Source organism: Carassius carassius, chromosome 8 (assembly GCF_963082965.1).
Source record: "Carassius carassius chromosome 8, fCarCar2.1, whole genome shotgun sequence".
Lineage (NCBI taxonomy): Eukaryota > Metazoa > Chordata > Actinopteri > Cypriniformes > Cyprinidae > Carassius > Carassius carassius.
This window is the reverse complement of record NC_081762.1, coordinates 3,185,425-3,329,603: the sequence shown is the minus strand read 5'-3', so window position 1 is coordinate 3,329,603 and position 144,179 is coordinate 3,185,425. Positions and strand designations below refer to the sequence as shown.

General features: G+C 38.6%; 7 protein-coding genes and 2 long non-coding RNA genes across 14 annotated transcripts in view; 3 read left to right on the top strand and 6 right to left on the bottom strand.

Annotated features, from left to right (window-relative positions):
- Positions 1-904, top strand: part of LOC132144616 (small nuclear ribonucleoprotein Sm D1-like) — a 1,567-nt gene extending 663 nt beyond the window's left edge. For both annotated transcript variants that reach the window (XM_059555179.1, XM_059555178.1), the window contains exons 2-4: positions 99-175; positions 291-482; positions 580-904. In XM_059555179.1, the coding sequence (XP_059411162.1) occupies positions 99-175; positions 291-482; positions 580-662 (352 nt within the window). In that variant the 3' untranslated portion in view covers positions 663-904. The remainder of the gene's footprint in view (positions 1-98; positions 176-290; positions 483-579) is intronic.
- Positions 905-1,997: 1,093 nt separating this feature from the next.
- LOC132144986 (NLR family CARD domain-containing protein 3-like) lies at positions 1,998-21,502 on the bottom strand. Its single transcript, XM_059555630.1, has 8 exons — positions 21,455-21,502; positions 15,074-15,178; positions 12,251-12,379; positions 8,643-10,406; positions 8,194-8,367; positions 3,828-4,001; positions 2,645-2,818; positions 1,998-2,130 (listed from the first exon to the last, which is right to left on the bottom strand). The coding sequence occupies exons 2-8, from the start codon at positions 15,139-15,141 to the stop codon at positions 2,124-2,126; spliced, it is 2,490 nt and encodes an 829-aa protein (XP_059411613.1). The 5' UTR covers positions 15,142-15,178; positions 21,455-21,502; the 3' UTR covers positions 1,998-2,123.
- Positions 21,503-35,381: 13,879 nt separating this feature from the next.
- On the bottom strand, positions 35,382-53,916 carry LOC132144985 (NACHT, LRR and PYD domains-containing protein 12-like). 4 transcript variants are annotated; one of them, XM_059555625.1, is made up of 11 exons: positions 53,222-53,916; positions 52,810-52,912; positions 52,385-52,489; positions 51,932-52,027; positions 49,938-51,725; positions 49,522-49,695; positions 41,452-41,625; positions 39,344-39,517; positions 38,335-38,508; positions 36,671-36,844; positions 35,382-35,714 (listed from the first exon to the last, which is right to left on the bottom strand). In XM_059555625.1, the coding sequence occupies exons 2-11, from the start codon at positions 52,857-52,859 to the stop codon at positions 35,708-35,710; spliced, it is 2,916 nt and encodes a 971-aa protein (XP_059411608.1). In that variant the 5' UTR covers positions 52,860-52,912; positions 53,222-53,916; the 3' UTR covers positions 35,382-35,707. The 4 variants fall into 4 exon arrangements, with proteins under 4 accessions (XP_059411608.1, XP_059411609.1, XP_059411610.1 ...); XM_059555626.1 differs by lacking the exon at positions 38,335-38,508 and having other exon boundaries at positions 53,222-53,915; XM_059555627.1 differs by lacking the exons at positions 38,335-38,508; positions 39,344-39,517 and having other exon boundaries at positions 53,222-53,914.
- A 14,230-nt stretch (positions 53,917-68,146) lies between these two features.
- Positions 68,147-115,681, bottom strand: LOC132144983 (E3 ubiquitin-protein ligase znrf2-like). 2 transcript variants are annotated; one of them, XM_059555624.1, is made up of 5 exons: positions 115,161-115,681; positions 110,933-111,031; positions 110,558-110,663; positions 110,401-110,469; positions 68,147-68,772 (listed from the first exon to the last, which is right to left on the bottom strand). In XM_059555624.1, exons 1-4 carry the CDS (start codon positions 115,438-115,440, stop codon positions 110,412-110,414), a joined length of 543 nt encoding a protein of 180 aa, XP_059411607.1. In that variant the 5' UTR covers positions 115,441-115,681; the 3' UTR covers positions 68,147-68,772; positions 110,401-110,411. The 2 variants fall into 2 exon arrangements, with proteins under 2 accessions (XP_059411607.1, XP_059411605.1); XM_059555622.1 differs by lacking the exon at positions 68,147-68,772 and adding an exon at positions 110,212-110,317 and having other exon boundaries at positions 115,161-115,680.
- LOC132144615 (uncharacterized) lies at positions 68,856-69,806 on the bottom strand. Its single transcript, XR_009434362.1, has 3 exons — positions 69,377-69,806; positions 69,002-69,107; positions 68,856-68,913 (listed from the first exon to the last, which is right to left on the bottom strand). It is a non-coding gene; the product is annotated as an uncharacterized LOC132144615 (long non-coding RNA).
- Positions 72,127-77,944, bottom strand: LOC132144614 (uncharacterized). Its single transcript, XR_009434361.1, has 4 exons — positions 77,843-77,944; positions 77,167-77,418; positions 76,973-77,037; positions 72,127-72,383 (listed from the first exon to the last, which is right to left on the bottom strand). It is a non-coding gene; the product is annotated as an uncharacterized LOC132144614 (long non-coding RNA).
- On the top strand, positions 103,066-107,888 carry LOC132144826 (GTPase IMAP family member 9-like). The gene is made up of 3 exons (XM_059555392.1): positions 103,066-103,096; positions 105,174-105,886; positions 107,568-107,888. The coding sequence occupies exons 1-3, from the start codon at positions 103,066-103,068 to the stop codon at positions 107,886-107,888; spliced, it is 1,065 nt and encodes a 354-aa protein (XP_059411375.1).
- A 1,018-nt stretch (positions 115,682-116,699) lies between the features above and the next one.
- LOC132144982 (maturin-like) lies at positions 116,700-123,361 on the bottom strand. Its single transcript, XM_059555621.1, has 3 exons — positions 122,964-123,361; positions 119,398-119,520; positions 116,700-118,598 (listed from the first exon to the last, which is right to left on the bottom strand). The coding sequence occupies exons 1-3, from the start codon at positions 123,132-123,134 to the stop codon at positions 118,491-118,493; spliced, it is 402 nt and encodes a 133-aa protein (XP_059411604.1). The 5' UTR covers positions 123,135-123,361; the 3' UTR covers positions 116,700-118,490.
- Positions 123,362-141,980: 18,619 nt separating this feature from the next.
- Positions 141,981-144,179, top strand: part of LOC132144980 (SH3 domain-binding protein 5-like) — a 20,914-nt gene continuing 18,715 nt past the window's right edge. The window contains exons 1-2 of the mRNA XM_059555619.1: positions 141,981-142,286; positions 143,304-143,366. Of these exons, the coding sequence (XP_059411602.1) occupies positions 142,206-142,286; positions 143,304-143,366 (144 nt within the window). The 5' untranslated portion in view covers positions 141,981-142,205. The remainder of the gene's footprint in view (positions 142,287-143,303; positions 143,367-144,179) is intronic.

The following is a 144,179-nucleotide window of genomic DNA, read 5'->3' as shown; positions in this document are numbered from 1 at the left end:
TAAATTTGACCAAATGCGTTCTTTGTTATATTTCTGCTGCTCTAAGGTTATTTCTAAGCATGATGAGTGCTTCAGTAATTGTGATTGTGATCTTGCAGGTTTTTGATGAAACTGAGTCATGAAACCGTCACCATTGAACTGAAGAATGGCACACAGGTCCACGGCACCATTACAGGTCACTATGATTAATAATAATAATCTAGTATGTCAAAGTATCTGCCGGAAGTGTAGTTAATTGAGTAATTCTCAAACTGACAGCTGTCTGTGCTCTCTTTTATTCCTGTACACAGGTGTGGATGTCAGTATGAACACTCACCTCAAAGCTGTGAAGATGACCCTCAAGAACAGAGAGCCCACTCAGCTGGAGTCTCTCAGTATCCGTGGCAACAACATCCGCTACTTCATCCTGCCCGACAGTCTTCCTCTGGACACGCTGCTGGTCGACATCGAGCCCAAGGTCAAGTCGAAGAAGAGAGAGGCTGGTGAGTGCTGGAGAATACGATCGAAACCCAACATGATATTGATACACAGCGTGATTGATTGTGAAAATGTTGGTTTGTTTCCCTCTCTGTGTTGCAGTGGCTGGCCGTGGCGGGGGGCGAGGAAGAGGACGGGGTCGTGGCAGAGGAAGAGGACGTGGACGCGGCGGCCCGAGGAGATGAACGTCGCAAGCCACTGTACATTTGTGTGCTTTGTACAGCATTTGTTTCGATTTCTTTTCATTTAGAAAATATTTTGATTCTCAATTGTTTGAATTTTGTACATTTAAATTCATTTCTTTTGAAAACTGATTTTGAGTTTTGTTTAGCTGCTGAGCTGTTTGTACTAATCATAAGGCAGTGATGTTTCTGCAATGGTGTCTGGTTGTTTTTCTACATTCATGTCAATAAACTGCTTGATTTAACTTGTGTAGTTCTTTGCCGAAGGATGTCACTTTTTAAGCGATAATGGCTTGCGTCTGCTAACATTACTGTTTATTTTATTTAAAAAAATAATTTAGACCACAATACCAGTTTATCTTTTCAGTTTATTGCTCACTTAAGTCAAGTCACCTTTATTTATATAGCGCTTTTAAAGCTCAATAGCATTTGAGGAGAATGACTTGCAGTCATAAAAATAACTAAAGTGTTCATTTAGGTGTCAACTACTATGCACACCTCATACATTTATTAAAATAAATTGTAAAAAACCTTTAAGCCGTGCATTACCTTCAGGCACATTTATAATCCCGTGAAACTTTTATGGCTTTTGATGTTAATAACGAGTTTTCATGTCAGAAATAATTTCACCACCACATCCGATATTCTCTCTGTGTTTCCAGGTTCCCTTATGAACATTAGCCATGGTTTTAACAAGAATAACCTCAAAATCATGGTTCTTGTAGTCATGGTAACTGCAACTTAACCACCATGGTTTTGTTTCTTCATTTAATAATTTACAAAAAAGTATTAAAGATCTTCTTTTTTTTTTTTTGGTTACAAAAACAGACCAAAGCCATTAATAGCCTTTAAAATGGCATAAAAATGCATTATATAAAAAACAGTGAGGTAATAATGATTAGTAACACTGTAAAAAAGACACAATGTAGTCTAATACAAAATAAACAATTTCTGTTCATAGCATGTTATTACAAATGCCTGCAAACGGAGCCAAAAGCCATGTAATTGCTGCTGTTACACTTACAGGACAATCAAATCTTTGTTTAGGCTACTGACCAAACATTTAATTCAAAGATTCACTGAATCTTTCATTTTTGGACACCTTTTTGTATATAGATGACAGCCTCACAAAAAATATGTGGATATCACAACCCTTCAAAAAATAAACCATGGTATATCATAGTAAAACTGCTTAATTTTCTTTTGCATGATTTCTGAATGCTTGAGACTATAAAATCAATTCGACAACTGTATTAATAAAGTCATATCCATAGGTTCCTTTCGAGAGCTACAAATGTAATTTGTAAACCATAATGAAAAATAAAAAAAATGGATCATGGAAAGTTACACAAACACGTGTGTGATGATCACTATGGGTTGTGTCTGTTGATTCTGTTGAATGATGTCTGTCTGTAGTGTCTCTTTATTCACCATCAGCTGATCCAGAGAAGATCAGACGAACATCTAAAACCTGAAAGTAAATCACAGACAGTCAAATGTGGGTGGCATAACTGCTCTATCCACTTTAGAAGAACTAAAACAAACTTTGCTTTATTATTAAAATAATATAATCCTGTGATAAATAGTGTCAAAAGGCCTAGGTGTCAAATCCAAAATGAATGCCATATATGATGACTTCATTCCTTTGACCCTTAAAAAATCTGATACATAATTTAATGGACAGATGTGTGAAAATAACAATGTTTTGGCTTAAAAAAAGGAGAGAAAAAACGTTAAGATTGTATTTCTTTGTCAATTAAAAAATTTATGTCAAAGAGTGTCCCTGTTTAACACAAACAGTGATACAGTGCAAGACCAGACAATATTGAAAATATCACAACATTCAAAATATCATTAATACACTCAAACATTAATCAAATTAAACGTAATAATACTATTTTTATAGTACCAGGAACCATTCAACTATAAAAGAAAAATTCAACTTCAATTAAAACATATGGACATTTTTAGTCATCATTACTCACAGAAGAATCTGAAGTCCATAATTTGGGTCATCTTTCATATCAGAGAGCAGCTTCACATCTGAGACTCTTAGTTTATTTCCAGTCAGATACAGTTCTGTCAGGTGTGAAGGGTTTGATCTCAGAGCTGAAGCCAGAGCAGCACAACCTTCATATGTGACACCACACTTACCCAACCTGTAGAGAACAATGACAGTCTTCAGTCTCTCAGTTCAGGATCTACAGCTCAGATAAACAGAGGCTTCACCATCAGAAACACACAGTTAAACATACAGTCTAACGTTCAGACCCGCTTCTACATGTTGCATTATGTTCAGTGCTTAATTTGTAAATGAATAGTTGCTGGATGAAATGCAGTTAACTTTAGGTTGGCTTGTGAAAGCCTAGCTTGAAAGTTTGAAGGCTTGAAGTTTTGCACTGACTTCTACATTTATCTCATATTTCTTCCCAATTATAAAATAAGTTTTATGTCCATTTGTCATCTATTTGGTAAGTAGTCATGTAATAAGTGAAAATGTACAGTCAGTCAAATTTGCATTGGGGTCACTATCTGCTTTATTTAATTTATTTAACACCCTCTATCCACCTTTTTTCTTACTTTCTGTGAAAGTAAGCCTATGGGTCAGACTTCTGGATCATTATCCACTATAGGGAAATAATGAAAGGAATAACAACATGCAGTAGACGGTAACACTGTTTTCTCTACAAACCAGTGTGCTCATAATTAAGATAATACATTCAAATAATATGGTAAGACACACCAATTTTCAATATCAAGCAGCAAAACGAGCTGTTTTGTACAGCTAAAAATAGCTGGATGCGGATGAGACCGTAAGCCATACTCATAAAATTGACAAATGGCTGCGCCCACTCTTATGGGAAGAAAAAAATGCAAAGTTTTTACAAATGCAAAGTTTCTCACGGCAACAAAAACGTTTTCCTTCAACCTGGAAATGAGGAACCATGTTTAAAAGCAAACTCACAAAACATGCGTTTGTAAAACAGCTCATCATCACCTTCACAACAATATGGAGACTCACCTGTCTCGTTATACACATTGTCTCTCCTTTTTACACCTGGTACTTTTCCTGACATGCTAAAATTCTACAAATGGATCCTATGAGAGCTACCATAAACATTTTTGAATATTTCTTTGTGTAGTGTGTGCAATTCTCAGATGATTTACCACAGTATTTTCAATTTACAATGAAGATCCTTCAGCAGATCAGAGAGCAGATTCATCGTTGATGATCTTAGTTTATTTCCAGACAGATCCAGTTCTGTCAGGTGTGAGGGGTTTGATCTCAGAGCTGAAGTCAGAGCAGCACAACCTTTATACGTCACACCACAGTCCCTCAACCTGTAGAGAACAATGACAGTCTTCAGTCTCTCAGTTCAGGATCTACAGCTCAGATGAACAGCAACTTTACAATTAGAAAGAGGGACTCAATCCATGACATTATTTACAGTTCCAGTCCAGTTCCAGTGAAACAATACTACAGCGAGAATAAAAGTTATGCCTTCTTTCTTTGCGTGAACATTTGGGTGGCATTATGCAAATCTTCCCACACAGTGATGTAGACATGTGGGGGCGTGTTTAAATGAGCCGTTTTAGGAGGGAATGTACAAGTCTTAACTTTTATAAAGAATATTACTTTGGGTTTGAGAATTTAGTCTTTGCAACTTTAGGGATCGTATCTATTTACAAACAGCTTGTAACACTCCAAAGAGAAAGTAAAATTTGAAATTGCAAAGCCCTTTAAAGGGTTAGTTCACCCCAAAATGTACATTTTGTCATTAATTACTCACCCTCATTTGAAACCCATAAGATCTTCGTTCATCTTCAGAACACAAATTAAGATTTTTTTATGAAATTGGAGAGCTCTCTGACCCTCCCATGGACCAGAGACATAGTAAGGAAATCGGTATAACAGTCCATGTGACATCAGTAGCTTAACTTCAATTTTGCGAAGCTACGAGGATACGTTTGTACGCAAACAAAAAATTCTTCCATTTTAGAGAGTTTCACAATGCTTTCCCCAAAGCCAGTGGTTCTCAAAGTGTGGGGGGTGCAGCACAAGTAAAGCGGGGGGGGGGGGGGGGGGTGAAATTGTGAAACTTGTTTATTAAATAAATTCAATGCACACAGACTGAAGTAGTTTAAGTCATTGGTTCTTTTAATTGTTAGGATTTTGGCTCACATTTAACAAAAAACCCACCAATTCACAACAAATCTCAACAAATTAGAATATGGTGACATGCCAATCAACTAATCAACTTAAAACACCTGCAAAGTTTTCTTGAGCCTTCAAAATGGTCTCTCAGTTTGGTTCACTAGGCTACACAATCATGGGGAAGACTGCTGATCTGACAGTTGTCCAGAAGACAATCATTGACACCTTTCACAAGGAGGGTAAGCCACAAACATTCATTGCCAAATAAGCTGGCTGTTCACAGAGTGCTGTATCCAAGCATGTTAACATTAAGTTGAGTGGAAGGAAAAAGTGTGGAAGAAAAATGCACCACCAACCGAGATAACTGCAGTCTTATGAAGATTCAAGCAAAATCGATTTAAGAATTTGAGTAAACTTCACAAGCAATGAACTGAGCTGGGGTCAAGGCATCAAGAGCCACCACACACAGACATGTCAAGGAATTTTCTAAGTTTTCACAGTCTGTGATGATTTGGGGTACAATGTCATCTGCTGGTGTTGGTCCATTGTGTTTTTTGAAAACCAAAGTCACTGCATCCGTTGACCAATAAATTTTGGAGCACTTCATGCTTCCTTGTGCTGACCAGCTTTTTGTAGATGCTGATTTCATTTTCCAGCAGGATTTGGCACCTGCCCACATTGCTAAAAGAACCAAAAGTTGGTTAAATGACCATGGTGTTGGTGTGCTTGACTGTCCAGAAAACTCACCAGAACTGAACACTATAGAGTACCTACGGGGTATTGTCAAGAGGAAAATGAGAAACAAGAGACCAAAAACTGCAGATGAGCTGAAGGCCACTGTCAAAGAAACCTGGGCTTCCAGACCACCTCAGCAGTGCCACAAACTGATCACCACCATGCCACGCCGAACTGAGGCATTAATTAAAGCAAAACAAGCCCCTACCATGTATTGAGTACATGTACAGTAAATTAACATACTTTCCAGAAGGCCAACAACTCACTAAATTTTTTTTTATATTTTATTGGTCTTATGAAGTATTCTAATTTGTTGAGAAATCATCACAATTAACAGAACCAAAGACTTAAACTACTTCAGGCATCAGTTTAATATCAGATTTTGTCGTGTCGCACTGTGCCACATCCAGTGTAGACAGCTTCACTGATTATAATGGGTTCTACTGTATTTTGCCGGTTGAGTCTGTTGTAGACGCGGTTTTGTCGTTGGTGAGGAGGAAAACCTGTGTGTGTCCTATGCCTAAGCGGACAGCAACCCAACATAACCCCCCCCCACTACCATACACACAGTGATGAAAACTGAAGTTGAAAACTTACTATGTTTCTGGACCTGGGAAAATTTAAATTGCATTGCTGTCTATGCAGGGTCTGAGAGCTCTCCTGTCAGGGTGAAGATTTTCAAGAATTCAAGTTGCAGTGTTGTTTTGTAGTCAGCAAAACTGGAGTTTTTGGCTTGTAACGTCGGAGCATGCTCCGTTACTGAACCTACTGGTTGAAATTATATCGCCATCAGTTCGTTAGGCATGCTTTTGACATTGCTTCATAACATGCGAATGCCTTTTCATGGGGATGGAGATTTTTGGTTTAAATGGAAGAAGGAAAAACTATGGAGCAAGGATGAATTGGACCAACAGTCAAGGAGGTAGCAGAAAAAGTAGATTACAATATAAATCAAAATGATGCACAGGACGTTCAGCTGATTATGGCATAATTGGTAAAAATGTTTTCTGCATAATCCAACTAACAAGACCAGTCACATGACAACAGTCAAAACGGTTAATAAGATATTAGCATTTTTAGAAATTTCATTATTAATGCTAAATGGCGTCATATTAATGGTTTATTACTTTTGACCAATAAATGGGCCTGCCTGACTAGCCAACTCACATTCTCACAACACACACACACACACACACACACACATACACGCATTTTATTTATTTAGACTATAATTAATCAGTTACAAATGTATCTAGTATATGCATGTATTGTTTGTATGTTTCACTACTGTAGTGGCCTAGTTACAATACTTTGTGTTAGTTGACCTCTAAGTGCCTATATTCAAGCATAAGAATGTATATTTATGTTTCTATCTTCCTTGCATATCTTTCTTGGTACCTAATTAAACCTCTCGGTTTGCCTTATCTAAATACCTCAACTATGTGAACCTAAAATGCATCATACTATTTGTACCATAGTTTGGGTTACCAGATAACCAGTTCATCACGCCATTCATAAAATATGCAAATCAGGTGTCATTGAGACAAAGAAACACTTTCCCGCTGAAACTTTATGCCTTGTCATTGGTCAATCCAACCAAAAGGGGTGTTACCAGGAAACCAGATTAAACCTCTTCCACACCCAAAAAGTGTGCTTTTCTTAACTTGCGGTTCCCTGGAGACACCCTGGGAAGACTCTGGAAAATCTGAGTAATTTCTTTGTGTATTCTACGCCGTTTGCAGCATGGTTACAAAATGACATCAACATCCTTTTATGTCACAACGTTGTTTAACAACTTTCCGCAACAAATGACCTGGCTTTTAGCGACTTTACCTTAAAATGAATTTGCAACAAGGCCTGTGCATCTCATGGCAGCTTCATACTAGCATCTTCTACAAGCGCTGGAGGCCTGGCTGCATACAACGCTGCGGCCGGAAAAGCCACAGTAAAAGGTTTAGCCAAAGCAGGAAATGAATGAGGCTTTGCTGTGGTGAGATTTGGGGCATGGCCCAGGCTCATTGGAGGCCTGCCACTGCGACTGCAAGGAGAACCAGGTCTTGTGTGGGGCCGAAAGATAAGAGGATGCCAGGGAAAAAATTGGAAGTGACGCTGGTAGAGGCGAGGTTAAGCCTCTGCGTCATGGAGAGCATGTGGATGGTTGAGCAGAGATCCTTGGGCTCGGCGGCGGTGTCTGGCGGAGTTTTGTTGAAAATATATTTTTTATCTCGCCATGGACTGTTGGTCTGATTTTCACTCAATTTGGCTTAGATCATCTTCAGGTAAATTCAGGTAAATTATTTTTTATTAACAAGGTTCGGGAGGAGCACACCAGATACTTAGCCTACTTAACACAGGTGGAGTGTACTCAAGTTAATCAACACCATGGTATAAATACTGCTGACTTTTCTCTATCCATTGACGGTTTATCTGCATTTGGCTCGCACCTTTTGCCATTTTATCTCAGACTCAGCTTTTCCCTTCTAAACAATGAGACCTATACTGGGGATTTTTCAGTTCTCTGGCCAATCTGCTGGCCCCAGATATGTGAATACAACTCTACAGATAATCATACATCCTTGTCAGAACTACAACTATGAACTATTTGTTAATATTTGTTAATAATTCTCAGAGAGATGATCTTACTTAAGTTTTTCCAGTTTACAGTCAGGATCATTCAGTAGATCAGAAAGCATATTCCCTCCTGATGCTCCTAGATTATTTCCAGACAGATCCAGTTCTTTCAGGTGTTCAGGGTTTGATCTCAGAGCTGAAGCCAGAGGAATAAAACCTTCATCTGTGACACCACAATCCCTCAAACTGTAGAGGATAAAGAACATACATAATGAACAGACACCAGCACTGAAATTAAATTAAAAATGTGAGAACTATAGTTGTAATTCAAAAAGATATTATACCATACACATAAAGGGCAGTAGTGCAGACAAGTGTTCAAATCCACATCAGCAAATAGTGGAGAACATTGGGAGAAAACAGACTCTGTAAGCGTGTCTGCCAGTTTTAAGAAAGCGTATGCTAAAATTATAAATGGGATCCTATTTATCAGTGTAGTGATTGTTGTCCGTGTGACTTACTGAACTGATCTGGATACTTTGACCAAAGGCAGAAGCTTCTGAAGAACTTCATCTGCTGTATTTTGGACTCCAATAAACTGTTTCAGATTAAACTCATCCTTCTTCTGCTCTGATGTCAGCAACACATAAACCAGAGCTGACCACTGTGAAGATGAGAGTTTGGTTTCTTTTATTTTTCCAGATTTCAGATAATCTTGGATCTTCTGAATCAGTGAATCATCACCCAGTTCATTCAGACAGTGAAACAGATTGATGGATCTCTCTGGAGAGCGATTCCTCTTGATCTTCTGCTTGATGTACTTAACTGTTTCCTCTTTGTTGTAAGAGCAGCTTCCTGTCTGTGTCAGTAGTTCTCGTAAGAGAGTCTGATTGGACTCCAATGAGAGACCCAGAAGAAAACGCAAGAAAAGGTCCAGATGTCCATTCTTACTCTGTAATGCCTTATCTACTGCTCTCTGATGCAGGCTGGATAATGAACTCATCCATCTTAAAAATGTAGAGAAGACACTTTGTTTGGTTTGGTCAAACACATTTCTGTTCTTGTCTGTAAAGGAGTGATGTGCATATAGAGCTGCTAGATGTTCCTGGATGCTCAGATGAACAAAGCAGAAGACTTTCCCCTGGTTCAAGCCAAACTCCTCTCTGAAGATTTGAGTGCACAATCCTGAGTACACTGCTGCTTCTGTCTCTTCAATGCCACACTCTCTCAAGTCTTCCTCATAGAAGATCAGGTTGCCTTTCACAAGCTGCTGGAAAGCCAGTTTCCCCAGTTTGAGGATCATATCTTCATCTTTGACTGTCTTCTCATAGTCCTTCTCATGTTTGATGTTGGTCTGAAGGATCAGGAAGTGTGTGTACATCTGAGTGAGAGTCTTGGGAATCTCTCCACTCTCTGCTCGACTCAACATCTTCTCCAGAACAGCGGCTGAGATCCAGCAGAACACTGGGATGTGGCACATGATGAAGAGGCTCCTTGATGACTTCAGGTGTGAGATGATCCTATCGGCCAGACTCTGATCACTGACTCTCTTCCTGAAGTATTCCTCCTTCTGTGGATCATTGAAGCCTCGTACCTCTGTCACTCGATGGACACACTCAGAGGGGACGAGATCAGCTGCTGCTGGTCTGGAGGTGATCCAGATGAGAGCAGAGGGAAACAGATTCCCCACAATAAGGTTTGTTATAAGCACATTCACTGAGGCTGATTCAGTTACATCACACAACCTCACATCACTCTGAAAATCCAGAGACAGACGACACTCATCCAGGCCATCAAAGATGAACAACACTTTATATTCATCACTAGATATTTCCATTTCTTTGGATTCAGGGAAAAAGTCATGAAGCAGATCTGAAAGACTGAGTGTTTTTTCCTTCATCAAGTTGATTTCTCTGAAAGGAAGTGGAAATATGAGCTGGACGTCCTGATTCTCTTTCCCTTCAGCCCAGTCCACAATGTTCTTCTGCACAGAGACTGTTTTTCCAATGCCAGCGACTCCCTTTGTCAGCACAGTTCTGATGGGTTTTTCTTGTCCAGGTAAAGCTCTAAAGATGTCATTGCATTTGATTGGTGTGTCCTCTGTTGCTTCTCTTCTGGATTGTTTCTCAATCTGTCTCACCTCATGCTCATTACTTGTCTCTCTTCTTTCACTCTCTGTGATGTAGAGCTCTGTGTAGATCTCATTCAGAAGTGTTGGGTTTCCTTGCTCTGCTGTTCCTTCATACAGACACTGAAACTTTTTCAGCAGATTTGATTTGAAATTGCTCTGGATCAGTTGAGAGTAATGACTGCAATTAAAATAACAGATTACATATGTTCAGATTACAGAACATTATTATAAATTATATAAAAGTAAATTAAACTTAATTAAACAAATAAATGAACCACACCATATAAGTGACATTGCTGTATGTCTGAATATCAGCATGGCTGTGATTTGTTTGCACAAGCTGTGCTGATATTCAGACCAACTGAATAATTTAGTTATTATATTGCTTTAACAACATGCTTGGATACAGCACTCTGTGAACAGTCAGCTTCTTTGGCAATTAATGTTTGTGGCTTCCTCTCCTTGTGAAGGGTGTCAATGATTGTCTTCTGGACAACTGTCAGATCAGCAGTCTTCCCATGATTGTGTAGCCTAGTGAACCAAACTGAGAGACCATTTTGAAGGCTCAGGAAACCTTTGCAGGTGTTTTAAATTAATTAGCTGATTGGCATGTCACCATATTTTACGTTGTTGAGATTTGGTGGGTTTTTGTTAAATGTGAGCCAAAATCATCACAATTAAGAGAACCAAAGACTTAAACTACTTCAGTTTGTGTTCAGTGAATTTATTTAATACATGAGTTTCAAAATTTGAGTTTAATTTATTGAGTTGCACCTGTAAATACACAGGACTTGACCAGGGGATGACGAAGCACACCTGGAACTAATGAGCAATCAAACACATGGGAAAAACTAGGTCAGGGCAGGCATATGGAGAGGGAAAAATACACAGATGGAGTCCAGGGGCCCGTTCTACGTACGTTGCTAACTCAGTTGGCTGGATTTGATTGTTGATGAATTGGCATGATTTTGGATCATTTGGTTCTTCAAAGCTGTCATAGCAACAGGTCTGTGAGCTTAAACCTGCTTGGGAGCAGGCTTTTTTCATATAAACATGATTAGATCGCATCTTTTAAACCAGAACTGATACTCAAAATATGTCCGCTGCCACTGCTACTTTATTACAAGAGTATCCTACTGAACAAGGGACAATAATTAAAAATAATAATCATTAAAAAATGTATTTAAAGATAATATAATAATGTCACTGTCCATAATAGCCTACTAGACACAGCCAATTTTACTCACTGAAATATTTGTCATAAAATTATTACTTCATAATTGTATTCGATTCTTACACACATCCTATACAGATAATGTAGACTAGTGCATTAATTTGAGTGATGACTGCTATTATGGGAGTGGCTTGATGGAGTGCAGTAGAGGCAGATAACATGATCTTGACCATTAAGAAACTTTCATTAATGCTGCCACGTAACAAATCTGTCCAAATATAAAATTAAATGAATAGCTAATTACTAAATTGAAATAAAAATATAAAGACTGTACAAATATTATAAATCGCGATTCTAAATAATTGGGAATCATGTAAAAAATAAAAATAAAAACAGTGCGCATTTCATTTATCTATTATAACATTTATGTAGTTTTGTTGACTTGGCTGTTTCCTTATAGTCCAGAAATGTGTCAAGTTTTTCGTCAGGTGTCTTTTTTAATTATATGTTGTCATTAAGTTGCTATCTTGCCACCAGCCAATCACTACATTGCTGATCATGGTTTCAAGTTTCGTGAATGTGCAATTATTTCAGATAACTCAATCCAGCCATACTAATCATCAACAACAGGTGCGTTCGAAGAACCAAATTAGCCAGATCCTGATTAGCGAGATGATATCATCTTGGATGTGACATTTAATCTGGGATGTAATAAGCGACGTACAAAGAAGGGACCCAAGGGGTGTGACAGCTAGTTAATATTTACATTGTTATTTATAAAAGCATAAATGCAAACACATTTTCAGAATTTGGTCGGTTAAGACAGAATATTATACCGCAGATCAGTTGATGTGTCTCTTCCTTTAAATCTTACTGGACTGTCCAAATATTTTTTATCCTTCATGGACACACAGCTGGACTCTGAGGAGTTGGATTTATCTCTGTGGATTTGTCTTTAATAGAATAGAAACAAAAGAATAGAGACAAGAATTCACTGTTGGTATTACAAGTAGATAAACTTCACAATCCATCCATCCATATCTTAACATTGATTTTTAATTTGTTGTTGTTGTATGTAATGTAGTTGTGTTTTATTTATGCTATAATTTGGTTAAATCTTAGTTTGTCAGTATTGTTCTAGTCCAGAGCATCAATGATGGGGTCAGTAGATGTAAGTGAAACATCAGTACCAAGGGCGGATTGGCCATCTGGCAAAATAATTCATTTTTATGTATTTATTTTCTTTGACAGAAGGCTAAATTTATGTCATCAAAAACACAGTAAAATAATAGCATGAAATATTAAACTTACAAATAGTGGTTTTCTGTTAAAGATATTTTAAAATGTAATCTATTTCTGTAAATAAATCTGAATTTTCAGCATCATTACTTTAGTCTTCAGTGTCACATGGTTCTTCAAAACTTATTCAAATATGCTGTTTTGCTGCTTAATTATTATCAGTTATTATTTGTGTTCAATTATTACTAATGGTTCTTTTTGGTAATGGCAATTCCTCTTTAATATTTGTGTGGAAACTGTGATACTTTAACTTTTTCATGATTATTTGATGAATACAAAGTTAAAGAACAGCGCTTATTTGAAATATAAATAATTTGTTAGAAGTATAAAAATCTTTACTGTCACTTAAATCAATTTAATGCTACCTTGTTGAATAAAAGTATTAATATATCTTTTCAGTTCAGAATTCGCCCTCTCCATAATACAGAAACTGCCCTTCTAAGAGTATCGAATGACCTCCTCCTTGCTTCTGATTCTGGTTTCCCTTCTGGTACTTTTAGACAGCTTTTAATATGCTTGCCATTCTCTACTGCTATCTCATTTGTCTTACAGTGGCTGAGTATATATCTCTCAGAGAGGCAATAGTTCACCATTGATAAATCCAATTCTCATTCTGTCACTTTTTCTCATGGAGTGCCTCAAGGATCTGTCCGTGGTCCACTTTTATTCATTACCTACATGTTTCCTCTGGGTCAGATCATCCGGCGCCATGGTCTAAATTTCCACAGTAACGCTAGTGATATGCAAATCTATTTGACCATACAGTCCAATTCGGTTTTATCCCCTTCTTCTTTTACATCTTGTATACATGATCTCAGAGTATGGATGGCACAAAATTTCTTAGTTAAATACTGAAAAAAGAAAAATTATTTCTGTTTAGTTGGCCCTAGATCCCTTGTCTCCTCCCAACCTGACTACTCCATTAACACTGACGGAGTTATAGTGCATCCCTCCTCCACTATACACAATCTTGATATAATGTTTTATTCTAATCTACATTTTGAATCCCATATCAATCAGCTTGTCAAATCCTGTTTTTTTTCCACCTTCGCCTATGACTGTTGTTCATGCATTTATTACTTAGCATCTGGATTACTGTTACTGTTTAATGGCCTACCCAACAAAGTCCTTAATCGCTTGCAGCTTATCCAACATTCAGCTGCTCATGTTCTTACATTTACCAAGAAATCTGCCCACATCACTCTGGTTTTACAGCATTTACATTGACTGTCATCGATAGTCATATTCGGTTTAAGATTCCTGTTTTAGTTTTCAAGGCCCGTCATGGTTTAGCACCTTCTTACCTTCCTGAATTAATTCTCCCCTTTGTCCCTACCCGTACTTTGAGATCAAGCTCTGGAAATTAGCTTGCAGCTTGCTTCCTGCATTTCTGCTGCCAAGCTCTGGAATACACTACCACAACATCTCTTCTGATCTCTTCACTCCCGACCTTTAAAACTGCTCTCACCTTTTTACAATGTTTCTTAATTAATCCCCTGCCTTAAATTTCTGTTCTATGCTTTACTTATATTGTACATTGCTGTTTACATGTTGTATACTGTCTGTTTTTTACCTTATGTAAAGTGTCCTTGTGTGTTTGAAAGGCGCTATATAAATAAACACGTATTATTATTATTATTATTATTATTATTACAATCCTAAATTTGAATGGTAATGTATCATATTTTCCATGAAGACATGAACCAGCACAACTGTTTTCAACTTATCAGAAATGTTTATAGAGCAGCAAATCAGTATATTATAATTATTTCTGAAGGACCAATAGAAAGGCACTATAAAAACAGTCCAGATTCTGCACTACATTCCAAGACTTCTAGAGCAAAGCATTGTCATATGGACTGATATTATGGTAGTCATTTAAATTTAGTAATATTAAACTGTCCCTCTAAAAGAGATGTGTAAAAATTCTTCTAAATTATTTACTATTTGTCATATACACCAGGAACCAGATACCAATTATAATGTAAAGACGTATGCTAGTCATTCATTGAAAAAATAGATAGCATTTTATTTCTTTATTGTTATATTTTTATGTTAGTAAGTGGTGTTAAAATGTCTCTGTGCATAATGAACTGCTGGTTTTATGGTGGTGTGTTGTTCCACTCTGTGCAGGAAAGTCCAGGGCCATTTTTTAGCCCCAGTCCGCCCAAATCAGGACTGAAGGACCGACTTGCTATTTCTGTGCTTTATAATAGTAGCAGTTTTAAATGCTTCCATAATTTTCGCATTTCTGAATTTTGATAAGTGGATATGTGCCAAATTATGCCAAGCATGCATATTTTTGTGTATCAGTGTACTCCCTGACTGTCTAAAGAAAAATGCCGAACCTCAGATCAGTTGATTTGTGTCTTCCCTTAAATTCTAATGGCCCATCCATAGACATTTCACTCTTCATGTATACACAGGTGGACTCCGATGAGTCTGATTTATGCCTGTGAAATTATTTTCAATATAGAGACAACAGAAAAGAAAAGAGATAACAGAACAGAGACAATTCAATTAGTTGAGTTTTTACTAATGATTTCTACACTTTTTTTTATTTGTAAGGTTTCCAATATGTGACATAATTGTGTTTTATTAGTGCTATAAATTGTTTGCATCTAATTAATTTGTCAGTAATGTTCTGGTCTAGACTATCAGTGTGACTGGGTCAGTAGTTGTTAGCCAAACATCAGGAATGAAACTCCAAAATCTACAACTCATGTAACAAATCCTTAAACCAAGTCAGCAAAATCACAAAAACAGTGCTTGATTTGTTCACTAAGAAATCAGAGCTTTAGCACAACTAGATAAAAGGAAACAGATGAGCTTTTCTATTTTGGAGTAAAATGGAAGTTATTGGTAAAGCAGGAGATAGATGTGAAGAATTATATGAAGAGGGGGATGAGGACAAGGTAAGACTCAGATAAGATCAGAACGGGATAGAACATTTTTCCTGCCTGAATGTTTTTGGACAGCATTATCTAACAAGGTGTCTTCTATCACCATGCCAACAACATCACCCTTCTCATCACATGTCTGGACATATAAGCTGACCAGAATATCTCTTGTACAGTATCACCTTAGCACTTCATGTGGCCAGAACAAGGGTCACCAAACTTGATCCTGGAGGCCTGGTGTCCTGCAGAGTTTGGCTCCAACTTGCCTCAACACATCTGCCTGGAAGTTTCTAATGCTGCGTTTCCACCGCAGGAACTTTACCCGGGAACTAGGGACTTTGGCCTGGTACTCGTTGTGTTTCCACCACAGGAACCAGGAACTAAATAAAGTTCCGGGTAACAAAAAATACCCCTCAGAAACTCCCTGCTGGCGAGGTAGTACTTATTCAAAATTCCGGAACTCTCGGGGGCGGGACTTGGGCGCTAAACATCCTGATTGGTTGAGTTCACACAGCATTGGCTGAGTTCAACCCATACACAGTAAAAGAAATGGACACAGCGACCCCATTGGATTCAAAGGAAAAAAATGAAGTCAGTTAGAAGCACGCACTTCCTGGGGGTCGAGCATACTGCACAGACTCAAACTGATCTTGATGATGTAGATGTCACGTGAGCAACCTGTCTGACAATTGTAAGTCTTCTAATCGCTGTGCCAAGAGAAATCTGAATCACCCACCGAATCTTGCAGACGTTGTTGAATAATTTTGTCCCGTTGCTTTTATGGACTCTCTATGGGCTTCTCCCTTGACTTCATACCTCCACGTTCCCCCGATTGCCTCATAGACAGTAAAAGATTGTCTGCGAGCTTCTCCTCCTGTCCATACGGTAATTTCTCTACTGTGCGACAGAGAGTCGCAGGTTATGACACAATCGTTAGCCTATTTTTACAAAAACTGCTTCTACTGGACCATAACGTAAGATACAAGGTAATGGAGCCTATTATACATTTTCGTGTTTCTTTAGAAATAATGAATGGACAAATGGAGTCTTTAAACGCCTCAGAGGTAAAGTTATTCACTGTCAAAGTGATGCCAAAATGAATGGGAGTCAATGGAATGCTAACAGCAGGTGGGGGTCCGCGAGCCAATGGCGGGGCCCAGGGGTGCTTCAAAAATATATGAAACCCTGCCCAAGTTCCGGGTAACAAAAAATGCCCCTCAGAAAGTCCCTGCTGGCGAGGTAGTACTTTTTCAAAGTTCCCAAACTCTCGGGGGTGGGACTTGGGCGCTAAACATCCAGGGGTGCGTTTCCCAAAAGCATCGTTAGCCAACTATGGTCGCAAGTTCCGTCGTTACCAACGTAGTTCAACGATTCAGTGTTTCCCGAAACCATAGTTCAAACGAACATTCGCAAACTGCATCGCAAACGTGTGTCGTTGGAACGACAGCTCTCCATCTACGGTTACATAGTTCGTCGTTAGTTTGCTGTGTCGACGTCATTGATTGCGCCGCACCTGGGCTGTGTTCTATTCAGAGTTATCGACCCTATGCCCTATTCCTATTCCAAATTCAGTTTGAAACTATATAGCAGCGTGGCCCTCGCGATTATTCTCCCTTCGAAGTGCCCTCTGAAAGCATTAATCTTGCCGATTAGAGCGCAGTCATTGTTTCGTTTGTGCGAAGAAACGATGAGTTTGTCAAGTGAGTTATCTTTGTAAAAACATTCCAAATAAATATGTCTCATGTAACAATATTGGTAAAACAGTGTTAGAGGTTTTCCCTTATATAAAATGTTAACACTCAAATTACAGTATTTTTATAGTAAATTAATTTTAAATGAATGTACCTAAATAAAGTAACAAAAATGTATAAATAAGTGAGTGATTTTGTTATTTTTACAGAATTAGAATATAGAATACTCTCTACAAATGTGTTTGTGTGTGAATACATACATATATATATATATATATATATAGAGAGAGAGAGAGAGAGAGAGAGAGTGAGAGAGAGAGAGACCATATACACTGTTTGCAAAAGTTTTTTTTAAATGTTTTTAAGTGTTCATTTAATGCATATCGGCAAAGAAACCAAATATTTAACAGAAATTATGTCAGATTAAACCAATGGTCTAAACTGCTGTGGTGGCTGGATGCTGCACATGTGTCAGGACGTATGGGCGAAGAGGACATGTCTCCAGCAGCCAGCTATCACCAAAGCCATGCACCCTCTTCAGCCACCCCTGATTGGTTGAGTTCATGCAGCATTGGCTGAGTTCAATCACTATTCTGTGGTGCGTTTCCCGTACAACGACGTAGCTCGCAGATTAACCACCATAGTACGATGCATCGTTATGAAAACGAACGACCTAGTCACGACTGTTTCCCGAAACCATGGTACCTGTGTCGCAGATCCATCATTCAAACTACGTTGGTTTGAGCCGTCGTTCTTCTTCTTCTTTGATCTACTGGCCGACTGGAGCGATCAGCACATACCGCCACCTACAGTAATTTGGTTTTATTTTCTCTTTTATTCGACTCGACTTACACTTTTGAAATGACGTTACGTAGGAGTCGAGTAATAACGAATCATTCATTTGTTCTGCAATACATTATATGCACACACAGAGTTAAAAATGTGCTCTTTTCTGATCCCAATGTCAATAATTTCACAATTTCAGATAAATACTATTTCTTATGTAATATTGATAGGCTACTTAACCACAATTGAATAAAGATGGGTTTTGAAAAACTGTAATGTACTGTTGTGGATTTCTTATTTTGCTCAATCTTTCCTTATGTCTTATTGCCATTCTGACGTGTAAATGAAAATGACACGAAAACCCCAATTTTCATAGCTTGAAATTGCAGTTCTTTTCTTTTCTTTAAATTCAGTTGTTAGCTACACTGCATTATAATGCTGTTGGAAATTTATGGAGGTGGTGGGTGATGGCCTGATCGGTGGGTGATGGAAGCACACATGACTCTTTTGTGTGGGCCACTTCTGCAGTTTGCAGGTGGCTGAAGAGGGTGCATGGCTTTGGTGATAGCTGGCTGCTGGAGACATGTCCTCTTCGCCCATACGTCCTGTCACCTGTGCAGCATCCACCTCTGCAGTTTAAACCATTTGTTTGTAGACAGTGTATACTGTCTCTCTTTCTTTCTCTCTCTCTCTCTCTCTCTCTCTCTCTCTCTCTCTCTCTCTCTCTCTCTATATATATATATATATACATATATTATATACAGGCCCTTCTAAAAAAATTAGCATATTGTGATAAAGTTCATTATTTTCCATAATGTAATGATAAAAATTAAACTTTCATATATTTTAGATTCATTGCACACCAACTGAAATATTTCAGGTCTTTTATTGTTTTAATACTGATGATTTTGGCATACAGCTCTTGAAAATCCAAAATTTCTATCTCAAAAAATTAGCATATCATGAAAAGGTTCTCTAAACAAGCTATTAACCTAATCATCTGAATCAACTAATTAACTCTAAACACCTGCAAAAGATTCCTGAGGCTTTTAAAAACTCCCAGCCTGGTTCATTACTCAAAACCGCAATCATGGGTAAGACTGCTGACCAGAAGGCCATCATTGACACCCTCAAGCAAGAGGGTAAGACACAGAATGAAATTTCTGAACGAATAGGCTGTTCCCAGAGTGCTGTATCAAGGCACCTCAGTGGGAAGTCTGTGGGAAGGAAAAAGTGTGGCAAAAAACGCTGCACAACGAGAAGAGGTGACCGGACCCTGAGGAAGATTGTGGAGAAGGACCGATTCCAGACCTTGGGGGACCTGCGGAAGCAGTGGACTGAGTCTGGGGTAGAAACATCCAGAGCCACCGTGCACAGCGTGTGCAGGAAATGGGCTACAGGTGCCGCATTCCCCAGGTCAAGCCACTTTTGAACCAGAAACAGCGGCAGAAGCGCCTGACCTGGGCTACAGAGAAGCAGCACTGGACTTTTGGACAAATTTTGCATGTCATTCGGAAATCAAGGTGCCAGAGTCTGGAGGAAAACTGGGGAGAAGGAAATGCCAAAATACCTGAAGTCCAGTGTCAAGTACCCACAGTCAGTGATGGTCTGGGGTGCCATGTCAGCTGCTGGTGTTGGTCCACTGTGTTTTATCAAGGGCAGGGTCAATGCAGCTAGCTATCAGGAGATTTTGGAGCACTTCATGCTTCCATCTGCTGAAAAGCTTTATGGAGATGAAGATTTCGTTTTTCAGCACGACCTGGCACCTGCTCACAGTGCCAAAACCACTGGTAAATGGTTTACTGACCATGGTATTACTGTGCTCAATTGGCCTGCCAACTCTCCTGACCTGAACCCCATAGAGAATCTGTGGGATATTGTGAAGAGAAAGTTGAGAGACGCAAGACCCAACACTCTGGATGAGCTTAAGGCAGCTATCGAAGCATCCTGGGCCTCCATAACACCTCAGCAGTGCCACAGGCTGATTGCCTCCATGCCACGCCGCATTGAAGCAGTCATTTCTGCAAAAGGATTCCCGGCCAAGTATTGAGTGCATAACTGAACATAATTATTTAAAGGTTGACTTTTTTGTATTAAAAACACTTTTCTTTTATTGGTCGGATGAAATATGCTAATTTTTTGAGATAGGAATTTTGGGTTTTCAAGAGCTGTATGCCAAAATCATCAGTATTAAAACAATAAAAGACCTGAAATATTTCAGTTGGTGTGCAATGAATCTAAAATATATGAAAGTTTAATTTTTATCATTACATTATGGAAAATAATGAACTTTATCACAATATGCTAATTTTTTGAGAAGGACCTGTATATACATGTATTCACACACAAACACATTTGTAGAGAGTATTCTACATTCTAATTCTGTAAAAACAACAAAATCACTCACTTATCTATACATTTTAACTTTATTTAGGTACATTCATTTAAAATACTATATACACATGAAAACGAAAGGAGGCAGTGGTTATGAGTGTGAGTGAGTGAGTGAAGTGAGTGAGTGAAGTGACATTCAGCCAAGTATGGTGACCCATACTCGGAATTTGTGCTCTGCGTTTAACCCATCCGAAGTGCACACACACAGAGCGGTGAACACACACACACACACTGTGAGCACACACCCGGAGCAGTGGGCAGCCATTTATGCTGCGGCGCCCGGGGAGCAGTTGGGGGTTCAATGCCTTGCTCAAGGGCACCTAAGTCGTGGTATTGAAGGTGGAGAGAGAACTGTACATGCACTCCCCACACCCACAATTCCTGCCGGCCCGGGACTCGAACTCACAACCTTTCGATTGGGAGTCCGACTCTCTAACCATTAGGCCACGACTTCCCCTATAGATTATTTGCATAATCTTCCTGGTACTTTAGACTGTGGATACGCAGAAAGAAACAGGTCTGGGGGGAAAAAAAGTTCCTGGTACAAATGTTCCGGGAAATTTCAGTGGAAACGCAGCATAATATATCTAGTAATACCTTGATTATCTGATTCAGGCATGTTTAATTAGGGCTGGAGCTAAATTCTGCAGGTTTTTTATTTTTTTTATTTTTTTGTCTTTTTGTGTTTAGGCCTCTAAAAGAATGAGCTTACTGAATGTTTTTCCTGTTGGATATAGAAAGTGTTTTTTGTAAAAAATAAAAATAAAAAACCCCACAAATGTTCAAAAACACTTCATTTCTGAAACACTTTAAATGGTATGATGCCACCCACCCATCTATCTATTTATTGACATAGATCTGGGCTCTTGTAGTTTAAACACTCAAGGTCCTAATTATATCTCAGCATCAGAATATGATAAAGACAAGCACTCACATGACCACATTAACTTTGACATACCTGTATCCTGGAGAAATATCTCCATTACTGAATGTTTCCTGGTCCTCCATGATTTTCATGGAGCTGCGCAAGTATAATGATATAGAAACATTCATTCAGACGCTAATTTAATTCATTCAGATGTTAATTCAAACATTTTTCAATTACAATACCATTTTCTCAGTGTTTCTGGTTTAATAAAATTCTAAATGATTCCTATTTCTTTACCTTTTATGTAAATGTTTATTCAAATGCTTAAAAAGAAATGTAAAATGGGGTTGAGTGTTTTTAGAAGATATTTTCTCAGTATTTTTTAACTAAATATGTAGAGAGAGAGAAAAAACTAAACTGTAACTTAAGCATAGACCTATATGTACAATAAAAACACAGAGTTTATGTGAAAAGATCAAGAAATCCATGCTACTTTAAATAATGTTTATTATTTTATCTTTAATTAAATGAGTTTCTCATGTTAACGAGGAAGTAACTTGAATGCAGCTCACCTGATGCTCACTCACCTTCAATGTTACTGTAGTTTACCACAGGCTCCCAACATGTTATTGTTCTCATCATGTGTTTCTCACTACCTAAATTCCCATATAGAGGCAACTAGATACTACCAATGTTACCATTTAACACTTTGATGTACGTTTCTTCTGATTTAAAGAAACTTGTATGTCCTGGTATAAAATGGCATGCGGTAAAACTCTGAAAATGATTTAACCTCTTACAGCAAAAGTTGCTAATCCTGTTTGAAGTGAAAAATCCAACACACCCAGTTCAGTCCATAAACAGGTTGATTACTAGATCAGTAGACATTTAAAGATTTTATGACCGAATGTTAGCAAATGGATATCTAATGTTAGATATATACTGGATTTTTAAAGTTTTTCCTCTGTAACTATTTGCAAAGTCAGTAAGTGTATGGTGCTTAGCGTTTTTTAAATCTGTTGAGATTTTAAAAGTCATGTATTTCAGCCTTAGATCAGTATGGGGTACATTTGAATAGTGTTGGACAATGGAGACATTCAAGTCAAAAATGCTGATAACCACTGTCCAGCAGATATTTTAATTTACTGTATATACATGGATTTACTCTTGATGATGTGAGCTATTAAGGAAAATTAGTTATTTGCTGTTTTCTCATTATTATTATTTCACTATTAATTCACATACATACAGCAGCATATTGTAAGGGGAAAAAAATCAGTAAACAGTTTCTGTCAGCCATCTTGTTTTATGTTCATGTGTTTTCTATAAACATAAACTCTTAATTTGGCTTGGTAAGTCTCTGAACAAAATTAAATCACATCACTATCAAAATCAGAGAAGCTCAGAGCAGCAGTAGCTGATGACACATGGGAATGCTGTTATACAGCAAAAAGAATGTACCGTTCCTTTGATGTCCTATATAAGAGGACCTGGTGGTTTACAGTGTCAAAGGCAGCAAAAAGATCCAGTAGATTAAGGTGAAAGAGAGAGTGACAGACTGTGGTGAAGGAGTGCCAAAAGTACATACCATCAGCACTTGCATCTGACTGTCTGTGTGTCTTTGCTCGGTGGACTAATGAAGACGTGAGTAAGTCTTCTGCTGCTGCTTCAGTACTGCTTGTTAATTAAGTACTACCTCACTGACTGCTTCACTGCTGAGTTCACCTCCTTCATTAACAGCCCAAAGGCTAAAAAGTATCAAATAAATCAACAGGATAGCTCTAAACTAGTAGAAAGTAACTAAATTTAGGCTTAGAAGTGCAGTTCAAACCCCTTACTAGCAATATGTGTTAATTCATTCAACAAAACACAGCTGCTTCTCTTTTGGATATATAAGATGAACAATTTCAGACCCTGTCCACTGTCACCATAGTTCAAAATGTACAATTTACCATCCATCATAAGAAGGGCCATCGCTAGTTTGGTGAAAGGTGGTGAAGATTATAGGGACCCATGGGTGAGGGGGGCCCCTGGCGATCTCAACCGACTGGCAGAGGCCAGCCTAAAAAGACGCTCAGGGGTGCGTTTCCCAAAAGCATCGTTAGCCAACTATGGTCGCAAGTTCCGTCGTTACCAACGTAGTTCAACGATTCGGTGTTTCCCGAAACCATAGTTCAAACGAACATTCGCAAACTTGTGTCGTTGGAACGACAGCTCTCCACCTACGGTTTAGAAACACAGTTCGTCGTTAGTTTGCTGTGTCGACGTCATTGATTGCGCAGCACCTGGGCTGTGTTCTATTCAGAGTTATCGACCCTATGCCTTTAGAAGATTTCACCATCCACTTTGAGTGATTTAAAAGACTTAAAGTTGTGGTTTAAGTTTATTACACAATTCGCCTTTTTTATCATTATTACAAATTCAGTTTGAAACTATATAGCAGCGTGGCCCTCGCGATTATTCTCCCTTCGAAGTGCCCTCTGAAAGCATTAATCTTGCCGATTAGAACGCAGTCATTGTTTTCGTTTGTGCGAAACGAAAGTGAGTTATCTTTGTAAAAACATTCCAAAATACACGTCTCATATAACAATATTGGTAAAACAGTGTGTTAGAGATTTTCACTTATATAAAATGTTAACACTCAAATTACAGTATTCTTATAGTAAAGTAATTCTTAAAGGATCACTTCACCCATTTGCATTTAGCTTTGTATTGTTAGAAACCCAGTCATATATTATAATGATCATGGATTTTTCCTTTGTTTTTCCCTGAGATGGGAGAAATAAGGATTTAAGTGTTTTACTTCCTGCTTATTATGACGTAAAAATCGTCATTTTGCGTCATAATAAGCAGGAAGTCAAAATTCATTGAAAAGTGTAGAGACTACAGACACTAGCTTATTATTATTCCAGGGGATGGGGCCCACTCACCCTACAGGCCTATTACAGATCAGTGGGTGGGACTAAACTTACAGAAACGAAAAATGAAAATCCGCCATCTTGTTTGGAAGCTATGTAGCTAAGCTAACGAGCGCTTATGGAGTCAGATTTACGAGAATGGCTGGAGGAACAACTCATGATATGGAAGAAGAGGATTTTCAAAGTATGTTGCTCGAAACAGATGTTCGTGGCTATCTATACGAGCCACAATATAGCGCAGAGCAGCTGAGGCTGATGGAGGAACAGGAGGCGGTGGCTGCAGCCGAGGCCAGAGACCTGCCTGTCGCGTCCGAGGAGCCCGGGCATGCTCGAGCTGGTGCGGACTGGTGGTGGCTGTGCTCTCGTTGTGCGCCTACGGACACAGAGCTCGAGTCCGTCTGCTGCAAGAATTTGAAAGATGCCAATTTCTCCTCGAAGAAATGTCTGAGGCAGACAAGGACACGGATGTTTGCGTTGTGAACCATCCTAGTTTCGCCCCGCATATGGACAGAGGCGTCCTGGAGACATATTTCAGAATTCCGAAGGTAAACTGGAAACGCCAGCCGAAGCCTGCAGGGACAAATGGACGTCTAACTGTAAAATAAGTGTTTCAATTTTATTTATTATTCATTTCGTGAAATGTACACAATTTCTTCAAGCATTATTATCACGAAATGATTCCCGGTTAATAAGTTACGTAACGTCAACTGTAAACTGTTTGTGCAGTACCTTTTTTAATGCACAAAAAGCTTACTGTGGCATTGTTTACTACTGTGGCACGTAAATACCATACATCGCTAACTGTGTCCTCAATGTCTTGTAGACAATATCGCCTAACAGCCTAACACTGGTGTTCTGGATTAGTGGGAGTGGCTTGTGGAGCTGTGCAAATGTGCTGCATTGTGGGAGTTGTGGTTTTCCATACAAATGAGCCCTAAAGTTACTTTCTGTAATAACTCGGTCAAAAAGGCACCAAATTCGAAAGTTTTAATAGATTTCGACTACATGACCCACTTTCAATGAAGATCAATGTTCCCACGGGTGAAATGCTCCTTTAATTTTAAATGAATGTACCTAAATAAAGTAAAAAAAAAAAAGTATAAATAAGTGAGTGATTTTGTTGTTTTTACAGAATTAGAATATAGAATACTCTCTACAAATGTGTTTTTGTGTGAATAAATTAGTAAATTCTAATAAAATTATTAGAATTAATCAGAATACTTACTCCTTCTCACTCACGCCAAAGAACTCCCTGCTCAAGCTCGCCATCTCTGCAAGATTAACGATGGAAGTTTTCACGCACAGCTACTAGAAGATTTACATCTGTCAGACAGGTTGCTGACGTCATCAAGCTTAGTTTGAGTCTGCGCGTCAGAAACGGAAGTGCTAAAAAACGCTAAAAATGGGCTTCACTTGTATCAATTGAGTTCCAATGGGGTCGCTGTGTCCATTTCTTTTACTGTCTATGCTCAAACCAACGTAGTTTGAACCATGGATCTGCGACACAGGTACCATGGTTTCGGGAAACAGTCGTGACTAGGTTGTTCGTTTACATAACGATGCATCGTACTATGGTGGTTAATCAGCGAGTTATGTCGTTGTATAGGAAACGCACCCCAGATCTTGTTCGAGCGTTTCAATGGCACAGTCCTTGACCAGCGCATTTACAAAATTATTTTATTTTAGCAAAAAATAAAAAAAATAAAATATAATAAAAAGGAATTAAAAATACTTATTTGATTGAGCAATTATAGTGGTCTGTTTTATAAGTTGTAACTGGTTTAATTGTAACTTAATTCATGTCTGTTGGCCCAGGGACTCTTTGTAGGTCAGTGGTTAAAATAATCTATTTCCGTTCTTTTTTAAAACAAAATTATTGCCCAGAATCAGCAGATACATTTGTTTGCACGTCTTGTTTAATCTGGCCACCGAGTGATGCAGCTCTTGAACGAATCGCACGCGCTGTGCAGAAGAGAACTTTTTATGCCAATGATGAGAACAGCACTCATTCCGGAAACATTCAGATGCCTCCGCAACGCCATTAACACACAATGTCAAGATTAAAAAGTAATGCTCGACTGTCTCGACAACTACAAGATGGAGAGACATATCCCCACCGTCAGAAACGCTTAGATATAGGCCTACACAGGGTACGGTACGATTTGTGATAAAACCATAGGGGAGGATGCTTTTGAAATTATTTATGAAATGCTTTTAATACAACGGAAACTGTATTTAGTGTGATCTCAGTTTAATAAAAAAAAATAAGGCCTACGTTAGGCCTATTAATTGTAATGATTTAATGTCCACTTTTATTCAAACAACAAATTATATACAGAAAGTGAGTAAAAACACAACAAGCCCTTTGAAACTCCGAATATCAGTTAAACCATTGCGTTGCAAAATGATTCACTGTTTCGAAGAGCTCCAATTGGATCGCGGATACCAAATTATTTGATTCAGATCAGGACGTGGTGTATCTATGGCTGAACGGCGTAATCTGATTGTAAGGGTCTAATTTTCCTGATGTTATAAAGCATGAACCTGTGTATTTAAAATCATATTTGATCAAACACTTGTCTGTATACTTTTCAGACTATTTTTTTAAGTGTATACCTTGTATTCCGATACATAAATTAATGTCTCTGGGCTAAACCCTGGATCCTCTCACACTAGAACCAATCAAACACAGCATTCTAGAACTTTGTTCTACTGATTGAGAATGCATTGTAAAAAGCAGATAACTAAACTTTATTCATTTAAATGTGATGGATTATCAGATAATTATGTACCTTCCTTGTAGGTGTGTTCAGAATTTTTATTTTTTTTGTCAAAGTGCATACAGCACCAATTTTGACATTTGAGGCAAATTCTGTCAACACTGCTTTCAAAAATAATGCTTTTTTAGTTTTCTTGTGCTTGCAAGTTAATTCAGTTGACCTTTGTGGCACGAAATGCACTGAAAGTCAGATCAGATGGAATTCTGGAAAGAGGGTCCAAAGAAAAAGCATCAGCCTGCATCGCAATTTGGTTGTTTTTTACAGGTAAATAATGTTTTAACTAAATGAAAATAAACTTTACCATACTGATACTGTAATTGACAATATGTAAAAATTGTCCTTGCCGTTATTATCGAGTCTAGTTTTAGAGAAACACATGAGCAAGTGAACTTCTATTTTATTGGAAAAGACAAACTTTAAGCAGACAGGAGAGTCATATGTGACTGAAAGGTTTTAGAGAGTGCCTTCACACCTGGTTGTGAAGGACCAACAAGGCACCATTGGTTCATTTACCATATTTAGTGGGAGGAAAATACAGCTGAATGCAGGATCCAGCATCAGTCTTGAAAGTGCCATAACCTTAAACTTCATTAAGGCTATGCATAGCCTTAAACTCGCACAGCCTTAAACTTTAAAAGCTTAAACACCTGACCAACCTTAAACTAGCCTTAGCCTTAAACTTGCATAGCCTTAAACTGTAAACTTCATTCTGACACTGAATGGGAGTCAGCAGAGTGAGTTCAGGAATGGTGTGACATGAGTCTGTCACGTTCGGTGATACAGGAAACCACGGAGATAGAACCAATCGCAGGTAAGTCTTTAGTAAAGGGTAAATCCAAAAGAATAACAGTTCAGGCAGGGGTCGAAACCAAAACATCCATCCAAACATAAACAGAACAAGAAGACAAGGCACGGGCAAGACAGATTGACGGACAAATTGGCAAAGTGGATAATTGATAACTAGTGAGAGCTGGGTGCACTGATAGGCAGGGACGTGAGGAATGTGACTAATGAAGTGACAGACACCGTGGGGAAAGGAGGACATCTAGTGGAAACCCAGGGAACACAACCCAGACACTGTGACACTACCCCCCCTCTACGGAGCAGCTTCCAGACGCTCCACGACAGACAAAAAACAGAGACCAGGAGGGAGACGGACAGGTGGAGTCTCAGGGTGAGGGACGGAGGGACAGGGAAAAAAAAAGCCCCCCAAGGCGGAGCGGAAGACCACCACGTCCGTGTGGTCAGTGCGGAAGCTCTCCAGGGCGGAGCAGAAGACCACCACAACCTTGTGGTCGAGGCCAGAGTCCCCCAGGGCGGAGCAGAAGACCACCACATCCTTGTGGTCGAGGCTGGAGTTCCCCAGGGCGGAGCAAAAGACCACCACAACCTTGTGGTCGAGGCCGGAGTCCCCCAGGGCGGATCAGAAGACCACCACTTCCGTGCGGCTGGATCAACGGGAGGACGAAACTCTGGTAATTCCATGGTGTCTCTACTGGACTCCAGAAGATCGGTGCTGACCCGGCTCTGCTCATGAAGATTATTGGTGACTTGCATATGTTCATGAAGGTCCCCGGCAACTTGACTCAGTCCTTGAAGATCACCGGCGACTTGACTCAGTCCTTGAAAATCACCAGTGACCTAACCCGACTCTGAAAGGTCCAAGATTGACTAGTCTTGTCTCTGGGAAGTCCATGGTACCTAGCCCTGGCTCTGGAAGGTCATCGGTGACTGGCCCTTGCGGGTCATCGGTGACTAGCCCTGACTCTGGAGGGTCATCGGTGACTAGCCCCGACTCTGAAGGGTACACGACACCCTGACTTGAGGGTCCACGGGCACCTGCCACGACTCTGGAAAATCAACCGGAACCTGCCCTGACTCTGGAGGGTCAACCGGAACCTGACTCGACTCTGGAGGATCAATAGGAACCTGACTCGACTCTGGAGGATCAATAGGAACCTGACTCGACTCTGGAGAGTTCACAGGAACCTGACTCGACTCTGTGGGGTCAACAGGAACCTGACTCGACTCTGGAGGGTCCACTGGAACCTGACTCGACTCTGGAGGGTCCACTGGAACCTGACTCGACTCTGGAGGGTCCACTGGAACCTGACTCGACTCTGGAGGGTCCACTGGAACCTGACTCGACTCTGGAGGGTCCACTGGAACCTGACTCGACTCTGGAGGGTCCACTGGAACCTGACTCGACTCCGGAGGGTCCACTGGAACCTGACTCGACTCCGGAGGGTCCACTGGAACCTGACTCGACTCCGGAGGGTCCACTGGAACCCGACTCGACTCCGGAGGGTCCACTGGAACCTGACTCGACTCTGGAGAGTTCACTGGAACCTGACTCGACTCTGTGGGGTCAACAGGAACCTGACTCGACTCTGGAGGGTCCACTGGAACCTGACTCGACTCTGGAGGGTCCACTGGAACCTGACTCGACTCTGGAGGGTCCACTGGAACCTGACTCGACTCTGGAGGGTCCACTGGAACCTGACTCGACTCCGGAGAGTTCACTGGAACCTGACTCGACTCTGGAGGGTCCACTGGAACCTGACTCGACTCTGGAGGGTCCACTGGAACCTGACTCGACTCTGGAGGGTCCACTGGAACCTGACTCGACTCTGGAGGGTCCACTGGAACCTGACTCGACTCTGGAGGGTCCACTGGAACCTGACTCGACTCCGGAGAGTTCACTGGAACCTGACTCGACTCTGGAGGGTCCACTGGAACCTGACTCGACTCTGGAGGGTCCACTGGAACCTGACTCGACTCTGGAGGGTCCACTGGAACCTGACTCGACTCCGGAGAGTTCACTGGAACCTGACTCGACTCTGGAGAGTTCACTGGAACCTGACTCGACTCTGTGGGGTCAACAGGAACCTGACTCAACTCTGGAGAGTCCATGAGCACCTGACTCGACTCTAAAGGGTCAATAGGAACCTGACTCGACTCTGGGAGGTCAGCTGTGGTTGTCATCCTGTGCAGCGGCGCTGGGCAAGCTGCCATCTTGGACCATGACTCTGGACAGGCGGCCATCTTGTGCTGTGGTGCTGGGCTGGCGACCATCGTGTGCGGTGGCGCTGGACCTGTGGCCAACTTGGGCATTGGCGCTGGGTTAGCGGCCATCTTGTGCTGTGATGCTGGGCCAGTGACCATCCCAGGCTGTGGTACTGGGCCAGCGGCCATTTTGTGCTGTGGCGCTGGATTGGCGGCCATCTTGGGCCATGACTCTGGACGGGTGGCCATCTTAAGCTGTGGGTCTGGACCAGTGGCCATCTTGGGCATAGGCGCTGGGTTAGCCGCCATCTTGGGCTGTGGCGCTGGCTCAGCAGCCGTGACGTGAACAGACTTGGGAATCTCTAGGATCCTTGACAGCATGGAGAAATAGTCCAAAAACGTGTCAGCGGCCATCTTGGGCGTTGGCGCTGAGCTGGCGGCCATCTTGCACGATGGCGCTGGACTGGTGACCACCTTGTGCTGTGGCGCTGGACTGGCGTCCATCCTGCCTCGTGGTGCTGGACTAGCGGCCATCATGGGCAGTGGCGCCACCATAGCGGGCGTGCGCTTCTTCTCTCCTCTCCGTCCGCCATGGTGAGACGGTGGCTCTGACCCATTCCACACGAGCCCCGGGTTGAAGGGAGGCCATGGTTGAGAGTGATGCCGAGTCTCCTCTCGACCACTCCCTCCTCGGCGACCTCCCCTGGTCCCCCGGAAAACCACCAGGCGAGTTCCCTCAAAACCGTCTCTCTCCCGCTCTGTGGCTGGGGATGTGACATGGGCAGACATAACGCTGGTTCTTACTGTGACGGAGTCGTTCTGTCACGTTCGGTGATACAGGAAACCACGGAGATAGAACCAATTGCAGGTAAGTCTTTATTAAAGGGTAAATCCAAAAGAATAACAGTCCAGGCAGGGGTCGAAACCAAAACATCCATCCAAACATAAACAGAACAAGAAGACAAGGCACGGGCAAGACAGATTGACGGACATGAATTAACAACGACTCCGTGACACATACTAAGACAGACCGGGTAAAATACACAAGGAGAGACAAATGCTAATGGGAAATTGGCAGAGTGAGATAATTGATAATTAGTGACAGCTGGGTGCACTGATAGGCAGGGACGTGAGGAATGTGACTAATGAAGTGACAGACACTGTGGGGAAAGGAGGACATCTATAATAATGTAGGATCTAGAAAAAATCTTATCGTAATTAAACCAGAAAAATGTAAAGTAAATGAACAAAAACAATTTTTAAAGTTTGGGCTCATAAATATTAGATCACTCACACCCAAAGCAGTTATTGTAAATGAAATGATCACAGAAAATAGTTTTGATGTACTCTGCTTGACTGAAACCTGGCTAAAACCAAATGATTATTTTGGTCTAAATGAGTCTACTCCACCAAACTACTGTTATAAGCATGAGCCCCGTCAGACTGGTCGGGGAGGAGGTGTTGCAACAATATATAGTGATATTCTCAATGTTACCCAGAAAACAGGATACAGGTTTAACTCTTTTGAAATACTTTTGCTAAATGTTACACTGTCAGACATGCAAAAGAAATCTAATGTATCTCTTGCTCTGGCTACTGTGTATAGACCACCAGGGCCGTATACAGAATTCCTAAAAGAATTTGCAGATTTCCTCTCAGACCTTCTAGTTACAGTTGATAAGGCGCTAATCATGGGAGATTTTAATATTCACGTTGAAAATGCAAATGATACATTAGGACTTGCGTTTACTGACCTAATAAACTCCTTTGGAGTCAAGCAAAATGTCACCGGGCCCACTCATCGTTTTAATCATACACTAGATCTAATTATATCGCATGGAATCGATCTTACTGCTATAGATATTGTACCCCAATGTGATGATATTACAGACCATTTCCTTGTATCGTGCATGCTGCGTATAACTGATATTAACTATATGTCTCAGCGTTACCGTCTGGGCAGAACTATTGTTCCAGCCACCAAAGACAGATTCGCAAATAACCTGCCTGATCTATCTCAACTGCTATTTGTACCCAAAAATACACATGAATTAGACGAAATTACTGACAACATGGGCACTATTTTCTCTAATACATTAGAAGCTGTTGCCCCCATCAAATTGAAAAAGGTTAGAGAAAAACGTACTGTGCCATGGTATAACAGTAATACTCACTCTCTCAAGAAAGTAACTCGTAGTCTTGAACGCAAATGGAGAAAAACTAACTTGGAAGTTTTTAAAATTGCATGGAAAAACAGTATGTCCAGCTATAGACAGGCTCTAAAAACTGCTAGGGCAGAGCATATCCACAAACTCATTGAAAATAACCAAAACAATCCAAGGTTTTTATTTAGCACAGTGGCTAAATTAACAAATTACCAGACGCCACCTGATTCAAATATTCCACCAACGTTAAATAGTAATGACTTTATGAATTTCTTCACTGATAAAATAGATAACATTAGAAATACAATAGCGAATGTAGATTCTACAGCGTCTAACACTTCAGTTTCATCCATCGCACCCAAAGATAAACTGCAGTGCTTTACAAATATAGGACAGGAAGAGCTAAATAAACTTATCACTGTATCTAAACCAACAACATGTTTATTAGATCCTGTACCCACTAAATTACTAAAAGAGCTGTTACCTGTAGCCGAAGAACCGCTTCTCAATATCATTAACTCGTCGTTATCTTTAGGTCACGTCCCAAAACCATTCAAGCTGGCGGTTATCAAGCCTCTTATTAAGAAACCAAAACTAGATCCTAGTGTACTGGCAAATTATAGGCCTATTTCAAATCTTCCATTTATGTCTAAAATTTTAGAAAAAGTTGTGTCTGCTCAATTGAGCACCTTCCTGCATAAAAATGATCTGTATGAAGAATTTCAGTCAGGTTTTAGGCCCCACCATAGCACAGAAACTGCACTTGTTAAAATTACAAATGACCTGCTTCTTGCGTCAGATCAAGGCTGCATCTCATTTCTAGTCTTACTTGATCTTAGTGCTGCGTTCGACACCATAGATCATGACATACTCATAGATCGATTACAAAACTATACAGGTATTCAAGGGCAGGCTCTAAGATGGTTTAGATCCTACCTGTCCGATCGCTACCATTTTGTTTACTTAAATGGGGTGTCATCTCATTTATCATCAGTAAAATATGGAGTGCCACAAGGATCCGTCCTAGGTCCCCTTCTATTTTCAATATACATGTTGCCCCTTGGTAATATTATTAGAAAATACGGAATAAGCTTCCACTGTTATGCTGATGATACTCAGCTATATATTTCAACGAGACCAGATGAAACTTCCCAATTATCTAAGCTAACAGAGTGTGTTAAAAATGTAAAAGATTGGATGACAAATAATTTTCTCCAATTAAATTCAGATAAGACAGAGATATTAATTATTGGACCAAAAAACACCACACAGAATCTTGTAGATTACAATCTGCAACTAGACGGATGTACTGTTACTTCCTCTACAGTCAGAAATCTGGGTGTTATATTAGACAGCAATTTGTCTTTTGAAAATCATATTTCCAATGTTACAAAAACTGCATTCTTCCATCTTAGAAACATTGCCAAGCTACGAAACATGTTATCTGTTTCTGATGCAGAAAAGCTAGTTCATGCATTCATGACCTCTAGACTGGACTATTGTAATGCACTTCTAGGTGGTTGTCCTGCTTCGTCAATAAACAAGCTACAGGTAGTCCAAAATGCAGCAGCTAGAGTCCTTACCAGGTCAAGAAAATATGATCATATTACCCCAATTTTACAGTCTCTGCACTGGCTACCTATTAAGTTCCGTATCTGTTACAAATTATCATTACTTACCTATAAGGCCCTAAATGGTTTAGCTCCTGCGTACCTAACTAGCCTTCTACCACGCTACAACCCATCACGCACCCTAAGGTCACAAAACGCTGGACTTTTGGTAGTTCCTAGGATAGCAAAGTCCACTAAAGGAGGTAGAGCTTTTTCACATTTGGCTCCCAAACTCTGGAATAGCCTTCCTGATAATGTTCGGGGTTCAGACACACTCTCTCTGTTTAAATCTAGATTAAAAACGCATCTCTTTCGCCAAGCATTCGAATAATGTATCTCTTAAATTGTGAGTGTAGTTGCATCTGCATTTTTATTCTTTAGCTTGGGTTAAACTAATTTTACTTTGTTGGATCAGCAGCTATGCTAATGATGTCTCTATCTTGTTTCTATGTTTTGCCACGGGATTTACATCCCGTGGTAACTAGGATTTACACAAGCTCCAGTCTGGATCCAGAACACCTGAGAAGAGATGATGCTGACCCTCAGAGGACCCCAGATGATCCTAACCTTGAATCAACAAACAGAACTAACAATTATTGCTACATGTGTGACTGCATCATATAATTACTATTAATTAATAATATTGATAGTTCATCATCTAGCTGACTACGTCTTGTATTATTATTATTATTTTTAATTTTCTGTAAAGTTGCTTTGTAACGATTTGTATTGTAAAAAGCGCTATACAAATACACTTGAATTGAATTGAATTGAACATCTAGTGGAAACCCAGGGAACACAACCCAGACACTGTGACAGAGTCCCCTATTGCTGATTGAAGACCAGATGTGCCATCTTGTTCCTGATTATCTGCAAAGACCTTTAATGTCAATGTCAAAAAAGGGTGGACAGGAGGATCTGTTGGTTTACAGTGTCAAAGGCAGCAGAAAAATTCAGTAGGATAAGGTGACAGAGTGAGCGACAGGCTTTGGTGAAGGAGTACCAAGAGAATTTACAGTACGTAACATCAGTACTTCAATCTGACAATGGCTAACATTGCCTGTCTGTGTCTTTCCTTGGGGGACTTTAGACCAGACCAGAAGTAAACAGCAGCTTGTTGTTCATTATATCAACAACTACAGCGACTTTAGATTCAAATGTGTATCAACAGAATCAATGGAAGCAACACATTTTAAAAATGGGGAAATATCTTACAATTTATTTAAACAGAAACTGTCTATTCTATTTAACAACTCTGATTATAAAAATGTTACAATTATTTAAAATGTTACACTGGTTATTTTTCTACATTATAATTCTTATAAAGTGAATCGTATGAACTATCATTCTTTGCTCGTAACATATGAGTGTGTCAGACATTAACTTTGTGTCCATTTTCCCTCAGTTCAACACTGTCAAAGCTCCTGGATGGTTTCCCTCAGGTCTGTAGCTTGTACAGTTCAAGGATAAATAAGCTACAAATCCATACTGAGGTCAATAAGACAAATCATCCTATTCAAAGTGCAGATTGTGTTAATACCTTTAATTAATTGCTTAAACAAACATTTCAATTCCATATACATGTTTTATGTTGAGTTTAAATATTTTCTAATATGAACTGACCAGAATGCACATATATTTTCACAAACAAATGGTAATATTGTAATGTAAAACTGTTTATAAGAATAAATAGGTTTCAGGTTTCATTGTTTGACTGAATTAACAGTGGGATGATTCTGGAAAGTTACACAAACACATGCGTGATGATCACTATGGGTTGTGTCTGTTGATTCTGTTGAATGATGTCTGTCTGTAGTGTCTCTTTATTCACCATCAGCTGATCCAGAGAAGATCAGACTAACATCTAAAACCTGAAAGTAAAACAAAGTAAGTCACATGCATGTGATATTACTTCATTATCCACTTTAGAAGAACTAAAACAATTTGTCAGAGATAATAAACAATTTTAAAGCTCATTTGACCATTCAGATTTTGATTTTGCATCCAAACCACCATGAATGATGACCCTTGACCCTTATCCACAATCCTGAATGTCCTTTTTCTGTACTTGGGGTAGTTTTATTTATGACAAAAAAAGTAATGAAAATATTTACCGTAATCTTCTATTTCAATTGAGATTTTCTCAAAATACATGTAATATTTACATGACATTAGCAAATATCTTCACTCGTTTTCTTTATTGTGATCATTCACTAGGAGGTGTGGTTAGTTTTACTGCTATTATACCTCAATGTATAATACAGATGATGAGCTCATATACAGTATGTGTGTTACTGGCCCCTGTTTTAATGCTAAACTAATTTCTATATATGTAATGGATTGTTATTCGGGACTGTGATGAGACTGAAATGTAATAATGGCACTGCAAACAAGGTTTCCATTGCATTATCCATGCCGGCTCTGGATGAAGATAAGGAGCAGAGACTGGTGGCAGTGAGTTCTTGACAGAGTTCAGTGATTTGTATGTGATTAAGGTGTTCACATGCCTGTTTTTTTGTGATAAAAATGTGAACATGGCTACTACAGTTATGAGCTTGACAAATTTGATTAAAGTATTGTTTACATGAGATACGTTTTAATCACTATATTGTTTAAATGTCATTGTAATTGCATGAGCATGCATGTAAAAATTTAATAATAAAAGTTAAATACTGTATTGTTTGAAATTAAAAAATGTTAAAATACTTAATTCATATAAACAGAATCAAACTCTTATTAAACATGTTTGTAAGCAACTATTACCAAGAAGGTTCCCTAAGAATAAACTGTATCAACTTTCTAGTATAATTCAAACATAACTACTCACTTAAGTGTTTCCAATTTATAAGGTGGATTATCCTTCAGAGCAGAGAGCAGCTTCACATCGGAGTCTCTTAGTTTATTTCCAGACAGATCCAGTTCTCTCAGGTGTGAGGGGTTTGATCTCAGAGCTGAAGCCAGAGCAGCACAACCTTCATATGTGACTCCACAATCACTCAACCTGTGGAGAACAATTTAATTTAACCATTATTTAACCAGGCAAGTCATTAAGAACAAGTTATTATTTTTAATAACAGTCTGGCAGAAGAATAAATATGTTGGGAAAGACATACAGGCATACATTACAATACACATAAGGTACATCAAATAAATAAATCAATAAATAAACTCAAATAAAACAGTTACAATGTTTACAGGTTGAGGTAAAAGCACTCACTAGTAATTTTTTTTTTTAATGCAAAGACCGAAATATTTGTCTCTAGTTACATTAGCGTTTGTAGCACTTTCCAATCATTTGGGGCACCGAATTCAAAAGCAGAACGACCGTAAGAAGTTTTCTTTTTAGGTATAGTTAAATAATTAGGTGATCTAGTTGTATGTATTAATATGAAGTTGCAGCAACTTTTAAATATATTCAGGTAATAAGCCCAGAAGTACTTAGTAAATAAAGATATACCAATAAATTTCCCATCTTCTATGCAATTATGTCCAATTCAAAAGAAAGTATCATTCACAATGATGCGTTCTGTAAGGTGCATTAGTAATCAATCTAATCACCACATCTAATTGCCAGAACACCCTTATGGGCATTTCTATATACCACATCACCATAGTCAAACAAAGGTAAAACAGTGGTTTCTAGATATTTCTTGGCTGATATGTGATTAGCAAAAGTTAAAGGACTATCAAGCCAGATTCTGAGACACCTGTATGAAGATACTACTTCAAGTTTTGCCTCATCCAAAGATATGTCTTTATTCCCTTGTTGTTGTTTTTTCCAAACAACATATTTATCTATTTATTGTGCTGTTTAGAACTAAATTTAAGTTAAAGGTACCATAGAATGCATTGATACAATATTTAGAATTGTTTTCTGATGTCCCCAAAGTGTGTATGCAAAGTTTTATCTCAAAATACCAGCATGAGCTGGTGCTCCCGCCTCCCTTCCAGTGTTGCCAATTTTGCGGTTTTCCCACAGAATTGGTCTACTTTAATACTGATCAACATCCCACCCTCCTGTGACCCATGGTTTGACTGTATGTGAATTGAGAGCCAGTGAGCAATGGACTTTCAAAATAATTATACTAATAAAAACTGTGTTAATGTGTGATAAAATAATTGTTGGTGTTAATTAATTAATACATTAATGGATAATAATGTGTTAATTTGCTCAGCCCTAGTTAAATGAAAGTGAAAGAAAGTGAAAGTCGTGACATTTGCCAAGTATGGTAACTCATACTCAGAATTGGTCTGCATTTAACCCATCCAAGTGCACACACACAGCAGTAAGAAGTGAAAATCACATTATTGTTGTTGTTAATTTAATAGCAAATCTAGTGTTCTTTAGCATTGCTGGTGCCATGAAATGAACCCTGCTCTCACATCAAACAGAACCAGAAATATTTTTATTCTTTTGATTTGGTTTTAATTTTGGTAATTATTCATTGAAGGAAAATTAAAGAGAATGTTGACACATTACTGCAATCTTACCACAGTATCTCCAGTTTACAGATAATATCTTTCAGTCCAGCTGTAAGCAAATTCACTCCTGAGTCTTCTAGTTCATTTCCAGACAGATCCAGTTCTCTCAGGTGTGAGGGGTTTGATCTCAGAGCAGAAGCCAGAGCAGAACAACCTTCATCTGTTACTACACAATGGCTCAACCTATAGAGAAACATGACAATCTTCAGTCTCTCAGTTCAGGATCTACAGCTTAGATAAGCAGGAACTTCACAATCAGAAAGAGAGACTAAATCCACAACACAATTAACAGGTCCGGTCTATTGTGATGCGATGTGTAGGCCAAGTATGGCAACCCACAGTTGGAATTTATAGAGAGCACTGTAGAGAGCATCCTGACTGGCTGCATCACTGCATGGTTTGGAAACAGCACCACTGTTAAAAACGAGATTAGACTGCCATCTGCTGTGAAAAATATATGCTCAGAATCGATTCCGGAGAGAATTGCAACGCATTTGGCAAATCTCAGAATCGATCCAGAAATCGCGATGCATCAATTTATTGTCACAGCCCTAGTAAATGGAGAGGTATCACATCAATCCCTTTGTTCAGTATGGAGCACCACAAGGCTCAGTACTAGGACCTTTGCTTTTCACCGTGTACATGTTACGCTTGGGAAATGTCATTAGGATAAATGGAGTTAGAGTTCACTGTAATGCTGATGATACTCAACTCTACATTTCTTAGTGGCCAGATAAAACATACAAATTCCTAAAACTAACACAATGCATAGCTGATATAAAAGAAAAAAATGGATAAGCAGTCATTTTCTTACTGCTAAATCTGGAAAGGTTTTAATTATTGTACCAAAATATCTAAATTCTACATAGCAAAATTACATCAAATCTTTGGAAAGAATGTAGTGAAGATTAAAACAACATTCTCTTAATTTTTTGAACGTACACTTTCAGATTTAATTTTAATTTCATTCATACAGGAATAAATGGGGGAGGAGGTTGAGACATTCATACGGTCTTACCGCAGTATCTCCAGTATACAGAGAGGATCTTTCAGTAGATCAGAGAGCAGATTCAGTCCTGACGCTCCTAATTTATTCATTGACAGATCTAGTTCTCTCAGGTGTGAGGGGTTTGATCTCAGAGCTGAAGTCAGAGCAGCACAACCTTCATCTGTGACTCCACAATCATTCAACCTGTAGAAAACAATGACACTCTTCAGTCTCTCAGTTCAGGATCTACAGCTCAGATCAGAGGGAACGTAACAATCAGAAAGAGAGACTTAATCCACAGCAAGACACAATTTTAGATACGCTTCTCATAGCATTATTTATGCAAATTCAGTTACAAGTTTATGTGTAATAACTGATGTTATTATGCAAATGCATCTTTTTTATTCATTCCCATAGGTAAATTAAAAATACATTTAAAAGGTTTTGTTTTATAGCATCCAATAAAAGGTAACATACTTGTATTTATGCATTATGAAATTAAACCATCGCATTCCCAGAATAGGAATGAGACGCTGCAACATTGGCGTTATGTGATGGTTGTCTGAATGGTTGTCCTTATACCAATTCATTGGCTAATGGCGCTTTGGACCATCTCAGCTCAGATCTTTTCATTAAGGAAGCACTTCGCAAAACAGGAGAATGGCCGGCAACCCAGTGTCCTGTTTCCTATTCAGGAAACCATAGTAACTTATGTAACAGAGACATTCCCTTTCATAAGTTCACTCCACGCTGCATTGCTGACACTGTAAGAACAGTATACAATAAAGCCTTCGACTACAATTGTGTGTTTATCTTTAAGACCAAGGACAGTATCCAGTTCAAGTCATTTGTAAATTATGCTTGGCGGGGCACATATATTTTAACAGACAAGCTGCGAGCTGTTTGAAGTTCATCCACGGGCCGGACTTTGGACACTCCTGTTCTACAGCAACTGATACTCTAACTCCTATGAAGGACATTAGACAACAGGAAACCAGAGAGTGTCCTCCTATCAGCACATGATATAGCAGCAATCACTGCTACATAAAATCAAAACCGGCTGGGGACACCACTACTGAAAACTGACTTAATAGAAGGAACTCCAACACTGAAGCTATAGGACAGTGGACTGGATCCAAGTTGCCTTGCCCACACCACACCAGGAAACAAAGAGTTTTCCCTCATGAGCATACAGCCATCTCGTTTGTGTATTTCTCCCATCGACCTGAAGGGAGAGCATCACGCTATAAAGCCATATCTAGTCCGGATTAAAATCAATTAGTTAAAACCAATGCTTTTCTTTCACTCATTGTGTCTGCCTTAAAGGAGTGGTAAACTGCTCTAAAATAAGTAAACTGCTCTAAAGTAAGCAAAGAACATAAAATTCACTTTTCCAATACGCAACAGACAAACCGCTTCTTTAAAGAAAACTTTGAGCTGAGATGGCGCAAGCACACTCTTAAGGCATACATGAAGTATTCCTTGTGTGAGTTCCCAATGAATTGGTAAGGTAAGGGCTTCAGACAACCTTCACACTGGGGCTCTTTCCATAGCATCAGCGACAAAGCGTGGAGTGAACCTATGAAAGGGAAGCAATGCTACAGCCTCTAAAACACTGGGCCTGGCGATGTGCACTTTTTGCTGCAATGATATCATTTTTGTGTGCAAACAAGTGAACTTGAGTATAAACCAAGTCTCAGAAAGATTCTTTGAAGACCGTCATGCTAACATCACTGTGCTACACTGCTACCTTCAGTAAAAAATTTCTCTGGTTTCCTTTTTTTTTTGGAGAAATCAAATACAATGACAAAACACTCAATGTCTGGATAAAAATACAGGAAATCTAATGGTGCAGACCTGCTTCTACATGGTGATCATTTCAATATCATAGAAGATGCCAGAATCATTTAATTTTTATGTAAATACCCCTGAATCCCCAATACATTCATATGATTTATAGCAGTTGTCGCTTTCACATTATCCACTCACCTTAAACTATCATCATAAATATAGAAAATACATTATGTAATAACGTTTAAAACAACTTCAATTATATGACAGGGCACTTTAAATTTTCATCTTAATTTTATTCATACTGCCATGGGAGCAAAATGGAGGAGAATGTTTATTCAACTTACCGCAGTGTTTCCAGTCTACAGTGAGGATCCTTCAGTCCATCAGAGAGCAGATTCAGTCCCGAGTCTCCTAGTTTATTAAGTGACAGATCCAGTTCTCTCAGGTGTGAGGGGTTTGATCTCAGAGCTGAAGCCAGAGCAGCACATCCTTCATCTGTGACACCACACTTACCCAACCTGTGGAGAATAATGACACTCTTCTGGGTTTGCATTCTCAGTTGGGCCCAAAAAAGGACACCTTTTCGTATAAAGCACATTTCTACTGTTCAAAGATGATAGTAATCTAGTAAACCAAACAAAAAAATAATAATATTCTTAATTTATATGGAGCCTTTCCCAGGCTCAAGGACGCTTTACAAGCATAGGCAGAAATCGCGGGGGGGTCGGGGGGGTCCGGACCCCCCCTATCTGAGGGTTGTCAATATAATTGAAATATGTGTATTGTAAATAATATAATGAGATATATAGTTAAACTAATTGTGTAAGTAGTAAAACAATACAAATGCAATACAAAAAAAGTTTTAAACATCTCGATTTCCCCCTGCTTTGCCTCACATTGTTTTGGTCCATGGCCCCTTTACCTCACCACCACCGACACACACACACACACACAGTCCGGTGCGAGAAAACGTCGTGTTACAGTAGTTGTGGAAGTCCATAAGTCAAGCTTACTTTATTCACATTAAACATCGGATGACGTGATTATTTTCTCTTTAATATAGATGATGCTGAGTCATTAATAAGTCGTGTCCAAAAAATATTATTGTGTACCAATTTACTTTTGTCACCGATGTAGTCTGCGCTGTTAACGATTATAACAGACGTTTTATACAGGCGTTTACCTAGCTTATTTAATAACGTCTTACACACACCCATAGTGTACGCATATACAAGTCTTGTACGCTAGATTACACTAGTGCGTGTGCGCATTTAGATTTTCCCGCGTTCACTATGATTTAGTCGGTTTCAGTGGCGGCTCGTCGGGTGAGGCAGGGGAGGCACAGTTCCCCCAAATTTTGAGGTGAAAATGAGTGAAAAGTGAAAGAGAAGAGGAGGGGGAGGCCAGGGGAACCAATCAGCATCGAGTGTTCACTTTCAGCGCTAAGGAGTGCTGAGAAAAGTAACATCATAGAGGAGGCTAGCCTCTCTTCTGGAATATCAACCAACCATCATAGAGACAAAAATTAGATATTAGTTTGAACCTGTTTTTATACAGTCTATGGTTTGAACGTCTCCCGGTGCGGCTGGGCTGATAATTTACCAAGTATTTATAATGAATAGCGAATCGATATTGAATATATTTTCTATACGGTTTCTGACTAAAAGTGTCACAGTGTCTGGGTTGTGTCCCTGGGTTTCCACTAGATGTCCTCCTTTCTCACCGTGTCTGTCACCTTATCACTTCCTGTCTCCTTATTTGGTCACCTTCCTCCTTGTTTAGGTAATTGATTGTTCCCCACCTGTCTCCTGTTTCCCCATCATCCTTTTGTGTATTTATACCTGGTCTGTCTGAGTCTTAGTCACGGAGTCCTTGTTTAATGTTGATGTTTATTCATGTCCGTCATCTTGCCTTGCCTTGCCTTGTCTTCGTGTTTTGTTTATGTTTGGATTTGTTGGATATCGACCCCTGCCTGGACTGTTTATTCTTTGTAGTCTGGCCCTCCATCCCTCCCCCTGAACCTCCTCCAGTCCTCCTCCCTCCTGGTCTTCCTGTTTTGTGGTTACTTTCTGGTGCCTGTTTCCAATGTCTTTCTTTTCTGGCCCTCCATCCCTCCCCCTGAGCCTCCACCTGTCCGCCTCCCTCCTGGTCTGTTTTGTGTCTGTCGTGGAGCGTCTGGGAGCCGCTCCGTAGAGGGGGGGGTTCTGTCACAGTGTCTGGGTTGTGTCCCTGGGTTTCCACTAGATGTCCTCCTTTCTCACCGTGTCTGTCACCTTATCACTTCCTGTCTCCTTATTTGGTCACCTTCCTCCTTGTTTAGGTAATTGATTGTTCCCCACCTGTCTCCTGTTTCCCCATCATCCTTTTGTGTATTTATACCTGGTCTGTCTGAGTCTTAGTCACGGAGTCCTTGTTTAATGTTGATGTTTATTCATGTCCGTCATCTTGCCTTGCCTTGCCTTGTCTTCGTGTTTTGTTTATGTTTGGATTTGTTGGATATCGACCCCTGCCTGGACTGTTTATTCTTTGGATTGCCCCTTTAATAAAGTCACATACCTGCACTTGGATCTCTCCGTGTTTCTTGAACCATCAGACGTGACAGAGAAGGACTCCGTCGCACTGAGATCCAGCGGTATGTTTTTTTCCCGTTCCCCAGCCAAGATGGCGGAGCGGAGAGCTAAGTATCTCCGGCTGATCGCTCTCCGCCAAGAGGGCAATGAGGTGGGTGCCCTGGCACAGGTGTTCTGGTCCCTGGCCGAGGGTATGGGATACAACGATGCGGCCTTGAAGGACTACTTCAACGGCGGGCTGGATGATCCAGTGTCTCAGGAGGAGATGGTACATTTAGAGACACTGGACTACTGGGAGTTTGTGTACTATGTGCAGCATCGGCTTCTGTGGAATGCCCCAGCCACTCCGGTCTCTTCCGGTGGGGCGGTCCCCAGCCCAGCACCACTGCTCAAGATGGCTGCCAATCCAGGGCCACAGCACAAGATGGCTGCCAGCCCAGAGCCACAGCACAAGATGGTCGCCAGCCCAGCGCCACAGCACAAGATGGCCGCCAGCCCAGCGCCACAGCACAAGGTGGCCGCCAGCTTGGGGCCACAGCACAAGATGGCCGACTCAACGCCTGAGTCTCCAGATAAGGTGTCACCGGCTCTCCAACATAGAGGACGGAGGAGGAGGAGACAGGCGTCTACCGTTCCTCAAGGCCCAGAGGACGTTCCCGAGGCGGTGCCCGATGCTGTTCCGGAGGCCGAGGCGGGGCCCGATGCTGTTCCGGAGGCCGAGGCGGTGCCCGATGCCGAGGCGGTGCCCGATGCCGAGGCGGTGCCCGATGCTGAGGCGGTGCCCGATGCTGTTTCGGAGACCGAGGCGGTGCCCGAGGCTGTTCCGGAGGCTGAGGCGGTGCCCGAAGCCGAGGCGGTGCCCGATGCTGTTCCGGAGGCCGAGGCGGTGCCCGATGCGGAGGAGGTGCCCGATGCCAGGGCGGTGCCCGATGCTGTTCCGGAGGCCGAGGCGGTGCCCGATGCTGAGGCGGTGCCCGACGCCGAGGCGGTGCCCGATGCCGAGGCGGTGCCCGATGCCGAGGCGGTGCCCGATACTGTTCCGGAGGCCGAGGCGGTGCCCGATGCCGAGGCGGTGCCCGATGCTGTTCCGGAGGCCGAGGCGGTGCCCGATGCTGTTCCGGAGGCCGAGGCGGTGCCCGATGCTGTTCCGGAGGCCGAGGCGGTGCCCGAGGCCGAGGCGGTGCCCGATGCCGAGGCTGTTCCGGAGGCCGAGGCGGTGCCCGAGGCCGAGGCTGTTCCGGAGGCCGAGGCGGTGCCCGAGGCCGATGCTGTTCCGGAGGCCGAGGCGGTGCCCGAGGCCGATGCTGTTCCGGAGGCCGAGGCGGTGCCCGAGGCCGATGCTGTTCCGGAGGGCGATGCGGTTCCGGAGGGCGAGGCGGTGCCCGATGCCGTTCCCGAGGCCGAGGCGGTGCCCGATGCCGTTCCCGATTCGGTGCCCAAGACCGGTGTAGAGTCAGGGCTAGTTCCTGTTGACCGTCCAGAGTCGAGTCAGGTCCCAGTGGACTCTCCAGAGTCAGGGCCAGTCACTGATGACCTTCCAGAGTCAGGGCGGGTCACCGTTGGACGTTCAGAGTCAAGTCAAGTCACTGGGTGGGCTGCTGCTCGGGCCTGTTGGACTCCGGCATCGACCACAGGGGGGTGGTGGTCATCCGCTCCGCCCTGGGGGACTCTGGCGTCGACCACGAGGACGTGGTGGTCCTCCGCTCCGCCCTGGGGGGCTTCCGCTCTGACCACGAGGACATGGTGGTCCTCTGCTCCGCCCTGGGGGGCTTCCGTTCTGACCACACGGACGTGGTGGTCTTCCATTCCGCCCTGGGGGGCGTCCGCTCTGACCACGAGGACGTGGTGGTCTTCTGCTCCACCCTGGGGGGCTTCTGCTCTGACCACACGGACATGGTGGTCTTCTGCTCCGCCCTGGGGGGCGCTTTCCCTGACTACACGGTTGTGGTGGTCTTCTGCCCCGCCCTGGAGGACTCTGGCCTCGACCACAAGGACGTGGTGGTCTTCTGCCCCGCCCTGGGGGGCTTCATGTTGTTTTTTGTTTGTTGTTTTTGTATTTACTCCTGTCCCTGTTCCTCTCTGTAGTCTGGCCCTCCATCCCTCCCCCTGAACCTCCTCCAGTCCTCCTCCCTCCTGGTCTTCCTGTTTTGTGGTTACTTTCTGGTGCCTGTTTCCAATGTCTTTCTTTTCTGGCCCTCCATCCCTCCCCCTGAGCCTCCACCTGTCCGCCTCCCTCCTGGTCTGTTTTGTGTCTGTCGTGGAGCGTCTGGGAGCCGCTCCGTAGAGGGGGGGTTCTGTCACAGTGTCTGGGTTGTGTCCCTGGGTTTCCACTAGATGTCCTCCTTTCTCACCGTGTCTGTCACCTTATCACTTCCTGTCTCCTTATTTGGTGTCCTTGTTTAATGTTGATGTTTATTCATGTCCGTCATCTTGCCTTGCCTTGCCTTGTCTTCGTGTTTTGTTTATGTTTGGATTTGTTGGATATCGACCCCTGCCTGGACTGTTTATTCTTTGGATTGCCCCTTTAATAAAGTCACATACCTGCACTTGGATCTCTCCGTGTTTCTTGAACCATCAGACGTGACAAAAAGCTGCCAAAAAGCCATTTTAAACTTGTTAAGCAAATAATAATAATAATAACAATTGGCAGGGATCCCCAGACCAATACAATTAGTTTGCCTCCTCTATTTTAAAATTCACGAGCCGCCACTGTCGGTTTATTTAATTTAATATAGTTAATCTAATATAACATCATACTAAGAGTGCAGTTGTTCTCCATATATTAGCATAACAATTGTGATTTAGATTTTTATAAAAATTGAATAAACAAGAAGTTAATATTAAGTGCATTTTAGGCACCATATTGCCTGTTAGCTCTATTTCACCAACGAAAAAAGTTGAAAACTAAGCTACAGCAGTAACAGCACTAATTGCGTCTTTGAGAAACACACTGAGGAGGTGTTTCCTAACTGAATGAATCCACTTTTTGAACAAATCAGTCATTGACATTGACATAATAATTTCCCGTCTTTCACGTCTATACCGATCTCACTATACAGTTGTGTGAGGGTGTATGTCTAAGAGTGTGTATGTCTTCATTTTGCTTGGCATGGCAAATGTTTTTATATATGCATGTTTTAATTATAACTGTGAAGCAACAACATTGGTATTGAATGTGCTATATAAATAAATAAAAGTTTTCCATTGTATTTTGGTGGCTTGATTGTGTAAACAACTTCAAAAACATTGCAACAAAAAAAAATTGTTTTGAAGAATGTTTTCGTCAATTTAGTCAGCTTTTTCATTGAACCAAAAAGAAACTTTGAGAAGAAGGATAATGGAACGGTCTCCATGCAATAGTAAGGCTTTCCTTTATATCCTTAAGTACAATTTTGCCTGTTTTATTGGTGTCCCCTTCAAAACTTGCTCATGAGGAATGTTATGTTTATTGTCCCCCCCAACATTTAGATGAGATTTTCGCCCCTGTTTACAAGGTACAACAATAGAACAAAAACTCATTACAAAATAACAATTAAGTGGACATTTGCCAAATCTAGTCACATATAATGCAGTTGCATATAACACAAATTAAGTTATAAAGACATAGAAAAGAATACATATGAGTGGATTGTATCAAAGGCATCAAGATGGATTGAAATTCGGCTTCTTCAGAAACGTCCAAATCACTGTGTGATTAAAACAGTATGGAATAACTCCAGAGGCCAATAAGCCATTCATGATAGTGAGAACAGATGGACCAATCACATCTAACACCTCTCTAGAGAGATTGTTGGCATAATATCTGTTGAGGGATGATTGTGTTGAATGCTGAACTGAAGTTTATGAACAGCAATCTGACGTATGAGTCCTTTATGCCTATACGTGTGAGTGCTGAGTGGACGGCAGTGGCAATGGCATCATCGGTTGATCGGTTGGACCGATATGCAAACTGGAAGGGGTCCAGGGAGGGAGGGGGGCAGACTTGATGTGGTGCATGACTAGCCGTTCAAAGCACTTCATAAGGATGGGAGTATGTGCAACAGGATGGTAGTCATTGAAGCAGGATGGAGATGGCTTCTTCGAGACTGGAATGATGGTGGTAGTTTTGAAACATGTGGGAACAACAGCCTAACTAAGTAAGATGTTGAAAATGTCTGTGAAGACACAACAGCATCGCGGCACCACGCGTCATTGATGTAAACACAAAGCCCGCTGGCATGGTTTTTCCTCCCGCATCGAGAGCTCTGTCCGCTTAATTGCACGTCAGCTGGTCGAGCTGAATAGTGCAGTCTGGAACGATGTTGCTGAGCCATGTTTCCCTGAACACAAAAACACAACAGTCTCTTACAGTCCTCTGAGTTGAACGTAGTAATCAGATGTAGTCCAGTTTATTGTCCAAAGAGCGTACGTTAGCCAGTACAATGGTGGGGATAGATGGCTTGTGTGGGTTAGCCGCCTGTGGCGAGTGGGGCGGGGCCGAGGGACGTGGGAACAAGGAGGGAGGCACCTGCGACCCACTGCCGGTCTCGAGTCCCACGTAGGAGATGGAAGGATATAAAACTGGAGCGACGACAGTGAAGGACGAGAGAGGACCAGGCCTGGGCTTTTAGTTGTGTTTTGGTTTTTATTTTGTGCGCATCAGTCGTCCGTGAGGGGCTGATGCACTGTTTTGTGTTTATTTTGTTATTAAAGTCTTTGTTTGATTGTCCGCCGGTTCCCGCTTCCTTCTTCCGGACGAATACGAAGGTTAATCATTACACCGCCATTAGCTTTGCCCAGATACCTCCATGCTTACGCCTCTTCTGCTTCCTCTCATGCCGCTTGTGGCGCCTCCGCTGTGGGCGAGATGCAGTAGTGGGGGTCGGTGATGGTATAGGCCTCTGTAGCAGACCGAGATCCCGCAGCTGTTCCATGCATGCAGAGTTTAACAGTAAAAATGCAGTTATGCCGACATCCAGCAGAAACTCACAACTGTATGCTCGCTTAAAGACAGGTAGACGCGATGACGACATACAAAAACACTGCGACTCACAAGACAAAAAACACGAAAACACCATTCTGTCCGGACAGAGAGAAGCCGCTGCATGTGGACGCACCGCCATTACTTTCCATTCCATAGTGTACTAGGGGTTGCACTGACTAATCAACTAGTCAATTTTAATGGTCTGCCATGATGCTTTAAGCTTGATGTCATCTAGTCGCTGGTTCTATAGAGGTTGCAACAGGATAAGAAATCTTTGAAAGACTTACACATTTACGCGCTGTTTCCAAACAGTTGAAATGACAAATAAATGCATACTCTGAAAGGCTCCACAAGACATATATGATTATATTACTGGATGCTCAAAATTGAATGGGAGAATGCACATTTTAAACAGCTTATTGTATAGGTAAGTTAACTGCCGTTCTTATCTAATGCACGGCTGCACTGTAATGCACACATAGACAGTAGCGGGTACATCACTCGGAGATCACGGGCACACAATCATTCAGCGTGGAAATGTATAAACACTGTTCTGTGATTTCTCAATAAAATAGCTTAGAAACAGAAAAATATATATTTCTTAATAAATAGATCCCACAGCTTTACTAGTAGAGAGACACTGCCAGGTAGAATTTATTCACATGCATATGAATGTAATCTTTACTGTGATACTTTATCTGTATCTGATTTAGAATGAGCAGAAATTTGTGAGAAATATAATGACCCTTTAAAAAAAACTAAAAAAAAACTTTAAAAATCAATCAACCCTTAGATTGTACAGAATTAAGTTAGGACTACTGGTACTGTAAAAAGATCCCTTGCAAGAAGAAGAAAATTGAGAATTTTACCACCAGTCTTACCGCAGCTTTTCCAGTTTACAGTGAGGATCCTTCAGTCCATCAGAGAGCAGCTTCACTCCTGATGCTCCTACTTTATTTACTGACAGATTCATATTTCTCATGTGGGAGGGGTTTGATTTTAGAGCTGAAGCCAGAGCAGCACAACCTTCATATGTAACACCGCAATCCATCAACCTGCAGAGATTGAAGATGCATGGTGAACTGATACAAGCTGCGACTACAGAATAAAATGTAAAATATGTTTAACAGTCCTAATCATGCAGCATCTACATACAAAAAAAAACTGCTGTCAGTTTTGATAGAACAATCTACTCAGGTGCTAAGTTTTTTTTTCTTGTAATATGCATGCTAAAGTCAAAATCATGTCCATGTTATCATGTTTTATCAGTGTAGTGATTGTTGTCCGTGTGACTTACTGAACTAATCTGGATTCTTTGACCACATGCAGCAGCTTTTGAAGAAGTTCATCTGCTGTATTTTGGGATCCAATGAACAGTTTTAGTTTGAAAACATCCATCTTCTGCTCTGATGTCAGCAACACATAAACCAGAGCTGACCACTGTGAAGATGAGAGTTTGGTTTCTTTTATTTTTCCAGATTTCAGATAATCTTGGATCTCCTGAATCAGTGAATCATCACCCAGTTCATTCAGACAGTGAAACAGATTGATGGATCTCTCTGGAGAGCGATTCCTCTTGATCTTCTGCTTGATGTACTTAACTGTTTCCTCTTTGTTGTAATAGCAGCTTCCTGTCTGTGTCAGTAGTTCTCTTAAGAGAGTCTGATTGGACTCTAGTGAGAGACCCAGAAGAAAACGCAAAAAAAGGTCCAGATGTCCATTTTTACTCTTCAAGGCCTTTTTCACAGCTCTCTGATGCAGCTCAGATAGTGAAACATTTAAAGCCTTCTTCAAATGCTTCAAAGGACTAGAAGACAGAGTATTAAACACATTTCTGTTTTTTTTCATAAGGGACAGATGTGCATATAGAGCTGCTAGATGTTCCTGGATGCTCAGATGAACAAAGCAGAAGACTTTCCCCTGGTTCAAGCCAAACTCCTCTCTGAAGATTTGAGTGCACAATCCTGAGTACACTGCTGCTTCTGTCTCTTCAATGCCACACTCTCTCAAGTCTTCCTCATAGAAGATCAGGTTGCCTTTCACAAGCTGCTGGAAAGCCAGTTTCCCCAGTTTGAGGATCATATCTTCATCTTTGACTGTCTTCTCATAGTCCTTCTCATGTTTGATGTTGGTCTGAAGGATCAGGAAGTGTGTGTACATCTGAGTGAGAGTCTTGGGAATCTCTCCACTTTCTGCTTCACTCAACATCTTCTCCAGAACAGCGGCTGAGATCCAGCAGAAGACTGGGATATGGCACATGATGTAGAGGCTCCTTGAAGACTTCAGGTGTGAGATGATTGTATTGGCCAGACTCTGATCACTGATTCTCTTCCTGAAGTATTCCTCCTTCTGTGGATCATTGAAGCCTCGTACCTCTGTCACTCGATGGACACACTCAGAGGGGACGAGATCAGCTGCTGCTGGTCTGGAGGTGATCCAGATGAGAGCAGAGGGAAGCAGATTCCCCACAATAAGGTTTGTTATAAGCACGTCCACTGATGCTGATTCCCTTACATCACACAACCTCACATCACTCTGAAAATCCAGAGACAGACGACACTCATCCAGGCCATCAAAGATGAACAACACTTTATATTCATCACTAGATGTTTCCATATCTTTGGTTTCAGGGTAAAATACATGAAGAAGATCTGAAAGACTGAGTGTTTTGTCCTTCATCAGGTTGATTTCTCTGAAAGGAAGTGGAAATATGAGCTGGACGTCCTGATTCTCTTTCCCTTCAGCCCAGTCCACAATGTACTTCTGCACAGAGACTGTTTTTCCAATGCCAGCGACTCCCTTTGTCAGCACAGTTCTGATGGGTTTGTCTTGTCCAGGTAAAGGTCTAAAGATCTCATTGCATTTGATTGGTGTGTCCTCTGTTGCTGCTCTCCTGGATTGTGTTTCAATCTGTCTCACCTCATGCTCATTACTGATCTCTCCACTCTCACTCTCTGTGATGTAAAGCTCTGTGTAGATCTCATTCAGGAGTGTTGTGTTTCCCTGCTTTGCTGTTCCTTCATATAGACGCTCAAACTTCTTCACCAGATTTGATTTGATCATGCTTTGGGCCAGTTGAGAGTCACTGAGATAAAGATTAAAATAAGAAATTACTACATGAATTAAAGCGGTAAAATTGAATTTAAAGTGACATCTACTAATCTAATGATGTCATTACAGTGTACATATACAGTGTAGCAGAAGCATAGATGTTATCACATATTCAGGATTTGGGCCAAGTGGAAAAATGTATAAAATGTTTTATCTATCTTAAACCTAGAAATGTTGTACCTCAGATTTGATTTGTTTTCCCCATTGAATATTACTGACGTTTTCATAGATGCTCCACTCTTTATGGCACTGTGTTTCAGTGAGTTTGATCTATGCCTGTGGAATTGACGGTAAAAGAATAGAAAAGTGTCCACTTAAGCAGACATTCAGTCAGCCAGAAGCACACATTCACAGAGTTCATATTAATTTCACAAAAGTTGGCATGAATCATTTCTGCTTATTATATAAAACCAGGCTAAATTATAATATGAAAAAGTGTGAAACTGAATGAATCATGTGACTAATAAAACAGAATGTTGTTCAAACACCTTTGGATGTTGGTCAGCCATGCAGAATTTTACAAGATGATTATCAAATTAAATGTATATTAGATAAAGTAATTAGTTAAATTTTACATGTAGATAAACTAACATAGAGAATCTATCTATATAAATCTAGACAGAAAAGTTATACCACAGATCTGTTGATATGTCTTTTCCATCAAATGTTAGAATGTTGTTTTTAGAACAGTCATTCTTCATGGACACATGTTTGGAATCCAATGACCTTGATATCCTACTGTGGAACCAAAATTAATAGAACAAACACAACGGAAAAGAGATAATATTATAAAGACAAGAATTCATATCATTGATTTAACATGCCATATAAACTTTACACAGAGAATTCGGTCTATACATGAGAAGCTTTAGAAATGTTGAAGAATGATAACACTGCACAAGGATGATGTCACAGAGACCACAGCATCCTAACTCATAATTAGGAATATTAGAAAACCACTCAGAATATCTTATCATTAGCCTATCTCACAATACCATATTATAAGACATACAATGTATCTTCTATAACATTATGATCACATAAGGATTTTGATGTACCTGCATCCTGAAGAAAAATCTTCATCGCTGAATGTTTCTTTGTCCTCCATGATTCATTAAGTCTGAATGAAGCTGCGTGTGTATATCTGACGAGTCAGAAACACTGACAATGTGTTTAAATATATAAGTTTTCCAGTTTGTTTACTATTTGTTTATTTAAATGTTTAATTAAAATTATTAAATGAAATAATAGTGAAAAAAAATGTTTGTTTTCAAAATTGTGGCTTCTATAACATTTGGATGTTTAAAAGTGATGTTTCCTAAATTGTACCGATACACAAGAATATATGGCCCACAGCTCTACCAGTAAGAACATTTGACATAAGAAATCTTTGTTCAAATACTTAATTTTTAAGTTTTTAAAATACCTTCTTATATTAATTACTTTATGAGGAAGTAGACAGCAGCTCACCTGACTAATGCTCACTCACTCTGATCAAAATCAAACCGGTTCCCAACATGTTCACAGTTTCTCATGGAGTATTTCATCAAGTAAATTCCCACAAAGGCACCTACAAATTGTACTATTTAACACAATGCTCGGTTTTTCTTTTTTTAAAGAAAGCTTATGTCCCGCTGTAAAATGGCACACAGTAGAACTCTAAGAGTGCTTTCATTTCTGGACGCAAATGTTGCCAGACTTGTTTTGAGAGAATGCAGCTTATCCACTTCTGTCATGAGACAGAGACTAGTACAAGTTGTATTTCCTTCCTACTTGGAGAAGATTTTTGTGATTCTCTTTTGGCAAAAAAAATCATGTTATACAAGCTATCACACAGTATTAAAATTTTACCCCAACCCCAAGTATTTTTGTTCTGACACAAAACTAGTAATCACTTAATTTAGGATATTTAATATAATAACTTCATCCACACATTTATAGCTCTGACTTACAATCAGTGTTTGAATATTTAATAAAGATGGGAATCAAGAGAAGTGCTGATGCATGTCACAGATGTCCAAGATCACTTTTTTGCTGGTCTTCTTTACTGGAAACATCTGAGGGTTAAAAAAAGTAAGAAAAGAAAAGTGTAATAAGGTATAAATGCCACGCTCTCACTCTGGGAAGAAACAAGGAAGAAGGAACAAGGAGACAACAACAGTCTTTTTAAACCAATATAGAAGGAAATACAAGGGGGAGACAGGAGCACAGGTAACACCAGGATTGACCTTGAGAGTCAGCACAGACAGCACAAACTTAAATGCAAGGGATAATTAACAAACTGAATGATTAACTAAACTAAATGAGGACAGAAAAAGGACCATATGAGGAACACCAGGAACAATGACGGGGAAAAACACAACTAAACCGGTGTTCTGAAATATTCGCTGTCTGAGAGTTTCTGTAACACTGGGCGGGGCTCACATGAATATTCATGAGTTTCCTGTTCATAAGTTTCCTCTTTAAACATTAGTGCTCCTCTGATATATATATATATATATATGTATTCTATCATTTCGTTACAGCGTTGAACTTCCACTTTTATATATTATGTATTATTATGCACAGCCATTTATTTATTACAGACGGAAATCCTGTTTATGGTTAGAATATGCATCAAGTAGCCTAATCAAGCCCCTCGTCTTTTTGTCATATAATCTACTTCGGTTTTACATTTGAGTGTCTTTAAAACAGTTCAATTTGATAACTTGTATAAGCTATGTTTGGTGCTGTTTTTTTTCTTTACAACTTTAAATTATACAAATATGAATGGCATTCATCTTATGATGTTTTGTATATTATATATAATTTATATTTTATACAATTTATATAATTTTTTATATAATTTATTTATTTTTTCTCCATCCAGGTCAGCAAATGGTCAAAAAGGATAATGTCACATACATGTTGGCTGGCATGAAAAATGCATCAATTTTTTTTTTAAGTTAAGTCTCTTTATAATGAGCCTGAAATATTGTCATAACATTCACCTTGGAGATTGAAAATGTTTCTTTTATTTCGTGAATCATTTGAGTCAGTTTGGAAGTTTGGAGCGGCTTCGCGGATCATTTGAATTAGTTCGAGATTTCGGAGTGGATTCGCAAATCATTTGAGTCAGTTCGGGAGTTCGGAGCGGGATCGCGAATCATTCGAATCAGTTCGGGAGTTCAAAGCGGGTTCGCGAATTATTTGAGTCAGTTTGGGGATCGCGAATCATTTGAGTCAGTTTGGGAGTTCGGAGCGGCTTCGCGGATTATTTGAGTCAGTTCGGGAGTTCAAAGCGGGTTCGCGAATCATTTGAGTCAGTTTGGGGATCGCGAATCATATGAGTCAGTTTGGGAGTTCGGAGCGGCTTCGCGGATCATTTAAATCAGTTCGAGAGTTTGGAGTGGGTTCGCGAATCATTTGAGTCAGTTCGGGAGTTCGGAGCGGGATCGCGAATCGTTTTAATCAGTTCGGGAGTTCGTAGCGGGTTCACGAATCATTTGAGTCAGGTCGGGAGTTCAAAGCTGGTTCGCGAATCATTTGAGTCAGTTCGAGAGTTCGGAGCGGGTTCGCGAATCATTTGAGTCAGTTCGGGAGTTCAAAGCGGGTTTGCGAATCATTTGAGTCAATTGGAGAGCTCGGAGCGGCTTTGCGAATCATTTGAGTCAATTCGTGAGTTCGGAGCGGGATCGCGAATCATTTGAGTCAGTTTGGGGATCACGAATCATTTGAGTCAGTTTGGGAGTTAGGAGCGGCTTTGCGGATCATTTGAATCAGTTCGACAGTTCAGAGCGGGTTAGCGAATCATTTGAGTCAAATCGGGAGTTCGGAGCGGGATCGCAAATCATTTGAGTCAGTTCGGGAGTTCGTAGCGGGTTCGCGAATCATTTGAGTCAGTTTGGGAGTTTGGAGCGGCTTTGCGGATCATTTGAATCAGTTCGATAGTTCGGAGCGGGTTCGCGAATCATTTGAGTCATTTCGGGAGTTCAAAGCGGGCAGAGGTGGAAAGAGTACAAAAATATTCTACTCAAGTAAAAGTACCATTACATTAATGAAATTTTACTTAAGTACAAGTAAAAGTACCAGTCTAAAAATCAACTCAAGTAAAAGTAAAAAGTAGCTCATTTAAAATTTACTCAGAGTAAAAATTACTTAGTTACATTTTAACATGAATGTAACTGAGTTTGAACTGAGTTTGACACCCCTGGGATAGGTCTATTAATCTCAAACTAGTAGTTTTTAATTAAAGGAATCAGTTATTTAGAATAATAAAACATTTAGGCTGTTACCAGGCAAATCAGTATCAACAAACTCATCTTTTAATGCAGAGGAAATGCAGAAGATTCATTGGAAGTGGCATTTAGATGTATTACACTGTTTAGTGCAGGACAAGAATGCATTTAACCTGCAGTTACAAATGCATGAATAATGTTTTGATATACAAGACATAAAATGTTGAATACACATTTGAAATGATAAGAAATTAATTATATAAAAAAATCAAAAGATACTTTAAATGTGAAATTAAAATGGCCAGTATGTGTCAGCAAGTCACTGTTAATAAGTGAGTCATTGCGATTGAACCGAATCATTTAAACGGTTGATTCATTCAGGAACGAAACACTGTCACGTTGCTCAGAGACGCAAAACTGTGCTTTGGTGGCTGTGTTTGGAATTATTTTCTGTTGTAAAAATAGAGCTAAAAAATGCAATATGGTGTCTAAAACGCAAGTCTCTTAATTAACTTGTTTACTGAACTGTTATATATATGTATGTATATATTCATGATGATTTTTGGAGGAAAAGACGGCATTCTTTGTGTGATTTTGATTTAATGTATGAAATTATATAAATATGTGAATTTTCAAAAAATTAAAACAAAAAATATGATATTATCGCAAAAGATATATATAGCACACTCCTCACCACTGTCTTTTTGGCTAATTTGTGCAAAACCTCTTGCTAAAATGTCAAAGCTTCATTTTAACCACCAATGCAACGATGCAATTATTTAGCTTACGTCTACATTCTTGCGAAGGGTTGATGTGTTGTCGAGATTTTATAAGCTGCTAGTTTGGTCGTCCTAGGCAAGTACAGCTTACACTGCATAATAGAGCATACATATGGCCAGGGGTTCACTTCATTTCCTTCGAGTTAAACTTCAGAATATGACGGGGTTTCGTTTTCAGCTGTGTCTGCAACACTAACGCCTGTTTTGTCCGTCTGCATCTTTCTTGTGATTTTAGCGCCAGTTTGCCCTCCTGCCCATTATTTTCTGCCGTAGTTTCCAGGGAGCGATTAATTTTTTTATTTGTATTTTTTTACTCAGTAATTAATGTGTTTTAAAATGTAGCGAAGTACAATACTTAAAACAAAATATACTTAAGTAAAAGTAAAATTACAGATTTAAAAAATTACTTTAAAAAGTATTAGTACACAAAAAAGCTACTCAATTACAGTAATGCGAGTAAATGTAATTCGTTAGCTACTTTCCACCTCTGAAAGCGGGTTCGCGAATCATTTTAGTCAGTCATAGCTGTATATGGATAGGCATTTTTAACTAATTTAGTAGCTAGTTCTAATTACGTTTTCCACGCGTGTTTAGGCGTAATATGTGAACTCGTATTTTTTGTTTTAACCCCTTTACGTGCAAACATCGCCGACGGCCCCAGTTTATTATTGTTTCACTTTCACAGCACGTTAAACATCACTCTCTTACTTGATCTGGACAAACTGTGCATCAATTGAAAGTTTAAAGACTCTAGCTTCGATATTTGACCAATATTTTGATAAAACATTGTTGCAGTGACAGTTATTTAGTAATTTATGTCAGGAGTGCAAAATAATAAATCCGTATTATGCCACATTTTGAATAGAAATTCACCACTCATTCATATTCAGTCACGTCTGCAGCGCTTTATTTGTGTTCACATAGACTCACTGAACAGCGTCAATAAGGATTTATAGACCAAAGATGCATATCAGCGGGGATATATGGATATATTTACTTATGTTTACTTAATATTTCTTCAGACAGAATCGTCATTTCTATTTATTTTCCACTGATTTACGCGATCTGATAATAAACAGCCTCTCCCAGCGATCTCTGTGTGTGTGTGTGTGTGTGCAGAGCTGGGAGCTCGTGTGTGTGTCAGTCAGACTCCGATTGGTCCTTCTCCTTGTCAACCTTAGAGTGTCATAACCGGACACCGCCACATCGTGTCACATGCTTCCTGTACACTTCCTGGTAAGTTATCTGCTCACAACAACACGGAAACACCTCTGTACACACGAAATATCCGAATAATAAACCAGCGATTACGATAGTAAAGCTTGGTATTACATTTTCTTGAGATCTGGGGCGTTTTTATAAAAAAATCGAAAATGTACATCTGAAATGCTAACTTGTGCAGCGATGTAACAGGCTATAAATAGCACATTTTTACAACAGTACACGACCAAATTCCACCCCTGATGCTAAAGGAAGTTATTATAAACACTCGATCGGGCTTTAAAGTAAGTTTTGAGTAAAAGTGTACTAATAATTTCATAAATTGTCTTATGTATCTTGATGCTAACGTTAGCTCTAATGCTACTAATAGCAGGTGCATTTCTTCTTCATAATGCATTTTTGTCACAATAATTCACGTGAGGTCGTAAGAAAATGTTTTGTTGTATTTTTATAGTAAGACTTTTGATAAATAAGGGCTAAATGCAAACAGAGACTGAAGTGAGATCGCTGCTTTGTGTCTTTGTAAAGCCTGAAAAACCACAACAAAGGCTGATAAAGGTGGAATAAAAACAATAGAATAATGATAAAAGAATAATGCGGATAATGTGTCATACCTGGCGGAGGTGTGAAAGACTCGTTTGGTGCGAACAATAGAATAATGAATGGGGGAGTTGTCACAGACAAAAACACAGTCAGAGCACATATGAGTGTTTACATGTGAGATCTTACAGAGATGACAAGTGCCATAAATCAATCTGATTAGCCTTCTCTAAAAACACACATGACATGGCCTTAGAAAATATTTCATAAAATTCACAGTTTTACAGATTCCATTATGAATTTTTTTATGAAGTTTTGGAAGACTGTGGCTTTAGCTACACTGTGTTTTCAAACTCATATCCTACATCAACAATTTTTAAATACATTTAAAAAATATGTTTTTAATATTTTTATTTTTGTTTTTATGTTTGAGCTTATATATCTCTACTATCGTAACAGTCTGAGTGATTCTGATTACTGAACAGTAAACTTTGAACTGTCAGCTTTGTGAACAAAGGTTGATTATGTATCTAGTCAGAAAGAATCATGAGCAGAAACCTTTTTATTTTGGGTATGTCATTTCTGTCTCCATGCCAAAAAAGGGGGTGACTAGTAAGGGGATGTGTCTTTTAACTTGGGCTGCAACTAACGATTATTTTGATAATCGATTAATCTGTCGATTAATTTTACGATTAATCGGTTTATGTACTTATATTTTAGTTTTTTCCATTTTTCCCCCCAAGTAAATTATTAATAAAGGGTCTTTATCATTCAGCATAGATTTTTAAGAGATTTTAACCATTTTGCATTGTCATATCCTCATCAAAAATATACCTGGAGTTGTTTTATTGTGTTAGTAATCCTTTTGTTGAACTCTTCTGATTTACCTCTCTCATTCAGTCATAATTAGGCTGCACGACTGAATTTTGAACTGGTAAACGACAAACTGATCACAGAACATGTTTGTAAAGCTTTAAATGTTAACTGTTAAAAAGCAATGTTATCAGCTTTTATGACTAAACATTTGCAAACAACATTGTACTGGAGAATCTGCACAAATGAAAGTCTTAGGGGCCGTTCACATATCGCGCCTAAAAAACGCGTGTAAAACGCTAGGCGCACCACTTTCTCCTCCTTTCCAAAGCGCTCAGGCAGAAGCCTCCCTGAGGCGTCTGCCTTTGCTAAGCAACCATGACGTGCTCTCTCCAAGAAGACGCGGAAATTTCAGCAAAGGATAAATGGATTTGCAGCTCTAAAAATCGCTTGCAGTAGCTCTGCTACTAAATTTATTTTTAAAATGGAAATCCATATACAGCTATGATCAGCTGTTCCTTCATCTTGGCTGAGCTTTAAACGTTGTTACGGGAAAGAATGAAGCTGATTGGTTAGTTCTTGTCACATGACCCGCGGTGCGCTTGGGGCATTCTGAAAAGTTGAAATGTTTTTAACTCGATGTGGTGCGGACGCGCCTGGAAAAACGGGCGCGTCGCGACCGCGTCGCTTCCATTATGAGCGCGCATACTGTGAGCCTACATTGGAAATAATGAACATGAGCGCGCAAAAGATGCGATATGTGAACGGCCCCTTAAACAGTTCAGTAGTGCAGAGTTTACAGGTTAATCTTCTTTTATGAAGGCTCAAATTAAAGTACTCCCAGTCTCCCACATCACGCTGAATGCTGCAGAGACGCTGTTCGGGAAGCACGTGACATAAAACGAGGCCAGCTATTGGCTATTCGCTACTTCTCCTGTTGTACTGGCTGAGTAAATCCTCCGGTGGCTCATTACTGCCACACTTTGGTCACTGCAGATTTGAAATATGCACGAAATGAGCCGCTTATGGCAAATAAAAGTTATTTAGCAACGAATCGATGACTAAATTAGTTGAGAACTATTTTAATAATCGATTTTAATCGATTAAATCTATTCGTTGTTTCAGCTCTACTTTTAACAGAAACAAGTATATTCAAAAACTAAACAAATCGTGCCTAAAAAGTGCACGCATCTAGGCTTATGTAAAATTACATGATGAAGTCATACTAGCGTGAGTGGCACGTGTGCATTTTGAGTGCGTTCTTTCACTGCATTATTCGGTGTATTCAAATGCATTTATGAATGCATGTGAATGATCACAGAATTGAAGATATGGGGGTTAGAAAATCTATATATTTATATCATTTTATGTAGTAAATCAGTATCACACGAAGAGTGCCATTTCAGTTTTTCTCCAAAAATCAGCATGATTAAAATGTAATATTATGTTACTACAAACAATAATTTAATTACAAATAAAAAAAGGTTGCAGAATAATGTAATATATGAATAAATAATAGCCTAAAGAACCTTTCTGCCAAGGGTTCTTTCTTGTCATTATAGAACCTTTTTAGCATAAAATGTTCTTTGGAGTTGAGTAAAGAACCCTATGGTTCTATATAGAACCCCAATTAACCCTTTTTCTAAGAGAGTGTTGTCATAATGTTCACCATGGAGATTGAAAATGTTTCTTTTTTGAGACCCCAGGAACCCAAATTCAGACCCAGAAAATAAAACCCACAGAAGAAGTGGGAGTTCAAAGGAGGAATCTTTATATTACCAAACTGCAGGGAGAGGAAGAGTTAGATATGTCATGATCTGCAAGATTAACCACTTGAGCTGTTATTTTGATTTTTTGAGAATTAGGCATATGCAATATTGGACCCACCGGTGGGTCCCCAGAGTTGATGTGTTTAAGCACAATCTGATGTGATCTGACCACCTCAAAGAAAACCAGTGTTGAGCTGCTGCAAGAGCTTTTGAAGCACAGCAGCTGTGGTCAAAGAGTTCTCGTGTGTTCTGATTGGTGGATGATGATGATGAGTGAATAAAGACTAGAGCAATCAAATAATGAGCGAGTGATCTGCTCACCTGGTTATGTTCGTGGATGTTTCAACGTGGAAAGCAGTTCGGAACGGAAATATTGATATTTTATTTGTTAACAAGACAACATACTTTTCGTACCTTAATTTCAGTAAATGTTATGAAATTAGAGAACTAAGCCAATAGTAGCTCTGGCGGTGTCATTTGATTTGAATGAGAACTTCGGATTGTGAATCATTTGAGTCAGTTTGGGAATTCAGAGCGTGATTCATTTGAGTCAGTTTGGGAGTTCGGAGCGGGTTTGCGAATCATTTGACTCAGTTTGGGAGTTCGGAGTGGGTTCGCGAATCATTTGAGTCAGTTTGGGAGTTCGGAGCGGGTTCGCGAATCATTTGAGTCAGTTCAGGAGTTCAGAGCGGGTTAGCGAATCATTTGAATCAGTTCGGGAGTTTGGATCGGGTTAGCGAATCATTTGAATCAGTCCGGGAGTTCGTAGCGGGTTCGCGAATCATTTTAGTGAGTTCGGGAGTTCAAATCGGGTTCGCGAATCATTTGAGTCAGTTCGGGAGTTCAAAGCGGGTTCGCGAATCATTTGAGTCAGTTTGGGGATCGCGAATCATATGAATCAGTTCGGGAGTTCGTAGCGGGTTCGCGAATCATTTGAGTCAGGTTGGAAATTCGGATCGTGAATCATTTGAGTCAATTCGGGAGTTCGGAGCTGGTTCGCGAATCATTTGAGTCAGTTTGGAGGTTTGGAGCAGGTTCACGAATCATTTGAGTCAGTTTGGGGTTCGCGATTCATTGCTGTATATGGAAAGTCCTTTTTAACTAATTTAGTAGCTAGTTCTAATTACGTTTTCCACGCTTGTTTAGGTGTGATATGTGAACTCATATTTTTTGTTTTAATGATGTGCCTTTTAACAGTATCAAGTATACTCAAAAACTAAACAAATCGTGCCTAAAAAGTGCACACATCTAGGCTAATGTAAAGTTACAGGAAGTCAAAGTGCGCGTGGCGCGTGTGCATTTTGAGTGCGTTCTTTCACTGCATTATTCGGTGTATTCAAATGCATTTATGGATGCATGTGAATGATCACAAAATTGAAGATATGGGGGTTAGAGAATGTATATATTTATATCATTTTATGTAGTTAATCAGTATCACACGAAGAGTGCCATTTCAGTTTTTCTCCAAAAATCAGCTTGATTAAAATGTGATATTAAGTTACTACAAACAATAATTTAATTACAAATACAAAATGTTGCAGAATAATGTAATATATGAATGAATAATAGCCTAAAGAACCTTTGTGCCAAAGGGTTCTTTCTTGTCATTATAGAACCTTTTTAGCATAAACGGTTCTTTGGAGTTGAGTAAAGAATCCTATGGTTCTATATAGAACCCCAATGAACCCTTTTTTCTAAGAGTGTATTATCATAAAGTTCACCTTGGAGATTGAAAATGTTCTTTTTTGAGACCCCAGGAGCCCAAATTCAGACCCAGAACAATAAAACCCACAGAAGAGGTGGGAGTTCAAAGGAGGAATCTTTATATTACCAAACTACAGGGAGAGGAAGAGTAGATAGAAGTCATGATCTGCAAGATTAACCACAATCTGATGTGATCCGACCACCTCAGAGAAAACCAGTGTTGAGCTGCTGCAAGAGCTTTTGAAGCACAGCAGCTGTGGTCAAAGAGTTCTCGTGTGTTCTGATTGGTGGATGATGATGATGAGTGGATAAAGACTAGAGCAATCAAATAGTGAGCGAGTGATCTGCTCACCTGGTTATGTTCGTGGATGTTTCGACGTGGAAAGCAGTTCGGAATGGAAATATTGATATTGTATTTGTTAACAACATACTTTTCGTACCTTCATTTCAGTAAATGTTATGAAATTAGACAACTAAGCCAATAGCACTGGCTGTGTCATTTGATTTGAATGGGAACTTCGGATTGAATCATTTGAGTCAGTTTGGGAGTTCAGAGCGTGATTCATTTGAACCAGTTTGGGAGTTTGGAGCGGGTTCGCAAATCATTTGAGTCAGTTCAGGAGTTGGGAGCGTGAATCATTTGAATCATTTCGGGAGTTCGGAGAGGGTTCGCGAATCATTTGAGTCAGTTCAGGAGTTGGGAGCGTGAATCATTTGAATCATTTCGGGAGTTCGGAGAGGGTTCGCGAATCATTTAAGTCAGTTCGGGAGTTCAAAGCGGGTTCGCGAATCATTTGAGTCAGTTTGGAGATTCGGAGCATGAATCATTTGAGTCAGTTTGGCAGTTCGGAGCGTGATTCATTTGAGTCAGGGAGTTCGGAGTGGTTTCGCGAATTATTTGAGTCTGTTCGGGAGCTCGGAGTGGGATCACGAATCATTTGAGTCAGTTTGGGGACCGCGAATCATTTGAATAAGTTCGGGACTTTGGAGCGGGTTCGCGAATCATTTGAATCAGTTCGGGAGTTCGGAGCGGGTTCGCGAATCATTTGAGTCAGTTTGGAGCAAAAAGGGTTCTTTCTTGTCATTATAGAACCTTTTTAGCATAAAAGGGGAAGTCGTGGCCTAATGGTTAGTGAGTCGGACTCCCAATCGAAAGGTTGTGAGTTCGAGTCCCGGGCCGGCAGGAATTGTGGGTGGGGGGAGTGCATGTACAGTTCTCTCTCCACCTTCAATACCACGACTTAGGTGCCCTTGAGCAAGGCATCGAACCCCCAACTGCTCCCCGGGCGCCGCAGCATAAATGGCTGCCCACTGCTCCGGGTGTGTGCTCACAGTGTGTGTGTGTTCACTGCTCTGTGTGTGTGCATTTCGGATGGGTTAAATACAGAGCACAAATTCTGAGTATGGGTCACCATACTTGGCTGAATGTCACTTCACTTTTTCTTTTCTTTTTCTTTCTTTGGAGTTGAGTAAAGAATCCTATGGTTCTATATAGAACCCCAACGAACCCTTTTTTCTAAGAGTGTATCATATGGCACAAATAAATTAGAACAGTGTGTAGACACCTGCTCAAATCCCTAGTTGCTTTTGCCTATTATGTCATGTCATGTTTCCATATACACATTTGTGATTAAATATTTATCCCCAAATAAGTTGCTCTATTTATTTTATTCATAAATGAAAAATGTCCCACGAGTGACTTTAATCTTTGACATTTACAGTCAACTAATTTATTACTGTGGGGTTGATTATTTTAGTCACTTGTTTCTAAAATGTAAACTTTGGAATTATGTATTACTAATAGGACTAAAACATTCTGAAATTAAAGCATGGTTTCTAATTTCACCATGAATTAACTAATGAAAAAGAATAACATTAATAGTAACATTTATCTATGTATCTAAATGAACAGGTATAAAAAAAAAGAAGCTTAAGCTTATGGACTGCATTTATATAGCGCTTTCAACAGACCACATGGCCATCCAAAGCGCTTTACAATTTTGCCTCACATTCACCCATCACACACACATTCACACACGGACTGCGTTGTCTGCCATTCAAGGCGCCATCCAGCTTGTCGGGAGCAGCTGGGATTAGGTGTCTTGCTCAAGGACACCTTGACACTTGGTCAGGTGGAGCCGGGGATCGAACCACCAACCTTCCGGTTTGTAGACAACCTACATGAACCACTGAGCCACTGCCGCCCTTAACAGTTTCTGTGATCCTACCAAACACTCACCAGAGTCCCGGGACAAAACATCATGTACATGAAACATGAGGGCACTGTTATACAACAACAGCAAATCAGCATTACAATCCCAGAAAAGAAACAGTTTGTCAGTGGAGCCAATAGCTAGTCATGAAATAAACTGTTATATTCAAGCTTTTGGTTATTTTTTCAGTACCTTCAACTCTGTCTGAAAGAACAAAATTGTAGAAACAGGCCAATGATTTCATTGGATAGAAAGATGTGTTATAGTGAAGGTTGTTCTTAATTTAATTCCAACGCGTTCTGAATTGAAGTAGCATAAACATTTAAGAGTATTAAATGCCTGTATTCACTACTCTGTCTCTACTGTAGCTGCTCCAGTGTCCTGAATTTCCAAAAGACATCGTGCAGGAACATCACCTTTCCATTCTCTATAGGCCATAAACATATGTGACTGACTTGTTTCATAATAATCATAAGTGACAATGAAGAACATGTTTTGAGGGTAAATATCTGAGACAATGTGAATGTGAAAAGCCTGCAGTGTCTCTTTATTCACCATCAGCTGATCCAAAGAAGGTCAGGATAACAATTAAATCTGAAAGTAAAACACAGACAGTCAAATGTGTGACATTACAGCAGTATCCATGTTAGAATAACTAAAATTAACTATTTGAATTATATGTCAAATATAACCAACAAGCGTTATTTGGGATTGTTATTCGCTGCTGTGATAAACACTGAAATGTCATAGCAATGCTTCAAACAGGGTTGCCTAGACTGCATTCACATTCTTCACGCTGTCTCTTATTTACTATGAATATGGGCTTAACATCAGTATTGTTTACATGAGGTAAGGTTTAACCAGAATTTTGCCTCATTATAATCACATTATGAGGGTACAAATAAATGTAGTCAATTATTAAAGCAAAATATTGTATTGTTTTGAAATAAAACAAAGCTAAAATACTTCATACTTACAATAAACAGAATTAAAATCTTATTAAACATGTTTATAGTGTATAAATAAATACCAAGAAACTGACCTAAGACAAATAAACTATTAACTTTTAATTAAAATTAAAAATTTTTTTAATCATCACTAGCTTATAGTCACCTCCAGTTAATAACATTACTTTTGCCATTAACCATCCAATGATATTTTTGTTTGCACAGGGAGTCAGCCAGTGCTCCACACAGAGATTTGGGGCCTGTATTCGCAAAACATTTTAAGACTAAAAGTAGCTCATGCCGATTTAGGAGAAAATCTTAAAAATAATGGGTGTGCATTTTTGCTCTAAGAATATTTCACAATATTAACAAGTTGGGCAAGAAGTGCCTAACAGCTGTTATTGCATCCAGTTTGATTTTATTTTATGTTTACATGCCTTATTATCAGCCATGATTATTCTACTCTGTTAACTAAAAGGCTGCTTATATGCATATTCACTAATTGTTAACAAGGATCACACAGGCTGACAATTCTCATGGATCGATTACAAAACTATACAGGTATTGAAGGGCAGACTCTAAGATGGATTAGATCATACCTGTCTGACAACTACCTCGTTGTTTGTCTTTATGGGGAGTCATCTCATCAAAATATGGAGTGCCACAAGGATCTGTCCTAGGTCCTCTGCTATTTTCAATATACATGTTGCCCCTTGGTAATATTATTTGAAAATACGGGATTAGTTTCCACTGTTATGCTGATGATACTCAACTTTATATCTTAACAAGACCAGATGAAACTTCTAAATTTTCTAAGCAAACAGAGTGTGTTAAAAATTTAAAAGAATGGATGACCAATAATTTTCTCTTATTAAATTCGGATAAGACAGAGATATTAATTATTGAACAAAAAAACTGTTCACAGAATCTAGTAGACTACAATTTGCAACTAGACGGATGTACTGTTACTTCCTCTGCAGTCAAAAACTGCGTGTTATATAAGACAGCAACTTTTCTTTTGAAAACCATATTTCCCATGTTACAAAAACTGCATTCTTCCATCTTAGAAACACTGCCAAGCTACGAAACATGTTGTCTGTTTCTGATGCAGAAAAGCTAGTTCATGCATTCATGACCTCTAGACTGGACTATTGTAATGGACTTCTAGGTGGTTGTCCTGCTTCTTCAATAAACAAGCTACAGGTAGTCCAAAATGCAGCAGCTAGAGTCCTTACCAGGTCAAGAAAATATGATCATATTACCCCAATTTTACAGTCTCTGCACTGGCTACCTATTAAGTTCCGTATCAGTTACAAATTATCATTACTTACCTATAAGACCCTAAATGTCCTCGCTCCTGCATACCTAACTAGCCTTCTACCACGCTACAATCCATCACGCTCCCTAAGGTCACAAAACGCTGGACTTTTGGTAGTTCCTAGGATAGCAAAGTCCACTAAAGGAGGTAGAGCTTTTTCACATTTGGCTCCCAAACTCTGGAATAGCCTTCCTGATAATGTTAGGGGTTCAGACACACTCTCTCCGTTTAAATCTACGTAGATTAAAAACACATCTCTTTGGCCAAGCATTCAAGTAATGCATCTCAAAATCTTCAAATGCGCATGATTATGCTTTAGTTTGGGTTAAACAAATAAATTTTACTTGGTTAGAACAGCAACTATGCTAATGATGTCTCTATTTATTTCTTTGTTTTGCGTAACTAGGATTTACACAAGCTCCAGTCTGGATCCAGAACACCCGAGAAGAGATGATGCTGACCCTCAGAGGACCCCAGATGATGCTAACCCGGAATCAACAAACAGAACTAATAATTATTGCTACATGTGTGACTGCATCATATAATAATTGCTGTAAATAGTGTTCATCATCTGTTTGATTATACTGATATTGTAGAAACTTAATTTTCTGTAAAGTTGCTTTGCAATTATTTGTATCGTTCTATAATCTTTTGAAAATGTAAACTGATATTTCCTGATAAAACACTACAGCAAAGTTAGAAATAACTGGATTACAACCATTTTTGTTGGCGGAAATGTTAGTGGCCTAAGACTTTTGCATAGTTTGGTATATAAAAACACACATTCACACAATACAAATAAATAGCATAGAAACACCTAATGTTGTTGGACAGAGTAATGGTCATTCAGAAACAAAGTAGAAAATGACACGCCTTTACATTCCAGAGCCCTTTGAATTTATTTATATATAAATTATAATTACATATATAGTTTGTAAATAGCACCTGTTATATACACAGCAGCTCACTGGGGAAAATAATTAACAGCATTTATCAAAATCATTCACAACTGGTTCATCTATTTTAAATAAAATTTCAAAAATCTAAGTGTACAGAAAATACCTTTGATTAGGTCCTTCATGTTCGTCCTTTACTCACATTCTGTCGGTCATCATCCTCTACATTCATGTCTGCTCTACACAACTCTTACTGTGGTTAAAAACAGTTCAACAGAAAGTCATGTTGTGGTTATGGATCATGAAACTACTGATATGTTACCCCCTAACCAATGAAGCAGTGATACTTCAGTCCTTTATCTGATCTCTAAAGAGCTCCGTGAGTAAAGATGGCAGCTAGATTACTGATAAACAGTCTTCAGGTTTGTTAACAGAACTGTGCAAAGTATATGCATGATTTCATTTAGATTTGACACTGCAGGTATTAGTCCATATAGGTCTCGGATGATGACGGATTTATCATCTACGTAGTGTCAAAGCGAGTAAGATACTGGAGAAAACATTAGCTGAGCCCTTCTCTGCTGGTCTTCTTAACTGGAAATATCTGCTGATAGAAAAAAAAATCAATTATTGGTTAATTTTGACTCCACACTGTTTGTAGAAAAAAAATCTAACATCTGACCTGTTTTAATCTGTGGGATGTTCTGGACATGACCTGTTGACTTCAAACCATTCATCAATACACCTGGAGGAGCAGAAGATGAGATGATTTCCACAGATGACAGCAGGTATGCGTGTGTGTTTATGACTGTGTTAGTGAATGTTTCTCGTACCCTTTGTGGTAGACACAGAGACAGGGCAGTCGAGCGATGGTGTCCCCCTGAACCATGCCATCCAGACATATCGAACACTCGCCAGAGTCCCGGGACAAAACATCATCTACAGAAAGAGAAACCATCACAACATCACTGTCAGCATCAGAGAAGCTCAGAGCAGCAGCTGATGACACTGAGGGCAAATCAACATTAAAATAAACAGTGGAGGACAGAAATTAATTTGCATGTCCAATATGAAATAAATTAAAGTTTTTTTGTTATTTCGGATATTTTTAAGTAGCTTAATTTCTGTTTGAGAGCTCAAGATTGCAGGAACAGTAAGTGATCTAATTGGGCCGATAGAGAGAGTGTGATAGTGAAGGTTGTTCTCACCGTTATAATTGAGTCTGGGTTTGGAGAAACACATGATCAAATGATCTTCTATTTCATCTGAACAGACAAACTTTGAGCAGGCGGGACAGTCAAATCCAGCTGAAACAAACAGAAGAGACAAAAATCATGTTGAAATATATTTTTGTAGCATTTATTTGTCTTGTATTCATGATGTAGGTCACTTGAGCAATAAATCGCACAGTTCCTGTCCGTAAACAGCAATTATATGATTACAAGGCAATAAAAAGAGCAATCTTGGAAATGTTGTAATCTCGTCTGTGAGTCTATTTACTGTAATGTACATTATCAGGTTATCAAAATATGAACAAAATATAAAGCATAAAATTGACAGCACGTGGTCATGCTGCACATGGATGAATGATTATAAAGCAGGTTTGTTTCATTTTAAGTAAAGTTCATTATATGGCTGTAAAGTTCATAATGATAACACATAAACCTCTAGACATTCACAGATCTGCTTGAATAAATAGAACACATACAGGAAATAGAATTATTAAAATTTTAGTAGCATATATTAGGCATATTTTATCCAACAAGCTGAAATAAATCACTGAAACAGACTTTTATTTATTCTGTGCATTAAACACACAATTTCGAAAAAAATATGCATGATATGCAACAGAGTACAATACTGAGCATTAAGCTGAAAGCATATTAATTATAATGCTTTTATAATGTGCATAGATATTAAAAACTGAACACCAAACAAAAGTATGTTTACATTGAAATCAAGTCGTTTTTGCACTGAGATTCTCAGCAGAGTCTTACTAGTTAGTTTACCTGGTGTGTTGAACATGTTTCCTGTTCTTTGCACATTCACATTTAATAACAGAGAAGACATTCACAACTACCAATGCACTGACCCATCAATCACTAACTAGTTAAACTGGGCAAATGTTATTAATTAGACAGAGTATAAATTCTTGCAGTTGCTTGGTTACACACACACCTGTAATTATCAGTGTCAGTCTGTACTGCTAAACATTAACAGGAAGTAAATATAAAAAATAAAAAAGGCTAGGTCAGCTGTGTATTGATGGGGAGGAGCCTTCGGACACATGGAAACATCTCCAGACTGATTACAGACATAAACGCTTTTACAGGAAGTCATTCTATAAGACCGAGCCTTGTGCGTTTATGTGTTTGTGGCCCAGTGGAAACAAAGGGAACTTTATCTGACAGGAGGTTAAAGGTCAAAATGAAACATGTGCTTGAGTTATGACAACAAAGGTTGCTTAAGGATCACTGCTAGCCAAGAAAAACACTCTTGTATATTTAATATGGCATATACAAAAATGTCATTGCAAATCAGATCAGATGACAAATTAAGAAAAATGTTCTTTGTAACAGATATTTTATTGTTACCAAGAATAACGTTTAGAAAAATTTTGCATTCACAGGAAACATCTAAGAATCTTCAAATCTTTTTTTTTTTTTAAATAAACTTGTCTTATATTCCCCAAAGCTAAGATGTCTAATCAATAAGTCAGTTGTTATTATTATTATGCATGAAGGGAGTAGTAACTAAATTCTAAATTCTTTAACAATTCTACAAAATCAATTCAAACAGGGACCTCGTGTTTCATTTGTAAGTTTCCGTTGATAATTGCTAATTTTTGACAGCATTCATAACAGAATAACCATTTAAAATACATGTTGCATTTAAACAAAACAAAAAAAAACAATTTAAAGTGCTGAACTCCTGCATGGAAAATGCAACACAAATAGTGGATTGCTGAGATGATTTTAATTGAGTTGATCAGCAAGTCTTCAGTAAGAACTACCATACAATAAGATAAACACTTTTCAGAACAGGCCAACTTCAAGTGTTGATGCAAGAAGAGCATTTATAAATAGTGGCAAGTCAACTATTGTTCAAAATATATATTTGAAAATGTGCACTCTAAAAACTGCTGGGTGGAAAACAACCCAACGCTGGGTTATTTTAACCCAATCAGTTGGGTTATAACGTTTAACCCAGACTGCTGGGTTGCTTTTTTATGGTTTAAAATGACTACATTGAAAAACCAGAGCGGGTGTTTTTTATCACTGTATTTCAGAAGGAAACCTACTGTATTTAGAAAATGATCGATTTCATTTCTCATGTGCTTGATAAGGCAGCTTTGTGAGCTCCGCGCTGCTTTGCAGCCGTTACCGGAAAACCCCTCCCTCTCCAACTCGTAGCGCCTCCTGCTGGCAGAAAATTAACTTGTGGAGTACCGCCACCGATCGAGTCTAAGGATGTGGGAAACAATGCATTGCTACGTTAAAATGAACCCAAATTGAGCTAGGCATTAAACCTACAAATCTTGTTCTTTTTAAATATCACTTTTGCACACAAATAATAATTATCAAAAGGAAAATATTTATTAAAAAAAAGAGAAAGTTAAAAAAGTAACGTGTAAGAAGAAATGCAGAAGAGGATGGCATTAACAGCTACAGAGTCCATAAATAAAGCATTTAACATTTGTTGAATATAACTTAAGATCAAACTGGACTTTGTTCAATTGTATATATTGTATAAAAATATACGAAAACACTTATACAATAAATGTACAATTAGTTAGGTTCTTTACCAACTATTCTAGCATGACAGTACACAAATAAACCACAACATTAACACTGATATTATAACATTTAACAGACGTGTGTGTGAAAGAATGTGAGCATGTGTATGAATGACAGAGTGTAAACTCTTCTACTAAACAACACAGAACAAGCATTTAACATTGTTTTCACAAATTATACACTTACAGTTTGTTTCATAGTCCATGAATACAGATCATGCATCACGGTCAACTTTCATGATCTCTTCAGCATAATTGCTGTAGTCATGAAGAAGCCCCTTCAGCACAGCATGTGACATCTTCTACATCATCCAGGGCAGTGTCCTCATTTAAAACCACTGCTGCATCAGTTTAGAGGAAAGGATGTTCTCTTCTTTGACCAGCATTCATCCAGTCACCACCTGCTCTTCATCAGTGGCCTAAGAGAAACACATTTGAAAAAATAAAACATTTAATTAAACTATCCATTTTCAGATAGAGGTGTATTCACATCTGTAAGCATAGGTAAATAATCTGTGTTAAAGTTTCAACACTGTGTGTGGTTGTTTAATGTCTCTGTCTATCACAGCGCTCCAGAAGGCTATAATGGCAGCACTAGTGTGAGGTCATGTCATATTGTTTGAATAAATATATTGTTTCAGAAAGGTACTTTACTGAAACATTAAAACAGACATGACATTCACATCACAAATGTTCATGTACGTGGAGGGCTGCTCTTCTAAGGGTTAATTCACCAAATAATACAAATGGTCATAATTTACTCTCCACATATTGTTCCAGACCCACACAAACTCTGCTCATTTTTGGAAAACAAATGAATATATTTAATATTCTCTTAATTTGTGTCCTCCATTGCTAGTCTGGGAGACCAGTATTTTATTTTGAACATACATGTTTGCTATCATATATTTAAGATTTATTCATATATAAATATCGGAATGAATTACTTCTACAATAACTCTGTATTTATGAGGCAAAACAGATTGTCTAGACCAGCGGTCCCCAACCTTTTTAGCGCCAAGGACCGGTTTAATGTCAGACAATATTTTTATGGAAGCAGATTAGTCTCAAATATAATTCACGCAAACATGATTCACACATGCGTAGACAATTTTACATGCATGAAACCTAATTCACGTACACACAAAAAATATCCACGTGCGTGAAAAAAATATATATTCACAAAAAGCAATTCACATGCGCAAAATAAAATTATATACTCGTAAAATACATTTCACAAATGCAAAACACAATTCGTAGATATACAACTGTGCACAAAAACCTTTGAATGTTTAAAATGTATGAGTGTATCCTTGCATTTGAATGTGCAAATCGTCATTCACGTACGAATCGCCTTAGATATGTGTGTGTGTATGTTTTTGAGACTTTCCTGGCAGCATAACACTCGTAACACAGAGCAGTCGTACTCTTTAGCCAATCAGATTTAAGCTTATCAATCGACCAATCAGTATCACGTGAGGGCGGGCCTACCTGCATGTTACTTCATCAGCTTTCGACCAGTTCATGGCTGAGCAGAGGTAAGTGCAGTTAATCGTTCATTTCTGTTTAGAAGTTAGAGATCAGTTGAAGCAATAGTTTAACTGCTGTTTAGTCGACATGTGAATATAAACATTTATTTTTAGTACTGATGGATTTTCATGTCCTGTCCACCACACATTCAACTGATGATAATGTATGTAATGACGTGCATATAGGAGACATGTTTTGATCTGCATATATTATGTAGTTTTATTGTTTCAGATTTCCAAGACAGATGATATATGAAGATGCAGACAACCAGTACTGTGATCTTACCATTTCTACTGTAATTCTTTATAAAAAGTCATGTTGCAAGCAATCCATTTTGACAGTTGTTTCAACAAGTGGTAGAAAGTGATGCATTGTTACTGTATTAATTTGTCTCCTGCGGACTATATGTACACGCTTTAGGAATAAAGCCTTGCTATGCATGCATTATTAAATGTTCTTGTAAGAATTAAAAGATTCAGACATAGTTCAATTTGTACACGTTTTATTAATTTGAAAGTTTCCGAATCATTTGGGAATAAAATATATAAAATGACTTGATCATGATTAATGTTCCTGTTACATATGATCATGAACTGACAGTCTAAACTGTGAAGCACAATATTCAGTACAGAGAAATATACGTCTCTTCAGGAGTTGTGAGATCCATTCAGAGTGTACTTTGCTTTTAAAGTATATAAATATAATTGCAATACATCAAGTGAAAAGTTAAAAAATTAATTGTGTTCAGTCCGGTCATCAGTAGACCTCTCTGTTAGGACATATAAGATTGTGTCCTGATATTTAAAGTACTAAAACCCTATAGTACAAGAGGTGCAGACAGAGGATGTGGGAAATTAAGTGATGGTATTTGAATAGAGTTTACTGAGTAATCTTAGTCGCATAATCTTAATTGCCTCTCTATGATAAGTACCTTTGTCTTATAAGCATAAAATCAGATTTGCCTATTTTACTAGGCAAAGTAAAATGAATGCTTCACAATATTGTCCTGTGAGACCTTAAGATGACAATAAAAACCTTATTTAAAAACCTTGACATTACAATACAGCATAAGGAAATTAATGTTGAATATATTGGTAACAGTCTACAATAAGGTACAATAGCTAGTTAACATTAGTTCATGTATTAAATAACCATGAGCAATACATTTGTTGCTGTGTTTGTTAATCTTGGTTAACGTTAGGTAAAAATACAGCTGTTCAGTGTTGGTTTACAGTGCATTTACTAATGTTAACAAGCTTTTAATGAAGTATTAGTAAAGGTTAACATTAACAAAAAATAATAAAGGCTGTTCACGTGCAGTTCATTGTTAGTTCATGTTAACTAATGAAACTTTTTAATAAAGTGTTACCAATTAAGACATAAATACAAAAAAAAGTATAAAAGAGAATATAAAGAAACAACATGAATTATAAGATGTTCGTGACTGCTATCCAGATGTCACACCAAAGGTGAGTAATCCTGAAAAATGCAGGGAAACAAGTGTTAATAATAATTTAACATCATACACAAATGGCAAAAAAAAACACTGGCTGCTCATTAAAATAGGTCTATTCACTATTTAAAGAACAATCTCGATGGGTATTGACCACAGATGATTGTTTTGCAATCATTAGCGTGATTGTAGCTGTGAGAGCTGTCTGTACCTTCAGCTAAAATACAACAAAACAAGCATCATTCTTCTTCATTTTTGACACGATATGGGACATCTGATTACAACAACACTTGCTTACATCAGTTAATAGTTCATAAACTATTGCTTCAACTGATCTCGAACTCTTTAACTTCAGTTAACACAGAAATGAACGATTAACTGCACTTACCTCTGCTCAGCCATGAACTGGTCGAAAGCTGATGAAGTAACATGCAGGTAGGCCCGCCCTCACGTGATACTGATTGGTCGATTGATAAGCTTAAATCTGATTGGCTAAAGAGTACGACTGCTCTGTGTTACGAGTGTTATGCTGCCAGGAAAGTCTCAAAAACACACACACACACATATCTAAGGCGATTCGTACGTGAATGACGATTTGCACATTCAAATGCAAGGATACACTCATACATTTTAAACATTCAAAGGTTTTTGTGCACAGTTGTATATCTACGAATTGTGTTTTGCATTTGTGAAATGTATTTTACAAGTATATAATTTTATTTTGCGCATGTGAATTGCTTTTTGTGAATATATTTTTTTTTTCACGCACGTGGATATTTTTTGTGTGTACGTGAATTAGGTTTCATGCATGTAAAATTGTCTACGCATGTGTGAATCATGTTTGCGTGAATTATATTTGAGACTGATCTGCTTCCATATATTTTCACTGACCAGGCTTTAAGGTATGACGGATAAATACAACAACAAAAAATTTATACGACTGGCATAAAAACTGTGTTATATTGTAAATATAATAATAAACATGAATCCACTGTGTATTCGTATACAACTTTATTAGCAGCGTCCTTGTAATATCGCGCAAACAAATTTTCTCTGCCCCTAACCTAACGCTCACTGACTCTGGTCGCTATGGTGTTTAAACATGCCTTAAAAATAATGCTAGAAAAAAATGAGTTCCAGGCAGGTTTTTGAGCCCATAAGTCACGATTTAAAACCACGACTAACGACTTTGTACCATTCCAGGCAAGTTATGCCAAACTTCCTGAGCGCAAGAAATTGTAGCTAGATAATTCATTTAATTGCAACGTTACACTTTCCTAAAATCTATTTTTCAACGTGTACCGCTTGCATAAACACTGCATCCGTATGCAATATTATTCGTAGGGGCTGCCATCGTTGTTTCGCATGCTGTGTGACGTCGGAACTCGGAGTACATCGATCTAGTACGAGTTCACGGGTGGGAAGTCACGGATTTGACTGCCGTTCGAGTGTACTTTCACGGGTTTAAGGTTGGAAAAACACAGGTTACGGGTTGCCAGAGCTGTGCCTAAGTGTTTTGTGTTGAAAATGTAAAAAAAAAATATATATATATATATATATATATATATATATATATATATATATATAATGAGCGAGTACATCATGAATCCATTTTCCAAACAGTATTTTTGTCTTATGCTAAGTCCTTACGATACACCTATATTAAGTGTTAATATTCGGACTATTTTAGTCTGGTTGGGGTCGGCAACGCTGCAGAGTAGCACAGTACCTGCGTGACTCGCTATAGATGTAAACAGAGAGAAGTAGTTCCGGCTACAATGTTCTTGCACCAGACGCGAGCGCCAAAAGTTATCGACTGCAGCTTTAATGTAAGTTATTTATTCTTTCTTGTGCGGTACCGGTCCGTGGCCCGGGGGTTGGGGACCGCTGGTCTAGACTATAAATGGATTAACAAAATTGTGAGAAAATTAAAAATGTATTCATTTGTGTTGTAAAGACAGAAAAAAGTTTTATAGGTTTGGAATGACATGAGGGCAATTAAATGATTTTTAGTGTGAACTTTACTTTTAAGAGGGAAGAAAAAGAATGATGACTCTCCAAATCAGACAACTCCAAAGTTGGTTTGAGTTCTCACTGAACAACACAGACATCAATGGTTTTAATGAAATGAGCACGCAATTACACTGTTGTTGCATCAAAATGTGAAGTAAACCGACAGGAGACACAACAGAAACATTTATTTTCTTAAAATAACTTACATAAAAACTCAAAAGAATGATGATCTCCCATGTCTCTGGCTTTTAACATCTACAAAACAAACATTATTTTAGTCTTAGTAAAAATAAAGATAACTTGATGGAATTCTGAAGTTTACTCGCCCTAAACCGTCTGTCCCTCTCTTCAGAAGAACACATCATCCTCCTCCTCACACAGTGTGTGACTCTCACACAAACAGCTTCTGTGTCTTTAACTCTCGGCGCTGACACGATGAAGACACAAGCTCAACAAGTCTGAAATATTAAATGCAAAACATAATTTTACCAATTACCACTTCAACAGCCTCAAAATAATTATGCTAGTCTTTACTACACAATGCCGTTTCCTTTAGGAGACTAACATACATTCAGTTTAACCGCGAAACATAAGATAACAAATTAACATGAGAGTAACCGTGACCATAACCGTCTATTAACACCTCAAAAAGTGCGATAATGTAAAATCTTATGTAAATATGACACAAGACATTCACGGACGTTATATTAAAAGTACTTCTTTCGTTCAGTAACGTTAAATGAGGCCGTTAAGACCTCTGTGTCTGAGGCGAAAACCCCGTCCGTTTAAAAAAAAAATATAACGTTAAGCTCCTTTGTTTCCGCCTTTCATACAACCGGGTAAACAATAAACAATAACTTTACATTTTGAATTTTTACTTACCATAGTCTTTCACTCGCTTCTTGCTTCTTTCACGCTGAGAAAATGGCGGCTGCTCGCACTGGAGACGTACGATCTTAACGTGACGTGCATGCTCTCCTTCACGTCCGCTTTCCCAACCCAGCCCCGCTGGGTTAAAATCGAGACCAATTAAAACAACTCAAAGTCCTACCCAGCGGTCTCAACCCAAGAGTTTTTTAGAGTGTAAGAATTGCACTTTGGGATATTCTCACAAACTTTTTTGAATTTATCTTCAGAATCAGAATTAGCTTTATTCGCCAGGTGTGCGCAAACACAGGAGGAAGTTGTGTGTGTTTTTAAAGGTGCTCCTGGTACATGTATGACATGAGAACTGAAAAAAAGAAAAGAAAAATTAAATATCAAGTCTTAACAATATATAACAGTAACAATAATGTTTATGAATCTGGAACAGTAGATTACAGATTTGTTTTTTATAGTAAGTACATAGATGGTGATCTGCCAGAGAGAAAACAATGATCATCCGATGATCAATTGTTCCTTCACCAGTTGTCTCACAATGATCTGTTTTCCATTGGCATGCACATTAAAGCTTAAAACTTTTTGTAACAACGGTATATTTTCATTATCATTAATGGTTCACTAAACAATTTTATGTTACATAATACAAGGCTCGTGGATTGGAAATTCATAGTCTAAATCATTCTTTGAAACTTCAGACATCATTTAATTTAATTTATGTCTTGTGAGATGAAGACTGAACCCTGACTGCAGTGTAGATTTTCCATTTGGAGTAAAATATGTGCTTCTGAATATAATGTATTAAATGAGGACTATATTATTTAAAATAAGTTTGTAACAAGACATTTATTGAAGTTATGTCCTGTTTGCCAGACATGTTTGTGACAGAAGGATCCATTAAGAAATTTCTTTACCATCTGACAGAGCAGAGTAGAACATAACAATAATGTTTTTGTAATAGAGAAGAAGCCCTGGTGCACTGACTTACAAGAACAGTCACCATTTACAGGAAACCGCTTCATTTGCATATTTGCATGTCATGAGTGTTGGTTCACTGTAATCTCAGGTGAGAGGGAGGGGAAATACATCAGACTGATATAAATACACATGCACATCCTCTTCACACATCCTGCTTTCGTCAGAAAGCAGCACATCACAGTCAGACAACTGTTCAGAGATCAACGAAACGTTATAACCAAATCAACGAAAAGTAAGATTCTTTATTTATTTTTATGAAAGTATTTTTAAGGACTCTTCACATTACCATAATAATAATAATTTGTTAAAACAAAAGCTGTCATTACAATTACATGCCTAATATTTAATTGTTAATTAATTAAAAAATATATAGTATTCATGAATGTATTTCTAGTGTTTATTTTTATTAATAGTGACAATCATTTTACAATAAACATCTGGAGATAAAAATAAATAATAATCACTGTGTGAAATACTGTTCAAGCCCATTTGTGTTTAACACTTTAAAAGCTTCTTGACTGTTTAGCTGATATTATCAAAGAGGTTCATCTTTCTTAACTTTTAGAAAAATGGATATGCATTTATATACATGCTCATTTATACGGTATAATATTTACCTTCATCCATTCGGAGTGGCAGTTTTGTTGTTGTTTGTTATATATTGCACTGTTGCAGTGCTAATGTTAAGTGATACTCATAAGAAAATAGCTAAATGTTTCACATGCTTTAATTAGGTTTGCATAAAATATTAGTTGTCCTGCTATTTGTACAACTTGATGAATACAGTAAATAAATAGTGCTAGCACCATGGAGTAAAATGATGATATCCAAGATGATGAAAAGCAGAAATCTTTTAAAATTCACATATAAAGCTAATGTTTCAAGTTCTAAGAAACATAATGTTATCATTCATCATATTCCTTTTCTACTTTTATATAATTTTTTACATAAATAAATATATATTTATTGTCTCAAAATATCAAGTGGTGTACTGCGAGGAGAAAGGATGGTGGTGGCAGGGCAAGGCAAAAATGATCATTATAAATACAATTATTTTTATACACATTATAAATGTGTATATAATGTATAAATATAAAAAAATAATTATGCGCAAAAAAGGTACCGTACACAACCTAGATCTTCTCACCCCAAGGACACTCATGATAAATGCCGTGTTTCTACCGAAATTACCCGGAACATTTGTTCATTCATTTTGGCGTCACTTTGACAGCGAATAACTTTACATCTGAGGCATTTAAAGACTCCATTTGTCCATTAATTATTTCTAAAGAAAAAACGAAAATGTATAAAGGGCTCCATTACCTTGTATCTTACGTTATGGACCCGTAGAAAAAGGTTTTTTTTTTTTTTTGCTGATGAACAATCAAATAACATACAGAAACAGTTGAACAATTACAACAATGAAATGATGGTGGATGACGAAAGAAAAAAGAAAGAAGGAAGACAGTAAATACACTAAGTATTAAAAACAATGAAGAAAGAAAAAAGGGGTATTAAATCAAATTACATTTCATTCAACAAAATATCATACAGTTTCAAAAGTTCGACACTTTTTTTGTTGTTAATTATTTTCAGTATCTTAGTTAAGTAGTTGCAGTCACACAGAAAATTATTTCATTTGGGTACTCTTACAGCAAATTTGCATTTATGAATAACATATTTTGCCTATAAAATAAATATGTTTCCAATATATTCTATTTTATGATTAAAATTTGAAAAATAACAAATTACATCTCTCAAAACAAAATCAATATCTAATTTTAGTTTTGAAACAAGGAGTTTGGACAATGCCAACCAAAATTGTTTAACAAGGGAGCAATTAAAGAAAAGATGATCAATTGTCTCAGTACTGCTTTTACAGAAATCACAATTCAAATTAACATTACCAAATTTAGATATGATTTCGTTAGTGGGATATATATTATGCAAAATTCTTGAGTGTAGTTCTTTCACCTTGTTGGGGATACACAATTTGTAAGAGCCATGCTTTTTCCAATTAATATTTTCTATCAAATCATTCAAAAAACAATTTCCTCCTCGGGGTAATTCGTTTTCTTGACTGAAATGAAATTTTGACTGAAATTCTATGCTTAGGTCACTGGACCTCCGTCTGGCTGTATGTATTTATGTGTATTTCCCGGTATTTCCCAGTTGACGGCAAGGAGTTGTGGGATGAGAATGCATTAGATGATGAACACAGGGGCTAACGCTAGCTTACGCATAATCTTGCTGAAGGAGCTGTCTCAACAGTTCCTGTAACACCCTGTTTATATAGGTATCCAAGGATATATACGTGGAGTGGTGCCCAAGATGAACGGGGCTTTTACCAACTCAAGAAAGGGCACGAAGCAACCGCGCGAAGCCCTCACCATATAGGATTTTAGAAAGAACGCGGAATACTAGCGTGCGAACTTACCACATTGTGGATTTCAGAAAGTGTGTAAAGACTTCACGTGCACACTTACCATAGCATGGATTTCCAAATACTGTTCTAAGGAGGGGCTCTCGTGGCACTTCATTAATAATACAATCGTTGTACATTCTAAGTAGTGGTCTCTTGATAGTTTCCCAAAAGTGTGCATTAAATTCAATAGTTATGCCATCTGAGCCAGGGGATTTGCCTTTCTTCATAGACTGCATTGCGTTAGTTTGGTTACAGTAAGGTCCTTTTCACAAACCTTTTAAAACTCATTTGAAATTACTGGAATGTAATTTTCAATTTTTTGAAGTAAGGAATTCACATAATTTACATTATAATTTGAACTATATAATTTATTTAAAAAATAATATACATAATTATTTATTTCAGAGGGTTTTTGTTAATATTACCATCGATTTTTAAAGCCGTTACAGAGTTTCTTTCTTCTAAAGAAAAGAAATAGCTCGTATTTTTCTCTCGCATTTCCAACCAATTAACCCCTTGGATCTTACAAAGGCACCTTTGGCTAAATCAAGGTAAAGATCATCTATTTCATTTCACAAATCAGATCTTCTGTGCTAAGATTTTCTTTAGACAATAACTTTTCAAGATCATCAAAAAGAACTTGACATCTTTGAGATTTAACCCTTTTTAGTTCTTTACCTCGACGCATTGCCAGTTGTCTAACTTTAAATTAAAAAAATTCCCATCTTTGGATATGGCTCATAGATTCATCGTCCAGAATAGAAGCAGTTTTTTTAACACAATCTACAAATTTTGCATCTGAGAGTAGCTTATTATTACATTTCCAATAACCACAATTTTTTTTACAACTATTTGTATTGCCAATTAAAGAAATTAAGATTAATTTATGATCTGATAAAGGTGCATAAGTAATCAAAGTATCCAAAACAAATTGAACTGCATTAGTAGAAAGGAGCCAAAAATCAATTTGAGATTTACGAGTAAGAGCATTATTTGTCCAGGTTAATTTGCATCGCGTCTCTAGAGCTGCGCGAGGATGTGTCTGATCCATAGTCTGATCGCGTCTTTGCATTGACTTTGTATGTAATCTACTCGCGCAAATCGTTGAACTCGCGTTAAATCCATGATTTATCTTTCAGTCTGATTGATGGCCGTCAGCGGTTGGGTAGAAGACAACAAATCCCATCATTCCACGCTCCTTCTTAGCGTCATCAAACCACGAGATTGTTATTGTTTTGGTAGTGCCCTATAGTTGCAGGTCCTACAACCTGTGCCTTTAAGAGAAATAATAATCTAATCTCCCAAAATTAAAAACTGTCATCCAACAGAAAGAACAATGAGAAAAAAAAGAAAAAAAAGAGAAAGGACCTCCCAAATTAGGTTAAGTTTCTCGTAACAAAGAAACAAATAGATCCACCGGGATCTTAGATGCAACAAGATGTCAACAAATATTACAACAACCACATTGTGAGTTGTTAGGGACCATGAAATGTCCAATGAACTTCAAACAACAACTATCAGTTTGTGTCCATTGTCACTCAGAGTAAACTAAACGTCAACATTAACTCTTTTACCTTCAATGTAAGCAAAAGCACCTATGAATGACGCTCTTTTGCCTTCTTGTCTGGCTTTATGAACCTAGGGCCAAGCTTTGGCCCGACCCGCTCTTTCATCTGGTGACAAATCTTCTTTTAGACGGAGATGGGCATCCTCCAGAAATGTCGAGCCTCTAGCATCTCTCCATACAATATCACGATAGTGACGCATGCTGAATTGAATGATTATGCTTCTAGCAGTGTTACCATCTTTCCTCTTTCCAATTCTGTGCACGGAATCCACCACCTTCGGTAGCTGTCCAGCAATTTTCTGAGAGATCTTGCCAAGAATGTTGATCACCAGATCCCGAGTGTTTTCTTGTTGATCTTCCTCCTGCATCCCCTGCAGTCTCAGCCCCCATCTTTGTCGATAGCTATTCCCCTCCAGCAGTTGAAATTTGAGTTGTTTGTTTTCCTCTCGCAGATCTAGGGTTTTCTTTTCCAGCGCAACAATTCTCCTGTTGTGGTTAGTGGCAGGGCCTTAGCTGGGGTCAGCGGGGGCCCCAGTTCAGGTTGTACCAGTGGGCCTTGTTTAAAATTGTTGAATTTGTATGTTTGTTCTATTTATTTATTTATTTGTTCTATTTACACAATGTTAAAAAAAATAAAAATTGTAGGTGTCCAGGTAAAGCAACCGAATAATTAAATCTAAAATAGCACTGCATGGTCTTCACTATAAAAATTAAATATACAATCAAACCAAAATTTATTCAGACACCTTCAACATTTCTCACATTATCACAGTTTATTTGCTATAGTTTAGAAAATGGTAATAAAATATGACAAGAACTCAGACTATGACAATATTTACACAACTATCAATACTTTGTTGATCAGTTACCAAGCAATGCTTAATTTTGTTTAGTCTGTGGGGTAAAAAGGTTGCATTAGGAATTCAGGAAAAAACACATAAACAAAAGATGGTGAGGCTGAAGTGTCAGAATAATTTTTGGTCCCAATTTTTTTTTAATCAGTTTCACTAGTAGTCCACTGTATGAAGAATTTTGGGATATGTCACAGTTCACTTTATTTTGCTATACTCACATACATAAATGACTTATAGTGTCCAACTATTAAAAAAAACAAAAACAAATGATATCTGGTGTCTGAATAATTTTTGGTTTGACTGTGCATTAATTCTTGTTAAAACTACAAAGTAATTCAGTCAAGAGCAGTGAGTGTTTTTCTTTCTTTAATTTTCTTGGATTAACAGCTATCAGATAAATTAGGGGTGGTCACTTTAAGAGACAATGAACGCATCCAATATAGTACACAACCGATTTTTTACTTTCACTTAAGACATAACCGACACTTTTTTCAAACACACTTTCCAAGATGTGTATTATGACCAGTGTTTGGAATAACGGCGTTTAAAAGAACGGCGTAAGGTAACAACATTATTTTTTCAGTAACGGGGTAATCTAATTAATTACTTTTCCCATCGTTACAACGCCGTTAACATTACTGAACGTTAAATGCGGTGCGTTACTATGCATTGATTTAACCACAACCACAGTGAGTGAGCAGGTGGGTTAATAACAAGATAAGTGATTATGATTGGCTAAGGCAGAGTCATGTGCTTCATGATAGCCAATCAGAGCCAGTGTTTTTACACACATGCTGGCACACGCGCCAGCGGCGCCAAACACACACACAAACACACACACACGCAACAGCTACACAGAGATAGAGCATCACAGTCCCGCCCACAGCCCGTGAGAGCTTTGGGGCCGGAAGTAAATTTCCCATTCATTTCTCCCATTGACTTTCGGAAAAATATGTATCTAAAGAGTTTTACAGCATGTCTGAGGATAACCAGCTACGGCTGAACTCATAAGCATACAACATATCATTTCGAGTGAAAAAATTAAGAGAAAATAAAAAAACAAAAGTCAAAGGTACAAGACAAAGGTACCTTTTACAAAGGTAAAAGGTTCAAGCGAAGGAACTACTCATCCCATAAACCACCACGCCTCACTGAATATATGATATATATGAGCATATATAGTATATATGAGCATATACTATCGCTTAGTACAGCCGTAGCTGGTTTTAAGTCTACCATGTATGGTTACGTTTTTATGGCTTATACCCCAACTGTCAATGCAGAAATTGTATTGAATTTTTACTTCCGGCACCGGCTGTGGGCGGGACTGTTATGCTTTATTTGCAGTAGCAGCAGAAATGGTGAGTCGGGAGCAATCTGATTAAAAGTTGGCATTTTCAAGGTGGAGATAAGCACTACTTCAAAATCGTTGTGGAAGTGCAGGATAAAACTATTGCTGTCTGTTGACGTGCAATAAATATCGAAAGTTATGTACGAACACCTGTCTGTTCTACTCATTTCAACTGACTTGTGAAAACTGCTAAAACAAATACAAATTCTTTGACATATAGCAACTTTTTTTTTTACAGTAACGCAAATAGTTACTTTCCCTGGTAACGAGTTACTTTTATTATAGAGTAATTCAGTTACTAACTCAGTTACTTTTTGGAACAAGTAGTGAGTAACTATAACTATATACTTTTTTAAAGTAACATTCCCAACAGTGATTATGACATATTTTGTATGAATTTGTCGGCAAGAAGATGCAAATTCAGTGTTCAAGCGTTTGTAAACGCCTCTCTCAGCGTTTGCCCAGAACACCGCGGGTGACCCCCCAGTTGATCAAAAATAAAATTAGGAATAAAATTCCACATAGAAGGTTTATTCAAACAAAATTTTAACCAATTAATTTTGAGAGTGTTAAGGTCAAGAAATCCAGAAAGTCAAGTCCACCGTTTTTAAGGGATTTTATGATAACAAATTTACGGATATAGTGCACACGGTTCTTCCATAAAAAATTTAATAAAATCTGATCGATAGACTTTACAGTTTTGTTATCTAGATATATGGTTGAAGCAATATAGATTAATCTAGAAATTCCTTCTGCTTTTGACAGAAGAACTCTGCCTCTGAGAGACAAGTCCCTTAATAACCAAAGATAAAATTTACGTTTAATGTTTTCAAATGCAGGGTTAAAATTCAAGGAAACTCTATCTTGTTCACTTTTCGAAATGACAACGCCAAAGTAATTAACAGCTTCTTTAACTGGAATGCCTTCCACAGATAAAAGGGAGAAGTTTTTTAAGATATATTGGAATATTTCACTTTTTTTTTAAATTAAGGTACAAACCTGAAGCATTAGAAAACAACTGTATATTTTTAATTGCCTGATGGACCTGACTTGAGTTTTTTTTTAAATAAGGCTGTATCATCCGCTAGTTGACTAAACACTTTAGAACACTGGGCCCGGTTCCCCGATAACGCTCACTCTTTGCGCGCTAAGAAGACCTCGAAAGATATATCTTACCAAAGTTGTTTATGTTCCTAAGTGTGTTCCCCGAAGTGTCCCTTAGGAAGCTTCTTAACACGCTGCCTCTTATTTTAACATAGTTTAAGTTATCAGTAGAATATAGACTATAAATTAAATTATCAAATGGTCAGTAATATGTTCACACGATATGTTGTGACGGTTAGACAAACCGGGTATCCCTCGCTAATCATCCACACTCCTTATCCCATTGTGCCGCTTCTTGACATGAGTTTAACGACTTATAAAAATTATATAATACACTTTTATATAAATAGTAAGGTACTTTACAATCAGAATTGATTGGCAAGCAGCTGCAGTTACTTCTGTTTAATGCGGTATTGATTGCAATTGGTTTTTGTTTTTAATAAAAAGCAACCTATCTACAATGAAGGACACGTTGGATCGCTGCTATAGTTGGTCGCTTACTGGACACAACCACGATTACCCATTTACAGGTCCTTCTCAAAAAATTAGCATATTGTGATAAAGTTCATTATTTTCCATAATGTAATGATAAAAATTTAACTTTCATATATTTTAGATTCATTGCACACCAACTGAAATATTTCAGGTCTTTTATTGTTTTAATACTGATGATTTTGGCATACAGCTCATGAAAACCCCAAATTCCTATCTCAAAAAATTAGCATATCATGAAAAGGTTCTCTAAATGAGCTATTAACCTAATCATCTGAATCAACTAATTAACTCTAAACACCTGCAAAAGATTCCTGAGGCTTTTAAAAACTCCCAGCCTGGTTCATTACTCAAAACCACAATCATGGGTAAGACTGCTGACCAGAAGGCCATCATTGACACCCTCAAGCGAGAGGGTAAGACACAGAAAGAAATTTCTGAACGAACAGGCTGTTCCCAGAGTGCTGTATCAAGGCACCTCAGTGGGAAGTCTGTGGGAAGGAAAACGTGTGGCAAAAAACGCTGCACAATGAGAAGAGGTGACCGGACCCTGAGGAAGATTGTGGAGAAGGACCGATTCCAGACCTTGGGGGACCTGCGGAAGCAGTGGACTGAGTCTGGAGTAGAAACATCCAGAGCCACCGTGCACAGGCGTGTGCAGGAAATGGGCTACAGGTGCCGCATTCCCCAGGTCAAGCCACTTTTGGACCAGAAACAGCGGCACTGGACTGTTGCTCAGTGGTCCAAAGTACTTTTTTCGGATGAAAGCAAATTTTGCATGTCATTCGGAAATCAAGGTGCCAGAGTCTGGAGGAAGAATGGGGAGAAGGAAATGCCAAAATACCTGAAGTCCAGTGTCAAGTACCCACAGTCAGTGATGGTCTGGGGTGCCATGTCAGCTGCTGGTGTTGGTCCACTGTGTTTTATCAAGGGCAGGGTCAATGCAGCTAGCTATCAGGAGATTTTGGAGCACTTCATGCTTCCATCTGCTGAAAAGCTTTATGGAGATGAAGATTTCGTTTTTCAGCACGACCTGGCACCTGCTCACAGTGCCAAAACCACTGGTAAATGGTTTACTGACCATGGTATTACTGTGCTCAATTGGCCTGCCAACTCTCCTGACTTGAACCCCATAGAGAATCTGTGGGATATTGTGAAGAGAAAGTTGAGAGATGCAAGACCCAACACTCTGGATGACCTTAAGGCCGCTATCGAAGCATCCTGGGCCTCCATAACACCTCAGCAGTGCCACAGGCTGATTGCCTCCATGCCACACCGCATTGAAGCAGTCATTTCTGCAAAAGGATTCCCGACCAAGTATTGAGTGCATAACTGAACATAATTATTTGAAGGTTGACTTTTTTTGTATTAAAAACACTTTTCTTTTATTGGTCGGAAGAAATATGCTAATTTTTTGAGATTTTTTGTCACGGTTCATGAATTCACTCTCTCTGTTTCGTCTAGCGTGCTGTTGTGTGTGTGTGTGTGGGCGTGGTCACTGATCAGCGATGATCGGCAGCGCCAGCTGGTTTCAATTGTTTGTCCCTATATAAGTTCAGTAACTGGTGTTTCATGTTGTCATATCGTTGTTTTCTCCCTGGTGTGCTCCCGTGCTGTTCCTGTGTCCTTGTTCCTGCCTAGTCTTCCTGTCTTCGTCGTTCGTTCCTGGATCGTCACGCAACACCAGCTTCTTCACGTGGATTACTCACTCACCGGGATTCAAGGGATCGTCACGGGATCGTGCACCACCGCCAGTTGTCCGGACCATCAGCCTTGTGTCCGCCCGCCTGTGTCTCCTGTGATCGTGCTCATATTCCTGACCTTCTTGCTGTTTATCAATAAATACGCCTTGCGTTTACATCCTGTGTCTGTCTTACGTTACAATTTTGGGTTTTCATGAGCTGTATGCCAAAATCATCAGTATTAAAACAATAAAAGACCTGAAATATTTCAGTTGGTGTGCAATGAATCTAAAATATATGAAAGTTTAATTTTTATTACATTATGGAAAATAATGAACTTTATCACAATATGCTAATTTTTTGAGAAGGACCTGTATAGATCTTAGCCATTTGGAGCCAAATTGTTTGCCAGATTTTAATTATCAAAAAATTGATTGCCAATTCGCTTTAATTACATTACGAAAAAGCCTAGGCTAATTACCACCATATTAGTTCTGATACCACATAAAGTCAACTTCATAAATAGGCCTGTATCCAAAGCGAACATAATGTATTATGAGTCTTAAAAAATAAAATAAAATCATTGTTGAGCCACAACATTGTGAACATACCATAGTTTGACTTGTACTTCGCTCTGCTGATTTCTAAAGACTGCTGTACAGTAGCGTCTTGAGCTCAAACAACGCTAAGAGAGAGCTTACGAATGGTCCAGACCAACCTTACAAAAGTGTGACTTACAGAAGATATACTTAGCGTACGAACGTGTCGGGAATCATGCCATAAGGTTAAGAGAGAGGTTAAGGAATAGGTTAAGAACTACTTAGCGATAAGAATGTTTTGGGGAACCGGGCCCAGTTTCTTACTTACTACAGAACTAATAAGGAATTGTTGAAGAACTAACAGGTAATTTTTCATTAACACTTAACTCACTACTGTTAACTACTAAAGAAGATATGTTAATTAATCAGTATGTAATACAATTTTATGGTTGTGTTAAGTAACAGTTAGCTAATCAATAACTAATGAATTCTGTCATACCTACTGAAGAACTACTATTAATTATCTACTAGTTAGGGTTCACGAGAAATAACTATGAAGTAACTACTAATGAACAGTTATACACAATTTCCCTATCTTTACACTTTAGAATACTGTTTCAGTTAAGTGCATCAAGTAAAAAATTAAAAAATTACTGTTAGTCCAGAATAGAGCTGCAAGACTAATTCTGAATTGTAAGAGAAAGGCTGATATTATGAGAATGCACAAAATTTTAGGTTGGTTACTGGTGAAGGACAGGGTAATTCTTTCTCTGCTATGTTTTCGGTATCGAGAGATCCAAGTGTATTGTACTCTAAACTTTTGTATAGTAATGCTAGTCATAATTTTAACACCAGGCATGCATTAAAGGAATATTTTTTGCTTCCTGTTTCAAAAGCTAATGCCAAGCCACGGACTGTAATGTATAGAGGAATGAAAATATGGAATGAATTGCCATCGGATATTACATGTTTTTTATCAGTAAAATCAGGTTTAAAAAATCGTTAAAGAAATATTTAATGGAACAGTACACAGTAAATTGCTGATTTTAATGTTTTGAATGAATTTTGGGTTTGTATGTTTTATTGTATTGGTTTTTATTGTTATGGATTAATTTAATGTAATGTAATATGATGTAATTTAGTTTTTGATTTTTGTCGGACCCCAGGAAGAATAGCCACTACCTTGGTATTTCAATTTCATTGAATTGTGACCCTTTCATTTAAAAGTTATTAGCAGTAGTAGTAGTATGAAAATGTAATATTAATAAATGCAATACATTTTACAGAGGTTTTGCCTGTGTAGTGAATTGTTTTGTGAGTGTTTTTTGTAAGAAATCAGCTTCCAGTAGGAACCCCACCAAGACTCCAGTGCCTTGCGATAATTACCATAGTTTTAATATTTTATATATAATACCATTACCATTAATTTAATTTCTTTATGTAAGGAAAAGCCTGATGAAAAGTGAAAATACAGGTAACCAATTAGTAATTAATAAGGAATTATTAAAATAATTCTGCATGACTTATTTCAAACCTGAAACATTAGGCCTATTCTAAAATGAAAATATTGGGAACCCATTAGTAATTAATAAAGAATTATTAGATAATTCCTCAAGAATTACTTAGAACCTGAAACAGTATTCTAAAGTGAAAACATAGGGAACCCATTAGTAATTAATAAAGAATTATCAAATAATTCTGCAGGACTTATTTTGAACCTGAAACAGCAGGCCTATTCTAAAGTGAAAATTACCTTTTAGTAATTAATAAAGAATTATCAGATAATTCATTTTTTATTCAGTTTTAACATGAATACTGCCCAAATTTAAACTAATTTAACAAACATTTTATAATCAAAACTTAAACATTTAGAAGCAAACAAAATCCATATTTCATTTCCATTATAAGCTAATAAGTGGACTTTAACAAAGTTGCTACTGTAGTAGTACTTTGTACTTGTCCTTTTACTCAAGTAATTTTGAAAATGAATAGGCCTACTTATAATTTTACTGGAGTAATATTTTATTGGGGTATCTGTACTTTTACTCAAGTACTTGATTTGTGGGCCACAGCCTGATTATTATAGTGATTATTTGTGTATAACTGTTGATTAGTAGTTACTTCATAGTTATTTTTCGTGAACCCTAACTAGTAGATAATTAATAGTAGTTCTTCAGTAGGTATGACAGAATACATTAGTTATTGATTGGCTAACTGTTACTTAACACACTCATAAAATTATATTACATACTGATTAATTAACATATCTTCCTTAGTAGTTAACAGTAGTGAGTTAAGTGTTAATGAATAATCACGTGTTAGTTCTTCAATAATTCCTTATTAGTTCTGTAGTAAGTAAGGAAGAGATATACGGAAGCAGGACAGACTTGCCGAATACCCCTTCTAAAGAAATCTCTGTGAAGTACCATGTCTTAACTTCACTGAGCTAATTCCCCCAGCATACAACGTTTTCATCGCATTACAAAAATAGGGCCCGAAACCAAAGCGCTCTAAAAAAAAAAAAAAATGAAAGGATGCTCAATATTGTCAAAAGCTTTGAAGAAGTCCAAAAACAGAATTAAACCATCATCCTCAATAAAGCCAGAGTAATCAAGGAGGTCAAGACAAGTCTAATGTTATAAAAAATATGACGATTATTCATGAAACCTGACTGATTTTCATCAATGATGGAATTCAAAACCAACTTAAAACACTTAGAGAAAATAAGTGCAAACAATTTATAATCATTATTAAGAAGGCTAATAGGTCTCCAGTTATCTATAAGAAGAGTGTCCTTTTTAGGTTTAGGTTTTAAACAAATTATACCTTGCTTCATACTAATAGATAGTTCTGAGAAATTTAAACTCTCTATATACACTTGGAGAAACGGAGATAACAGCTCAGAATATAATTTATAAAATTCCACCCTTATCCCATCACTACCGGCCGACTTGTTATTTTTTTAATGTAAAATTGCTTCTTTAACCTCATCGATAGTAATTCCCGAGTCGCATAAATCTTTGTCAGCCCAACTAATAGAATTAACATTACCAAGATGTCTACTGAAAATATCCAGAGCAGTTAGATTAAATTCAGATTTATACAAATTTGAGTAAAACTTATAGCAAAATTGGGAAATATCTTTAGAATTTTCTGAAACAACCCCTTCAATATTTAATTTTCATATAGAATTATGCTTAGCCCTATTTTTCTCAAGCTTAAAAAAGTAGGAAGACATCTGTTCACCATATTCAAGCCACCTTTGTATTGACCTTATAAAAGTCCCTTCTGCTCTCAATTTATACAAATCATCCAACTTAACTTGCAAATCAACTAAATAAGCTCTCTGACTGTCAGACAGATTTTCAGGCAAAATCTTGGTAATAGACGAGATTTCACCAACAATATTAACTTCTTCAAGACATTTTATTTTAGCCAAATTAGCACTATATTTTCTGAGGTATTTTCCAATTTCATATTTTAACAATTCCCAATTTATTCTGAATAAATTTTCTTGTTTAGCTTTGTTCCATTAAAAACCAATAAGTCTTTCCAGCTCTGATCTAACCTCGTTATGATTAAGTAAAGAACTGTTCATTTTCCAATAAGAAGAGCCCTTGTTAAATCTAGCTTCAGGAGAAAGTATAATTTTAATAGAAACAGCCTTATGATCTGTTAAAGGCGTTCCACAAATATCAGTAAAGATATTATCTTGATCAAAATTTTTTGAGACTAACCAAAAATCAATTTGCGAAAGCCTAGATGAATTTTTATTGCTCCATGTATACACTATCATTTACAATTTTAACCCTCCATATATCTATAAGCTCTAACCTAAGCATAAAAGCTTTCAGAGCTGCATTCGAGTTTGATGGGCGACCAGCTGGCCACCTATCAAGGGATTCATTCAGGACCGTATTAATATCACCACCAATCACTATATAAGCATTTAGAAATTTTGACTGCCAATAAGTAAGCTTATCTTCCAAAACAAATATTAACTGATCTTTCTCAGATCTAGAGTTATTCCCATAATAATTAACAACGATAAGATTCAGATTATAACTTTTCAGAATTAACAAAATAAAGTGCCCATATTCATCACAGTATGTGTGCAACACATCCCCTATAAAATTATTTTTTAAACAGGAAACCCCTGCAGAGTGCTCCGAAATTATGAAAGAACCAAATCTCACTATCACACTGCGATCTCCAAAAATTGACATCATTATGTTTAGAATGGGACTCTTTAAAAAATATATAGTCAGAACCAAACTGTCTAGAAAACAAAAACAAGGCCTTGCGTTTAACAACATCTCGACTAACCCCTGGTGTTTAAGGACACAATAGAGAAAGACATTTAAAGAATCAGAATCAGAATCAGAAAGAGCTTTATTGCCAAGTATGCTTACGCATACAAGGAATTTGTTTTAGTTACATAAGCTTCCAGTACACAGAGACAACAACACACAGACAAAAAAAAAAGGATATTGCACATTTTTATTGCATAAGCATAAGTGGGGAGCATTTAACTGTTCATGAGGTAGATTGCCTGGGGGAAGAAACTGTTCTTGTGCCTAACTGTTCTGGTATTTGCGGCTCTGAGGCGCCGGCCAGATGGCAAAAGTTCAAAGATGGGATAACTTGGATGTGAGGGATCCAGAGTGATTTTCTGAGCCCTTTTCCTCACTCTGGATGTATAGAGTTCTTGAAGGGTGGGCAGGGGAGCACCAATAATCCTTTCAGCAGTCCGAACAGTTCTCTGTAGTCTTCTGATGTCTGATTTTGTTGCTGAACCAAACCAGACAGTTATTGAAGTACACAGTACAGACTCGATGGCTGAGTAGAACTGTTTTAGCAGCTCCTGTGGCAGGTTTAACTTCCTCAGCTGGTGAAGGAAGTACAACCTCTGCTGGGCCTTTTTCACAATGGAGTCAATGTGATTGTCCCACTTCAGGTCCTGAGAGATGGTGGTTCCCAGGAATCTGAATGACTCCACTGCAGCCACAGTGCTGTTCATGATGGTGAGTGGGGAAAGTGCAGTGGGGTTTCTCCTAAAGTCCACAATCATCTCCACTGTTTTGAGCGTGTTCAGCTCCAGGTTGTTAAGACTGCACCAGACAGCCAGCTGCTCAACCTCCTGTCTGTAAGCAGACTCGTCACCGTCCTGGATGAGGCCGATGACTGTAGTGTCGTCTGCAAACTTCAGGAGCTTGACAGAGGGGTCTTTAGAGGTGCAGTCGTTGGTGTACAGGGAGAAGAGCAGAGGGGAGAGAACACATCCCTGAGGGGCACCAGTGTTGGTGGAGCAGCTGTTTGACATGAATTTCCCCAGTCTCACTAACTGTTGCCTATCTGTCAGAAAGCTGGTGATCCACTGACAGATAGAGCTAGGAACAGAGAGCTGGGTCAGTTTGGTCTGGAGGGTTGTTGGGATGATGGCGTTGAAAGCCGAACTAAAGTCCACAAACAGGATCCTCACATAAGTCCCTGTTTTGTCCAGATGTTGCAGGATGAAGTGCAATCCCATGTTGATTGCATCATCCACGGACCTGTTTGCTCGGTACGCAAACTGCAGGGGGTCCAGTAAGGGTCCAGTGATGTCCTTCAGATAAGCCAGAACCAGTTTTTCAAACGACTTCATGACGACTGACGAGCCACAGGTCTGTAGTCGTTAAGTCCTCTTATCTTGGGTTTCTTGGAATGGGGATTATGGTGGAGCGTTTGAAGCAGGAAGGCACTTCACACAACTCCAGAGATCTGTTGAAGATCTGTGAAAAGATGGGGGCCAGCTGGTCAGCACAGATTTTCAGACAGGCTGGTGTAACGCCATCTGGGCCTGGTGCTTTTCTTCTTTTGTTTTTCTTGAAGACCTGGCGCACATCATCTTCACAGATTTGAAGAGCAGGAGGTATGGAGAGGGGGATTGCAGGAGGTGTTAATGGTTGTGTAGGGAGATGGTCAGAGTGGGTGTTGGGGGTTTCAAATCTACAATAAAACTCATTCAGGTCGTTAGCAAGTCGTTTATTAGCCTCAGTGCAAGGGGATGGTGTCTTGTAGTTTGTGATGGCTCTCAGTCCTCTCCAAACTGAAGTAGAGTCGTTGGAAGTAAACTGGTCTTCCAACTTTTTAGCGTAGGTCTTTTTAGCCGCTCTAATCTCTTTGTTCAGTGTGTTCCTGGCCTGATTGTACAAGACCCTGTCCCCATTTCTGTAGGCATCCTCTTTGGCCTGACGAAGATGTCTGAGTTTTACTGTAAACCATGGCTTATCATTGTTGAATGTTAAATAAGTCCTGGTAGGAATGCATATATCCTCACAGAAACTAATATAGGATGTTACAGTCTCTGTGAGTTCGTCTAGATCGGTGGTCGAACTCACAGAGACTGTAACATCCTATATTAGTTTCTGTGAGGATATATTTGAGAACACACAAACACTGTAACAGCTAACCTACTTTAAGTTCTATGAACTTAATTATTACCTTTATCTTTTACAAAATAGGTCACAAGTCAAAAAAGGCTGAAAAATGCAGCACCATATTGAATATCAAAAATTGCAAAAAGAACTGTAAGAAAAAAACATAAAAATAAAAAATAGAGGCAGTCTGTATAGTATAAATGTATATAGCAAACCCGTATCCATGTCCGAAAAGTGAGCCTGACAGGTCAGTCAAAATCAGAACTTGCAACGATAGTTAAGTCTTAACGACATTAAGATGAAAGCACTGTTGTGCTTTCTCGTGTTGGTTTCCCAGTGTCCGTGGAGGCGTGAAGAGAAGCACACAACAAAGAGAGTACGTTCAGGAACTTTACTTCACTTATTAAGTCACAACTTTACAGCAACGGGGGTTTTGTGCTCTTGCCCAGCGCTGATGGGTTTATCTACAACCATCCGCACCGGAGCCTACGAGCATCTCATGCTAAACGTAAACAAGCAGTGAACTAACCCCTACGTAATGACGTAACCAAATCTGATTGGCTAATAAGAACACATTTTGCATACTAGTAAAATAACTATAACAAACAATATATTTACTGAACTAACACTGTAACACCCCCCCCCCCTTTTTTTAGCTCTCCAGAGTCCATTCTGCACCACTGTGGATGAACAGTTAACTTTTTGTTGACTTCTATTTTCTTCTTTAGTCCATATAACGACTTGGGGCTCGAACAAGTCGCCCCCTTTTTGTCTTCGTCCCCTCTTTTCCACAGGGAATAGGGTCACAGTTAGAGTCCGTTCCAAGCAGGGTCAGAGGCTCTTCCGACACAGAGTTGTCAGAGGACGATGGGTTTGGTGCTTCTGCCCCTGTGACAACAGGTACCTGAGCCGTGATTGGAACCAGGGCGCCCTCCTCGGTGCAGGTGTATTTGTGTCGCAGATGCTGCATCCAGGCAGGTATGTGGTCACTTAGATAGGATTGCTAGCGATCATGATGCAGTACTTTTTCACTTCGTCTGTCCCTGACTCGGTAGAGCACTGGTCCAAGGCGTGCTGTGACGACCAATGGCCCTTGCCATGGAGGTTGGAGTTTTGGACTGTAGCCCTTTCTCCTGCTACTGACCCTTACTGACACAAAATCACCTACTTGGTAGGACTTCTCTCTGGCTCGTAAGTCATAGACCTTTTTCTGGCGAGTCTAAGGGGAGCGTAAGTTCTGGCGCGCTACTTGATGAGCCTGCTGGAGGTTAGCTTGAAGTTCCTGGACAAACTCAGGTGTACCTTTAGCTTCTCTGGTAACCTCGTCCATCCTTAGCCAGATGTCATGTGGCTGGAAAACTTCTCGCCCCAGCATCAGCTGATTTGGTGTGATACCTGTCGCTGAATGTACAGTGCTCCTGTACGCTGCAGTGAGTAAGGGAAGATGCTCATCCCAATTCCGCTGACTTTGGTCCACATAACACCGTATCATCTGCAAGAGCGTTCTATTGAATCTTTCCACTTGTCCGTTCGAAGCCGGATGATATGGTGTGGTCCGGGTCTTGGTTACTTGTAACAGACGACAAACCTCTGTAAAGAGCAAACTCTCGAAGTTCCGTCCTTGGTCAGTGTGAATCTCAAGGGGAGCCCCAAAGCGCGAGATGAAGTCAAACACCAACCTCTTTGCTGTTGTCTCAGCTCCTTGTTCGGGGATAGGGAATGCCTCTACCCAGCGAGTAAACTGGTCAATTATAACGAGGATGTACCTGTTGCCTGTCTTGGACTCTGGAAATGGTCCTAGGACATCAAGGTGTAGTCTGTCCATTGGCGCTCCAGCCTGGTAGTTCTGAAGCTTGGCCCTCCCCATTGGACTGGTTGTTTTACAGGAACTACACTGTGGGCACTTCTTGATGAAAAGGCGTACATCGTTCCCCATATTGTACCATTGGTAACACCTGCGGAGGCGCATAAGCATCTTTTCCTCCCCTGCATGACCCGCTTGTGCTGGATTGTGACAGGATTGGAGAACCTCATTCTTCAGGGAAACAGGAACAAGTAAGCGCAGAGATGACATATCTCCATTGATATCATCCCATCGATAATAGAGGACCCCATCTCGCATCTCTACTTGAGACCAACACAGCCAGTACTTGCGAACCGCTGAGCTCTGCATCAGGACCTCTTCCTTAGCAGGCAAAGAACCATCAGACATCCATTTATGGAGAACTGAAAGGTCTGGGTCAGCTAACTGTTCTTCCCTGATACTTTCGGGACTCAGCGGTTGCAGCCAGTTTGAGGAAGGACCTGGTTTGTCATCACCTACTCCATTAACATCACTGGAAGTGTTAGTGCAACTACCCTCATTCTGACGGTCAAGGGAGTGAAAAAAGTGAAAGTGATGTGACCTTCAGCCAAGTATGGTGACCCATACTCAGAATTTGTGCTCTGCATTTAACCCATCCGAAATGCACACACACAGAGCAGTGAACACACACACACACTGTGAGCACACACCCGGAGCAGTGGGCAGCCATTTATGCTGCGGCGCCCGGGGAGCAGTTGGGGGTTCGATGCCTTGCTCAAGGGCACCTAAGTCATGGTATTGAAGGTGGATATAAATAGTGGCTCAAATAGTGGCTCATTCTGACGGTCAAGGGAGTGTATGCGTCTTACCGCCAAGGGGATGACATCATCGACATCTTCCTCGAATCTTGCCCACTGATGGTGGAGCTTTCGGCAGAAGCGACAGCCCTTGCATGGCAAGCTATCTAGCTCTCTTCCTGCTTGATAACAGTCACAAGGTTCTTCATTCAGAGTCCTTCGGGACAAAGCGTCAGCGTTGGAATGGTGTGTACCTGGCCTATGCTCGATGACAAAATTGTACTGACTGAGTTCTTCAAGCCACCTAGCCAGTTGGCCTTCTGGTCTCTTAAACCGGTATAGCCACGTTAGACTGCTGTGATCCGTCCTGAGTAAGAAGTTAGACCCCAGCAAATAGTGGCGGAACTGTCTTGTAAACCTGACAACTGCTAGGAGTTCCTTACGTGTGACACAATACCTCTGGTGAGCTGGTGTGAGGAGACAGCTGGCAAATGAGATAACTTTCTCTTCCCCCCACTGTAACTGTGAGAGCACTGCTCCAATGCTCTGGTTGGACGCATCAGTGTCCAGGACAAACTGTACAGATGTAATTGGGAACACCAAGATGGGTGCAGTTGTGAGGCTCCTTTTAAGATGTGCAAAGGCCTTGTTCTGCTCCTCTCCCCAGGAGAAGGAACTCCCTTTCTTGAGTAGCATTGTCAAGGGTGTAGTGATTTCAGCAAACTTGCCAACAAACCTCCTGTAATAGTTGCACAGACCCAGAAAAGACTGGAGTTCCTGGACACTGGTTGGGGTCTTCCAGTTCCTAACGTCACTAATGAGGGCTGGATTGGTCTTAATTCCTTCGCCGCTCACAACGTGACCAAGAAACAGGACTTCCTCTCTTAGCAGCTGACATTTTGAGGGCTTCAACTTTAGTCCATATTCCTGCAACCTCTGAAAAATCTCTGCTAGGCGCTCCATACACTGTTCCACATCTTCACCAAAGATGATTATGTCATCCAGGTATATCAGTAAGGTGTCCCACTGCAACCCTCGTAGAACCAGCTCCATGGCCCTCTGAAATGTGCTGGGTGCGTTACACAGACCAAATGGCATTCTGGTGTACTCATATAGTCCATACCTCGTCACAAAAGCAGTCTTGGATCTGTCTTTTTTATTCACTTCAATCTGCCAATATCCTGACTGAAGGTCAAGTGTCGAGAATGTTTTTGCACCACCCAGCACATCCAGGCATTCCTCTATTTTTGGTAGGGGATATGCGTCCTTGATGGTAAGGTCATTTAGCTGGCGATAATCTACGCACCAGCGGACCCCCCATCCTTCTTCCTTACAAGGACAATAGGGGAAGCCCATTCTGAGCTTGAGGGGACAACAATACCTGAATCAAGCATTTTCTTGAGATGTGTTTCTTCCTCATTCCAGAACCCTAAAGGGGTACGTCGTACTGGCTGTCGAACAGGCTTAGCCATTCCTGTCTCTATACTGTGCTGCAAAGCAGAAAACTTCCCATGATCATCATCAGTTGCTGCAAAGACTGCTTGATATTTACTCAGCAGAGCTACTAACATCTCTTGTTGTTGTTCAGTGAGCGTTTCGCTTGCAGAAGTAAACAACTGTCTGAGGTGCTCTGGAAGGTCAAGAGCGTTTGGTGACGACACCCTTCTTATGTCATGCTCATCAGGAGGCTCATTGTCAGGATCCTGTGGCACTGAGTTCCCGCCTTTTTCATACAATGGAGCATCACCTGGAACTAAATAAGCTCTATCTCCCTCCTCTTGAGCATCAGGATATGCTTCGATGAGCACACCCAAACAGACTCCTCGTAATAAGGGTCTACTGGAAGCTGTGACATTGCATAGCCTGACTGGGATCCTCTGTTCCATGTTAATCATGATGCTGCCTGAAGACACTCCATCAGCCAGGCTAACAGGCTCTAGAACAGCAGGAAGTTCTGGTTTTGGGTCGTCTACCACACCCCAAACTAAACATTCACACTCTGGCGGCACAGTGACATCACTTTCTAACATCACTCTCGAAATGGCATAGTCTGGGCCCTCGCCTTCGGATATATAGGCTGGCATGAGTTCAGAGCCCATAAACACTTTACCAGAGGCATGTATGGTGAAATCAGCAGCTTTTAAGAAATCTAAGCCCAAGAGCAGGGCATCACGAATTGGTGCAATGCAAACTGTCCACTCCAACACCTTTGTGCCAATTCTGAATTCCACTTTCACTCCGCCTGTTGCTGACATCTCCCTTCCAGTTTCTGCATTTCGGAGACACACATTTTTCAGTCCTGAAGGTGATTTAGTGGGTAATTTGCTGTACGTCTCTTCAGACATTATTGTAGCCTCAGCACCAGTGTCTATAACTGCATTAACTGGTACGCCATCAACAGTCAGCAAAATCATTAAACTGGGCCCTCGACTCTCAGCTCTGCCCACATGTACAATAGACGGACTCCGCTCTGTGTGTTCGGAGTGATTTTGATATGAGGGCTCCAATCTGGCCACAGTATTTGCAGGGGGACTTGTAGATGGACTGGGGGACCGTGAGCAGTTTAGTTTGAAATGTCCCTCCTCTCCACACTGGAAACATGGCCCGCTAGAAACTCTGGTGGGGCTGGTATTTTGCTGTCTGTATCTACTTGACTTGAAAGAGGTCTGAGCTGCACGTCCTCTTTCTGACTGAACTGCCATACTGAAATTTATTTGTTGGGTGGGTCTTACGGAAGAAGGAAGAGCAACAGAAGAGGAAGTAGGCAGGCAGGCTATGGCTAGTTGGAGCTTATCAACTTTATCAATGAGTGTTTGCAACTGGTGCTGTGTAACGTAACCCGGCTGTGACTGCACTCTACGTGACTGCAAGGCCGGTGGCTCATCATCAGAGTCCATGTCTTGATCAGCCCAGGATACTCGACGTGTCCTCCCCTTCAGATCAAAGTCTCGTCCGAGTGTGGCTTTGAAATTGTGTTCATAAGATGATACTAGCCGTTGTGCCTCATCCAGTGATACAGGGTCACGGTTCATAACCTCATATGCCACTTTCTGGTTGCGCAGCCCTTTGAGAAACGCATCAGCAGCAATTTGCTCCCTGAGCTCAGTGTCAACTCCAGGATAAGCCAAAATGACCAGCCTGTGAACCTCCTCTGCGAACTCCGAAACAGTTTCTTTAGACTGGCGCAGTTCTCCAAGTCTCCTCCGTGCTGTGGTTGGAGGTTCTTTCTGGCCAAATCGAAAAGCCAACTGTTCTTTCAGCAGAAAGTAATCTTCACGTATGTGTTCGGGTAATGAGCACAGATATCTGACAGCAGCTCCTCATAGACATTCATGGAGTTTATCCACTCTCTCTACTGTACTCCATCTGTAAATAACAGCTCTGCGCTCAAAAGGAATGATGAAGGAGTCCCAGTCATGCTTACCATCGTAAGTGTCAAGTTTAGCTTTAGGTCCATCTGAAGCTCTACCACGAGGGGTTGTGAGGTGATGGGTGGGCGCTGTAGCAGTTGAAGGTTTGTGCATGTTTGGGCCCAAGTTGAAAGAGCCATTATAACGGCTGGGTCCCTGTGCACGGCACAGGTCTTACATCAGGGCCAGGTGTGGAGGAAGTTGGACTAATTGGGCTCCGTACGTGTCTATCAATGACTGCAAGCTCAGCAGCAAAAAGCTGTTCAGCATCTGAAGGCCCTGTAGCATCTCCATCAGTCATAAGGGTTCTATCAGGGGCAGCTGCAAGTGTGGTAGAGTCGTCATGTTGGTGGGGACCATGTGTTACTATACTGGCATGACGCTGCTGCGTGAGGGCAGACAAACTAGCCTCTGTCGCTTCCAATCTTTGGAGCAGAGGTGAAATGGCATGTTGAAGTTGCTTATTTTGTTGTGATAGCACAGCCTGTAGCCACTGTGGGGGGTCTGTGGTGCTCCAACTGATGCTCCAAGTTGGACTCCTGACTCACTCACATCCATGTTATATTACAATTTAGCTTAAAAAAATTTTTTTTTTTCTTTTCTTTCTTTCTTTTTTTTTTTAATATATATATATAATACTGAAATATATTCTGGCTTGTGAGCTTCGATGTAGATTTGCAGGGCTGTTTAGTAGTGTCTGTGAAAGTTGGTTGTTTGTAGTTTCTGTGAAAGTTGGCAGGCAGCCAACAGCAGCGTTATCTTTGGCAGACTGCTGTGCAATGTTGTGCTTTCTCGTGTTGGTTTCCCAGTGTCCGTGGAGGCGTGAAGAGAAGCACACAACAAAGAGAGTACGTTCAGAAACTTTACTTCACTTATTAAGTCACAACTTTACAGCAACGGGGGTTTTGTGCTCTTGCCCAGCGCTGATGGGTTTATCTACAACCATCCGCACCGGAGCCTACGAGCATCTCATGCTAAACGTAAACAAGCAGTGAACTAACCCCTACGTAATGACGTAACCAAATCTGATTGGCTAATAAGAACACATTTTGCATACTAGTAAAATAACTGTAACAAACAATATATTTACTGAACTAACACTGTAACAGCACTTTAATTAGGCAGGATAATTTCTCCCTGCCCTTGAATGAAAGCTCTGCCTCCGACGAAGAATGCCGTCTTCCCCTCCGCGCGTGGCCACAGCTTCCTTCTCCTTTCTTGATCTCCCGCTGCATGAGAAATCTTCCATGAAACGCAGACCATTCTCTTTCAGATATGAAGAATTCTTTCCAGCCTTCCAAACAGCGTCTCTGTAAGATCGAATGGAGAACTGCATAATGGTCACCCTGGGATGCTTCGTGCCCTCTTGCTGGATCTTCCCGAGATGATGGACCACGTCAATAACATCCAAGAGTTTGTCTTTGGCACTAGGAAGAACATTCTGGCAGATTTTGACCACCTCAAGTCGAATATCTTCATGCGCAGATTCAGAAATCCGTCTATTCCTATTGAGTGTCATCACTTACTCTTTTCTTTATGGCTGGCGATTTACTCGGGGTCCTCTTCAGCTAAACTGAACATATCTTCCTCGCTCACGCAAGAAATAGTATAATCATGGCCACTGCTGGCTGGTGAGCACGCGTTAATACTAACGCTAACCATCTTAGCATCAGAGGACGAGTTGTTCGAATGACCACGTTTAAGCCCCATGGCAACGCAATATAGGTGGAAACTTAGTCAAAAACTTAACAAAAAAACGTGCACAGCATACACGTAATAAACAATTCTTTTTGTCTAAAAAAAGATGGTGCAGAAGCTCGCAAAAACCATAGACAGTAAAAGAAATGGACACAGCGACCCCATTGGATTCAACAGAGACAATTGAAGTCAATTAGAAGCACGCACTTCCTGGGGGTCGAGCGTACTGCACAGACTCAAACTATGTGAGCAACCTGTGAGTCTTCTAACCGCTGTGCCAAGAAAAATCTGGATCACCCACCGAATCTTGCAGAGAAGGCGAGCGTGAACAGGATCGGTAAGTATTCTGATTAATTATCTCCCTTGACTTTATGCCTCCGCGTTCCCCCGATAGGCTCATAGACAGTAAAATATTGTCTGCGAGCTTCTCCTCCTGTCCATACGGTAATTTCTCTACTGTGCGACAGAGAGTCGCTGGTTATGATGCAATTGTTAGCTTAATTTTTACAAAAACTGCTTCTACAGGACCATAACGTAAGATACAAGGTAATGGAGCCTTTTATACATTTTCTTGTTTCTTTAGAAATAATTAATGGACAAATGGAGTCTTTAAACACCTCAGATGTAAAGTTATCCGCTGTCAAAGTGACGCCAAAATGAATAAGAGTCAATGGAATGCTAACAGCAGGTGGGGGTCCGCTAGCCAATGGCGGCGCCCAGGGGTGCTTCAAAAAAATATGAAACCCTGCCCCCTGTCTCTGAACAACATGATAGTGTTTCGTTCCTGAATGAATCAACCATTTAAATGACTCGGTTCAATCGCAATGACTCACTTATTAACAGTGACTCGCTGCCACCTACTGGCGGTTTTAATTTCACATTTAAGCTACCTTTTAATTTTTTTTAATAAATGTAAACATCGGTTTTCAATATTTTATGTTTAAAATATCAAAACATTATTTATTCATTTGTAATTGCATGGTTAAAGTATTCCATATCCCACAGAGCTGCATTAAACAGTGTGTAAATGCATGTAAATGGCACTTTAGATGCATCTTCTGTTTTCTCTGCATTGCAATGAACAATTTTGTTGATACTGATTACATTTGTTTGGTAACAACCCAAATGCAAGTATTTGACCTAAAAGATGGTGCACACCTTTAGAAAAAATGGCGTAAAGATAAAAAAAAAAAAAAAAATAGGAGTCAGCTGTCAGCACAATTAGAAATAAGATACGAGCATAATAACACACTCAGCTAAATATTGTCTAATTACTGTTATCGATAAAATCCAAGAAATCACAGATATATATATATATATATATATATATATATATATATATATATATATATATATATATATATATATATATATATATATATATATATATATATATATTCAATATAGCAAACCCTTATTGTTCTTTTCTTTATTTGTATGTGCCACCCAGAGATTTAGTGTAGCCTCATCTGGCCACCCCTATTAAAATTTTCTGGGGGCGCCACTGGCACCTGGCTGAGACTGACACTGAAAACTGTGCTTTATGCTGGACACTATTCATTTATCACCAAGTTGTTCAAATCTCTGTAATCTAATACGGTTTTAATGAAAATTAAAAGATGAAACTGTAATACTAACCATGAGACTTAAATGATGTTCAATGCATATAAATCAGTTAAAATCTAAAAAATAAAAAAACACTTAGTTTAAGGTTTCATGACCCTTTAAGGAAAAGAAAATAATAATCATTTTGCTAACCCTTTAGAATAATGGTCCATTAGTTAATGTTAGTTAACTACTTTAGTTAATATGATCCAAGCAATAACTATCCTTCTACAGCATTTATTAATCTTAGTTGATGTTAATTTCCACATTTACTAATGCATTATTCAAATCAAATCAAAAGTGCTTGTTAACTTTAGTTAATGCACTGTGAATAAGCATGAACTAACAATGAATAACTGTATTTTCATTAACTAACATTAACAAAGATGAAATATTAAATACAGTAATAAATGTGTTGTTCATTGTTTGTTCATGTTAATAAATTAACTAACATTGACTAATGGACCATTATTCTAAAGTGTTACCATCATTTTAACAGCAGATAGTTTTTTGATGAAGGGGTTTCTCATTGACTTGCATTCTGTACTGAAACAGTGTACTGTGTTCTACCTAAAACAAGGTAAGATTTTTTTAATCTTTGTTTGACAGTGTCTGAACTCAGCATTCTTCTTCTGGGTAAAAGTGGATCAGGAAAGAGTTCATCAGGAAACACTATACTGGGTATAAATAAGTTTAAAGTGCGTTGCCACTCTGAATCTACAACTCAACATTGTGAGAAACATAAGGGGAATATACAAGGTAGAAACATCTCAGTGATCGACACTCCTGGACTGTTTCACACGTCCATGACAGAAGAAAATCTGAAAGCTGAACTAGAGAAGTGTCTGGAAATGTCTGCTCCTGGTCCTCATGTAATTCTGATCGTGATCAGACTGGACAGATTCACAGAAGAAGAGGAGAACACAGTCAAATGGATTCAGAAGAACTTTGGAGAAGAAGCTAAGAGATTCACCATGTTTTTATTCACTGGAGCTGATAAATTAGAGAAACCACTAGATGAATCTCTGCAAGAAAGCATCAGGATGAGTGAGCTGCTGTCTAAATACAAGTCAGCATATCATGCCTTTAATAATGTACTGAAGGATGACAGAGCTCAGGTCACTGAACTGCTGGAGAAAATAATGCAAATGATGAATAAAAATGAAAGAATGAATAAATACTACACTAAGGAAATGTATCATGAGGCTCAGAGTAAGATTAGAAAGGAAGAGGAGAGAAGAAGACAAGAGGAAGAGAAAAAGAAACAGGAACAGGAGAAAAAGAACCAAGGGAAGAAGGAAGAGAATGAAAAAGAGAACAGAGTTGGTGAAACATCAATGACAAGAAAAATTGCAATAGCAGGTGTAATATTAGTAATAGCAGCACTATCACCAAAACTATATTTGTGGTGCTGTAAAACCTTTTTTGGAGGGAAATAATTCATATGGTAGTAGAGTTGCTATGGACAGTGCAGTGAATGTAAATCAGATAATCATATCATGTCCCTGAACTGTAAGAAAACAATGTTTTGTTGTTGTTGTTTAAAATTCAAATGATAAGTCATAACTAGCAATTTTTTTTAATTTGTACTTTTCATAACATGGCAATGTGAACTGAAATGGCTTTGTAAAAAATGACACCAGTCATATAAACAATAAATTGTTTTAAATTATTAAGTTTGATCTGCTGGGTTTTTCCTTCTAAATGAAAATGGTGTGATACAGATTGAGGAAACACAAAGATTTTACTAAATGCTATTTTCTCTGAATTTGTGTTCTTTCACACAGAACAAAATTATTTAAAAGACACACCTTGACACTCACGTTAAGTTTCCATGTTTTAAAGTGTCCTTCCATAAACATGATTATATACTGTACACACTGTATATTATATCTCTTAACCCTAAATTTAGCCCTCACAGAAAACATTCAGCATTTTTACATTTACATACACAGAAATCGTGTTGTTTTTACTGTTCTGTAAAATAAGTCTTTGTGTCACAGGTTTTACTGGTCTAAGAAATTTTACACCTGAACTGCACTTGCACTAATGGGTAAGTTCTGAAATATGTATTTGTTCTATCCATAATTTATCCTGAAAATTGGCTGATAGTTGGTTAAGCGAAAAATCAAGCAGAAATCTCTTTCAATTGTTGAGTAAAGGGTTCACAAACACCTTCATATTCATTATGTAACTGTTTTGCCGTGGTATATTAGTAAGAAAATACTAGCCAAATTAATCTGATATTAGTAATATTTGAATGGTGTAGTAATAATATAATATAATCAGTAACAATGTATTCTGTGTCTAAAATATGTTACAAGTGTTACATATTTACAGTAATGTACTGTATGGGTTGCTTTTGGATAATCTTAGCTTTATTAATGTTTTTAGACCTTTAGCTCATATCTGTACTGTATACCCAAACTGTCCATGTCTTATATTAATGTTATGTAATGTGTCATTTTGGCACTATACAATCATACAGATCATTTCAGGATTGCGTTGCTGGGTAAAACTGGAGTGGGGAAAAGTGCAACTGGAAACACCATCCTGGGCACACAGGTTTTTGGAGAGAAATGTTCTCCTGAGTCTGTCACCAAGGAATGTGTTTCAAACACTGAGAAAGTGGATGGCCAGAAAATCACTGTGATCGACACACCGGGACTCTATGATACATCAATGGAAAAAAAAGATATTAAAAGTAAAATAGCAGAGTTATTCAATCATTCTGATAATGGTATTCATGCCATTCTGCTGGTGATCAAACTGAACACTAAATTTACAGAGGAGGAAAGGAACACTATGCAGTGGATCAAGGATAACTTTGGAGAACAGGCTTCAAAAAACACTATTGTGTTATTTACGAATGGAGATGACTTAGAGTACAGTGGCATGGAAATTACAGAATACATAAATGAAGGGAAAGAGTTAAAGAAGTTAATTGACGAGTGCTTTGGAAGATATCACGTTTTTAAAAATAGATCTAATGATCGCACGCAGGTCACTGAGCTTCTGGTAAAGATAAGGGAAATGACACAGGAGTACAACTACAGTCTTTATACTAAAAAGAAATATGAGGAAACTCAGAAGAAACTGTTCATAGCAAATGTTGCAGGAGTCCTAACAGGAGGAGTAGTAGGAGCAGGAGTTGTAGGAGGAACAGCTTCATTGTTAGGTTCTGCTAAAGCGGTTGCAATTGGCGCTGCAGTGCTTGGTGGTACAGGTACAGCTGCAGGCGCAGGAATTGCTGGAGTTGGAGCAGCAGTATATAAGTATTCCAAAAGAGAATCCTCAGCTGAAAATAAGAACAAGGGAGTCTGAACTAAGATCATGTATATGTACCATGTTATGGTATGCCACTGAAGATTCTCCACACAACTGTGGAAATTATAAAAAAAAAAATGTTCAAATCTATATTTTATTTCAATTTGCATGTCACTAACACAACCATTTGTTCTATTTCATTTTGTCATTTAAAAACTGGTTGCATCACCTCTCTGTATAATAGCAGAACGCTATAACATTATTTTATTTTCTACTTGTTTGAAATTTTACTGTGAAATACACGCCTGTTCTGATTGTACCCACCACTCACCACATGAGGGAGCCTTCTCATGTATACTTTACTCGGGACACACCTGAACGGCATTTACCCTCATCAGCCACCATATAAATAGACACAGATTCCCCATAACAGTATGAACTTGGTATCTTTTCTTTTCACCCCTTGTGTGATGATTTGGACTTGATGGCTTGTTTGGATTTTTATTGTTAGTTTCCAATGCCTTGTCTGCTTCCTGACTTTATATCAAACCTTGCACATGGATCCTCAGGAACATCCTGTGTCTACCTGCTCATAGTTGTGTACTTTGGACTCTTCTGCTCTTTGCACTCATTCTGTTTAATATAAAATTTGCTGCACTAATTATTATTAAACATATTAATTAAACATAACTTGTTTGTAATCATATATTTGCACTCCTTTGTGCATAATGTTTATAAGGAAATTAATTGCATTGAAGGATTTATATTTGCAACCTAGGTTATTTAAAACCAATTTGATCATAATTTCTTTGATAATTTATTTTGGTGATTAGGTGGTATAACACATATCCAAACTGGGTCATACACTTGGATCATTCTAAACCCCGGGTTAAAACCTCATAGTTTACCCGAGGTTAACAATTAATCCTGGGTACACTGATGTTTCACACTGTACATTCCTAAACAAATGGATAATGATTTTCAAAGAATTATACACATTTTTTATTTCATCCCATCTTGACTACTGTAATGGATTTTATGTAGGCATCAGTCAGGCTAATGGGAACATATTACTCCCATTTTGGCCTCACTTCATTTTCTCCTCAAATGCTGAAACAACTTGTGAAAGTGACAAAAACATACAGCAAGTATGGTGACCCATACTCAGAATTCGTGCTCTGCATTTAACCCATCCAAAGTGCACACACACAGAGCAGTGAACACACACACCCGGAGCAGTGGGCATCATTTATACTGCAGCACCTGGGGAGCAGTAGGGGTTCAGTTCCTTGCTCAAGAGCACCTCAGTCGTAGTATTACAACCTTAGGGTTAGGAGTCAAACTCTCTAACCACTAGACCACGACTTCAATATATACACTTATATATCAAATGTGACAACATCTCCAAGACACTTCAATAAAAACTGCAAAGCAACCTGAAAAAACTAAGCACAAGTGCACCTAGGACAAAGCTGCTTTAAACGCAAAGGGTGGTCACACCAAATGTTGATTTAATTTAATTAATAGAAATTAACTGATAAATGAAATCTTCTTATGGCAGCAATTTTGAAAGCATCCTCACTTTACAGATTTCTTTACGCAAGTGCCTAACATTATTTACAGTGTTGGATTATAACAATGTCAAAAATAATATTTGGAAATGTAAACTGATATTTCCTACAGAAACACTACAGCAAAGATAGGAAAAAATGGATTAAGACAATTTTCTGTTGCTGAAAATACTAGTGGCCTTTTACATAGGTGTATACACACATTCACACAGTATAAATAAATAGTATAAAAACACCTAATGTTGTTCGCCAGAATTATGGTAATTCAAAAACAAAGTAGAAAATGACACGCCTTTACATTCCAGAGCATTTTGAATTTATTTATATATAAATTATAATTACATATATAGTTTGTAAATAGCACCTGTTATATACACAGCAGCTCACTGGGGAAAATAATTAACAGCATTTATCAAAATCATTCACAACTGGTTCATCTATTTTAAATATAATTAAAAAAATCTAAGTGTACAGAAAATACCTTTGATTAGGTCCTTCATGTTCGTCCTTTACTCACATTCTGTCGGTCATCATCCTCTACATTCATGTCTGCTCTACACAACTCTTACTGTGGTTAAAAACAGTTCAACAGAAAGTCATGTTGTGGTTATGGATCATGAAACTACTGATATGTTACCCCCTAACCAATGAAGCAGTGATACTTCAGTCCTTTATCTGATCTCTAAAGAGCTCCGTGAGTAAAGATGGCAGCTAGATTACTGATAAACAGTCTTCAGGTTTGTTAACAGAACTGTGCAAAGTATATGCATGATTTCATTTAGATTTGGCACTGCAGGTTTTAGTCCATATAGGTCTCGGATGATGACAGATTTATCATCTAGTGTCAAAGCGAGTAAGATACTGGAGAAAACACTAGCTGAGCCCTTCTCTGCTGGTCTTCTTTACTGGAAACATCTGCAGATAGAAAAAAATAATAATTCAATTATTGGTTACTGGTGACACCACTCTGTTTGTAGAAAAAAAATCTAACATCTGACCTGTTTTAATGTTAATCTGTGGGATGTTCTGGACAAGACCTGTTGACTTCAAACCATTCATCAATACACCTGGAGGAGCAGAAGATGAGATGATTTCCACAGATGACAGCAGGTATGCGTGTGTGTTTATGACTGTGTTAGTGAATGTTTCTCGTACCCTTTGTGGTAGACACAGAGACAGGGCAGTCGAGCGATGGTGTCCCCCTGAACCATGCCATCCAGACATATCGAACACTCGCCAGAGTCCCGGGACAAAACATCATCTACAGAAAGAGAAACCATCACAACATCACTGTCAGCATCAGAGAAGCTCAGAGCAGCAGCTGATGACACTGAGGGCAAATCAACATTAAAATAAACAGTGGAGGACAGAAATTAATTTGCATGTCCAATATGAAATAAATTAAAGTTTTTTTGTTATTTTGGATATTTTTAAGTAGCTTAAATTCTGTTTGAGAGCTCAAGATTGCAGGAACAGTAAGTGATCTAATTGGGCCGATAGAGAGAGTGTGATAGTGAAGGTTGTTCTCACCGTTATAATTGAGTCTGGGTTTGGAGAAACACATGATCAAATGATCTTCTATTTCATCTGAACAGACAAACTTTGAGCAGGCGGGACAGTCAAATCCAGCTGAAACAAACAGAAGAGACAAAAATCATGTTGAAATATATTTTTGTAGCATTTATTTGTCTTGTATTCATTATGTAGGTCACTTGAGCAATAAACCGCACAGTTCCTGTCCGTAAACAGCGATTACCGGTATATGATTACAAGGCAATAAAAAGAGCAATCTTGGAAATGTTGTAATCTCGTCTGTGAATCTATTTACTGTAATGTACATTATCAGGTTATCAAAATATGAACAAAATATAAAGCATAAAATTGACAGCACGTGGTCATGCTGCACATGGATGAATGATTATAAAGCAGGTTTGTTTCATTTTAAGTAAAGTTCATTATATGGCTGTAAAGTTCATAATGATAACACATAAACCTCTAGATATTCAAAGATCTGCTTGAATAAATAGAACACATACAGGAAATAGAATTATTAAAATTTTAGTAGCATATATTAGGCATATTTTATCCAACAAGCTGAAATAAATCACTGAAACAGACTTTTATTTATTCTGTGCATTAAACACACAATTTCGAAAAAAATATGCATGATATGCAACAGAGTACAATACTGAGCATTAAGCTGAAAGCATATTAATTATAATGCTTTTATAATGTGCATAGATATTAAAAACTGAACACCAAACAAAAGTATGTTTTCATTGAAATCAAGTCGTTTTTGCACTGAGATTCTCAGCAGAGTCTTACTAGTTAGTTTACCTGGTGTGTTGAACATGTTTCCTGTTCTTTGCACATTCACATTTAATAACAGAGAAGACATTCACAACTACCAATGCACTGACCCATCAATCACTAACTAGTTAAACTGGGCAAATGTTATTAATTAGACAGAGTATAAATTCTTGCAGTTGCTTGGTTACACACACACCTGTAATTATCAGTGTCAGTCTGTACTGCTAAACATTAACAGGAAGTAAATATAAAAAATAAAAAAGGCTAGGTCAGCTGTGTATTGATGGGGAGGAGCCTTCGGACACATGGAAACATCTCCAGACTGATTACAGACATAAACGCTTTTACAGGAAGTCATTCTATAAGACCGAGCCTTGTGCGTTTATGTGTTTGTGGCCCAGTGGAAACAAAGGGAACTTTATCTGACAGGAGGTTAAAGGTCAAAATGAAACATGTGCTTGAGTTATGACAACAAAGGTTGCTTAAGGATCACTGCTAGCCAAGAAAAACACTCTTGTATATTTAATATGGCATATACAAAAATGTCATTGCAAATCAGATCAGATGAGATGACAAATTAAGAATAAAATTCTTTGTAACAGATATTTTATTTTCTACCAAAAATAAAGTTTAGAAAATTTTGCATTCACAGGAAACATTTAGGAATCTTCAAAGTTTTTTCTTATGAAATAAATAAACTTGTCTTATATTCCCCAAAGGTAAGATGTCTAATCAATATAATGGGTTGTTTGCTAAGGATGAGTACTGACCAATGATTGGTCAGTTGTTATAATTATGCATGAAGTGAGTGTTTACTAAATTCAAAATTATGTAACAATTCAAACAGGGACCTCGTTTTTCATTTGTAATTTTCAGTTGATAAATAATTTTTGGCAGCATTCATCACAGAATAACCATTTAAAATACATAAAAAAAAAAAATCTAAAGTGCTGAACTCCTGCATGGAAAATGCAACACAAATAGTGGATTGCTGAGGTGTTTTTAATTGAAGTCTTCAGTAAGAACCGCCATAGAATCAGATAAACTCTTCTTTTCAGGGCAGGCCAACTTCAAGTGTTGATGCAAGAAGAGCATTTATAAATAGTGGCAACTCAAATATTCTTACAAATGTATATTTGAAAATGAAAGAATTGCACTTTGGGATATTCTCACAAACTTTTTAGAATTTATCTTCAGAATCAGAATTAGCTTTATTCGCCAGGTGTGCACAAACACAGGAGGAAGTTGTTGTGTGTTTTTTAAGCTGCTCCTGGTACATGCATACATACATACATATATGACATGAGAACTGAAAAAAAAAATGAAATATTAAGTCTTAACAATATATAACAGTACCAACAATGTTTATGAATCTGGATCAGTAGATTACAGATTTGTGCTTTTTTTTTTTACTTGTTTCCATGTTTCTCTTAATACTTTTCTTGACTTCTTTCTTCTGAAGACTTTTAGCCCCAAATTAGATATTTTCCACAGAATTGACTCAAATGCATAAACAATTATTAAGCTAATTATGCTAGAAGGTTTTGATGAGAATGCTGTTATGTTAATTGGTCAGCACCAATAATCTCAGATTGCCAAATATTAGCTCATTAACTAAACACAATAAAAATGGATGCATTTCAGTTAATGCACATTCTGTCTGTGTTCTCTGTAACTGTGCTAATCTCCAGATTTCCATGTTTCTGACAACACTTTAAGATCATGATGTGAACTCACATAGCAAACAAATATTATTGATGAAGAACAATGAACACAGTGCATCTGGAGCAGCCACATGACACACACATGCCTCCTGAACTTTGACCTTCACATCCAATCTGACCCGAATCATGTGCATTGACACAGAATGCCCCTTCAGTCTGTTATCCTAGCTAGGAGCACACTGTTTGATTTCCATGAAAAGTATAAACACTATTACACTTTCCAACACTATTCTATTTGACTGACCAATGGAAGAGATAGTGTTTGGAAACCAGTGCTTTTTTTTTTTTCAAATTTTCATTACTCTTGTATTTCGGTTTGATGCTTCAATTGCAACAGCAGAAAAATATTTTGAAGCTGCTTTTCTTTTTAAAATTACTTTATAGAGGAATAAAATAGCATGCACTGTCTAAGCCAGACTGTACATCACAAATGAAAAAGCTGGCAATCAACCTTGCTCAGCTATTTCAAACATGACTCATAAAAGAGGATTTCAGCAGGACTCGTAAATGTCCTGCTAACAAACACAATAACTGTCAAATATAAAGCAATGAATATGACTGACAGACATTTTTCTCACGTTCACAAGTCTGTTCCCGATCAGCAAATTTCCCTCTGAATCTGATCAATTTGACCCACGATCAAGGAGGATTTATTAATACATGTCATTATCGCTAGATCAAATCTGGAACCAAACAATTATTGCCACTCAAAGGTTGCAAAAATACAACATTGCTGTTTGACCTTCAAACTATCTTGAAAGAGAGATCTTGCATGAAACGTACATCAAAGTATTAATTCATTAAATCATAATATCAGCTGTTTCAATGCACATAAACACATCAGACTCAGGATTCAAGATCAGAAAATGTTAAGGACACACATTTTCATGTTGTCCTCTTGGATAAGGATAAGGAAGTCTCTGTGTTTATAGTTACCATAAAAAACCACAACAAAACAGTGCTCTGATCACAGAAACACACACGTATGATAAAACCATCAATGCATAACCCAAAAAACAACATTCATTATCCTACATCAAATAAAATACAATATGAACACATGACCTTATTATGATAAGCTGCTATAATAATCAAATAAGATTTCGATATGATAAATTAATAGACATGTTTTTTAGTACTACACTGTCATATAATCATGTAACCAGACAGAACCAGTGAGCTAAATTATAATAAAATATATTATTGGCATCATAACCATACCATAATCATATGACTTCATCAAAAATTCATTTCTAAAGTATATTACCTAAATGACTGATAATTTAGGCCAACGTTATAATATAACATAACACACACGAGCTTAATTATGCATAATAAGAAACTGTATAATATATATATATATATATATATATATATATATATATATATATATATATATATATATGTGATATTGTCTTAGACAAAGATAAATAATCCTATAAGACCAATAAAATAAACTTATATATTTATAGTTTATGAGCTTGTTGTGGTCATATTAAAATGTTGTATAATCATTTAAGACTAATGAGCAACATTATAATATCCTATAATATTATTAAATTACTGAAATTATATGAACATATAATCATAAGATGAAATTGTGTTTATGATAACGTAACGAATTACCTTAATTCATCCTATGAAGTCAACATGATATAGGCCTTTATTTAGTCCAGTGCATTATAGTATAATATGACTGGGCAGGAGTGAGCTCCGTGTCTTACCGCCCAGCAGGTGAGGGCTGAGGTGCGCAGGAAGTGACCCGATCAGGAGTGTCCTCTGCCCGTCTGGCTCATCTCTGCGGCCGCCGGTCGGGATGACGGCGCTCTGGATGAACGGACCGGGTCTCTGCGACGAATACTGGACCCGTTCACCGATCTGTCCCGTCGAACCGCCCGCGTAATAGCGCAGAACCGCAGCTCGCCCGTCAGAGTTAGACAGATCGGACCCGGAGTAAGATCGGATCCGAACCCCCACCGACGGACTGCTCTGCTTCGGACCCATTCTGTATATAATATTAGTATTTAAAAAACCTAGGAACCTCAAAATGGACAGATGTCCAAAATATGTAGCCTATATATAAAAAAACAACAAAGACCAGTAAATGCTAAATGTTCACTAAACACGCAAAAAAGCAAAAACCCAAACAACTTTGCACACTTCCGACAGCTGATGTGTGAGTCGTCCACACCGCAAACAAACTAAAGAGACGCCAAAGACCACATGAGTTACCTCTGCTGCTGCTTCTTCTTCTTCGGTTGTTTTTATGGAGCGTTAGCGCCCCTTACTGAACTGGAGAGTGACGAGTAATGAGTTCAAAACATTCAACAGCGCAACTCTCTGATTCCATCGCTTCTATCTTTTTATCTGGTTATATTCTGTACCTTTTAGTTGTAGCATACTTTTGTATTCAGCCTATTGTTTTGTCATATGCTCTGCACTGCTGTAAAAATGTCTGGCATGCAACAATCTGAAGAGTTCACTTGAAAAAACAGAGAACTCTGTTGTTAATAATAATAATAATAATAAAGTATCCTGCATTTCAATATCAATCAAACTACAGTTGGGTTGTTTTGATTAAATAATAGGCTAATAACAAAAAATAGCTTAACACAGTAAAAAACATGATTTATGAAAATGTATTAAAAAAGGAGTTATGTTTTTGCAAATAAACTCTTCCTTTACATGTAAACCTGTCTGATAATAGATTTCCATTCAATCCTGTGTCCAATTACTTGTAATTCTTGAGTCTTCCCATTTTCCATCTCCAGTTTAATTTTTCTTGATATCTACATTTCTTTATTCTATATGCAAATGCCTTCCATATGACCATTTAAACCAAATAGATGCATTAGCCAAACAAATTGACATTTATTATTATTATTATTATTATTTTAATTTTTGTTTTTAATTATTATTATTATTTATTTATTTATTTTTTTGAGTGCAGAAATCCATTTTATTTATGTGTGGCTGACGAATAAGCATCACATTAAATTTATTTAACTTTTAATCACTCCAAAGACCTTAAGTGTTGTCCTTTTTTTGGAATGATTAAAGGTTAAAACTGTTATCCAAATGGATCTACCTTTTATGCAATTTACCTCCTAAATGTAGGTCTAAATATTTTTTGGAGTGCATTTACATTGCATCTCACATTTATCGCCTTCTTGCTTTTAGTCAGCAGTTTTACTAAGCAAATATTTAATGTCAAAGGTTACAGCCTATTGGTGTGTGAGGGGAAAAAACGAATAAATAGAGAATACACTCATAAGGTTAAAATTTAATTGTTGAATTTCAGATTACATTACATGCTGACCCAAACAAATTTTACTCCAGTTTGAATCTAAATGACTCTAGACAGGCAGCTGATCAATATTCATCCAAAATCAATAACAGTACAGTATTTCCAGATACCACATTGTAAAATTTGAACAATCTTCTCAGAAATTAAATTATTAGTTATAAAGGTGACAAAAATGTCATCCACAAATGGATTTACACACAAAGGCGTAAATAAATCATACACAGGTAAACTAATAATAAACAATATATAAATATTAATAAATAATATAAACAATAAATAAAATAGAAATCACAAATCCGGTATAAAGCTTTAACTGTTACACAATAAAGACAGTCTGATGAAAAAATAATAATACATACAGTATAAACAAAAGAAATACATTTTTGAAAGGTTAAGCTACATATATGAATGGTCCAGCAAAAATCTATTAAAGTTACACGAAAAGTGGCAAAGTTGAGAAGTTTAGACCATAGGACAAATAAATAACCAGTAAAATAAAATAAATATCACAATCAGGTACAGAGCTTTAACTGTTACATAACTACATAAAGAGAGAAAAACAGCAGCTTTGATCTGTGTAACACACTGTTGGTATACACATGGAGTGTGTGCAGGAAGACACTATGGAAGCAGAAGACAGAGCAAGTTTAGAGGCCACACATCTAACATCAGCAAATTCACATACAGTATGTCCTGAAGAAACATAATGTGCCTCTGCTGACCTCGTCTGTGCAGTCCTGTTTGTTAAGAAGACAGCAGATAAATGATGCTTTAATCAGGTCATGGTAACTGCTGCATCAGGTCACATGACCATAACACAGCAGTCCCCTTGTATATATAGACCTTTCTTAACTCAGAGGATGTTGATTAATACAATCAAAAGACAATCAAGGCAAAGAGAGAATTAATCAAGGGTTTGTTTAAACATCTCACCCACCCAAAAACACACTAACCTCATCACCTCTAGATCTTGTTTAATTTGATCCTGAAAACACAGATACTCTATATGCACTTGCAGTCAGCTTTGGTTATTTGTCATTTAGCAGATATTTCAGAGTGATTTAAAGTACATTTCAATACGAAGACGAGATCTGGGGTTAATGTATTATTCAAGGGTACAGTAAATCCACAATGGACATCAAGATTCACTACATGAAGTCAAAAGAACTGACCCCATTTATTTTCCTAACACATGTTTCTGCTCTAATTGTTAGAATTTATCAAAATATGCAGCATTTACCCTCTATTCCAATTGGATGAATGAATAGGACGTGATACTAATTGCAACTTTTACACATTTATTTTACCACAAATTTGGATGCAAATACATCCTACGACATCCTACAGTAATTTTGACAACTGTATGACACTGAATTAAACATGCAACATAATGAGGTCAAGTGACAATGCAGCAGTATGCAGTAAACTGGTATTACATTCTGAACATAAGTTTCTAATCTATTGCCTCCAGATAATAAAAAAAAATACAATGAAGGTTGGGAATGAGATATTTGTTTTGTCTATGCTTAAATATGATGAGGGGTTAATGAGAATTAATATTGATTAAAATAATGATCACTTGAGTTAAAATCAGGGTGCAGGAAAAGCTGTCCAGATTTGAAAGGGTGTAATGATGCAGTGTGTGTGTTGTGTGTATCCTATAAGAAGAAGAGCCATGTGAGTAAGGTTAGGAGAGCAGGGCTCGATGCAGAGACTGTAGCCCAGCGCAGAGCCTCTCTGCTGGGCATTATTGCTGGCTCACACCCATCTGCTGGTGGTCTGGCTCTGGTTCCTCCTCCACGTCTGCGTGATACTGATCGAATGCGTCATCATCAATATCTGGAAGACCCAGGAGCTGCAGAAGAATTACACAATCATTTCAAACGGTACAGTATAGAATCAAACCAGAACTGAACAAAACAGAATATTCAAATGTAACATGCATTGACATTCCAGAGATTCCATTATAAGATTGTAAACATAGTTTTGGATCTAAAATCTGATTTCATGAGTCAATTTCGAAAAACATTTAAAAAACGTCTGTACACACGTCACACATGCAAGATTTGTCAAGCAAAGGAGAAAGAAATGGAACGATAAAAATCTTCAGAAATGTTCACTTTGATTAATTTGCTCAAGGATGCTTGAAAATAAAGTACCAGCAACAAACTGTCAAAACATAAGCACTTAGCTTTCTGTGGCCATTGAACATTTGTTTAGTTTGAGAAAAAAAAAACATTATATTTTCACTCATTTAGTTGCGTTAGTTAAAATGTGATTTTCGGTCATCGAGATCTGGCAGAAGCAGCACATTTTTCTGCTTTTCAGCTTTCCTCATGCATGAAATCACCCGCATGCCAACAAACCACTGAGACCATGCAAAAACAATGACGATTCATAGCAAAAGAGTACAGCCATCAAAGTTAAAGGCCTCTGTAACTGGTACAGATTTGCATAAAATTGCCAGCTACATGCACATTTCCAGCTATTATGTAAGTCTTATGTTGCACCTCAAATGACAAGGGAATTTATAGTAATAAATCTCAAAATCTCTCAAACTGCTTGGATATGCAGAGCATTCACAGCTTATATGGACTGCATGGCAAAGGTTATACATTATACATTTCAGAAATGTAGTGTAGAGTGAGACTTACAGGCCTGAAGGCTCTGAAGACTTTGTCCAGCACCTCTAGCAGTGTTTTCTTCCCGCAGGAGGAGATGTAGTCCTGTGCCAGCTGGAGGAACGGCAGACAGTCCTCGCTCTCACTCCACACATGCTGAAAACACACATACAGTCAAACATCATTTCACCCATTTCACAGTAATCCAAACATTTCATATTTCAACCCAATTTGATTACTACTCAATTTCTTTCTCAAATTCTTATTTATCTAAATTTGGTTTCTTTTTTATAAATACACTTTCTTTTAAATTTCTTTAACACAAGCAACATCACGTTTATGGGTTCGATTTTCAGAGAGTGCTTGATAAAATGTGTATAAAAACTATATTAAATGCAATGTAAGTCACCTTGTATAAAAGCACATGCCAATATATATATCCAACACAAATGTACAGTAAATGTATAATTGTAGTTTGCTATTTGTGCTTCATGGAGTTTCAAAGCAAAGTAAACAAGCTGAATAAATAATCTTTCCATTGATTTATGGTTTGTTAGGATCTGACAATATTTGGCTGAGATACAACTATATGAAAATCTGGAATCTGAGGAGGCAAAAAAAGAAAAAAAAATTGAGAAATTCATATTTAAAGTTCTCCACATTCATTCTAAGCAATGCATATTATAATCAGAAATGAAGTTTTGATATATTTACGGTAGGAAATTTACAAAATATCATCATGGAACATGATCTTTACTTAATATCCTAATGTTTTTTTGGCATGAAAGAAAAATCAATAATTTTGACCCAATGTATTTTTGGATATTGTTGCAAAGGTACCCCAGAGACTTCAGACTGCTTTTGTGCTCCAGGTCTTTTTTATCTATTGTTTTCACATATTTATTTTTAATCACTTGTTGATTTTGTTATCTGTCTCTTGTCATCCTGTATGTGCACTGGAAGCTTCTGTCACCAAGACAAATTCCTTGTGTGTGGAAGCACACTTGACAAAAAAGCTGATTAATAAATCTGATAGATAATAGCATCTGTAATATGGATACTTTCTTTGTCAGATGAAAACTACAATCAGACTAAAATTATACAGATGTAAAAAATATTTTAACTCAAACACCCTGATATTTTTATTTCTGGATTTATAAAACGTCCTTATGTGGTTAAAGGGAATTCTCTGAAGTCAAAGTTGAGCTTCCAGCAGAGAATCTGGGACACTAAAACTCTTTGTCCCGTTATATTTATCTGAGCGAGAGGGATCACTTTTCAGTAGATGGCCCAAATAATCTTCTCCAACCAAACTGCATTAAAAAAAAAGAATAATGAGGTAATAGAATAGAATACAATAGAACAGAGAGTTCTAATAAAATAAGTTTACACCATTCCAGTGTGTGTAACACCTTATTGTTTTATTAAATAGATGAGCAATACATTACATTTTCTGTTTATTGCAATTTGAAGAAACCGATAACAAAAAAAGCTGATGTTCGTACTGTTATTGCAATTAATACACAATGATATAAGGACTGTTTTAGTTCATGTGTGACACTCTAAATGCTCTCTAAAAACATACTTTGGGGATTTTGGCAGCTTTGTTGAGAACAAGGACATGCACAACACATCATCCATCTCTGGAGCTCCCTGTTCAAGGTGCATGGATAACAGTGCTGATATTTCAGTCTTTCTGGTGAATATAAGGGAAATATAAGATGATCACAAAGCTCATGAAACCAAAAATGAAGTATTGCAGCTGTTTGTGCATGTGATATTATGGCTATCATTTGCATGCATGTGTAGACAAACTCAAATTCACTGAATATACAGATGTAAAATTCATCAGAATTGAAATGCTCAACAAAAGGTTATGAATATTGTTATGTCCCATCCCAACTTCCTGTTCGAGCAGGGAACATCAACACATGGTGAATGAATTCTACACATTCTGTCTTTCTCCAGAGATATCCGCTCAATCTGTGTTGTGAGCGAATGCCTGAAGCATTGTAATAAAAACTTTCTTTAACTGATTTCAGAGAGACAGACTGACCATGCATCTGTCCAGAGCTCACAGGAACCAGGAGTAAAAAACACCACAGGCCAAACCAGAGGAGCTCCAGTTCAACTCAGTTGTTTTAGTTATGAGTAGTTTCGCTGGAGCATCATTCTTATAATCATCGTTTTATTTTAAAGTCAACATTAGTGGCCATTCACATACCTTATAATCCAACATACTTCCAAGTGAACAGATTATTCAATCATTTAAATGAAATTGACTGGGAAAAGTGGGTTTACAAGAAAGCTAGACTGAATGCAAGCTTGCTAAAATAATGTCTAAACTGCTGTTTGGATATTGATTAACATTAACCAATCACCTGAAAGGCACTTTTTTATGCAGTGTAATAAATGAATAAAGTAGAATCTCTTGCTCTCTTTAGGTCTGGGATCTGTGTATTGATCAGCGCTGAGTAATTAGATCCCTGTCTAAGCATGTGCTGGTGTTTTGGAGAGCTCTGGGACTCTGGTGCAGCGGTCTGATGAGGTCTGGTCATGTGGTGTGATGTGAAGGAACTACAGTAAACTCTTGTGGTTCATTTCAGACCTTTAAACTGATTGCTGGATGGAAAGTAAACATGACCGACGTGTGCAAGAGGAGCACCAATGCAAATACTGCATGTGCTTTTACTTCATCACAGCACAAAACACTGAGAATATCTGCACTATTTGTTCCTCAGTGACAGTCTCTGGGGAACTGTGCAATTTAAGACCTTTGTGCTGAATAAACACCTGCAATATTGATGACCCATGCTTGTCTGGCCAGCGTCAGTCTGTACACTGGGTAGACTTCTAAAATGAAATTGTTGCATACAACCTCACAACATCCAAAACTGCAGCTGAGCATGTATGGAGAAAGTGCTGCAGTCAAAAACAATGACATCATTTCATCTGCTTTGAGAAAGGCCTCAAAACACAGGCAAAAATAAGTATTTCAGCAATACCAGTTTACAGTAATATTATTTTTAAAATAAATATACTTTACTGTTTTCTACATAAAATCATCCTTCATAAGGTAAACAACATTCTGTGAAAATGTAAGCTTGATATCTTTAATATCAACTCAGTAAAAGATTGAATGTCAAAGACTGGAATCATGGTGGAATTAATGGTTGAAGTCAGTTGTAGATGCTTGTTATCTCATAATTAGATTTTGAGACTTTAGCCAGGATTTCACAGAGAGTGTCACATAAAGGCTATATTCACATAGTCACTTTTGAAGAAAAATATTGAAATCGTCACTGTATTTTACTGAGCTTGAAAGACATTTTGAAATATATTTTGAAGGCTGAAGATTATTTTTTATTGAGCTTCACTGTTTACAAGACATTTTAGCATATATTTGAAATTTCTTTTACACAGGATGACTCTACCATGTGTCTAATATCGTGCTATTACCATAATTGCATATCCAAACCCCACTGTACTTTCTGTAATTGAGACGAGAGACCATTTAGAACACAACAGCATCCACACGCGAGCGCGCGCGCGCCGCTCCCCCTCCTCACGAGGCTCTTGCTCGATTATGTCATACTTACAAAATTCTCGGTTCCCCCGGTGAGATTGTCCGGGCAGAGCACGTAAAACGAGATCCCGGGCTCGGCGTAGAAGTCCAGCCGCCTCTCGTCCACGTCCTCGGCGAAGATCAGGTCGAACGGGTTCCCGGAGCACCATTTCTCGGCGGTGTCCACCAGCTCTTTGAACTGCATCCTGCCTGACGCACTGACGGCGCACCTGAGCCGCGGATGATGATGCTGAGGATGCGGATGCTGAGCACTAAGGCTGTGTCGTCATGGTGATCGCAGATGATCCCGGTTCTGCTTCTGCTGTGCTCTCACTGTCTCATATCGGCCTGTATCTGAGTGTTCCTAAACTCGACCCGCTTCAGCCTCCTGCGCCGAGAACAAAGCCTGTCCTCCGACAGAGTGACGTCACATGACAACACATGCGCCCATCGTCATCAGCTTCACAAGGAACCATCTCTAAAGAGACCGCTTTCCCCCCAACTGTTTACACAGCACACGTAGTGAATATTATCCAAAATATCAATAATCATAATAAATGTCATCTCTTTTGATCGTATATAGTAAATATGATTTATTCTTAACAGCAGCAGCAGCAGAAACAAAAACATAATACAAACACTAAAATGATAATAATGTAATAAGCTTTTTATATATATGTATGTATATATATATATATATATATATATATATATATATATATATATATATATATATATATATATATATATATATATATATAATTGAAAATAATACATGAATTTAAATGTAATAATAATCGTTTTGTAACGAATATTTTATTTTATATTCTATATTTTATCATAGACATTACATGTTGTTGGGTTACACCCAACAGAGACTTGATGTTAATAATTAGAACCATAGACCGCAAGGTTAGAAATCATTTTCCACATGAAACGATTTCAGTTTTATGTCTATTTTATTCCTCTGGAGGGCGCAATTAGTCATTTTTTTTCCTCTCTGACTAAAGCAGGTCAGTAAGCTCGTTTGGAAAGTGATACACCTGATAAAACACTTTACTTCACAATACAAACTAATGTTTTCCCTTCATCTACTCATCTTTTTATTTATCTGATCTCTAGAAGAAACATTGGTTTTATTATTTTAACCATGTATATAGGGTGCACTCTTAGAAAAGAGGGTTCATTGGGGTTCTATATAGAACCATAGGGTTCTTTAATCAAACTCCAAAGAAGCTTTTATGCTAAAAAGGTTCTATAATGACAAGAAAGAACCCTTTTGGCACAAAGGTTCTTTAGGCTATTATTAATTCATATATTACATTATTCTGCAACATTTTGTATTTGTAATTAAATTATTGTTTGTAGTAACTTAATATCACATTTTAATCAAGCTGATTTTTGGAGAAAAACTGAAATGGCACTCTTTGTGTGATATTGATTAACTACATCTCCTTATATCAAAAGAATGGAAATTTGATCTTCAGCCATCACCTACAGGTCAATTGGGAAACTTCTTGGCGGAGTTGGATGTGCTGCTATCAAACTTTCCTGAAGATGGTACTCCTCTGGTACTGCTTGGTGACTTCAACATCCACCTAGATAAACCCCAGGCTGCTGACTTCAAAACTCTGCTCACCTCATTTGATCTCAAGCTAGTGTCTACTACAGCGACTCACAAATCAGGCAACCAACTGGACCTCATCTACACGCGCTGTTGCTCTGTGGAAAACTCTTCAGTTGCTCCACTGCACACCTCAGACCACTTCCTCATTGCTGCTAACCTAGCACTTACTCCTGAAGTGCCTCACACTCCAACGCAGGTCACCTTTCGACGGAACCTACGCTCACTCTCTCCATCTCGCCTATCTTCTGTGGTTTCATCCTCGCTTCCTGCACTCTCTCAGTTCTCTGCTCTGGACACGAACAGCGCTACGGACACTCTTTGCTCCACTTTAACATCTTGCTTGGACAACTTTTGCCCACTGTTGTCTAGACCAGCACGCACTGCCCCATCTGCCCCCTGGCTGTCTGAGGTTCTCCGTGAACATCGCTCTAAACTCAGGGCTGCAGAGAGGAAATGGCAGAAATCAAGAAACTCTACCGACCTCAGTGTGTATCAGTCTCTTCTCTCTTCCTTCTCTGCAAATGTCTTCACGGCTAAAACATCCTACTACCACAACAAAATTAACAGCTGTTGTGACGCTCGGACACTCTTCAAGACTTTCTCTTCTCTTCTTAATCCGCCACCACCTCCTCCATCGACTCTTACAGCGGACGACTTTGCAGTTTTCTTCACAAATAAGACAAGATCCATCAGCGACCAATTCTCCACACCGCAGACTGAGGACAACTTCACAATGACCGACGCACACTCTTTCTCCTCCTTCTCCCCACTCTCAGAGATGGACGTCTCCAAACTTCTCCTGTCCAATCATCCTACTACTTGTCCACTTGATCCGATCCCCACTCACCTCCTTCAAGCGATCTCTTCTTCAGTCATACCTTCGCTTACTCACGTTATCAACTCCTCTCTTCACTCTGGAACATTTCCCTCAGCATTCAAGCAGGCTCGGGTAAGCCCACTGCTCAAGAAACCATCTCCAAATCCAGCGCTTCTTGAAAACTACAGACCGGTATCCCTTCTTCCATTCATTGCAAAGACACTTGAGCGAGCTGTGTTCAACCAGTTTTCTATGTTCCTTGTACAGAACAACCTCCTGGACAGCAACCAATCTGGCTTCAAAAGTGGCCACTCAACTGAGACTGCTCTGCTCTCGGTTACTGAAGCCCTGCGACTAGCAAGAGCAGCTTCAAAATCCTCGGTACTCATCTTACTGGACCTTTCTGCTGCTTTTGACGCTGTTAATCACCAGATTCTCCTGTCCACCCTCAGAAAGATGGGCATCTCTGGAACAGCACTCCTGTGGGTTAAGTCCTACCTCTCTGACAGATCCTTCAGTGTGTCTTGGAGGGGGGATGTTTCAAAGTCACACCACCTTGCTACTGGGGTTCCTCAAGGCTCAGTACTTGGACCACTTCTCTTCTCAATCTACATGACGTCATTAGGATCTGTCATTCAGAAGCATGGCTTTTCTTATCACTGCTACGCTGATGACACCCAACTCTACCTCTCATTCCAACCAGATGACCCGACAGTAGCTGCTCGCATTTCAGCCTGTCTGAGTGACATCTCTAGCTGGATGAATGACCATCACCTTCAGTTTAACCTTACGAAGACAGAACTCCTGGTGATTCCAGCTAACCCATTGCCTCATCACAACTTCTCTATACAGCTGGGCTCATCAACCATTACTCCTTCGAGGACAGCTAGAAACCTAGGAGTTGTGATGGATCATCAGTTAAGCTTCACAGACCACATTTCTACAACTACCCGGTCCTGCAGGTTTGCCTTATACAACATTAGGAAGATTAGACCCTTCCTGTCAGAGCAAGCAACCCAACTTCTTGTCCAAGCTCTTGTTCTCTCCAGACTGGACTATTGTAATGCTCTCCTGGCGGGCCTTCCTGCATGTACTGTCAAGCTTCTGCAATTGATCCAGAATGCAGCAGCGAGGGTTGTCTTCAATGAGCCAAAAAAAGCTCATGTTACTCCTCTCCTCATCAGGTTACACTGGCTACCAGTAGCTGCTCGCATCAAATTCAAGGTACTGATGCTAGCCTACAAGACGACCACTGGCACGGCACCAACTTACCTAAACTCATTGGTTAAATCTTATGTGCCCTCCAGAAGTTTGCGCTCTGCAAGTGATCGACGCCTTGTGGTACCATCCCAAAGAAGTTCAAAATCACTCTCACGGACCTTTTCCTGGACTGTGCCCAGCTGGTGGAATGACCTCCCAATCTCAATTCGTACAGTCTTTACTCATTTTCAAGAAACAGCTAAAGACTCATCTTTTTCGCCTGCACTTAACCAACTAACACTAGCACTTTTCCTTTTCCTGTCTTTTAATAAAAAAATAAATAAAAAAAACCCTACCTATGCGTTCTATACTAGACTAACTGAGACTTGTCATGGCACTTATATACTGTTGTTGTTCTCTCGTTGACCTGACTGCTTCTATTGTTCTCATTTGTAAGTCGCTTTGGATAAAAGCGTCTGCTAAATGATTAAATGTAAATGTACATAAAATTATATAAATATATACATTTTCTAACCGCCATATCTTGAATTTTGTGATCATTCACATGCATTCATAAATGCATTTGAATACACTGAACAATGCAGTGAAAGAACGCACTTAAAATGCACACGCGCCACGCGCACTAGTATGACTTCATCATGTAACTTTACATCCTAGATCGTGCACTTTTTAGGCACGATTTGTTTAGTTTTTGAATATACTTGATACTGTTAAAAGGCACATCAAAACAAAAAATACCAGTTCAAATATCACACCTAAACACGCGTGGAAAACGTATGAATAAAATGATTCACGAACCCGCTTTGAACTCCAGAACTGACTCAAATGATTAGCGAACCCGCACCGAACTCCGAAAAATGACTCAAATGATTCGCTATCCCGCTCCGAACTCCCGAACTGACTCAAATGATTCGTGATCCCGCTCCGAACTCCCAAACAGACTCAAATGATTCGTGAACCAGCTCCGAACTCCCGAACAGACTCAAATGATTCGCGAACCCACTCTGAACTCCCGAACTGACTCAAATGATTCGCTAAACCCGCTTTGAACTCCCGAACTGACTCAAATGATTCGCGATCCCGCTCTGAACTCCCAAACAGACTCAAATGATTCGCGATCCCGCTCCGAACTCCCAATCTGACTCAAATGATTCGCGATCCCCAAACTGACTCAAATAATTCGCGATCCCGCTCCGAACTCCCAAACTGACTAAAATGATTCGCGAACCCGCTTTGAACTCCCAAACAGACTCAAATGATTCGCGAACCCGCTTTGAACTCCCGAACTGACTCAAATGATTCGCGAACCCGCTTTGAACTCCCGAACAGACTCAAATGATTCGCGATCACGCTCCGAACTCCCAACCAGACTCAAATGATTCGCGATCCCCAAACTGACTCAAATGATTTGCGAACCCGCTACAAACTCCCGAACTGATTCAAATGATTCGCGATCCCCAAACTGAATCAAATGATTTGCGAACCCACTTTGAACTCCCGAATTGACTCAAATGATTCGCGAACCCGCTACGAACTCCAGAACTGATTCAAATGATTCGCGATCCCCAAACTGAATCAAATGATTCGCGAACCCGCACACGTGGATATATAAGATGTCTGTTATATATCTGTTGATCTGGAAAGCATCCGCTGTCTACAAACGTCTTACAGACGTCTTTCAGATGTCAGTTTTGCATACATTCCAAATGTATAAACATCTTAGAGACATCTAATAGGCCTGCGCTGAACACTGAACACTGGAATAGCGTTCATTAAGATTCAAACACTGGAGCGAAGGGAGTTGCCATGGAAACGGGGCGATCTACAACACTGTCAAGCTGCAGCTGTTTCTCGCTGCGGTTTTCACTGCTTTCGGTAAGTTTAGTAAATTAAAATTGCACAAATATCATATGCCACTGTTCCTGACATCTCTCTTGCTTTGTATTTGACCAGCATCTGTTGAATTTACTTCATAGAAATGGTTTAGTGTTTTCGAACAAGTCCGTGAGCATAACCGTTATCAGAGGAGGTAACGTATGCTAACTCCATAGACTGAGCTTTTATGAAGAGTTTGGGATTTTAATAACACATTTATGTGTATATGAGAGACATTGACAGTTCTGTAAAAGATTTGCTGGCCATTTTTCAATTGATGATTGAAAATAGGCTTTTTTTTATTTAACCTAAATATACACTAACGTTACCGTTAACCAGTGACGTCATTACATCAGCGTCACAGTTCAAACGCATTTTGATCTCGTCTAATGGTAAACAAATATTGATAAAAACTGTTCAGGATATTTATTAAATACATATTCTTTTTCTTTTCTACATTTCTAGTAGCTTGGTTTCTTGTGATAAAACTGTCATTGTATACTGAATATTGTTGGCTCTGTGACAGATTGCTTGTTATATTTCTAGATTCTTCTAGTGCTTGATGGCCTTCTGCATCCCATAGTCTGAGCAAGCCTCCTGTCCAACAACATCTCCAAGGTACACTGATCCATATGACTAGCAGGTTTACCCCAAACATACACTAATGCTATCCTTACCAATTTCTGAAATAATATTTCAATTTAAAATAGCAGTTTTCGGTGAAATGTAATTTATTTCTTTGATGCGCAGCTGTATTTTCAGCATCATTCCTCCAGTCTTCAGTGTCACATGATCTTCAGAAATCATTCTAATATACTGATTTACTGTTCAGAAACATTTCTGATTATTAACAATGTTGAAAACAGTTGTGCTGCTCAATATATGAATGTATATATATATATATAGAGAGAGAGAGAGAGAGGGAGAGAATTCTTTGATAAATATACATTTCTTCTTGACACTAACTTTTAATTAATTTAATGTGTCCTTGCTGAATAAAAATATGAATTTCTTTTTAAAAATGTAGTGTACATTACCATTAAAAAGTTTGGGGTCTATATAACAATCAAGCTTTAAAATAAATAAATAAATAAACTCTATGCTGTTATAAATGGTTTACACAAAAATATAAAACAGAGCTGTTTTTTTTAACATTCATATTTATCAGAAGTGTTTCTTTGGCAAAGAGTAGCACATTATAAAGATTTCTGGAGGATCATATGATGCTAAAGACTGAAGTAATGATGCTGAAAAATCAGCTTTGATCATAGAATCAACTGACCCTTTGCAAAAAACCCGCCCTCCTTAAAGGGTTAGTTCACCCAGATTGCAAAATTATGTAATTAATAACTTACCCTCATGTTGTTTCAAACCCGTAAGACCTCCATTCATCTTCAGAACACAGTTTAAGATATTTTAGATTTAGTCCGAGAGCTCTCAGTCCCTCCATTGAAGCTGTGTGTACGGTCTACTGTCCATGTCCAGAAAGGTAAGAAAAACATCATCAAAGTAGTCCATGTGACATCAGAGAGTCAGTTAGAATATTTTGAAGCATCGAAAATACATTTTGGTCCAAAAATAGCAAAAACTATGACTTTATTCAGCATTGTCTTCTCTTCTGTGTCTGTTGTGTGAGAGAGTTCAAAACAAATCAGCTGGATATCCGGTTCGCGAACGAATCATTCAGTTCACCAAATCGAACTGAATCGTTTTAAACGGTTCGCATCTCTAATACGCATTAATCCACAAATGACTTAAGCTGTTAACTTTTTTAATGTGGCTGACACTCCCTCTGAGTTCAAACAAACCAATATCCCGGAGTAATTCATTTACTCAAACAGTACACTGACTGAACTGCTGTGAAGAGAGAACTGAAGATGAACACCGAGCCGAGCCAGATAAGAAGAACCGAGGAGCTGATGATACTGCGCATGTGTGATTCAGCGTGAAGCAGAACGACACACAGAGCATCTGAGCCGAAATGATTCTTTTGGTGATTGATTCTGAACTGATTCTGTGCTAATGTTATGAGCCCAGGTAAACCGAAGGCTTGAATCAAGGGCAATCATTGCAAATGACGCCATTACGTCGAGCGCAAAAGAACCGGTGAACCGTTTTCTTCAACCGGTTTATTGAATCAAACTGTCCGAAAGAACTACTGGTGATCCGAAAACCGATGCAACCGGTTCTTCACTCGTGAACGAGTCAGTCTTTTGTTTGTTATCTGGCTCGGCTCTGGGTTCATCTTCAGTTCTCTCTTCACAGCAGTTCAGTCAGTGTACTGTTTGAGTAAATGAATTACTCCGGGATATTGGTTTGTTTGAACTCAGAGGGAGTGTCAGCCACATTAAAAAAGTTAACAGCTTAAGTCGTTTGTGGATTAATGCGTATTAGAGATGCAAACTGTTTAAAACGATTCAGTTCGATTTGGTGAACTGAATGATTCGTTCGCGATACGGATATCCAGACTGTTTTGTTTTGAACTCTTTCACAACAGACACGGAAGAGAAGACAATGCTGAATGAAGTTGTTGTTTTTGCTATTTTTGGACCAAAATGTATTTTCGATGCTTCAAAAAATTCTAACTGACCCTCTGATGTCACATGGACTACTTTGATGATGTTTTTCTTACCTTTCTGGACATGGACAGTAGACCGTACACACAGCTTCAATGGAGGGACTGAGAGCTCTCGGACTAAATCTAAAATATCTTAAACTGTGTTCCAAAGATAATCGGAGGTCTTACGGGTTTGGAACAACATGAGGGTAAGTTATTAATTACATAATTTTGCTATCTGGGTGAACTAACCCTTTAAATACTGTTGCTCTGTCTGACAAGCCATGCTGCTCTCACAGTACACACCTTGTTCTCACACAGGGAAAAATACATCATGGACCAAAGAGGAAACTGACAACACAGAGACAGAAGAAGACAGAGAAGGTCACTTCTGGTATGAAACAAGTTTTCAGTTTTCAAATTTGGCCCTTTTTTTTTTTAAAGAAATTCAAACAATAAATATTGTTTTGTGCTGTTTTAATGTGTTACAGATCAATGTAGTGCCTCAGTTCAAGCAGCACACATGAACCGATTGATTCATATTTATTTGAAGCACAAAATAAAAGATGTCACGCATCTTTATACAACATTTTTCAAGTTTAAGTCCAGCGAAGTTAATCTACTCTCCTGTCTACCGTATTTTCTGCACCATAAGGCGCACCGGATTATAAGGCGCAGTCTCAAAACAGTGAGTTTAGTTGAACTTTATTCTACTATTTAACAATACACTCACATTATTTTTTAATCAATCTTCTCCCACAGATCCATCAAAGTCCTCTTCTGTGTCTGAATTGAACAGCTGGGCAACAGCTTTTGAACAGCTTTCTTCATCAAACATGCCGGGTTCCCTCTCATCATGGTTGATCGCTGTCAGCGTACGTAGTACACTACGGTGGAGTGATTGGGAAATGAGTAGGGATGGGTATCGAAAACCGGTTCCATTTTAGAACCGGTTCCAAATTTCCAAGAACCGGGTATTCGATAAGACGCGTGCATTCCGATTCTGCTTAACGATTCCAGCGTTTGAGTTCCAATTTGATTAAAAATTATTTGGTGCAGGAACGGAACGAATTTGCGCCCTGTTTGTGTGCAGCGTGCATGACGCACAAGCGCGTGCACAGAGAGCAGCGGTCGCGCTGCGGCTTCCCGGTTTGTGTCCGTTCTTGGACTGTTCCTTGTATTTCCACTGTAGAAAAGGTTGTTCAGAGTCGAAACTGACTTCTTTCATATTTGTCGACCAATATACAGAAAACTACATCAGTATATCATCATAAACACAGCCGTTTTCGTCTTACGTGAACATAAACAGATGAGAAAGAAAACACACATGTGCAGTATTTTTGTTTAAAGAGACAACAGCCTAATAATCGCGCTGCCTGTCATTAATGTTAATCAAAGAACAAAAGAAAACCATTCACTGATCTTGACTGAATATATTTAATAACTTTAATTGATTCATCTTTATTTTATTTATAAAAAGAAAACAATGCAGTGTTTTTAAACTTTTAATTACAGTTTCTGCACCTGAAACTTTTTTTAGTTGTATTTATTTATGATATTGCTTTTTGATTTGTTTGTTCCTATCTTATTACTGACTGTTTACTTGTCTTTAACACTTTAATATTTGAAATTTATATTAATCTAGTTGTTTTTGCTATTAAAGCACAGGCAAAATTCCTCTTGCTGTGTTTTGTAGGCTGCTGATTTTTGCTCATGTTATTCAGCTGCAACAGAATGCTTTGTAAAAAGACAGAATAGATGTTTGACATCTAAATGTCTGACTTAATTTTTTTTTTTAATATTGGATTTTTTATCTTATTGGAATCTTAACTAGGAATCGACAAGAATCGGAATCAATAAGCAGAATCAGAATCCAAATCGATAAAAATTCAAATGATACCCAACCCTAGAAATGAGCGACACCTGCTCCACTCACCGGTCTCGAGTCCCACGGAGGAGATCGGAGGGATACAAAAGAGGAGCGACGAGTGAAGAGTGAAGGACGAGAGAGGACGGGGCCTGGACTTTATTTTGTGTTTGTGCGTGACAGTCGTCTGCGAGGGGCTGGCACGATGTTTTGTCTTTATTTTATTATTAAAGCTTTGTTTGATTGTCCGCCGGTTCCCGCCTCCTCCTTCCTGAGATTGTGAAGTTTTTATGCCGTTACAGTAATATTGTGACTTTATTAAACGATCCTCTATGAAAATACAGTTTCACAGTGTTATCAATATACTTTCAGGGAGGAACTTGTCAGCAAATCTACTTCACAGCACATCAGTGAAAGCAGTTGACAGTTACAGACGGGTGTGTTGGATCAGGGTCAGTTCTGAATTCTGCAGTTAGGTAGATCTCCAGGAACAGGATTGTACAGCCCTGTTATATTGGTAATGTATGATGAATTTTGTTTTTATTGAAGGTTTCCTGGGATGACCGTTGAAGAGATCAGCACATCAGATGTTGGCCTGGACAGCTGTACCTACAGTCCACCACACTGACTTCTTTGTATGGATAGCTGATTATGTTCTGTGAAGGTATTATTATAGCAAACCTGATCACCTGTGACAGTAGAAATGTTGTAATGAATAGTCACACATGCATATTTGTAAATTGAAACTCACAGATCATTTTTATAGTACTAACAATAAATTTTTTTTTAACTAATTCTCTCCAGCAAACACAACACAACAGTTACACCATTTCATATTCTGAGGTGCACAAATCCTATTCTACAAATAAGAGAATGACAGTATAGACCCTTTGCACGTGACGTCACCCTCTACTCGCGCGAATTGTGAACGCCATGACGGATGGCAGAAGAGCTTTGCTGTAGGACGGACGGCAAGCCAAACGAGTACGAGTTCGTGTTCGTTCGTGTAATAAAATGTTTTTTTCTTTTTTTTTTTACTTGTTAGCACAATGCAGTGTTAATGATCAAACTGTGTATTTACAATGTTAAAGTGGCTGACAACAATAAATATTCTTATTAGGAATAAAACTGCATCGTTTTTTAACTGTGCAGAGCAGTAACGTTAGCTGAATAGTTAGGCCTACTACGCTACTGTAATTTTAATATTGGTCATTGTGGTGGTACTTGGACAGCCAAATATTTTCTGAGGTGGTACTTGGTATAAAACGTTATAGATCAACTGCTTTAGAAAGTTGCATTGGCACACCCAGTGAACAACGGTAACTTAAGTGGGTAGCCACGATCGACCAGGTCCTCTAAAAACAGGTTACGTTACCTTACAAAGAACTGGTAAACATCCAGACTTTTAAAAGCTTTGACATCAGCACCAGTGTATGGGGATACCCCGTTTAGCACATAGTGGTACAGATTGTGTGGAATGAAGTCGGGTAGACTCTGCGATTTAATGAGGTCCGTGAAAACAGAGGAAAAAGGTAAGGATCGGTATCCAATCCTACGATCTCCAAGTTCTCCAAATACCGTTCTTTTGTGAGCACCTACCAGATGCCCTACCTCGACCGATAACGGCATGACAGCTTGTTCAATAGAAGAAGCCATAAAGTTTAGTGTTATTTATTTTAAACTGATTGAAACTTCCCGCTCGTCCACTACTATTTAGCTTGTGCTTCCGGTGATTCTGCCGTCCGTCATGGCGTCGTCACGTGGTCGTAGTCACGTGTTTGCAAAGGGTCTATACAAGTGCTCAGTTTAGCCCCTTTCACACTGAGATTGTAGATAATACACGGGTAATGTGTCCTGGCAATTGTTTCCGGATCGTTAGATCTTGGTTCATTCACACTGCCAGTGATTTTCCAGAATCTGTGTGTGCGTTCACACACAAACCATAAAGATCCCATAAAGACACATGACATTACGATGTGACGTGTTTTGTTTCACTTAAGCTGGTGAACGATGTCAGCTTCAGAACGGATATTGAGGAACTAACTGATCTCTGCTTCATTACAGTTTGCACATATTTTTTCGTCACAAACATTGATCTGCCTTTTTTTTGGGACCACTGTGCATTGTGAAAGGGGCTTTAGTCTAGCACACTACACATAAGTTATTTATTTACTATTATTATTATTTTATTTTTTGACAAATTAGAGCAAATTGAAAGGAAATTAACTTAATAGAAAAGGTAAGTGCTTTTGGAAAATGGCTGAAGACTCAGCTGCTCAAATTAATAAAGGCAGGTCATTCTACCATGATCTTATCTACAAATACTACTATTCTCATAAAGTCTGTAAATATGTCCAGTTCTAATAAACACATTTCAGGAAAAAAATATTCAATAATATGAGCAAAATGAAATGCAGCCCTGCATAAATCTGGTATAACTGAGCCTGAGAATAGGACTTATAGGATTTATAATTGGATTTATGCACCTGTAGTGAAGATTTTGAGAAGGTTTTGTTGTGTTTGTGAGAGAGAAAGAAACAAAATACAAGCTTCCAACTCCAAAAACATTTTCTTGATGATTTATTGAAATATTTTCTACAAATACAAATTCCAATGTCACAAGTGCTCAATTGTGTTATAATAATGTACAAAGTGTCTCGATTGTACAGTAGATGTACTGTAAGCAAATATAACAAAGGGACATTAACAACTGAATATTCAGGGGATGCAAACTTGTCACCTTTAAGTAAAAATTGACATTTTGAATCCAAAAATCATTTGCATGTTTTTAAAAGCGAATAAGTTAAATAGCACATGCTAAATAACACAAGGCATTTTTTGTTTACATTTTATATATGTAATAAAAATAAATTAAATACATGTTTTACATCAAATGTTGCCATTTTACATGAAAATATACAAAATATAATATTTTTAAGGTACATGATAAAAAAATGACCCCCAAACTTTAGAGAATTTAATCATGGAGTCATAGGACATATATATAAAAAAATACACTAAAAATTTACTTTATTGTCTAATTGTGGCCTACATGATCAAACCTGACCTGATTAGGTCACATCCCTGATATTACAAACAACTCAAGTTTTGATAACAAATGAAAACTGATTGATCTACTATGTACTTCTGTATTCTTTATAAATCATCATCTCACTCATGTCTTTTATTTTGTGGAACACAAAAGCAAAGAGTCACAGCCTCAGTCACCATTATTTTTATATATAAATATATATATATATATATATATATATATATATATATATATATATAATATTTTTAGAAAAGCAATGATAGTGAAAGTTCTTCTTTTGTGACCCACTGAAAATAAGTCAAACACATTTGGTCATTTTTTTTTTATTCAGTGAATATAGCTTTTAATTTGTTACTTGACAATTTATATTAGCCTATAATATACTTTATACCTATTTGTGTGTGTATTTGTGTGTAAAAGGATTTTCTTTGTTAGACTTTGTTTTCTTTTGTTAGAAGGTTTGTGCTCTACACATGTATTTGTAACTGTGTATAAACTGTATTGTATAACTAATAAAGAAATTGTGACTGAATGTGATGTGTTTAATAAAGTTTTACTTACACAGGCTAATCTATTTAGTAGTAAGTAGGCTATGTGAGATTTTTAAAACAAGCAGAAAATGTTAATAGTAATAGTTTTACCCAAATGAAATCAACGTCGTTTCAACGTTAGGTAAGCAAACCAATTAGATCGATTTTATGTTGAAAACGTATTGATTCTCTGACATCATTTCAACTAACTGAAAATCAATGTCCATTTGTTAGGTAAGGCAACCAATTGCGTCGATTTTCCGTTAGTTTTGAATGGCGTGCCGGACGTCAGATCAACGTGAACCCCATGAGCAAAACGAGGTTGGATCGACGTTGGAGATCAACTGATTCAAATGATTCGCGATCCCCAAACTGAATCAAATGATTCGCGAACCCGCTTTGAACTCCCGAACTGACTCAAATGATTCGCGAACCCGCTACGAACTCCCGAACTGACTCAAATGATTCGCGAACCCGCTACGAACTCCCGAACTGATTCAAATGATTCGCGATCCCCAAACTGACTCAAATGATTCGCGAAGCCACTCTGAACTCCCGAACTGACTCAAATGATTCGCGAACCCGCTCTGAACTCCCGAACTGACTCAAATGATTCGCGAACCCGCTCTGAAATCCCGAACTGACTCAAATGATTCACGAACCCGGTTTGAACTCCCGAACTGACTCAAATGATTCGCGAACCCGCTACGAACTCTCGAACTGATTCAAATGATTCGCGATCGGACTTTGAACTCCCGAACTGACTCGAATGATTCGCGATCCCCAAACTGACTCAAATGATTCGCGATCCTGCTCCGAACTCCCAAACTGACTCAAATTATTCGCGAAACCGCTTTGAACTCCCGAACTGACTCAAATGATTCGCGATCCTGCTCCGAACTCCCGAACTGACTCAAATGATTCGCGAACTCCCGAACTGACTCAAATGATTCGTGAACCCGCTTTGAACTCCCGAACTGACTCAAATGATTCAGGAACCCGCTACGAACTCTCGAACTGATTCAAACGATTCGCGATCCCACTTTGAACTCCCGAACTGACTCAAATGATTCGCGAACCCGCTCCGAACTCCCGAACTGATTAAAATGATTTGCGATCCCCAAACTGACTCAAATGATTTGCGATCCCACTATGAACTCCCAAACTGGTTCAAATGATTTACACTCCATACTCCGAACTCCCAAAATGACTCAAATGATTTGCAAACCCGCTTTGAACTCCCAAACTGACTCAAATGATTCACAATCCTAAATTCCCATCCAAATCAAATGACACAGCCAGCCTATTGGCTTGGTTCTCTAATTTCATAACATTTACTGAAATTAAGAAAAGTATGTTGTTAACAAATAAAATATCAATATTTCCATTGCGAACTGCTTTCCACGTTGAAACATCCACGAACATAACCAGGTGAGCAGATCACTCGCTCACTATTTGATTGCTCTAGTCTTTATCCACTCATCATCATCATCCACCAATCAGAACACACGAGAACTCTTTGACCACAGCTGCTGTGCTTCAAAAGCTCTTGCAGCAGCTCAACACTGGTTCTCTCTGAGGTGGTCGGATCACATCAGATTGTGCTTAATCTTGCAGATCATGACTTATATCTACTCTTCCTCTCCCTGCAGTTTGGTAATATAAAGATTCCTCGTTTGATCTCCCACCTCTTCTGTGGGTTTTATTGTTCTGGGTCTGAATTTGGGCTCCTGGGGTCTCAAAAAAATTTCATTTTCAATCTCCTAGATGAACGTTTTGACAACATAGGGTAATGTGGGACACTTTTAGCCATTATAACTTGTGCGTCGTATTTCCATATGAAGCCAAAATTCATTATGAAATCCCCAAGATGTTCCTAAATCAGAAGACATTTTTCCGAAATTGTAATTAAAGGGGAATCTGCAGATATATTAGTGCTCCTTGTGCCAAATCGTTTAAGGATTTGTGGATTTTCTAATGTGGGACAGCTCATACTCAAATCTGGGACACTATATTTTGGCTTATAAATAGTCAAAAATAAAAATTTTACAAAGTAAACTTCACATTTAACACTAATAGTTAAATGTGCAAACCCATGTTTGCTTAATTAATTTAGTAGGCCTACAGTGTGTTTATTGTCTTATATAGTAACCTATATGTTAATTTATGGAATGTTAAATACAATTTTATGACATAAATCTTATATTATTTAAAACAATGTAATATTTTATTATTTACAACAATAATAATAACATGTAATGAAGTCAAAAATTTAAAATTGAACTTAATAAAGAGCGAAATACAACTATTTGTGAAAAGATGTAAAAATTTTGATCATGGAATGCCTTTAAAACTGTTATTAAACTTCTAATATAATTTTTTTTTTCTTTTTCTTTTTTCAACAGGCCAAACTCACACATAAACGAGGACTGACACGAACACTTAAATTCTTTAGACCCCCGGCGTATGTGGCAAGGCATACAAACTATCACTGAATACACTGTGGCTCCCTCCAGCTCTGCCTCTCTCCCTGACAAGGGAGATAATAAGTAGGTCTCCCTCAAAGCTGAGCATCCACCCAGTGAACTGCCTCTCACACTCCCCACCTCTGATGTTTACTCCACTCTGTGTAAGGTGAATGTGCGGAGCAGCTAGCTGAGGTCTTCACAGACATATTCAATCTGTCCCTGGCCCAGGCAACTGTCCCCACTAGTTTCAAAACCTCCACCATCATGCCAGTAACGAAGCATTACACTGCCTCAGCCCTTAACGACTTCTGTCCTGTCGCACTCACCCCCATCATTGCCAAGTGCTTTGAGAGGCTGGTTGTAACCCATTTAAAATCCCACTATAATCCCCTCCAAGCAGATCTCCAAGCTCAGCCAGCTTGGAATCAGTACATCCCTCTGCAACTGGATTCTAGATTTTCTGAGTTAGATAAGTTAGATAACCTCTCCTCCTCCATCATCACCCTGAACACCGGCGTGCCACAGGGCTGCATACTGAGCCCTCTCCTGTACTCCCTATTCGCCCATGAATGCGTTCCTGTTTATGGCTCCAACACCATAATCAAATGTGCAGATGACACCACGGTGGTAGGTGATCATGAGTCAGCCTACAGGGATGAGGTGCAGCACCTGGCTGTGTGGTGTGCCACCAACAATCTGGAGCTAAACAACCAGAGGACAAAGGAGATCATTGTGGACTTCAGACAGACTAGGAGTCATGCACACACACCCATCTACATAAACGGAGCTGTAGTGGAGCGTGTGTCGAGTTTCAAGTTCCTTGGCATCCACATCTGATGACCTCACCTGCATGGTCCCATAATACCTCCACCCTGGTCAAAAAGGCACAGCAGCGCCTTTACTTCTTACGGAGCCTTAAGAAAGTTCACCCGAGTCCCAGGATCCTTGTGGAATTCTACCACTGTACCATTGAGAGCATACTCACAAACTGCATCTCAGTGTGGTACAGCAATGCTCTGCATCTGAACGCAAAGCAATCCAGCTGGTGGTGAAAACTGCTCAACGGATCACCGGCACCCAGTTAACCTCCATCAAGAACATTTATCACAAGCGCTGTCTGGGCAGGGCAAGAAACATCATCAAGGATGCCTCTCACCCTAACCATGGACTCTTTACCCTCCTTCCAATCCGGCAGGCGTTACAGGAGCCTAAACTCTCACAATAGTAGACTCAGGAAGAGCTTCTTGCCGAGGATGTGACACTTCTGAACTCCATACCACCAATCTGACCTGCACCTGCTCTCTTACTGCACTGGTCACAGTACTTTACATTCATGTATTTGCACTACTCATATTTTGCACAGACTGTACATTGTTCAAACTATTAAACTGTAAACTGTCTAACGTTGTTACTGTACAAAGCACAGTAAACAATTTCTATAATAAATATTATTGCACTACTGATATTTTGCATAGAATACATTGTTTAACAATACTATTGTACACTCATCCAACTGTAATCATAACCACTGTTCTAACGTTGCTGCTGTTCATAATGTGTATATATAATCCTACATTGCATTTATATTCTGTATATACTCTGCTGAATACTGTATATAGCAACTCCACTGTACATTCTGTAAATCATAGCTTAACTTACTCTGCACTTATATGTACTGTATATAAAACACTATATTCTTGCACTTCTGGTTAGACTTTAACTGCAGTTCATTAGCTCTGTACTTGTACATATTGACAATAAAGTTGAATCTAATCTAATAATAAATTTTTAGAACTACGTGAAAGGGGTTTATATTAAATGAACTGTAAACAGGCTCCTGAAAAGCAGAGTGTTAATAAGTAATTGAACTATATCTGAGCATCAGTGTGTCTGTGTTTATGTTTGACACAGTGTTTTTGTTTTGACATCACAGAAGAGCTAACTGGATTGAACCAGGAAAACTTATGCATGTTTGGTATTTTGCAGACTGACTGAGAATAAAACTGCAAAGACATTAATCACCTATATGTGCTAACATACACAGAATGAGAGTAATAAATATTTATAAATTATTGGGATTTTGGAGTAAAAAAAAAAAAACTCCCAGTTTAGTGCCTGTAGTGTCTTCAATATTTTTTATGTCTCTGACAAGGTTGAAAAAGCAAACTAAAAAGTAAATTGGTATTTCTGACAGAGAATATCTGCTAAAGTGCTAGAAAAATAATATAAAAAAACATATAACACAACATATGACTTTTAATTCTCTATTTAATAAAAAAACGAATGTGTTATATATATATATATATATATATATATATATATATATATATATATATATATATATATATATATATATATATATATATATATATATATATATAAATGTAAATAAATAAATGTTTGAATTTAGCAGATGCTTTCATCCAAAGCGACTTACACTTACAGACTTACAGTGCATTCAGGCTAACAGTTCTAACCTAACACACACACACACACACACACACACACACACACACACACACACACACACACAGGGGTGTTTTTGTGAAAAGTGGGGACATCCCATAGGCGTAATGGTTTTTATACTGTACAAACTGTATATTCTATGGCCCTACACCTAACCCTGACCCTCACAGGAAACTTTGTCATTATACAGAGTTGTGTCCTGATATGTTACAAAAACAAGAGCACACACACACACACACACACACACACACACACACACACACACACACACACACACACACACACACACACACACACAAATAGCTGCAAAAACTGAACCTAAAATATAACGCCAATGCTTAAATAATGTCTAATGCATGTGAATTATAACTAAAATGAAAACTGTACATTGTAAATATGAATAAATACTGTTCTATTATATGGATACTACTAAAATCAGCATGCTTCAGTGTGTCAGTGCGTGTGTGTGAACTGCAGTGACCCTCACGCAGGACAGCGTGTGTGTGTGTGTGTGTGTGTGTGTGTGTGTGTGTCGGAGGGGGCGGGCTAGATCTCCGCCGAGCTTCTCTTTCTCCAGTCTGCGCTGTGTTGTGTTAGAGTTTGTATCTCGGCAGATTAAGTAGTCTAGCCTGTTTTTTTCTCTTTGGGTTATAAGAAAAGATCGTACGCTTTTCATTTAATCGCGTATTCTGGATGTACCTACTAATGGAGTGAGCGCGGATCATCCGAGCCCGTTATCCCGGACAGAGACCCGCTTTGTTCGGCCAGTAATAGACGAATCACGTCTGCTATCGAAATGAACGACACGGAGAAAGATAACAAGTCTGATGAAGACTCGGAATCTCTGGAGGCAGAGGAGGTTGATCCGAGGATTCAGGTACAGAGCAAAACAATCCACAATCCACATCGACATATATTCCGATTTTTGTCTCAGTCATGTTTAACCTTCCCCAAACCAGATCTGAAGTTAGACCGAGCAATCAAACTCTGATTGGATTAAAGCTGAGTCAGATCGTATCATATAGGCTACATTCATCAGAGACCTTCATGCATTAAAATCCGATCAGATAATGTTCTGTTTGTTCAAAAAGTTCAGCAGCTGCTGTTTGCTCTGATAAGGGGAACCCCATCTTTACATCATCTGTTATATTCTTCTACATTGTTTCATTGTTTGTTACATTGTGGAACCTCGTTGACAATCATGTTTACTTTGACGTCATATTTAGAACTCATTTTCCTCTGTAAGGGAAAGAGTTAAGCTCACGTGCACTGCATACAGAATTAAGTCATATTTACAATGTGTAAGAATAATATGATGCATTATATTCACTGGAAAACACTTAAAAGTGTCAAATGTATCTATTGTACAGACCATATATAAGTCATTTTCTAATGCAATGACATAGGCCTTTAGACATAATCAAGCAAGCTTTAGATTAATTTATTGAGATATATTTTCATCTTTTCAGATACATTTGATCACTTTTTATTATTATAAAACATTATTTGATCATACCTCTTTTTTGTGTAATGTTTTCCTTCAAATGGCCACTTGTGGTACTTTGTTTCAAAAGAAATGACACTTTTAATGCATTTTAATCTATGCTTTTCTCTTGAAAGTGAAGAACCTTTCTGTATCAGACTGTGTGCTAGTTGTGCTAGATGAACTGGTTTTTCATCCTCCTCCCATGAAAGAATATAAACGCATGATGTTGTAATGAAAGCAACATCTGTGTGTCATCAGCGTGTAGCTAACATCGCAGGACAAGCATACATATGAGCGTAATCTCAGTGTTGGGTTATTTCATTAACACTTTCCAGATGTTGTCGCCCTGCTGGTATTGCAAGAGACATCTTACTGCGATTTTAACTCCTCGCTTTATCTCTTCTGCAGGGTGAACTGGAGAAACTGAATCAGTCTACAGATAACATCAACCGATGGGAGACAGAACTGGAGGTAAGGTTCACATGCTTGCTTTGTGGTGTCACTGTTTTCACTGAAAATGGTTGCGGATGGAATTCCAAAGTGGAAAATGTCTAAACACTCAGACCCTCCCCCTTCCGCTGCTGACCAATAGGAAGTTTCTTGCATGTGACTGACACACCGTATATCTGTTGAGCAGACAGAGGAAATCACTCTATTCGAGTCTGGAATTCCTGGCTTGAAAGCCACAGGCCACGACAGCTAAAGGAGTAGTTTAGGAAAATGTTTGTCATTCCAAACCTGGATGGCGTTCTTCTCGAGGAGAAACACACGGAAGTAATTGCCAGTTGCTAAATTGGTATCAGAAATGTTCATTTCCATGTTTTGTTTCAGATGATTTATGATTTCCTTTTTAAAAATAGCATATGTACCCTTCCAAAAAAACGTACTGTTTTGTTACCATGGTAAACGAATGGTGTTGATTATAATACCATGGTACTCCAAAGAATTTCAGAGAATATCATGATTTTTCAAACAAAAAAATGTTGTTAGTGTCAGAAATAATAATCAAAATACAGTGATAATCTAAATCTGTATTGTTGTCAAATTTGCCTTAACAGGAATGAATCCAAACTAATGTAGAATCACTGTTATTTTATTATTATTTGTGTACTATTGTTATTCATATTTTTATAATATTTATTTCATGTGTATTTTTTGTTTTAATATCTTGAAATTTTAATATTAATATTTAGAATTAACTGTATTTTTTTTAATATGAATTTAATTTCAATTGAATTTAATGCTATTTTTGTTTTAATTAATTAACAATAATGTTTTAAAGAA

Bases quoted from the DNA above. Each gene is read 5' to 3' on its own strand.
- LOC132144982 (XM_059555621.1), bottom strand. From the start codon at position 123,134: ATGCAGTTCAAAGAGCTGGTGGACACCGCCGAGAAATGGTGCTCCGGG. The intron at 119,521-122,963 runs GTAAGTATGACA...GTGTGTTTTCAG, and splicing joins CCGGGGGAACCGAGAATTTT to CATGTGTGGAGTGAGAGCGA. The intron at 118,599-119,397 runs GTAAGTCTCACT...ATTCTTCTGCAG, and splicing joins TCTTCAGAGCCTTCAGGCCT to CTCCTGGGTCTTCCAGATAT.
- LOC132144826 (XM_059555392.1), top strand. From the start codon at position 103,066: ATGGTGCAGAAGCTCGCAAAAACCATAGACA. The intron at 103,097-105,173 runs GTAAAAGAAATG...TTTGTTTGACAG, and splicing joins GCTCGCAAAAACCATAGACA to TGTCTGAACTCAGCATTCTT. The intron at 105,887-107,567 runs GTTGGTGAAACA...GATCGCACGCAG, and splicing joins AGAATGAAAAAGAGAACAGA to GTCACTGAGCTTCTGGTAAA.
- LOC132144983 (XM_059555624.1), bottom strand. From the start codon at position 115,440: ATGGGTCCGAAGCAGAGCAGTCCGTCGGTGGGGGTTCGGATCCGATCT. The intron at 111,032-115,160 runs GTAAGACACGGA...TGTTTGTTTCAG, and splicing joins CAGCCCTCACCTGCTGGGCG to CTGGATTTGACTGTCCCGCC. The intron at 110,664-110,932 runs GTGAGAACAACC...CTCTTTCTGTAG, and splicing joins ACCCAGACTCAATTATAACG to ATGATGTTTTGTCCCGGGAC.
- LOC132144986 (XM_059555630.1), bottom strand. From the start codon at position 15,141: ATGAAGAGTGAAATGTCTATGGATGGGCCATTAGAATTTAAGGGAAGA. The intron at 8,368-8,642 runs GTAAGTCACACG...TATCCTCTACAG, and splicing joins AAAGTATCCAGATCAGTTCA to TTTGAGGGATTGTGGTGTCA. The intron at 4,002-8,193 runs GTAAGATCATCT...TGTTCTCTACAG, and splicing joins TGTAAACTGGAAAAACTTAA to GTTGAGGGACTGTGGTGTGA.
- LOC132144985 (XM_059555625.1), bottom strand. From the start codon at position 52,859: ATGGAGGACAAAGAAACATTCAGCGATGAAGATTTTTCTTCAGGATGC. The intron at 51,726-51,931 runs GTACAACATTTC...TCTTTATCTCAG, and splicing joins GAAAACAAATCAAATCTGAG to TGACTCTCAACTGGCCCAAA. The intron at 41,626-49,521 runs GTAAGACTGGTG...TATTCTCCACAG, and splicing joins TGTAAACTGGAAAAGCTGCG to GTTGGGTAAGTGTGGTGTCA.